We start from the raw sequence: 123772 nt of genomic DNA, 5'->3' as shown, positions 1-123772 counted from the left end.
GGACTAGTAAAAGGGCTATACAAATACAGGCCATTTACCATACTTGACATTCAGACACTTAATTAAAGCGTCTCTGTGAAACATGTTCTGTTCTGTAAAAGCATGTCCAGTTTTCACCCCTGCTCTGTAACTAAATATGAGTTTTAGCTTGCTGTAACCCTGCTGAGTCACCTCTGCTCTGGGTTTGTAAAACATTTCTTAGTCCGCTTTATTGAAAACATTATACTTACAGCTTTATTCTGATCACACAGTGGCCTTAAATAAAATAACAGGAACTACTTCTTCTCATTACAAAACACTGCTGAAAATAAAACAGACACACAATTAGGTGATTTTCACGTTTGGTTTTATTTTACTTTTTGATTGATGATTTTATTTATTTATTTTTAGGTTTGCAGGAACAGAAAACATTTTAAACCGATCAAAAGTCACATAAAGATGCGAGAACACTGTTCATGTAGTCCTTTATAATTTGTTTTAGGTACATCATCATTTTTATTACGTTCATCTACAGAACATTTACTACAATTGATTTAATTTACACTTCTATGCAAAGTAAATGTAGTTTTATTTTTAATCTAAATGCTAATGATTATATAAATATTACATTTATTGTCCTTAAATTACTATTAGACTATTACCACTTTCACATGTGTTTTTGTTTTTGTTTTGTTTTTTAATGTTTGGGGCCTAGATTCATTCATTATCCGTAACCCGTATCTTCAGATGTCGCACATCCTTCTCATTGGGTGTTTTTGGACTTAACCAGCACAAATAATTTTAACTTATTCAGCACTCACTTTTTCCTCAAATATCCCGTAAACAAAAGGTAGCTGCAGTTATCATAATAAGAATACAGACTGCGTGGTTACTCTGCTACCCTCTGTATCCTCCGTGATTATAAAACAGTAAAGGTCGAACACAGACATCCTGATCTCCTCCATTACAAATAAAAAAAGCAAACATACCCACGAATGTACAGAGAATTTAATGCAGAAATACAGAATAAAACAATTATATGTTTAACATAAAGCCAACAGCTGTCATTTACAGACCTTGCGGCATAGTTCTCAGAACCAGAATACTTCAATAACCCCAAAGGAAATGATGTTATTTTATGTATTATTATTATTCTTATTGTTATTGTTTATTTATTTTATGTTATCACATTACATTACTTAATCTTTTTTACACATACAAATCTTTTTTACACACACAAATTTTTTTTACACATACAAATCTTTTTTACAAGTACAAAATATTTATGACCACATTTTGAGCCCATAGTCTCTGAGTTCATTTGAAACGATACTAACCTCTTACTATTTGAAGATAGATTAAAAATATTATTATTATTAGTAGTAGTAGTAGTATTGTTATTATATAAGAAGAAGAAATTTAAAAAAAAATCCCTCATTGACACGTTTAGTTTGCGGCCTCCACCTGGGTCATCCTTCCCTTTCTTGGGCCTTATCCTTCTCTCTGTGCATCTTGGCTAACAGCTAGGAGCTTAATTTGCTTCTGCAGGAAAAAAGAAAAAAAGAAACAGAGACTGTAACAAGATGAAAACAAGAAAAGAAAAAAAGAAAAAAAAGGTTTTTTTGTTTTTCCCTCAAATCTTCGATTTCAGACAACCTGTAAATAAAGTCTAGATGAAAAATACTTTGCGCTTTTAAAAAGTTTTGGTTCATTTTCATTCCTGACCAATCAAATCTTCCAGCTAACGCAGAAAAAAGTGACAGTCACAGCAGGCTGATTGGCCACTGTCAGCATCAGTCAAGCAGTCATGAGAGCACTCTCCAGTTAGTTCCTGTTTGGACGCAGACCGACTGGAAGACTCGTAAGATGAACTAGGCCAAGCTCGACGGTCTTCGTTTTTTCTCAGCAAAATGATCAAAAGTGTCCTCTTTGTATTTGTCTCGGTTTTTGCTGCTGGAGGTGAGCTGGACTTTTATAATAATAACAAATGTATTTTAATCAATTAAAGTTGTTATTTATCTTAATAATATAACATAAGGCTGAGGATACAACGGATTTGCTCTTCTTCTTATTATTATTTGGCAATTTTTCAAAGGCCTGTTTTAATGATGGAATCCAGCTTATATTATCTTCGATGAAGATTTTTCTCCGTTTTTGTTTTAGAAACATCGTCAATTGGAAAACAAATAAATAAAAAAGAAACTTTCGCGGTTTAGAAAATAAAAAAATATTAATTTCCTGTACGTGGACATGAAGCATATAGTATAGCAGTGCATATACGAGAGAGGAAAATACTGTTCAGGGAAGGGAAAATAATAGCATGAAATGAAGTTACAAAACCCTCATAAGATCCATGTTTAGGTCCTGGTGCAAATCCACCTAATATCATTTTAATTACTTTTAAAAGAATCCCGAAAACCATCGTGAGAAACTGAATGAAAAATTAAATTAAAATAAAAACGCATCTTAAGAAAATCGAAAATCGAATAAATGTTTACGTTGTTCTGCGACAGCTTTTAATCATGACGACAATTGTTAAGTTGGACCTAAACGACAACGCAACACTTTATTGTCACTCCTCTAGGGCGTGGTCGGTGTCTGGTGTTCTTCCTTGTATAATCAGCAATAATAACTTAATATTAACAGTCGTGTCTGTGCATTCAAAGGGAGCGTTACTTGTGAGGGACTCAGTTTAAAGCCAATAACTTCAGAATACATAATTCTAATTCTAACTTGATGATGGACTTGCGTGTAATATTTAACTTGTTCCTTGTCTTACAAGACACTCAAAGAATTTTAGCTACACGTTTCACTTTACCCTTAAATCTATACCGGAGTTTATTCTGCACTTAAATACTTTATCTACCTTGCATCCCTGGCCAATTTAGAATCACCAGTTTACATGTCTTTGCACTGTGGGAGGAAGCTCACTCTTCTTATTCTCTAAAGTGGTTCAAGCGCCACACAGAAAGGGCCCCAGCCTAAATTTAACTCAGGAACTTTCTTGCTGTGAAGTGACAGTACTAAACACTGCAGCATCGTTCAGATCTCATATCATAGCAAACCCTCTGACCTCTGTCTGTTTTCTGTTACTTCTGTGTACAAAATGCTGTTTTTTCTGCAGTTTCAAAATTCCCCCATGATGTTTCAAAGATGACCAAGTGTCTGTCTCTGTGGGAACCTGTTCTCATGACAGTTTCAAAGGCCAACTAGAACTCTGTCATTACCCTCACTTAAAGAAACAAAATACACACAGACATGACACGTACCGTTTCAAGATTCCCCAAAACAACAATTGTCACTTATTTGACCCACACACAATGACACACTTGACACCTGGGATAGACTCCAACAACGAACCTTTACGTTCTCTATTCCCTATATACTGGTAAACATGCTCCCTGACTATTTTCTCTGTTCCTGGGTTACTCATAGGTTACCCTGGTTATAAACGTACTCAGACCGTTTTAATAAAAAAAAATGTTAAAACATCATCAAATGTTATATTTAAAGAAAGAAAGAAAAAAGAAAAAAACTGTCACATTTAAAACAGCTGTTCCATCCCGGCTCCATCAACCCCTTCATGCCCTAAATGTGGCGTTTTTATCATTTAAACCAGGAACATTTAATTTCACGTACGTGGTCGTGGACTGATAAGAGGTAATAATCATAAAACAAACAACAAACAACAACAAAAAACAATACGAGGGGCGATGTGGAGAAACACGGAATACAAGTGAAAATCAGCCTGTATCTTAATTTGATGTAACGTTTGACTTAAGTGAGCTACCCCACAAAGTCATAGAGCAGATACCGGGCTTTCCATTCATGTCGTACGTGTTTAGGTGGCCTCTTACAAAGAGGGAGGAATATACAAAAAAGTCCAATGGTAAATTTCACGCTTCTCGTGTTCCCAAACAGTCCAGTATTATATAAATGATATTTAAATCATGACTGAAAACTAGTATGGAAATTGTTAACGTGTGTTATCCATTTGAAACCAAATTAAAATGAAAACCAGCGCAAAACATCGAACTAAAATAATAACGCTGTGAAAAAACAACAATTGTTTAAGGTTACGCTGAAAGAAAATTTCAAAGGCTGTTCAGCAGTTAAAGAGTTTCCATCTTACCGTCAGAGGCTGAAGCCAAACTTAGGCAGAAAAGCTGCTGTCCACTCTGAAACGACAAAACCGAGAAATCTCAACGAAGTCAGCGAAAGTTTTCACGCAGAGGCTGCTGAAATGTTTTCAGCTCGTCGTTTGTGGCTGCGGTAACAGAGGAGACTTCTGTGAACGACAGAACAGATGAGAGGCAACGCCCCCGGTCACTTTTCCTGTTTGTGATCTGCTGGCGAAGGTAACTTCTGCTTTCAGCTTCACATCAGCAGATCACATTCAAACCTCATCTAATACCTGATCAAATGATTCAACATGAGCGTTTTTAAGTGTGGTTTGATTAGAGCGACATGCCGAGTAATGATGCTCATTGATGCTGATGTTAGTGTAGCTGAACGTAAAGGAGATCGTGGTTATTGGCTCCATGTGAGGCAGTCTTTGTGAAACATTGAGTCGTGAGAACATCACTTTCCCCTTGTTTCTAATTCTGTGATTTTTAATTTGATCTCTCCTGTATAAACACCAAAATGAAACAAAAGTTCCAATTTTAAATTATGAAAAAGGTCCGCTACTAAATATCAGAAATCATAGTATAATTTCAGGCAACATTTATTCATTTTTTAAAACACATGTTCATTTCTTTCATCTGTCACCCATATGTACTTTTGGGATTTGCATGGAATTGACAGCTGCATTGGTTGCGAGTAGAATGGATTAGATGTGGAGAAAAGAGCTGCAAATGCAGGAATCAGTTTTTGAACTGATAACACCTTTGTATTGTAATATATCACAAATGAAACCTCAAAGTGTTAAATATTTGTAGCACACCGGATGGCAGCGATGCTTAAAATGTCCAAACCTTCTCAGTGGAAATATGTTAGTACATCATGTTATCCTGCTGATCTGGCTTCTAGGGGAGTCGAGGTACAATCTTTTCTGAAGGCTGATTCCTGGTTTTAAGGACCAAAGTGTCTTTCTGAACCAGAAATTAATTGTTCAGTGAAACCTGACAGTGGAAAGGTCTCTTCAAATGATCCAGAGATTAAAATGGCAATTTTAGTTAATGCTGTTAAGGCAAATGAATACATAGATGAGAATGAGAGGGTGAAGAAGAAGAAGAGCAGCAGTCTCTATGAGCTTTGAGGATTGTGTGTCACAAGTTGGAAGTAGGCTCAGTAGAGCAGCTATACCTGAGGAGGCAAGGCATCCTGCTATTATAGCTAGGGATCTTCAATTTACTGACCCTGTGCTTCAACATGTACATCAGAAAACAAGGCATGGTGGACGTAACCACGTGCTGTCCAAGTTGTGGCAAAGGTATTGGATTCCAGGTGCAAGCACTGCTACAAGAAGGATTTCGAGCAAGTGCATTGTCTGTTTGTCTGGTTGCTATAGAAGCTAACATTTGTACTTTGACGTTTATCCTCTCTGCTCTGTGTTGTTTCCTCTTTCAGGCAAGGAGATCATCACAGCTGAGTCTGGACAGAACGTCAGTCTCCCATGTCGAACTCCAAACAACATCACAATCAGACTTGTAAAGTGGAGCAAAACTGGCCTGGAAAAATATGTCCTTTTGTACCGAGATGAACACTTTGATCCAGCCAACCAGCATCCATCTTTTAAGAACCGGGTGGATCTGCAGAACAGACAGATGAAGGATGGAGACGTGTCTTTGATTCTGAAGGATGTGACGACTGCTGATAGTGGAACATACGAGTGTCGTGTCCTCATGAGTGGAACAAAAAATGCCCTCAGCATCACCCTGAGTGTTGTTGATCCTCCAGGTGAGTGAGTAGAGTTGAGTGTGTGTGTGATCAGAGGTGAAGCTGCTTCCTGCTTGTTGATGTTTGTTTCTAAAGATGTTGTTGATGAGACTTTGTAGAAAGCAGCTGGTCTGAGTGATGTGATCAGAGTGCAGTAGATAATGTCTGACAGCAGTTTGATTCTGTTCTGTTCTTCACTCATCACCTACCTGACAGCTGACACCTCACACCTGTTTCTCACCTGCAGGTCAGCCAGGAGGAGACACAGAGGATGGAGGGAAGGAGGATGAAGGGAAGGAGGATGGAGGGAAGGAGGATGGAGGGAAGGAGGATGAAGGGAAGGAGGATGAAGGGAAGGAGGATGGAGGGAAGGAGGATGGAGGGAAGGAGGATGGAGGGAAGGAGGCTGGATCTGTTGGAATGAAAGTTGGTCTGTCAGTTTGTGCTGTTCTTCTTGTTGCTGCTGTTGTTGTTGTTGTTGTTTTTCTGATCTATAGAAAACGTCAGAAAGGTGTTTTATAACTGAATTGTTAAAAAAAGAAAGGAGGCAGGAGGACGCACAGAGGCTGTATCTGTTGGACTGATTGTCAGTCTGTCAGTTTCTGCTGTTCTGCTGTTCAAATTTGAGAATCCTGCTGTTCTTTTCAATGTTTTCTTTGAAAATCAATAATTATCCTAACAAACACCAACAGAGGATGCTCAATTTTACTCTGTCAGATGACAAACATGTCTAGATTTCATTTTGATTTTGCATTTCTCTGATTATTATCAAACCTCATTAGACTATTATATCACCTTCAATTTACTATATTACAGTCTAACATTAGAAACAGTGGCTCCATTTATTCAGCTTTTCAGGTTAGCTGTTCATCTCAGTGTAAAAGTTCAAAGCAAATCTTTGAAAAGTTCTTTATATTTCTTCCTCACTTATATGATGAACATCCTATTATCAAACTAAACACATCAAACAAAATTTAGAGATGCTTTTTTGTGTTTCTCCACACAAATATTTCAGAGTGAACTAATTTCACACAAAAGATCTCATGTTGTTCATAGTTTGATTTTACACAGTATTTATGAGTTCAGTGTCTCGTATGTTGCAGTATCAGAATAACTTCAGGTTCGGCTGTAAGATCAAACTTTTTCTGTGAGATTTGAAACACAAATTAATCCTCATGTAGAGATCAGCTGTTACAGTATAATTACTGTCACACATACTGAACCGACTGACAACACAAACACTGTGTGTGATGAAGAAAAGACGAATTACTGTCGATTATAGACGATCAATAATCTGCCTGACATTGTTCAGGACTCACTGGTCAGCTACAGCTGAATAAATGTTATGATGGACAGTGTTATGAAACCAAAGTGAAGGTAATTATTTCCATGTAGCTGCAGAGTCAGAGGTTTCCTCTCTGATCTGTGAAGCTTTGAACTTTTCCTTCCATGAAGGAGACGCTTCAGTCTGTTACTGCAGTATAAAGATTTCAAGTCCAGGTCAGATATTATTAATTTATTGTCTCTGTAACTTTGGTTATTGCTAATAAAGTTTTACAAACAGCAGTACTGAAAGTTTTTTTCTTGAATTCAGTCTTTAATCGTTTGTTTTCTGTGGCTGTAAAGGTTTAAAGATTAAACTAAATCAAGGTTTTTGTTTTCACCTTCATCAGTTTCAAGGTTTTACAGCCTGGAGGAACACAGTTTGTTTCTCTCCATGTTGACTTATACACAAATAAGACACCTACAGTCACATATACAAATGAAGGTAATCTGTATTCACAAATAAAATACAGCAATTTCATTAAAAAATGCATTTAATATTATTATTACGACAAATTAATGAAACCTCATTGATGAGCTGCTTATATCCATGTTAGTCTTTAATCCTAAAGTAAATCCTAAAGAAATCCTAAAGTAAAGTTGTCAAAGACAATCAATAGAATTGAGTTGAATTTCATAATTTTGCAAAACGCCCTGTTTTTGCAAAATTAAATTTTAAATCATTTAAAATAAACTTCTTAGTCAAAGGTATGAAATTCCATTTTCATTCAGCTTTCATGCTAAATCATGTTGGAATATAAAAAGAAACATTTGCATAAAAATATTTATTTAAATGTGATTTATTTATTCTGATGTTAAGAAAGACCAGTGAAAAGTGCAAATACAGTAATATCTCTAAATGTTTTTAAGAGATGCAAATCTGAGATGGTTCTAAAAATTAGATAATTTCTGTGTTATGATTCTAATCATAGAGTCAGATTTCAAAATATTGGAGTCAAAATAGTATCGAAATACTAGAAACTTCAGTATTTTGTTCTTTTTGGATGACTCAGAACAACTTTGTCATTGTACAGTTGCTTGAAGTGAAATTAGGTAGCAAGACCACAAAAGTGTAAAAGTAAAGAAAATAATATATAAAAAATAATATAAAAAATAATATAAAAAAATAATATAAAAATAATATATAAAAAAAGAAAAAACACAAGGGCATCATAATAAAATATAATAAATAAATAAGGGGGGGAGGGCTATGGCCAGTAAGGATAGGGATGGTATTTCCACATCTTCCAAAATGTTGCACAGGGAATGGCAGCAATATAGTCAATAGTAGCGACAGAATGACTGTATAGGAGAAGTCTACTCACACTCTTAATTTGTATAAAGAGTTCTGACAGCCCAGGTAGCAGCTGTTCTTGAGTCTGTCGGTTTTGCACCCGATGGATCTGAACTTTTTTCCAGAGGGCAGAATGTTAAAGCGGTGGTGGATAGGGGGTAGTCTTTTATAATTGCTCAGACTCTGGAGAGACATGTGATTAGTCAGTATGAAAGTTTTTGATCAATGCACATGGACCAAGTTTGTCAGCTTGTCTAAAAGAATGTCTAGAATAATGGTATTAAAAGCCGAGCTGAAATCAGTGAAAAGCATCTTTACTGAGAGTCCCAGGACTCTTCAGGTGATGCTGAGCAGAGTGGAGGGTGTTGGATGCCCTCCACTAAGACCAATACTTTCTACTGCTATTTTTTTTTTTTTTTTTTTAGTGTTACTGCTATAGTTGGTAATGAGACAACTGCTATAGTGAAGCATGAGAGATAAATGAAAATGTCCTTTCCTTCATTTTGTGAATAAAACTTTAAATAACAAATATTGATACAAGTATTTCATTTTGCAGTATTGTGAAATTCAACGTTCAGAAAATGTCATTAAGTCTTTTTTACAATGTAAAGTTTTTGTAATTTTTTTTCATTTTTATTATTAAGATGTCCTTAAATATTATACTTTTTTTCAGATTTTAACTTGTCAATTCTCTGCATTTTTTATATATAAGAACCTAACATTTTACAGTGCTCATTATATATATACATTCAAACTTTGAATCATACCATTTTTATGCAAATCAGCAATGGTAGGCAGAAACTGTTCGAGAAATTTGATGATTTCAACATCCTGTTGTAAAGAATAAACATTCTTGCTGTGAAGTTAACACAAGCTCAACGTGTGCCGCTTCTATTCTTTACTACAGCACAACATGTTGCATGCAGAGGACACTAGTGTCCTTCAGACTTGGTGAAACAACATATACATGCAGTTTTATAATTATTGTGATAAAAAAAAAAACACTTTCTGGGTCAAATTTGAACTTTTATGTTGTGTACAGATGATCTGGAGACAGAATTGAATTGAATATATTTTGCGGCTGTGGCAACAGAATAGACAGACTGTTCCCTGTTTGTGAAGGACTGCTAGAAAAGTTTAAAATAACTAACTGTCTGTCCTGAATCAGTCTTATTAGGTGATGTTCAAATAATGGTATCATTCCAGTGTTTTCAGTGTGGGAGAAAGTACTCAGGGCCTTCAAGTTACACACTATGAAAGGCAGCAACAAGTTTAATGTTCAGAAACCTAAAGTATGTATCAGCAGCAGAATGGAGCTAAAAATAAATGTTTGTTTCAATTCTATGAAGCTTTGAGTATTTTGGATCAGTAGCACTGCTGTGTTTGTTGCATCATATTGCTGTAATTGTTTACATGCTTTATATATTCTGAGGTAAGTTGATCTATAGTGTTACATCATATTCTATAAGGATGTTATGTGTTTGTATACTTTCTGCCCAGTTTGACCCATTTAGCAGAAGTCAGCCTGTTTAAGGCTCTGATATCTATTCTGTGTGACTTAAAGCTGAATATTTTGGGCTGCTCTGGCAACAGTAGAGGCCATTTAGATCGTAATATGTCTCAGTGGTGTTCTCACCAGGAGGGCCAGTATTCAACCAGAACTTCTGCCAATACACCTTAGATGAAATGGTGAACTTGGTCATCAGTGTGGCTTTTAGGTCTTCAGTGTATCATGCTCCTTCCCCATCTATTATAGTGTAAACTTCCACTATTTTCCCAAATAGCAAAGGAACCAATCAACAAGTCCACTGTCTCTCTGGCCATCTCCAACATATTCTAATATAAAACTTAAAACATTGTTCTTCTGATGACAGCTGGGATACCTTGTTTTTACTCTTAGCCTATCCTAAACTTAACTTAGCAGCTAAATTTCCAGCCATTTCTCTTATTTGTCCATGTCATGACCACCTCTTGATAATATGGCCCCTCAAAATAGATGTTAGAAATTCTTCCCATTGGATCAGTGAAATTAGAAGAGAGTGCAGAAGCTGAAGAGAAGTGAAGAAAATACAAACCTCTGTGTGTACTGCAAGGAAATGAAGGATTTTCTGACTCATGCACCACCAGTCAAAAGTTTGGAATCAGCTTCTCATTTCACGATTCTACTTTATTTTTATGACTATTTACATTGTAGATTCTCATTGAAGGCATCAAAACTATGAATAAACAAATATGGAATCATGTAGTAAAACAAAAAAGTGTGAAAGAATTCAAAACATATTTCATATTTTAGATTCTTCAAAATAGCCACCCTTTGCTTTGGTCACTGCTTTGCCCACTCTTGGCATTCTCTCGATGAGCTTCATGATATAATCACCTGAAAGAGATGCTTTCCTAGAGATGCTGAGCACTTGTTAGCCCTTAATCTTCACTCTGGGGTCCATCTCATCCCAAACCATTTTGGTTAGATGTAGATCAGGTGACTGTGGAGGCCATCTGGAACAGAACTCCATCATTTGTGGGTCTCATTTAGTCTTATTTAAGAAAAATCACTAAAACCAGAACTTCACTGGCACTCAATAATGTGGAACTGCTAAAACCACTTTAATTTTCTCCCATCTCATTTACTGTAAGTCACTTTCTCATAAAATACTGCTTAAATCTCAGTGGTATAGGTAGCATTTCTCTACCCATTATCTCAACAATTCCTTTTTGTAAATCTAATCCCCTGGTCATAGATAGCTGTTAATAATGTGCTCACTGATTTGATGAAGGATGATTCAAAATATAGTATGGCTGTTTCTCTAACGCTAAATAGTAAGAGCAAGCACATAACTGTGGTTTTGCAATAAAAATATGCAGAATGGTAATGATGGTTTTAACTTTCAGAGAGGAAACAGAAATGAACAGGGTGTGTTTGCAGAAGTTTCCACATTGCGTGACACGGCCACTCCATTAAACCATCACCTGATCCTGCACTCGATAAGGCTAGTTTGAATTTCAAATGTGAAGGCAAATGTCATTTCAAACTTCTCCTTTCCATCGCAGTCTAATTTTACTGTTGCCTCAGCAACCATGCTTTATGTAAAGTATGAAACAAAGACTTTGGTGAATGGTAAATGGTAAATGGCCTGTATTTATATAGCGCTTTACTAGTCCCTAAGGTCCCCAAAGCGCTTTACATATCCAGTCATCCACCCATTCACACACACATTCACACACTGACTTTGGTGAAGGTTTTCTGTGTTTAAAAAAGCATTTACGTAATGCACATTCATGACAGTCTGCACAGTTTTCTACCAAGGAAATTGTTATATGATATTTAAAAGCATTCTTCACCCTCCTTAATCCTCATATATGCCTCTTAGAATATCACGATGTGAACTTTATGTTTTCATTTACATTGTCACAAATCACAAACAAAGACTTATATGAAACTGTGAACCGCCCACCGCTGGTCATTAAAAATAAAGCAGGTGTAAGGCTTCCCTTACCAAAGCTTGAAGCTACAGCCATCTGTTATCCTGTTTGCGCCAGTAGTGACAGTAGTGACAGTCACAGTGTGAGAGCAGCGAGCATTTGCTAGACTCTGATGTTTACAACTGACTAACTGCATGTTTTGTTTTGTTTTTCTGGATAATCCAGTGATTCTGACCTCTGTGGATTTTGTTTTGAAGCTTTTAATGTTGTCAGACAAACATGATACTGATGAAGCAGACATACAGTGGGGCAAAAAAGTATTTAGTCAGCCACCGATTGTGCAAGTTCCCCCACCTAAAATGATGACAGAGGTCAGTAATTTGCACCAGAGGTACACTTCAACTGTGAGAAACAGAATGTGAAAAAAAAATCCATGAATTCACATGGTAGGATTTGTAAAGAATTTATTCGTAAATCAGGGTGGAAAATAAGTATTATATCATATATTATAGTATTATTTATAGTATTATATATATATTATATTATATCCAGTTTATCACCTGCTGCTTTTTCCTAAATATTTCTCAGTAACATCAAAAAGATCAGATTTCAAAACAAACTTTACTTTTTAAATCTTTTTAAACCTAAAAACTGTGCAGAAGCTCCTTTTTAATCAGACCTACTGCAGCTATGTTTCATTTTGACCTCATGGTGGCACTCAGTGGACTATGGATGGGGTCTTCAGTAAATGTCATGAATCCTGAAAATGTTCTTTTTTTACTGTTCATAACAAAGTGTGTTTAAGTCAGTGACTTTAAAAAATCTATTTCATAGTCAGTAGCAGACTGCCTGAACAGACTGAAGTTTCCTCCTCGTTTTCTGATCCTTTCAGAGGCTCTAGGTTTTGGTTTCAGTCACATCTTTTCTCTGAGCTGCTGAGCACTGAAACTACAAGAGATTCACTGTCAACCTCTAAATCTGAGAGAGGTTGACAGCACATGCTGATTGTTGTAAACATCATCAGCATGTGTCCTCGACACAGACTTTTGTAGAGATGATTCACAGCCAGCCTGATTATTCATGGCGCACTGACCCAGCTGTCTGTGACGGAAAACTGACCTCACTCAGCTGTCAGAGATAAAGGTACAGGTCGGGACACAGGATACATGATATTTAGATTTAAGAAGATCTCCTAAGTCTTCAGTCCATCTTCTTCCACTTACCCTTGTCAGGGACATGGGGGGCTGGAGCCTAACTAGTTACCACAGGGTGAGAGGTGGTGTACACCCTGAACAGGTTACCAATCTATCACGGGGTTAACACAGAGACACACAACCTCACATGTGTGGGTAATTTAGAGTGACGAATTAACATAATGCCTCTAACTGCATGTCTTTGGACTGTGGGAGGAAGCCAAAGTGAGAAAACCCACACAAACACAAGTATGTATGAATGTGTGTGAATGTTACTTAGAAAGCACTTACAAAAATGTGCTTGTGCGAATGGGTGTGAATGAGTGAATGCACATAAAGCGCTTTGAGTGCTCAGAAGAGTAGAAAAGGTTCTATATAAGAACCAGTCCATTTACTATTTACAAGGAGAACATGCAAACTCCACACAGAAAGACCCCAGCCAGGTGGTGGAATCAAACTCGGGACTGTCACTGTGCCACCATTCTGCCGCTATTTTACTGTGAGTCAGAATAAAAAGGAAAATAGATTTAAATGCAAGGTTTCATTTTATTGGATTGATACATATATATCAATAAGACAGTGCACATCACTTTCACAACAGCGTTTGTTTTCAAAGACTTTATGGCTTTTCCTATAATACCTGGTGGGCCGGTCTCTAGTCAAAATGGCCACGTCGATTTGTTTTTGTCCCATTCCAGCTCTGCATTGTGGCATGTTCCACTGTGGCAGGCAGGAAGTAGGACCCAAAATGCAGGACGCTCAGACGAGGGAGTAAACTCAAAGAGGCTGCTTTATTGCAGTTGCAAGGAAAAAACTCAATAAACATTACACTTGCAAAACAAACAAACAAAAAACTAGAAACCTAGGACCACTGAGCACAGAGGAAAACACACGTTATGAGCAGACAACACGACAGACAACAGAAGAAAACACAGAGTTTATATACACAGAGGGAGTGATCAGGGAACAGGAAACAGGAGGGAGACATGGCTGGGATTAATTGGGCATAACAAGATAGGGGAAAGCAAAACTGAATGCAGTGACATGAAACACAGACCTTCAAAGTAAAACAGGAAACACATGGACTGAACTCCAGACATGTAAACTTATCAGACTGCGGAGACAGAACATAGAGACCTGAGACGTGGGACAGAAAGGCACAGAAGCCACAACACAGATGTAATTCATTAAGTAGTTCATTTTGTGCATAATTTTATATTGTTGTTGATAATAAATTAATTAAAGCAACAAAACAACCTGAAGGGCCACTTGGGAGCCGGTTCTCTTAAAAGAGCTGGAATTCCCATCACTACTGACCATGCATGGAGGGTTTCACCCCAAGTCCAGCACCCTGAGGCTGCATGCTAAGCAAAAGAAAAGAGGCCTGGGACTAGTGAGTGTCAGTACCACAGTCCAGGATGGGACAAGAACATCAACGAGTACATCAGGAAGAGGGTTGACACAATGTCATTGTTAGACCGCAAGTGTCCTGTGATTGCGTGTAATTTTTGTGTAACATGTTTTGTAAAGGAAACAATAAAATAATAATGATAATATAAAATTCAATTAGGCATACAATGAATTGTGTACATCAATAATACTTGTTTTATTAGTCTTTCTATAATCACTTTAATACAATTTAAAAAAAAAAATCAGTATTACATGTTTGAACAGATTTTCTATTTATGAGAATTTTCGATCAACTCCTCTGTGACTTTAGTTTTACGTTAAGTAATGAGCCATGAAGCAGAATTCCAAAGATGTAGTATCAGAAGTAGCAGCTAAACTTCATAAAATATACTGCAAGCATATTGCTAAAAATAACTGCACCAGTGTTGTGTTTGACTTTTATCCTGTTTGAATCTGGTGTGTGTGAAACCTGCTTCCTCTGCAAGGTTCATGGTTTCTGTCATGATTTACACTCTCCTCTGTGTTTGTATGATGGTCCTGTCAAGGTTTGAGTTTCAGTGTTTTTTAAATTGTGGATTTTTCGTGGAAAATGCTCAAACTTTGGGCAATTAATTAATATTTTCTGCTCTTGTAGGTTCAACGTGTTTATTATTGTAGAAATGACTATGAATAATCTTTATTTTAACCCAAATGTAGATGAACCCACGTGTGTCTCTAAACTACACAAAAACAAGTATTTCCAGTTGCTTTAATTAAAAAGAATCAGTAACTGCTAAATTCAAAACAAATAGTTTAAATAGCTACATTGCTGTAACATCTACAGACAACAAAAATTAACCAACCACTTTCTAAAAATGGTCTTACTCTGCTGTCGAGCGGCACTGAAGCTCTCCAATAACTGAGGTCAGGCGCAGACAATAAAACGAGTGTGCAGCTCTCGGCCGAACTAAGAATCTGACAGGACAGTAAACTGGTGTAAAGGATGGAGGAATCCCATCATGTTGTACAGTTCATACTCCGTATTTAGAGCAGAGTGTCACAAAAAAGCTGCTGTTTATTTCTAACATTCATTTTAACAATGAAGAACAAATAACAGTTCATGCACTGCACAATGTTCTCTGTGAGATTCACATAGCAGACCTAGCAGGTGTGTCTAAAATTGTGGCCAGTGAGTGTATGCACTGTGTAAAAAGTCACAGATGAATAAGAGCCAGTAGGTGGCAGCAGAAGAGCTTCAGTTTGCTCAACAAGTGATGGTTTTCATCACCTTGAGTCTGGCCTCAGTTTGACTGCCTTCAGCAGGCCTCATGTCCCATCAGTGATATATTAATACATAGTAACATATGAATCTCTGTGTTGCTCTTAAAATGGACGAACAGATAAATACAGTGGTGAGAAATAGTTTTTTCAGCTGAGGCAGCTCTAAGTAAAACCTTTTATTTCTTTTTGTGACTTGGAGAGAGTCTCACACGCATTTGTGACCGCTCGCCTTGATTATTGTAATGGACTTTATATTGGTATTGATCAGGCTTCACTATCACGCTTGCAAATGGTCCAGAATACTGCTGCTCGCCTATTCACAGGGTTACGCAAACGTGAGCACATTACCCCTGTTCTTGCCTCTTTACACCTGTTGCCTGTCCGTTTTAGAATTCATTTAAAAATTTTATTGTTTGCTTTTAACGTTTTAAATGGCCTGGCTCCTATTTACCTGTCAGACCTTCTACACCTGTACACTCCACAAAGGTCGCTTAGATCAACTGACCAGTCACCCCTTGCTGTCCCCTTGTTTAGACTGAAACAACTGGGGGACCAAGCTTTTGCTGTTGTGGCCCCCAAATTATGGAATAAACTGCCCCTCCATATTACACTGGCCCCAACACTTGAAATGTTTAAATCACTTTTAAAAACACACTTTTTTTCAAAGGCTTTTTAGGAGTAGTACCAGAGTCAGGTTGTAGTCAGTTTTAGTCAGCTGTTGGTCACTCTTAATCTTTTTATTTTGTTAATTTTATTCATTGTAGATTTTGTCTATTTTACTTATGTTTTAATATTTAATTTTTATCTTCTTTTTCATTTGTGTATTTATTTTATATTTATTTATTTCTCTGCTTAATATATGGCTTTTAACTGTTATCTCTGTTTATTATTGGAAAGCACTTTAGTCAACTTCACTGCTAATATATATATATATATATATATATATATATATATATCTGCTGATATTAACTGACCTAGTAAGAGAGAGGCAGCAGCAGCAGGCCTACATATTACTGCATTTAAAGCCTGAGGCCCACAAGTCCCACAAATGAAGTGAGAAGTGCTGACTGTCGTTTTCTGATCGGGGGGGGGGGGGGGGGGGGGGGGGGGGGGGGTGTTAGAAATGACTGAAAGATTAATTGGCTCTGTTTTGAGTTTTGTTCAAAAAAGAATGACTTCATATAGGGAAAAATGTATATCACATGTGCAGGACACCTTAAACTAGTTTTTTAATTAAGCAGCAAGGCAGAACAAAATCAGGGCTGTATCAAGACACGAGGACTAAACCCCAATTCAACCAGACCCAGAACTGATCTGGAATTAAAACAGGACTACAACAGTTCAAAATCAGGACTACTGAGGACTTAACCAAGACAGAACCAGAATCAGAACTAGATGATAGTAGCACTAAAAATCATCATAGACCACTTATTTTTTTAATTCTACCAAAGTCCACTATTTAGATTGAGAAAAGTTTATATAATTATTTCGCTTTGTTGTGCAAACAAGCCTGCAGAACTTAATAAATATAGAATTTGAAAAGTAACAAACCTAAAAAGAAACACCAGGTACTAGATACATGAGTACCTATGATATGATTACTTTTGGTAAACAACCATTTGACTAACATGTGTGTCTCACCTGCTCTCTCTCCCTCTCTGTTCCTCTCTCTCCCTCTCTGTGCTGACAATCAAGCCAAACACCAACATCATCAAATATACAGTTGAAACCAGATATTTACAAACTCTTCAGATAAAAACACAAACACTTTTTTAATTGTAACATCAAGTCAGACTAAATGTTTATTTTCTTTAGGTTGATAAATATAAAAAACATATTTGTTAACTTTAAGAGTAAAGAGAGAAACTGTCTGTATTTCTTAATTGTAAATGGCACCAAACTGTATTCAAAATTGAGCCACACTTAGCTCTACTTTACTCTTTAAAGAGTTTCAGGCAAAGTTACACTAACCCTAGTTTCCTAGCTGACGCTAACAAATGCTAATGTTAGCCTCTGATTTGGGCTGCTAAAGTAAAGACTTTTAGCTAGCTGATCAGCATAGATTAATTTAATCAGCCTGTTAACCACCGTCTGTAGTGGTAATATTATTGAAAGTATAGTTTCACCTCAGCACATTTACAATTATGTCTATTTTGTAGCACATAGAAATGTTTAGGTAATAATTAAAGACACACAATTAAAATAAATAAAGACAATTGATAAGTGTATTTGGTAATACTGAAGCTTAAAGGAATTTGTTCAATTCTAAACTACCATTCGCTTTAATTTTCCGCCAAAATCTCCGGCGTCAACATGAGTCGCTTACCTTGTCCGTCACTTCCGTCCGAGTAAGAATTAAACCTGCAGTGACCGCTGGCGAACACTAGAGGGCAACCAGTGAGCTCTGTTTGAACCATGCTAAGTTAACTTTGTTGTCTAAATGTTGATGCTGGTTACTGATTCACACTGAAGATTCAATAAGGTTCATTGTCATTACACAAGATATTTACAAAAATACACAGACGGAAAGCAGATATTATTTCTACAGCATCTACAGTGGAATAATAAATAAAAAAAAACAATTAAACAATACAAAACCTAAATAAGGATCATTTTAGGGTGTCATGAATGTGGGCTCGAGGCACTTTCCCGTGTTCACTTTGCGCTTTCTCCTACAAAAACAACAAAAACAGGAGAGAGAAACATTGAATGCAGCTTCAGAGTTAAAAGCACACTGTGACGGCTGATGTAGTTCAGGTGGGTGTGTCCCTGAACGCAGCAGACTGCCCCTTGCCTCAGACTGCTTTTGGCACGACACCAGATTTACACAAATCGAGTTTCCAGCAGCTTCAGGAGGGTCAGTTGTGAGTTATTCAACAGAAATGTCTCACATCCTTCTTCTTCTTCTTCTGACTTTTGAGACTGTGGCATTAGAAGGTGAGTAGCTAAAAATAAAATTAAAAAAAAAAACTGCTGGCAGTCTGACAAATGCTGTGACTCACAATTTTTTAGAGCACGTTTTTTTTAACAGCTGTTCAAATGTAAACATCAATAGCAGCGTGTTTGCAGCAGGACGGGACGTGCGAATAGCTTGGAGGAGATTGTTCCAGAGGACCTCTGGTCTTTAGCCGTAACCTATGATTCCACCAAGAACAACTGATCCCAGTGCTCTCGTGGGAGTATACAGGTGGAGGAAATCTCCGGAGCTGGAGACAGAGATTGTTATTTGCCAGGTCTTTAATCTTGTCTGGAGTTCCCCCACCGCTATCTTACTGGAACTAAAAGAAAAGAAAAGACTGGAAAAATTACATTAACAAAACTGCTGAACTACACAGAGCAGCAGAGTTGAGTATGTGGATTTAATCTCATTTAAAAACTTGCCACATCTTCTCTAAGTCACAAGGGCTGGCTTCATTCTTCTGTTTTTCTTCTGTCGGTAGATGCTTATGATAAGATACTATAATTAGTCAAGTCGCATCTTGCTGATCTTGTCGTGTTTGTTTTTGGGAGTTTTTTGTCTCCCTCTGAGGGATTAAACCTTTCTCAGGACATACTTCTTGCGTTGTACTTGCACACAGTCAGTGTGCATAAACACGACACAGTAGTTTTAAGTTGTCAGATTGTCAACATATTTAGATTACTGATACATCAGCTACACAAGAAATATGCAGTTATCAGAATTTTTTCCTCCCCTTTGTTTTCCCCAGTATGTTGCGTGCACTATGTTATAGGTATGATGTCACTATGAATTTTTTTATAACATATCAAAAGTTTACTGGTGTAATTGCAGACATTTCTTCATGAACCCAGAAAATGACCTCTTGTGTTACAACTCTATCACATCTTATTGCATTTGGCGTCATAGCTCCCAGACATAGGTTTATAGTTTGTTCATACAAATGTAACATCAGCGTACGTGCAAGTAATCTGTCAGGTCCACAATATTGTACTTTTGTTTTCTGCAGTGGTAGAAATGAAACCATTAAGTTGGAAGGAAGCAAAGAAAAGGAAACTCTTAATTTAGGCTCTACCAATCCTCATTTTCCTGTAAAGGAACTGAGTGTGCCACGTGAAATAAAAGAGACTTCACAACCTGTTCGCTAATCCGTGACCCTTCTCTTGCTTTGTACACACTCCTCATGTTTGTTATTTGATCCTGCACTCTCACTATTTACACTTTATACTTGCCCAGTTGGCATGGCACACCCACAATTTCAATGTGCATGTCCAATGAGAATAAAGGTCTATTCTATTCTATTTTATTTTATTCTTATTTACAAATCTGTGTCATTGTGGGTTCTTAGCTACACACGTGGTAACAGTCAACAGAGTTTAGCGATTCAGAACAGCATGAGAAAATTAATGTGTTATTTTAAGGAAATATTCTTTTAAAATAGCCACAAAGTCTGATCCATAACACTTGGTACCGTATGATGAAAGTCTGGTTTTCCTAGAGAAGAGCTTGTTACTCAAGGCATTTCAAGATTTCAAGAAAGTTTTTGATCCCTTGAGGTGATCTTAAATAACCCAGACAGACACAAACAAACATCGAGTGCTGTAATCTAAGTCAGTAGCTTTTGCTGCCTCTTTTCTGTAAATGAACACATGGGTAGGTTAATAACCACTGAGGAGGATGAGTTTGCTTTTATTCTTTTCTCTTCTTGTGCATTCACACGAGCAGGTGACGCATGCACATTTATGGAGGACGCTTTCCCCAACAAGCAACAGAAAAGTAGGCCCATAACAGCCTCTGGCCTACATCTATCAAGGACATTTGTCACTGTGTGTGAAAGTGCATCATCAAGAGGAAATTTAAAAAAAAAAAAGCAGATTTCTCTTTGGTCCCTGGCCTTGTTTTGGAAATATGTCGAGCTGCAGGAATCCATTACTTTGATTAATCCACTGATGTTTTTTTAAGACTTCCTCGATCCAAATAGTTTCTGTCAGATGTCTCTTGATATGCTCGTCTACTGAAAAAAAAAGACCTGTACAGGAGGAGTTACGCCAGCATTTCTACACAATATGTCGTAAAGAAATGGATCGCAACATCTTATCAATGTTTGTTCTTTTTTTCTTTTGTCTTCGGTCACACAGAGATAAAAGTGAGGCCTAGACAAGATGTCACTCTTCACTGTCAGGATCCCAGTGGTGTAAATATCACCCTGTTAGAGTGGAGCATACCTGAGATTAAGTCAGACGGATACGTCTTCTTCTACCGAAACGGGCGCTCATATGAAAGCTACCAGCACGAGCGTTTTAAAGGCCGAGTGGAGCTGGCAGACCCGTCTATGAAAAACGGAGACGTTTCTGTGATTCTGAAGAACGTCAACGTCAACGATACAGGAACATATGAGTGTCGGATTATAACCAGTGATCTCAGCAGCGGTCAGAGAGTTCAGAGTGAGTCCAGGCAGTCCATCGACCTCACAGTCATAGACTCTGGTGAGTTGAGAGGTTCACTTTACTACTTATTCTTCTTCTGACTTGTAGGGACATGCAGAGCCAAAGTGCAGCCCTCGCTGCACTGCTAAGCACAAAAGAGCTTTTTGTGTCTGTGAACTGTGATGCTGGCTTTTTGCACCCCCACAGATGTTCTCTGAGGGAAGCATTGTCTGTCCATGCGTGGTAAAAACAGAAGACCATGCTTGTTATTTTCCACCATTTGATTTCAAAAACAAAAGAAAAGGAAAAAGAGACGCAAAAAGCCCCAACTTTTGCCACTGCAGAGGATTTGCAATTATTTATCTTTTTTGGTCTACTCTCCACGAACTTGACATGGTTTATGAAAGATCACTGCAGTCTGCAGTTAACATGATCTTTCTACTTGTGTTGCATGACATATGCTGATGCTTCCTGCAGTGGCGTGTGAGTGGTGATAAATCTGATCTGACGTAGTTGTTTAGTGGCCCCGTTTTATTTTCATTCAGACATCTGTTATTGCTCATTTTCCTGTGTGTGATTATACCAGCCGAGTGCATTTTACTTCTTTGACTGTCTTAGAGTTTTGAAGGTGGTGGCGCAGTGAACCGAGAAAAAAGGCAAAGAGCTGATAGCCAGAGGCTCTGAGGCTGACACAGATGTCGGACATGAGAACTGTTTAAACTGAGTTTGATGTTGTAGAGTGCCTATGGCAGAGTAAATTATAATGCAGAAAAATATGCATGATATGACTGGATCATAGTTGTTGTAGCATTAATATGTGCATCCTTTTAATGTATAAGATGGAAATTTTATTCAGTTATGCTGCTCGGTGGTTTTATTTATATTAATCCAGCAATATATATCAGTAGACTTACAACTAAAAGTGTAAAATAATGAACTAAAGTTTCAGATTTCATGTGGTGCAGTGTCACCCTGCACTCTGCTCTTTGGGTGCACCCCTGCTTTTTTTCTTTCTGTGAGGAAAATGTATTTCAATTCAATTCAATTTTATTTATATAGCGCCAAATCACAACAAAAGTCGCCTCAAGGCGCTTCATAGATACAGAGAAAAACCCAACAATCATATGACCCCCTATGAGCAGCACTTTGGCGACAGTGGGAAGGAAAAACTCCATTTTAACAGGAAGAAACCTCCGGCAGAACCAGGCTCAGGGAGGGGCGGCCATCTGCTGCGACCGGTTGGGGTGAGAGAAGGAAGACAGGATAAAGACATGCTGTGGAAGAGAGACGGAGGTTAATAACAGATATGATTCAATGCAGAGAGGTCTATTAACACATAGTGAGTGAGAAAGGTGACTGGAAAGGAAAAACTCAATGCATCATGGGAATCCCCCAACAGCCTATGTCTATTGCAGCATAACTAAGGGAGGATTCAGGGTCACCTGGTCCAGCCCTAACTATATGCTTTAGCAAAAAGGAAAGTTTTAAGCCTAATCTTAAAAGTAGAGATAGTGTCTGTCTCCCGAATCCCAACTGGAAGCTGGTTCCACAGAAGAGGGGCCTGAAAACTGAAGAATTTAGAAGTATATATTTATATTTAAGTTTATATTTCGTTCTGTTGCTTGCTGTTGAGGGTTTTTTTTAAAAGGTACCTTTAAGGTACTTTACCTAATACACATGCAAGTGTTTGAGAGAAAAAATAAAAGCGTTGGTTTCTGAAACATGAGCACAGTGATGTGCTCAGTGTTTATGATCCAAGCGCCTGCCGATACTTTTATTACTTTTCTGACAGTTACGTCACTGTTGGACGTTATGACCTCTGCTAACTGCCAGGCATATTTCAGTGTAAAAGAAATGCTGTCAGCATGCCTCAGGCCTCTCACCTGTTTTGTTTTTGTTTTTCTCTTCAGGAGATCCGACTGTAGAACACAAGGACACGCATGATTTAATTATCATTATTGTTGCAGTTGTAAGTTGTCTTATTGTTGGCGTTTGTGTTGCAGTATTTTTCATCCGAAAATGGAAATCATCAACACGCAGCAACTCTTATGAACATCCACCTGAAATGTTAAAGAGTTGATCTGAAATGTTTGAGACGATGTGTGAAGCATTGTTATTTAGCGAGCAGACAGCATAAACAGAGCGTCTGTTGACAGCACTCAACTCACAGCAACAAGGGTTCGATGCACCGCTCCTCTGATCTCGAGTCACATTCGGGAGTCATTTTCTCCCAACAACCATTAAAAGTAACATTACATCAATACTGTGGCTGCAACAAGCTTTTTATAATTTATAGGGCAGGGATAGCTCAGTAGGTAAAGTGGTCGCCCCATGATCGGAAGGTCGGCGGTTCGAATCCACTTAACGGCTACCCTGAGGTACCCCTGAGCAAGGTACCGTCCCTACACACTGCTCCCCAGGCGCCTGCTTAGTGGGCTGCCCACTGCTTCACTGAGTGAATGGGTCAAATGCAGAGAAAAACAAGTAATTTCCCCATGGGGATCAATAAAGTATCCATTATTATTATTATAAACTTTAAATCTGTTTATTTTTCTTCTTTTTTCTTTTAAGTTTAACTTTATTCTGTGCATTTTTCTGCAGAGCTTGATTTTACCGTGAGAACAGCAGGTGAGCGTAGTGGAGCTTTTAGCAGGTAGAGAGGTGGAGGAGACAGACGTAGAGTAGATCAGTTTATGTAAGCTCTGATTAGACGGGGCATTAAGATGGGGCCACAGTAGCACGGTTAGCAAGTTCTCTCAGTGAGTTAAGCACTTTATTAACTTTAAGTTTTTATTTTGCACTTTTAAACACTTGATTTATTTCTGTTTGTGGCAACTGCAGCCAATCAGCCACCTTCCTGCTTTCTGTCCATCGCCCCCATTAGATAGAAATAATGACTCAATGTAATCTAATATGTGATTATAGTATACCCATGATATTTATTTAATAAAATATAAAAACCATTATCATAATGGTTTTATTGTGTTATTATATGAGTTGTGGAAAGTTCTGAGTTGGATCTGTAAATATCAGAAACCTTATCAGTGATTTAAATTCAGCTGATCTCAAGTTCAGATCTCCACCTCGGGCGTGGCTGTTTTTAGACATGACGTCTTGTTCTTGTTCCTCTGTGCAAAATACACAGTTGATCTTTCAGCGTTTTTCATTTTCAGGACTTCACATGAGCATTAATCTGGTGAATAGAGAGGATTTTCAATCTGAAGATGTTTTAACACAATCTGAGTCAGTTGGTGCTTTCAGCCCTGACAGTTTGGCTCGTTTCCTGTTCTGATGCCTCAGGATCTCGTCCTTTCTCCTGATCTGCATCCTCGCCTGTTGTGCTGCCTGAAGGTGTTGAAACTCATCAGTACACTGCTCAGTCGTGAAGTTCCGGTTGGTTTAAAATCTAATTTGTTTGTCATTTGTACGTTTGAGGTGTGTGGTGAGGCTGCAGAGCGCTCTGTGGCAGAGGTCAGAGAGGGACTTCCTCTGAGATCTAAAAGCAGCAGCTGCTCTGAAAACAGTCCAGAGGTTTCTGATTTTTATCGATCCGTTCTCAGGCCTTTTCAGAATTTATGTCTTTATTTATCTGATGTACTCAGTGTGTTAATATTTCACTCTTTGTTTTCTGTTTTGCTAGTCCCCACTGATCTTCTTTAGTTTGTCAGTTCAAATGTTGTGGATTCTTACTGATATCCAGTCTGACTCTGTACTCAATGTTAATGTTTCACTTGTTGTTTTTTGTTTTGTTACCCACCACTGATCACACCACCGTCAGTACAAATGTTGTGGATCCAATCTGACTCTGAGTGATGAGCCGAGTCCATTGTAAATATCCACTGTCATAAAAAGGATATTTGAAGATCAAAAGGGGACAGTGCAATGAGCAAAATAAAAGTGGAAGAAGATGGACGGATGTTCAAAACTAAAACCTGAATAAATGAAAGTGAGCAGGACACGAGGTCGTATCAGGAATTTGAAGGAAGATCGAGGTATGAAAGCCTGTGGAGGGAAATGGAGCCTCACTCTGTTTTTTGTTATGTTTTCTTATGTTATGTGGCTCAAATTAGGAGATGATACATATTTTCTATGTATTCGTATGTATGCATTTGAACATGTTCATTTCTCTGTACCATGTTTTTATATTTCTCCTTTGTTTGTTGTGACATAATTTTTTGATATTTATTGTTGTTGATCTGATCACAGAAATAAAATGAGAGCCTCACGCATCACAAGTAACAGAGTGAAGGGTTTGTTTGTTTGGTCTTATTTCCTTTGGGGCCTTTTTTCTCTGATTGAAGTAAAAATGGGGAAATTATGTCATTAACTTGAGCCTGTTTACATCTGTGTATTTCCTCTTCCTTCATTTAAGTCTGAGTAACTCTGTAATTCTCTGTGTTTTGTCCTAAATACTTTCCTGTAAAAATTACTTTCTTAGTTAATGTAGAAGTCCAGCATTCAAATATGTTTAGATTTCTATTCTATTTCATTCTATTTGACAAACTAAAAAACGAGTTCAATCAGCACAGTCAATAAGTATTTCCTCTAACAGTGACTGGTACTGTTTTTGGGCTGTCGCAGGGATGGCTGCAGCTCATTTCAGATCCTCTTGGGTTATTTCCTCTCATGATTAAAACTCTGTTTTCAGAAACACAACACAGTGTAAATATTAACCCTCCAGACTTAAACTGTCACTCAGTAAGTCTTTTTTTATTTTTTATTTCCAGAGCTAGCAAAGCTTTTTAAAACCTTATTTTGGGCAAAGTCAGCAATTATTTTGAAAACACTTGATGTCAGGTTTGTACATGTGGTTTTTATGTCTTGGGGATAATGTCCTGTATATAATAACTACCAAAACAGCTTTTCATGAAAGCTGCAGACGTGGTGCCCCAGATGAGTCTATCCTCTGGAGATGACGGCTTAGTTTCACTTTGTCCCGTTCAAAAGATCGTGACTTCCAGCACCTTCAACACTCCCTCACATCCAGACTTTAAAGGATCCATTAAGGTCTGTTTTTATCTTTCTTTTTCCAACAGGAACTGGTTTCATGTATTTATTTTCTCTGTCATCATAAAGTCATGCTGGAAGTGGTGAATCTTCAGCGTCTGCTATTCGCGCGGTGCCCTTTGCTTCCATAATAATAAAAAAAAAAGCAGCTGACTGTCAGTCACCTTTTTTGAACAGTCAGAAGCCACGAGTGCAGCTCGTGAACTCTGTCATAACCGCAGGCAGAGCTCAGGAGACGTGTAGTGCAGTGACTTGTAGATAAACATTTATGATAAGGTGGGGACTGGTGGAGTGTGACTTTTCACTTTGGGAAACTGAAATGAGGCAGAAGGAGACTCCTCTGTAGACAGCCTGTAAATAATCGACTCAGCACAGCACAAACACTACTGGTCAGAAATTTGATTTAATTAATTTCATGACATCATCATTCCAGAGTTAAAGCAGGAATAATTTAGAGGGTGAAGCTGCACATTTTCTCCTCCTGTGCTGTTTCACTAATGTTCTTTGTGGATGTTTCCTGTTTGACAAAAACAGCCACATAAACAACTGCACGACCCCCCAGAATCAGATCATCAGATTGTTGCTGTACTTTCTTTGGTTTCAGCTGGTGCTGTGAACAGGATGCGGCCAGAATAAATAATTAAACTAAACCTATGGACACTGTGTGTGTGTGTGTGTGTGTGTGTGTGTGTGTGTGTGTGTGTGTGTGTGTGCATGCAGGAGAGCCCCTGAACATGAACATCTGTTTCTTCCCCCTGAGTTTTAAACTTGGAGCAAAACAGAAACAGGCCTTGTAGTGAGCAGTGATGGTGGTAAAGTGGCTGTGCTCATGAGGGGAAGAGAGATGTGCTGCCACCTGTTGGCTGTAGTTTGTCACTGAAGCTTTAATTAAACATTAGATTTTATTCTCATGAATTAATTAACTTTGAAACATATTCTTTAAAAAATGTTTTTCACATGTCAGAAATAAATATCAAAAACACTCTTGGGGCTTTATTATGTACACTGTTACACCTGTCCAATTACTTTTTTCAAGTAACGAGTAAAGTCAGGGATTACTATTGCAAAAACGGTAATTAGATTACCGTTACTTTCCCGTAAGCACGCTGCGTTACTAAAACCATGATTTATTTTTTTTTGCGAGAATGTCTCATGACAGTGACGTAAGCGAGTGCGACGTTCGTGGCAACAGCTGTGTGCAGATCAACAATGGATAATGTATCAAGTGCGGGAGAGAGTATGAGCATGCAGCGTTTAAAGCGTGGAAGTACTGACCTTACTTTAAGTTTGATTCCATAAAAAGTGACAAAAACATAAGTGTCCGTTGTTCACTGCATGGGAAGAAAACTTCTTTTTACAGCGAAAAAAACCCTAAACTTCCAAGCAAGCACCGAGTGCGCAACGAGGTAATGGGAAATTCACAGAGCTGCCATATCCTTCCACTGACCGCTGCGGCACACCTGCACCAGGGTAAACCTCCGCCTACCCTGCTCCTGCTTTACAGGTGAAAATAGAGCAAAAGGACCGCTAGTCTTTGACTTTATTTATTTTCTGCTGTGTTTCACTTGCATCTATTTGAAAGAGTGAGTGTAAACAAAAAAAATGTATTTTATGTGCTGGAATGTGCAGAAAATAGGTTTAAATGTTAAACTAATTTCTTCCAGTCAGAGAATGTTGCATGAAATTAAATTTTTGCTTGATGCATAAAGTTAAAAGATTAAAACTGATAAAACAAGTTTTAAAAAGAGACGTTTCCATTTGATTACATTTTGTATGATGGATTATGCAGAAAAATTAGAATTGGGCTGAAAGATCTATCACTTTATCACCTCTTCAGGTTGTAAATCGTGTTTTAAAAAGTAACTAAGTAATTAATTACTTTTGAAAATAAGAAATCAGTAAAGTAACGGGATTACTTTTTGGGGAAGTAATCAGTAATTAGTTACTGATTACTTTTTTCAAGTAACTTGACCAACACTGCACATCAATAGCGCCAACACATAATTTTAATTTTAAGCTGCACACGTGAGTCTTAGTTCCTGTGCAGTGTGTGCTGAGGTCGGAAACATCTGTGACGTCATTCAGTGTTAGAGAGTCTGGAGACGTCGCTGGTTCAATAACTTCAGACTTCTTCAGACCAGCAGAGGTGAGAGTCACGACTGAAGTGCTCAGGAGCAAGTTTCTATAAAAATGGACCAGCAGCTCAGTGCTGTGATCAAACCGAGCTCTGATGCTGCCCTCTACTGGCAATAAGGTGAACTCCACCTCTCAGCAGAAACACACTTTTCCTGATGGGAACACAGAACCAGTTCTAGATTAGTCACCAGCACTGGATCCATGGAGAAAGAGGATTAGTCCCAAATCTACAGGATGTTAACTCAGAAGAATTTTGCTTTAAATTATAACTGGATATGAAGTGTATATAAAGGCCTTTGTAGAGCCACGTGAACCATTTGTCCCTTTATATTCTCCTCCTAGTGTCAAAGATCTGTCACTTTAAACACCAAAGTGTTTCTCGCCATGTTGTTGACCTCATACTGATTTACTTTGACTGTAATCCTCTGAATACTCCACCTTTCACCACATCCAGTGGCAGGAGGTGGAGGTCATTTAGAGATGGTGTAACAGCTGACCTGAGAGCCAATTAGAGCACAACATGAACATGATGTGAATCTCTCGTTCCAACACATTTGTTTGAGATGTGGAGACTGTGGAGGCGACCTGAGTACAGTGAACTCATCGTCATGGTCAAGAAACCAGCTGGAGATGCATGAAGGACGTTTTTGTCACATTAGTGGAAAGAAAACATCAAAATCAGTGTGATGTGTGAAACATGTGAATGAGGTTTTCTGTTTCCATGTCTGCACATCAGAGCATGATTTATATCACATCAGTTAAATCCTTTGTTCTTTCTCTCTGTAGTCATAAACGACCAGCCTAACAAATTAAAACATAAATGTGTTTTACAACATTTATAACAGCTGTTGTGTTTATAAACTTTGACAGTTTATGGGATTTATTCTTAATATTTTTTGTAAAATTGTCTGAAATCTGCAAGAAAAAAAAAACATGGATTACTTTGATTCCAGCTTCAGATTTATTTACAACAACAATCATATCAACAGGAACTTTATTTACAGTAGAAACATTTGAAGCACAAACTCTTTGTTTGGGAAAAGTTCCGTTACAGATAAATACAAAGCTCAGCATGATTGTTGGTCAGACGTTGAGGAGTTAAAGACAAAACTTCTAATTTGGATCATTTTTATACAACTTTAAAAAAAATAATCATTAATTATTGGAAATGTAAAAATAAAATGTGAAAATGTTTGCTGGACTGTTTGTCTGTGTACGGTTTTTACTAAGCTAACTACCTTTAAATTAGTAAACTCCCACCGTAAGGGTGTGTTTTAACTGATGAAACTGTGTCGTACTCAGGCATCTGATTGCTGCCTTTTATAAGTTTTATTGCACAAGCATAAACTAACACCAGTACAGTAACCGTGCCTTTACAGAAGCCAGGTAATCAACTGAAAGACACAAAATAAAACAACCACACAACATTAACAAAGCAACACTATTAATGACAGTACAGTTTAGTAATAGTCATATTTATAGCTTTAACATGTGTTGGGGGAAAACTCTGTAAAAGACCCAGGAGAAATAAAGACACAATGAGACAAAGTTACTTTTTATGCTTTAACGTGCGCACGGGTAAGCTGTTAAGAACAACTCACATCGTGAACAGAGGCTTGGCACTTTTTATAGGCACAAATCACAGAGACAGTGAGAACACGATAAGAAAATAATAAACAGATAAAATAAACAACTCCATATGTGGCGCTAGTCTCGTCAGCAGAGAGCTGGGAGAAAGCTGTGAGAGATAAAACAATCTAAAACAATATGTCCCAAAACAGTATGTCTTTGCTGGGAAAGTCTAAAAGGATAATTCTAAACTAATCTAACCATAGACAAAGGGCATCTTTGCACATTTAAAAGAAGGTAAAGAAACATAGAATCATTTTTCCTGTAACAGTCTGTTTTTTGCACCAAAGAAAACAATTTGAAGAAATCTGTGAAAATTGTCTTTTGGCACTTGCTGGTGTTACATTTCAGCTCGTTTGTCTTACATGATTGGAAAAAATAACACAAGAACACTCTCTCAAAAGCCGAGGCCAGAGGCAGGAGGGACAGCCTACACAGTCTGCTCAAATCAAAGAGTCCCCCACGAGCGAAGAATCCTCAGCCTTTTGTATTCCTAGGTAAACGCAGGCAGCCGCGTCATTGGTCCGCTGCATTCGAGGATCCCGCAGCAGCCAATGGCGTGTGTGGACTGGCACACTCCGATCTGCATGCAGTTGGGCGGGCATAGGTCCCTGGCCAGCCAATCACCTGTGAGTCCTGGCACACTTGAATTTCCATACAGGAAGGCGGGCTGTAGATCAGGTGGCCGCTAACCAGAAGGTCGGTGGTTCGATCCCAGGCTGCTCCAGTCTGCATGCCAAATATCCTTGGGCAAGATACTAACCCCATGTTGCTCTCCGATGCATCCATTGGAGTGTGAATGTGTATGAATGTTAGATTGAGCACTTAAGAGACTGGAAGAAGTGCTCGTGTGAATGAATTTGTTGTATAAAGCGCTTTGACTGCTCAGAGTAGAAAAGCGAGGACATGAAAATTAACTTCAGGATATCCTCAACTGTTCTCTGGGAGACTCTGATCAGCTGGAAAAACCGAAACATTTCAAACATGCTGAATTTTAACTGGAGGCTGGTATGAACCCTGTTTGTTTGGTTTAACTTTTCTGTAAATCAGAAAACCACCGCCAACAACAACAACAGCAGCAACAATAACGCCAACAGGAAGACCAAGTTTCATTCCAACAGATCCAGCCTCCTTCCCTCCATCCTCCTTCCCTCCATCCTCTGTGTCTCCTCCTGGTTGACCTGCAGGTGAGAAACAGGTGTGAGGTGTCAGCTGTCAGGTAGGTGATGAGTGAAGAACAGAACAGAATCCATTTCCTCTTCAAACTGCTGTCAGACATTATCTACTGCACTCTGTAGAAAGCAGCTGGTCTGAGTGATGTGATCAAAGTCTCATCAACAACATCTTTAGAAACAAACATCAACAAGCAGGAAGCAGCTTCACCTCTGATCACACACACACTCAACTCTACTCACTCACCTGGAGGATCAACAACTCTCAGTGTGAAGTTGCAGAAAGATTCCCACAAGCGTGTTTCTTTCATGGAGACATGACACTCGTATGTTCCAGTGTCATTGATTGTCATATTCGTCATCCTCAGAGACACGTCTCCATCCTTCATCTCTCTGTCCTGCAGATCCACCCGGTTCTTAAAAGATGGATGCTGGTTGGTGGTATCAATGCGCTTTTGCCGATACAAAAACACATATTTATTTCCCAGGTCAGGTCTGCTACACTCTACAGCTGTGATTGTGTTGTTGTTTGGAGCTCGACACGTCACAGTGATGTTCTGTCCAGACACAGCTGGGATTTCTTTCTGGACTGAAAGAAGAAACAGCACAGATCAGAGAGGTTAAAGGTTAAAATGCAACTAGTCTCTTGTACAGCAGCCAAGCAGAGTGAAGATCAGTGAGAGATCCCTGGTTTCCATTTTATCATGTTTGAATCAATCAAACACGATCATCAGACCTGTTAGGCCAGGTTGTGTCATTAAATAAAATAAAAATGTGTTTTTCACAGATTAGAGGAAAAGAAGCAGACATTCATTTTTTTGCAAACATAACTTTGAACAGTATTCATTCTCTTCTAATTATGTTTGAAATTTAAAAAAAAAATGCATTTTAAAAAAGTGATTTTTATTATATTAATTTTTTTTAAATAGTTCAATTTGAAATGTTAAAATTGTGGACTCTAATGCAGAGGTTTGACGAGCTAATGTTCTCTGTGTCCAGGTCATTGTAGAGCCGGGCTCTGTACAAACACTGTGCCTGATCATAAATGCATCCTGACTGCAGTAAGACTGTCCACAAACATCCTTCCTGATTTCACCATCAGTGTCAGATAGATGCAGGTGACAGGGCTGACTACACTTCACACAGCAGGCCCACTGAACCTCATACAGGCTGCCTGTGGACCTGAGGCAGCGGTCCGAGAAGTCATTCTGATACTTCTTTGACATTTTGAATCCATGGCCTGGGAAGCATGTGTAGTTGATGCACTGTAATGTAACAGTTCTCCAGTGACTCTCTCTGTCACTCCTATCAAAGAGTCTCAGGGCAACATTAATACAAGAAAGATTTTTTGAGAACAACATCAAAATTTCCACATTAAAGTCCAAATTATATTTCAAGGTCCAAGGCTATCCATGACTCCACGCTGATGTTTTTTCCTCAAACTTGTTAATGGATAATACAAAGCAAAGCAGCACGTTCGGTACATGTTAGAGTCTCTGCGTGTTGTGGTAAACACGGACACACAGCGTGGGGAGGTCGTGTTTCAGCCCTGGTTATAGAGCTGGTGAAGAGAGTAAAGACGGCGGGGCCACAGCCTGGTTTGTGTGCTGTGGAGTCGGCCCTGTAGGGCGGACTGTACACAGTGCTGCACGTTTGTGTAACGCTGGATTGTGCTGCAGAAGAGGCTGCAAGAGGTTAACTTTACTTTATGTTCAACGTGATAGTACGTGTTTAAAAAAAACTAATAACAAACATCGACAGGAAAAACATACTAAGAAGCTGCGACACCTCAATGTACAAAAATAGGAAAATACTTCCTAAACAATTCCCAAATCTGCCACAAGATGGCGATCCAGGACAAGGAATAAAAGCATTGCTGTTCAGCCATGCCTCCACCGTGACTATGGTTCATTAACCACATCACACAGTAATGTTCAAAGTACTAATCAAATAATCAGCCGTGTCTGAAAGTAATTACTAATTATAATTAGAAGCCTTTTATAAAACTATGGAACGACACTGTAGAGCATCTACACCTTCAGATGCAAAGACAAAAATGAAGTCTATAAGCAGCAACCAGCAAACTCAGTGATGTCGTATTCTGCATTCACAACACAAGCAACGTGGCGAGCACAAAAAAGGTGTGAGGGCTGTGTGTGCTCCACTCCTGGCCCTGCAGTTTGGTCTGTTCGTCTGTGGGCAACTCTGGCTCTGCTGTTGTCGGCCCGCGAGCCAGCTGTGAAGGAGGGTGAAGTTATAACTTATAAAGAGCTGAAGGGAACCTGAATCTGTTTGATCCTTGATGTTTTGACTGCATTGTTTTTGTTCCTACTAAATAACCTCCAAAAATGACTGAAGCTTTTATACAGAAGACATCACACCCAGCACGTTTACAACCTGTGGCCATCACACCACAAACATTGCTAAGTTTCTTACTGCTACATGACCGGGAATCCTAAAATTCATCATCATTTTCTGCAGAGAGGAAAAAAAAATCTCCACCTTACATTCTCCTTCATTTACATGTTACATGGATTCATTTTGGATGGAGGAGAAACAAACCAAGCAAAAATGGAAACTCCCAGGAAAAGAAGCTATAGTTTTGGGAAGTTTTATATCCTTGTTGTTAGTTCAGAGGTTCTTTCAGAAAATTGCTGTGGAAATGTTAAAGTTTGATTACTTCATATAAGAAGAGACAAAACGAAGCCCAAATCTCAGCAGGCCCTGTTTTCGTTTATCCCTGCCCTTGGCTGTAATCCAGGGTTTCTGGATGGGGACGACTCAGATAAACTTCACTACAGTGATGTTCTCAGCAGGTACTTGATGCAGTGCAAAAATGACAGCAGTTAACGAGGCTCTGACGTTTAAATCAACCACACACAATATGAGCAAACAGTGCTCCAGTTGTGAGTGTGCCTCCTCGAGTTTTAATACACTTCTTTAGTGGCTTGGTTGTTCTCCTGAGTGATTTGTGCGCCGCGGTGAAGCCAGCCGACCTTTTATCCGCCGCGAACATTAAGCGTCACGGTAGGACTTTTTCTCCTTGCCGATCGCTAGCATAGGTGTGCTACGAAAATGCGACACCGTGTCGAAACGCCTGTTTTGAGCTTCTTATCCGAACATGTTCTCCCGTACCAGAGCACTGCACATGTTAATGGCATTATATTGATTCCAACTTCAGGTTTCCTGGATTAAAATCTGTCATGATGTCAAAGTAATCCGTATAACCGACATGCTAACGTTAGCGTGACGTGTCGCTTTGCCGTCGTTAGCGCGGCAAGTAGCCGTGCTTTGAGCGAAGCGAATGTCTTCCGTTTTCTGAAGTTTCAGTCGAAAAACGATGTCCAGTAAGTCACGGTGACTCTAACAGTAATTACTTCAACTACACACAAATACTAAGACTAAGCAAAACACACAGAAAACTCACACCACATATAGCCGCCTCTACTTCGCAACTGGCGAGCTAACTTGTGCTCGGCGTTGTTTGTTTCGGCGAGCTTCGCTAATTAGTCTTACGTCCCGCCTGCGTGTATTTAATAAAACAATAACGGCAATTCAATCCAGCAGCAATGTAAGAGATAGATCTCACCTGTGGACGCCAGACATCATGATATAGACTAGTAATTTACACTGACGTGATTTCTAAATTCTATCACACACATATTACGTAACAGTTTATTGGAAGAGCTGATTGTAGATTTTGCTGTGAACGCGGACACGCGCGTGTGAATACTCAGATCTGTAAATGTGTAATGATGCGTAAGATATCAAAAGTCAAATGTTGCTCACAGCTCTGAAAACAGGCAAGTCACGCAGGTTTCCCCCCTCTCTTGACACGTTACTTTCTCCACCCACTTGACTGAGCGTCGCGGGCGCCTACGGGCTCTGGAAACAGAAGTAAGGTTGGGTTTTCCACCCTCTTTACACGTCACTTTTCCCCACCCACTACAAAATATTCTGTGAGCCGCAGGCGCCTACGGTAGAGACCGACGGATTACATCCTGTTCGCGCCCGACACAACGCAGGCTCAGATGGACAGACTACCGTGTGCCTGCTGTAAGTGTAAGCTTTATTCTTTTATAAACATATGACATACGTGTATTAGAAGCTCTGTGTTATTATAACGATGTTTTGTTGCAGTAGCATTCGCGGACCGATCTGTGCTGAAAACACGATTTAGAGAACAAATGATACAGTACTAAGCAGCTAAACCCGAGACAGACACAGGGATTCATCTTTCATGTAGTCCTTTTTCGTTCAAATAGTAAGAACAAACGCACATACAGTCTGCGCTTACTCAGCTTACAAATATTTGATGACCTCCGAGTCACACAGAAAATGCTCACGATTTTAAAGCCAAAACACGTTTTTATAGATTCAAAGACAAATAATATATATTTATATAGTTATTGTACAGATACACACAGTAAAAAGGAGCTTGTGTTTCAGGCCTGGTTTTGGATTTGAATCCTCGCTGAGAGAACAAGATGGCGAGTGCTCGCGGCAGCAGCTGCGTGTCGTTTACGATCAGCTACCTTTGTCCTGATCCTCAGTAACATTTAATCGACTTGTAGAGTTTTAATACCTAAAGTATTTGAAATAAGGTGTGACCTTAGATTAAAAGTGTTCCTTCTTTAGTGCTCTAGTTACATATTTTTGTAATCTGTGTGGAGATTCTAAAAGAATATTAGTCTTTTGCCAACTGTATTTTCCGTGTTTCAGAACAGTTTACTGGCGTGTTAAAGCTTATTCACAGTACAAACAGGGTTTTTTGTGGGTGTAATTTTGATCACGGAGCTGAAACACGTTAAAAGTCATGTTTTAGTCTTCCTGTGCCAGCCTGTTGTGTGTTACTTTAGTTATAATGGCTGTTTTAAGCATAAACCCTCATGTTACTGAGCTAACCCTACCCCACAGCTAGCAGGCCGTGTTAGCGACACGGGAAGGGCGCGTCCCCTTTCTTAACGGCTGTTTCTTCTGATGTTGTTTCGTTTTTTAAATAAAAACGTAATTTGTGTAGTCAAGGTAGCGTTTGGGAGGACTGCTAAGGAATGCGTTGCTTTGAGACTCTAAACGACCACCGTGTTTAAACTGCGACAGCAAACAACGAGAATAACGTGTGAAAAATAAGATTTGAATTTTTAAAAAACGTTGGGTTGAGTAACATCTACACCAGCGTTCAGCTTTTTTTCAAGCTAACAAGATCAAGTGTCTAACCTGTAATTTACTTATGACTCAGAGCTGCCGCTGCAGAGTCCTCACACTGAGTCGACACAAACCACAGTTCATCTCCCTCAGTAACTTTGGCGATGTAAAGCACAACTGAAAGCTCTGCTGAATTCATTTATGTAAGCTTTGCACAAACAGTGACTTCTTCCTGCCTAATCTATAACGAATAAAATCAAATATCTGAGTAAAAGCAGTTTTTAGTGTGTTAGACTATTTCCTGACATCCAAAGCATATTGGTTTTGCTTTATTCACTGATCTGAACTGCCGTGTTGTTTTCAGAGAGAAACACATGCATGAAACCTGAGCTTACACTGGATCAGTTAATAGATTTTTTTTTTTATTCCAGCAGTGTGATGTTCAGTTGTGAGTTTAACAAACTTAAAAAAAAAAACCTCAAACTGTATCAGCAGCTTATGGCACAAAATGGAAAATGCAGTTACAATTAACATTTACATGATCTACCACCACTTTGTTGATGATGTTGTCATTTTCATATTCTGTGGTAATACTGATCTCGCCTGATAGGAGGCAACATGTATGACAGATTTGAGTGATTCTGTTTGTGCTTGGGAGTCTCATTTTGAGGGGAAATGAACTTTGACTCTATGATCATATATTGATACTAGTCAATAAGTGTGCCACTCCCAACCATCAGTGAAAACACTGTTAAAGGGGTTTATCAAATGGCAACAACAGCTTCATTATATTTATCTAGATCCTTTACATTTGTCACTTCTACTGTTTTAATTTTTGTTCCTTTTTGATGCAAATCCTGCAATTTCAAGCTTAAGTGAAAGAAAAAAAGATTATTTCATTATTTATTTTACGTGATCTCGTTTTAAAGCCCTCACAAATATGCCAGTTTGCCATAAATTACATTAAACGACTTGTTAATTTCCTCGGGTTTCTTTCTTGTTTAACTTTCTGGAAGACTCCATTGTGGCCAATGTCTAAATGGATACTAACAGTAGCTGTAGGGATCATCTCCGATCCTACTGTGAGTCAAGGTAGTGAGACGGTTAAGTGCTAGTTACTTGTAGCTACCTGGATCTAGCTGCTGTCGGGTTCATCATTGCGTTTTAATGTGTTTAAAGTGTCGGTCTAAGATTACGGCGAATTTAGCCAGCGGTTTAGCACCGGCTACAGCAAATTGGCGCCTTAGCTAACCAATTGCTTCTGTGGGGGCCGTTTTTACTTGGTTTAAATACCAGCGTACGTCTCCGATTACAGAGGGTGGTATTAATACTCGAATCGATCTTGGACTACGACAAATGTAGCAGCGGATGACTAGTAAGACCAAACAGTGATGGCCCTGACAGCAGCTACATCCATGTAGCGCCAGTTAGCTCTAGCCCGTGCTAACTCGCTGGCTTCAGTTAGCCGGAGCAAGACTGTCGGTATTAATACTAGTCTTGATCCCCGATTACGGCTCGTGAATGTATTGAGCCCAGTCTCTAGACGGTTAACCGCTAATTAGCTGTAGCTACCATCTATACGGATCGCGATTGCTTCGTGTTTATGTCCGTGTTGGTCTCCGCTTTGTTCAGTGCGAGTTAGCTGTAGCCTGAGCTAGCTGCTGCCGGGTTACCGGTTACCGGCTCGGCCATGTTGCCAGAAACTTGATGCTAATGCTAACACACCAGTATGAGCTGCCAGCGAAGAGTACACTGGATTGTGCCCCCCATCGTTGCTGGGTTACAGTAAAGACGGTTTAATCAAAAGTCAGACCATGAAAACTGTAACAGACACAATCTCAGATGCAGTTGACGGATAAGCTCGCAAAAGCTGCTTTAACGGATCTCACCTGTAAACAAGGGAAGTAAGACACCGACAATCAGGCCGAATAAGAGAGAGATATCCCCCATTGTGTGGTGGGATTCAGAGGATCTAAAGATCAGTGTAATAAATATCCAAGGATGGTGCGATTAGACCAACAAACAATCTGAGAGTGCAACAACTCAACTCGATCATTAGCCGGGCGTTTCGTTGGGGCACACCTTCTTATGCGCTGTGGGCGGTTGTGGGCGGTTTTGTTTTTTACTGATCACATGTTTGTTTCAGATGTCCTACATGGGGTTTGGGAGACAAAAGACAAGACCAAGTTCTATTAATTTATTTATTTAGATTTTAACTTTAGACATAAAGTTAAAATCTAAATAAATAAATAGAACTTGGTCTTGTCTTTTAACTTTATGTCTAAAGTTAAAATCTAAATTTATGTATGTGACTTGCAGTGTTATCTTTCCATTACAATAAGAAAATTGATTTAACTATAGTTTGAATCTCGATGTTTAAGTAAACAGGTCTTGATAACCCAGAGGAAAAACAGCAATGAAAGATCAGGTGTTGTTTTCTTGATATATCGGCAGGTGCTTGTACCTGCTTGTAATAAATAGAAACGATAGTATTAAAAACATCATGGTCTATAATTAGAAGACCCTGCCCAAATTACAGCTTTCCAAAGCCAGAATCCAGGTTTGTAACCTATTAATTCACACTGAAGAAAGTATTTTGTTTTATTAGAATGGATAATATGAGAGTATTAAACAAAAATTGACCAGAAACTTTCCTCTCGTTTCAAATTCTAATAAAAGCGACCAGGTAATGTTTAAGAGGTACGACAAACTGACGCTGGCGAAGACTAACATGTCCGTGTCACTGCTTCTTTCCACTTTTTTCAGCTACTAGTAGATGTTAACAAAAAATGTCACCTGATTGTTAAATAACGACAATGTTTACTGGGGAAGATTACTAGATGTATCAGATGATTTTGTTTTTAATAAGCCATAGTCACTGTTGTCAAACCAATAACATTCTTTTTAAAAATAAGAACCTTTTTTGTCATTAAGTGTTTAATTCAGTGTTTTAAGGAAATTAAAAAGTATTGCTGTGTGATATATATTTGATATAGTTTACCTTACCAACACTGTTTTTGTACCAACAGAACGGCTTGTGCTCAGAGGAAGAGGGCGGGCTTTACATGGTGTGAGATTGGGGGGGGAAAAAAGCTGAAATGAGTGAGAAGGACGATGAAGGAAACATCTGTGCTGTGTCTGCTCTGTAAGTAGAATCTCTGAGTTTGTTTGAATTCTTGTACTTTGACTGTCTGCTCTCCCGATAACTGATGATGGAGGAGAAGACATGATTTTCTTAGGACAGAAAGTGTAGATTAGGCCTGCACAATAAATTTATTGTCATATGGGCGATGGGCCCATTGCAAAAGATGGCGAAAACTGCGATAATTGGGTACTTTAAAATGTTTACACACGTGCTTTAAAGAATTTACCAATCAAAGAAACTCCTTTACAGATTTGACCAGTCGAATGGAGCCCTTCACAGCGTTAATCAATCAAATGGATTAGAGGCCCGCCTCCTACGTAGGTGGGGAGCGAACAACGCAGCAGCAAAGAGTCAGAGTTGTAATGGCTGAGAGCGAGATACATGACGAGAACGCTACTGACTATGAACTCGTGGGTAAAAAAAAAAAAAATTGTACCTCGCTTATTTGGAGGTACATTGGATTTGATAAAGATGACGTTCTCCAAACACAGGTACTCTGCAAAACATGCCGAACACTCGTGGCAACCACCAGAGGAAACACGACTAATCTCCACCATCATCTTCAAATAAAACCACAGAGAACAGTTTGAAAAGTTACAGAAAGACAGGGCTAGCCAAACAAAGGTTGCTAATGTTAAGACAAAGAGCACAGCAGTCCAACAGCCGTCTCTGTATCAGAGTTTTTCAAGTGGAACTCTATGAGAAAACGTCAAAGTGGTACAAAGCAATAACAGAGGCCATTACACATTTTCTGGCTTAAGACATGATGCCTATAAATACAGTTAGTAGAGAGGGCTTCACCAGTCTGATACATAAAGTGGACCGGAGATACCGCATCCCCTCACCAAACTACTTTTCCCATGTCGCCATTCCACAAATGTACGAAACATGCCGCAAGACTGTCATGTTTGAACTGAGCCAAGCTGAAAACTACGCAGGCACTACAGACCTATGGTCAAGTCGTACAACGGAACCATATATGAGCTTCACACTTTGAACTGAACACATGGTGTCTAGAGACTGTGTATTTTCCAGACTCTCACAATATAATTTAAGTTATGTTTATCTAAAACTAATTATAGAGACCGGGAAGGATGTCTTTCAGAATTCAAGCCTCAGGAAAAAAATTTATGGGGACAGTGTTTCAATGTTAAAGTGCACTTTGTTATTACACTGCTAATACAGCAGCTTTCTTTAAATAAAACTGTTGCAGTAAAACTGAAATTATGTATTCTGGGAGTTTTTTTTGTTTTGTTTTTTTTATTTATTTTATCGCAAGTCATATCGTTATCACAATATTGATCACAGTTATCGCAGGTTTTCCTAATATCTTGCAGCCCTAGTTTAGATGCTGGTCACCCATCTTTAACTATGACAGTGGTTCTCTCCTTAAATCGCCATGGTAACTTGTGTGGTAGGACAGGTTAAACCTTTGGGGTCAACGGGTCAAAATCACATGACCAATTTAAGACTACACGGCTACAAGATGCAGCAGCTCAGAGTCTCCATTTCAACTTGGGTCGAAAGTGCGGACTTCAAACTATATACCAGTTTTTTAACTGTGTTGATGGGCCACGTAAAACCGGAGTTATGATAAAAAATACACACAATGTTTTTTTCTGAAGAAAACAGTGGTGTTTACTTCGGGAAGAACGGTAAAAATGGCATTTTCTATGGACAGCGCTAGCAAACACTCTCGGCTTGCGAGTGAAAAATAAAGAAAAAAAGAAAAAAAAACACCCCTTCCCTATTGGTGTTAGTTTACCATGTCAGTCAATCAAAAAATGATATGGCAACACATGGTACTTGGTTGTTTAGAGAGGAGGGGAAGTTTTTAGGAGTGACACCCGTGACGGAAAGCGGGCGAGCAAAAGAAAGAGAGAGAGAGAGCGAGTTTTCATATGTGAGACATTAGTGACGTTTAGCGTGTTTGGAGGCTGTAGTTAGTGTGTTGTGTAGTTATTGTTTTGTATTGTGTGGCAGTTATACTGCTGAATGTGGCTTCTTAGCTTACCATAAAATTGATTCGACATCAGTAAGCACAACGAGAATTCATACATAAGACGCACCGGATTATAAGGTGCACTGTCGATTTTTGAGAACATGAAAGGTTTTCAAATGCTTTAACCTTAAAGTCTGAAAAATACAGTATATGAGTTTTGTAAGGTAGATTGTTTCGGGGCAGGAGGACGTTTGTTTGCAGCCATCAGAAAGAGAATTAAAAAAAATAAAAAGGTAAAATTGAACTATGAAGAAAACGCGGAGATGTCAGAGGTTCATACACAGTGGTCTACAAAGTGGTCCAAGGGATCTTCCAGGAATAGTGGCGCTAACTTTTGGAGAACTGATTGGTCAGGAGGCGATGATTTCAATCCCTGTTGATCTATAATCTAGAACGTAACTGATTCTAGAACAGTTCACAGCACAAGTTACCGTGTTGATGATACTATTTTAGGGTCTTACTTTACAAAGCCTTCAAGAATGCCTTTAGGAAACTGCTGTTGTAGCTGTTTGAAGTTATCAAACGACAAATGATTTGAATATATGCTGGTAAGCAGTGAATGACCTTGTGTAGTTAACTCTGAGGTTAGAGCAAATCCTGCTTCAGGCCTGCAGGACTACTGAGTTCAGAGGAAAAAATCGACTCAACTCTGGGTTATTTGTCAGCTTGACAGGATGAAGGCCGACTGACATTGAAGTTTTTTTAATGTATAAAAAAGAAAATATAATAATCCTAGTCTTAATCTTAACATACAGCAAACATTTTTACTGACTAATAGATAACCAGTAAGTATAAGATGGTGTGTGATGCTACTACTGAGGTAACAAACATTTTCTAATATTAAACTAAAGAAAGGAAAATTCCCTTTCACTCAAACATCAGCCGGTGTGCTCCAATAAGAGGACTCACACCTGAACAGCGTGCTGAACTCTGATTAGGCCAGATTGAATAATGTGACTGATTTTTGTGTTATAATTAAAACAGCAGCAGTATCAGTAGGACTGTGCCTGCTGCACTGACGTCATCTGTATGTGCTTTGTTGTGTAGACGGTGGTGGATCTGCAGGAAGAACTGAGGACGTCCGTCATGGACGAATCATCATCATCAGAGAGAAGAGAGAGAGTCCGAGCTGAGAGGTAGAGATGCTCTTGTTTGTCTCATGGTTCAGATTTCAGAGTTACAGACGATGGACAGAACTCGTGTTTCCTTTTCCTGTGATGGCCAAAAGCTGTGGCGTCAGATTGTAGTGTGATGTCAGGCATTTGATTTTCACTTGAATTCTTAAAGGAAGATTTGGGGCCAGATTCACTAACATCTACAGCAGCACACAGCCTTGTCTGAGATTAAAAAGCTGCTGGATGTACTCAGCGTCAGTTTGACTGTTGTATTGTTTCAGCTGGTTTTATGGCGTTTGTAAGAGTTTCAGGAGGAGAATATTTAAACTAGTCACATAAATATGAATTTGAAAGCCCGTGGCACACAACTTATTGCAAATTGTATAAACTTAGCCCCCCCTCCAAAAATTGTCTTGCTCCTTATCCCTAAAAGGAGGGAGGAACATTACCAGATAGAGTAATGGTTCTTTGCACAAGCATTTTAAAGCTGCTATTGCTTTGGCTCAACTCAGTCCTCTCACTGAGTGTTTAGAGGCATAATACGGATTTATGCCTCTAAACACTCGGATTTTACTGAAACGGAGCAGAAATGAGCCGAGTTGTCTTTATATCAGCGGTGTGCAAAGAGCGAGCGACTTCTCTCTGATGAATCTGTAACTTTGTGGTTCACAGACTCAAATGCTCAACTGCGGTTACAATTTTTATTTTACAACACAAGTAATCCTTAATATTGGATGGACTGTGAAGACTCTTACAAATGAAATCTACAAAAGAAACATAAACCCTCAAATTTCCAAAACATTTATCACTGCTGTAACACGTTTCATTGTCCTCAGCTTTACTAAACATGTTAGTATCTGGGTAAAAGTGATACAGTGACACCAAATACTAAAATTATACCAAATAAATTGATCAAGAGGGCTCATCTCGCCTGATAGGAGGCAACAATCTGCAAACAGTCAAAGACTGGACTTGAACTAACTGCAGTCACTCTCGGGAGGGGCCCAGGATTTCAGACCATAAGTGCTCTATTATTACTGTCCGTTTTCCTTTTTGCACAGAATAATTTGCTTTGCGTTTGTCAAGCCACTGCTAATACTGTAAAACAAGAAAAGCTGCCCCACTCTGGTTTCTTGTTACGGCTGTAGGTCCGGGTCCTTATGGGACATCTGGTGGTTCCGGACCCGGATCGCAGACGCCCGTTTTATAAAATAAAGAACCAACGTCAAGAGCCAATTGAATTTCTGATTCATAGATGCAAGAGCGTAGTGTCGGCTAAGCTAGGCTAAGCTAGCCTTCAAGGTTGAAATCTCACCTGCAGACGAGGCATAGACATGGAGAACACCGAGGAAAAAGTACAGCTTTCCGGAACCCTTCATCTCGTACTGGTATCTTCTGTGAAGCTGAAGATAAGTGTTATAAATGTGTAGAGGAAGGAGGCTCGATACCGCTGTTGACCGGCACTTCTGAAGCACAGGCACTTCCTTGTTTTGCCGCCTCCTGCTTTCTTTCTTTCTTTCTTACAGTTATATTGGCGGTTGGCAAACAAGTGAAAGGTGCATTACCGCCACCAACTGGAGTATGGTGGAACGACGCCCAAAAAAAAAAAAAAAATTCTCAAATCCTGCCAAACAGGTTCCCCTCTCTTAAAAACTGAAATAAGGCCTGATAACTTTTACTTCCCGAGTCCTGCCGCAACAACTCAACCAGATCCAGTTTGATTTTTAGGTTACTAAGATTTTGAATCAAATGTCTCCTCTCAACCTGATACCTCTGACACTGCAACATGACATGTTCTACAGTTTCCTCCACCCCACAGTAATCACACTTGCCAGTACTATGTTTCCCTATCACGAACAACGTACTATTCCATTCAATATGTGGGATGACATTTCCAGATGTTCCAGGACTAGATGTTTTCCCTGATTTTTCTCAAGGATGCCACTCACAGGCTCACCTGTGTAAATCTGTAGATATGAGGAATAGCTGTTTTTTGCATCACAAGCTGCCATGATTTATATATCAGATTGGCCTGGATTGCTGGCCATGTATTACCAGAAGGAGCATTTTCCATGGAAATGGACTACGCTGTCACCTCTGAAGATCAGAGCTAAGAGCTTGGAACGGGCGGACTCTTTTTACATCTTTAATATATTCTGCAGGCTTATTGGGCAGTGACGTAAACAGACAGTAATTGGAGGACTGTTGAAACCTTTATTTACAGGTTTATAGGAAAACCTTTATTCACAGGTTTTCAGCTGAGTGTGTACGTGGTGGTCGGTGTGTGTAAGTTCTAGTCGTACTTGTCTTCTTTGGTATCTGCGCCTCATCACTACGGTGTTGGTCTACAATAAAAAAGCACAGAGAGATCTATATCAAAATTCTACAAACTCATCTAAGTTGTATAATTTTCATGTTAGCAATTATAAATGATACTGTTGCTCACCTGCTGCTTCCTGGTTCCGATATTGTGAAATATCGGGGAAAATGATGCCCCGGGGCCCACAAACAGTTTATTGGTTTCTTAGAGGAGGAGGAGGAGGTAAGGTATGAGTAGAAAGTGTGGGAATTTCATTTATCTTTATAGGATTATTTTTGGTTATTGTTTTCAATGTGGGGATGTTGGAAATGTTTGAGAATATTCCAGGTATTTTATAGATATTTGTTATGTAGTATTTTGTTTAATCCTGAGTGTAAACTGCAGAATGCTTTAATCCAATTAACGAATCCCAGAGACTATCAGTGGTCTTGTATTCGGATCTGTACACTACAGATACATCAGTGTCATTCCAAATGTCGCCATCAACTTCTTTTCTTTCAAGATTTGTCACAGCAATGATGTCGTTCTTGTCAATGGCATAAAAAGACACTTATTCTTGTCACAGCAAACCTGGTGAGCCCAGGTTAATGCCATGTGAGCCAGGAGGTGCTGCACTTTTGGATTTGTATATTTCAGCAGAAGCAGCTTCAGCACCTGTGACCTCCTCATCAGATGTGTCTGTGTTGATGCTCTCTATCATCCTCCTCGTCAGAAACTGGCTCATTCACATTGCAATGCTGTTTTCTGTATTTTCCTTCAGCAAAGATATCATCCACAGCTTGGCTTATTGTAAATCTTCACATATTTGCGTTCTGCAGACATGCAACTCACCAAGTAAACTGAGTTGTTCTGCACATGCCGTACATGACTGACTATGTTGATCTGTACTCTACTTGTAAGTTTGAGTCACTGTCCCAGAAAGTAAGAACTTTCTGTTGGAAAATATCAACTTTTTCACTTCTCCTAGGTTTTAATTCAAATGAAAACCTGTTAAATATATATATACTGTTTTTGTACCAACAGAAAGGTGCTCAGAGGAAGAGGGCGGGCTTTACTTGGTGTCAGCGACAGAAATGAAAAAAAGCTCAAATGAGTGAGAAGGACGATGAAGGAAACATCTGTGCTGTGTCTGCTCTGTAAGTAGAATCTCTGTGTTTGTTTGAATTCTTGTACTTTGACTGTCTGCTCTCCTGATAACTGATGATGGAGGAGAAGACATGATTTGCTCTGTAGGACTAAGGGTGTACATGCAGGTCTGGGTTTTCTGTACAACGAAGGTGGTTCCCTTCTTACTGGGGTGAGTCGCCATGGTAACTTGTGCTGTAGGGCAGGTTGTCATCCAGATGAAAGATCAAGAAACAGCTTTTTAATCGATCGATTTAATTTCCTTTTGGGACAAACTGCAGAGATTTCCACGTCTCCTTTGTCAGGCTGTGGGACAAAGTGTTTAAAGTTTCAGAGCTCTAATGTGCAGCTGTCACCCTAATAATACTCACTTCTTTTGCCTTACATCTTTCTGTGTGAGCAAATGTCTCCATCCAAGGTTGGGTCGGGTCACTTAAGTGAGACGTGTCCCCATGCAGTCCTCCACAATCCTGACTGCGTGGTGCTAGAAGTGGATGTTGACTGGTTGATAAGTGGGCGAGGATAGCACATGGTGGTGATTTCATACCTGCCGATTTCTAATCGGCTCCAGAATAGGTTATGTTCACAGCACAAGTTACCATGGTGATATTATGGTAGTCTTTACCTTATTATAGCCTTATAAAGCCCACTGATGCAATTGTTGTTATGATTTGGTACTATACACACTGGAAGTGTGTTTGGGGTCACTCTCCTATCAAACAGGATAGGAGCGTTTGAGGACTTGACTTTAACTCTGCTTTGTTTGTCAGCTTGACAGAATGAAGGGAGACTGACACTGATGTTTATTTTTAGTATCTGAAAAGAAAATATAATCTTAATCTTAATATAAATAAAGCTTAAATGACTAATAAAATGTGTGTATGTCTGTCTTTTTCTCCGTGTTTATTTTGCCATTTCGGTTGCTTCCTTGTACTTTTACTTTAAGATGAATCATTTCAATTAACCTCAATAATTATAATCAATTCTTACAGGTGGTCCAATGTTTCTGGATTACCCACAGCCCCCTCTGTCTGCATAAAAGCAGTGCTGGAACACTGGTGTACCATGGCCTCGTGAGCATCAGGGGAACAGCATTGTCCTTGTTGCTACAGAAAATGGTGAGAAAAAGTAATTAACAATGGAGGAGAGACAGACCGTCATAACACTTAGATGTAGGTCTTGTAGTCTGATGAATTATAATCTGAAATCTTTGCATTCTGCAGCGCCATGCAGTACCCTCTGGTAAGCTTGAAAATATGGAGTGGCCAGCACGGTCTCCAGACTTAAACCCCATCAAGCTGGTTTGGGATGAACTGGACCGAAGAGTGAAAGCAAAGCAACCTACAAGTGTCAAACATTGTAGAAAGAACGCCATGACTGTGTTCAGCTGTTATATCTGCCAAAGGTGGCTACTTTGAGAAGTTGAGAATACATTTGTCTTTAAATTGATTCTGATTTCTTTTTTAACTCCAATTGCTTATTTGTACTCAGAGGTGTGGACTCGAGTTATTAATTTTATGACTTTAGACTTGACTTGAAAAAATGTTCTAAGACTTGAGACTCGACTCTGACTTGCCTGACATTACTTGAGACTTACTTGAGACTTGCAAAACAATGACTTGGTCCCACCTCTGTTTGTACTTTAAATTGATTCTGATTTCTTTTTTAACTCCAATTGCTTATTTGTACTGTGCTTTCATTTCAGAGTACAATGAGACATTAAACTGGATAATTTCCAATAAGCTCTGATGAAGCTGGATTGACTAAAGTTATTGATTGTGTCGTGTTTCCATGTGTTCAGTAACTTTACTGTTATTTGTATTTTGTTTCTAAGTGCTGTCGTCTCCACAGCAGTGATCTGGTTTCTCTGCAGTTTCAATAAACTTTGGTCTCACTTGATCTTCTGTTTGTTTCACAAAGATGTCTGATGGACAACCTGAGTTGTTGTGATGAACCCAAAACACTTCAGTTTTCTTCAAAGCAGATAAAGTTCCTGTGAGCCACAGACAGCAGGAACGATTTCACACATGAATCTTAGTTTCTGTGAAGTTTGTCTGTTGACAGCAGAGCTGATTTGATTGCAACTCATTTAATGGACAAAATAAATTTCAGGTACAGCTGCACTCAGCTTTTTCTGTATCTACACGATGGATCATTGTTCATTATAAAATATGATGTGAAAATTTAACCCTTTTTATAAAATGTTTAACAAGTTTGCTTGAAGGGGGAAAAAACCACAGGATACAACTTTGCAAAGAGACTTTGACTTTGTTATAATCTATTCTAACTCTTATTTTAACAGATGAATATCAAGATTTGGTGATATGAGGGGAAACTCCATTAATAAACAGTCTTCATGTACAGTGTGTTACATACTGGCCACACTGTGGATTTGGTTATGGAGTTATACACTCAGTGGCCATTTTATTAGGAACACCTGTCTATTATCAAGTTGAACTCTTCTTTTGCCTTTTGAAATGCTTCAGCACTTCATGTCATAGACTTAAAAAAAATATACTGGAAACATTTCTCAGAGGTTCAGGCACTAAATACCAGAGGTGAACAGGACTAAGAGGACAGGGAGGGCACAAATGAGAACACACTGACATAAGATACAGACTTTCAAAATAAAACAGGAAATGCACAGGCAGAGAACAGGGAGCACAGAACCGCAATCCTAAGAACACAAAAGTCTGAACCCGAATACATAATCAGAGAACACAAGATCATAAGAAACACTTAAAGCTGAGTCAGAATCTATCTATCCACACACACACATATATAAATGTGTGTGTGTGTGTGTGTGTGTGTTTTACACCAGTGGTGTAACAAAAAAACAAACTACAAATCAAAACAAAAACTTTGTTTTTCAGCTTGACAGAATGAAGGCAGACTGACACTGAAGTTTATTATATTTTATTTTTATATATTAAAAATAATTTTGGTATACATAAATCTTAAATGACTATTATATTGATTGTGTCTGTTTTCACAGTTACTGTGAGACTTTTTCTCCATGTTTGTGTCATTTCGGTTGCTTCATTATACTTTTACTTTACGATAAATTTTTTTCAATTAAGCTCATTCATTATAATAAATTCTTACAGGTGGTCCAATGTTTCTGGATTACCCACAGCCCCCTCTGTCTGCATAAAAGCAGTGCTGGAACACTGGTGTACCATGGCCACGTGAGCATCAGGGGAACAGCATTGTCCTTGTTGCTACAGAAAATGGTGAGAAAAAGTAATTAACATCAGAGGAGAGACAGACCATCATAACACCTAAATGTAGGTCTTTGACTGATGAATTGTAATCTGAAATCTTCGGTTCATCACGCAGGATCTATGTACGCCATTGAGTAGGCGAAAGGATTGTTCCATGACATTCTACAGCGCCATGCAGTACCATATGCTATGCACGTTGTTGGTCAGTCATTTATCCTGCAGCTAGAGAATGACCCAAAACAAAAGTCCAAACTCTGCCTGAACTACCTCAGGAAAAAAAGAACAAGATGGTGAGCTTGAAAATATGGAGTGGTCAGCACAGTCTCCAGACTTAAACCCCATCGAGCTGGTTTGGGATGAACTGGACCGAAGAGTGAAAGCAAAGCAACCTACAAGGTTCAAACATTTTAGAAAGAACACCACGGCTGTGTTCAGCTGTTATATCTGCCGAAGGTGGCTACTTTGATGAGTAGTTGAGAATACATTTTGGTCTAGAAATTTCCAATGAGCTCTGATGAAGCTGGATTGAATAAAGTTGATTGTGTCATGTTTCCATGTGTTCAGTAACGTACACTCAACAAAAATATAAACGCAACACCTTTGTTAAATTCAAATTCAAATTCAAATTTTATTTGTCACACACACACAACCATACACAGTATGACATGGGGGTGAAATGCTTGTAGCTGTACAATGCCCGACCATTAAATGACAGAAGAAAAGTTCTACAATATTTACAATTTACTACAAAAATTTACAAATTAACTTAGGAATTTACAGTAAAGAATGTGCAAATAGCAGAAGAGATTATAAAGATAAGGATTATAAATTATAGGAATTATAGGATTATAGGAAATGTGTGGTGGTGCGTGTGGTGACGTGTGTGAGAGTCCAGTCTTATAGTGACGTGTTTGGGAGAGTCCAGTCCTACACCTGGTTCAGGCCCCGAATAGCCTGGGGGAAGAAGCTCCTCCTCATTCTCTCTGTTTTGGCCTTAAGGGAGCGGAAGCGCTTCCCAGACCTCAACAGTGAGAAGAGTCCATTGTTGGGATGCTCCCATTCCCCATGGGATGGACGTAGAGACCTAAAATTCATTCCAGATACACAATATAACCATCCCTCCCAAACAGTGGTCACAAATCAGTCCAAATGTGTGGTAGTGGGCACATCTGCTATATTGAGATAATCCATCCCACCTCACAGGTGTGCCACATCAGGATGCTGATCTGACATCATGAGTAGTGCACAGGTGTACCTCAGACTGCCCACAACAAAAGGCCTGTCTAATCCTGTCTGTATTTCAAATACATCAGTCAAAATAATGCACAATGCCTGATTTTTAAAAATCTGTTAGACTTTTTTTTATTAAACATATAGAACCACACACACTCAGTTAACACAAATTTCCTGCATTCAGATTCCTGTCTTTCTAACATAATTCATATAAGGTTCCCACAGTTTCATACTTACCCTTAACAAATTCAGCTAGGGTCCCTAGCCCATAGGCTGATGCTACCATGAAGTATTCTTAGCTGTCTTTTACACCTAAATACAGTAGTATAATAGTGCATACAATTAGAAGTATTTAATAGAAATTTGTGATTATTAGATTAGTGTGTAAGAGAAGGAGGATGGATCTGTTGGACTGAAACTGACACTTTCTTCTGTGCTTGTTGTCGTTGCTGCTTTTTTTGTTGTTGTTTTTTTTTTTTTTACAGAAGATATGAACAACAGAGTGGAGATTCACATCATCCTCCTGCTGAACTGCAGATTCAAATGTCTGAGATCTTTCTAAGGCTGAAGTCTGAATCTTCTGCTGCTGAACACAGAGACAGAAAAATCTAAAAACAGACAGCTGTCACTAATGGTAAATGGTCTGTATTTATATAGCGCTTTTAATAGTCCCTAAGGACCCCAAAGCGCTTTACATATGCAGTCATCCACCCATTCACACACTAACGCTCAACAAGGATCCCTGATTTCATTGACACTTCAATCTGAAAAAAAAAAGCTTCTTTATTTTTCCTCGTGGCTACAAACGAGCCAATAGCATTATCCGGTGATCAAGATTAAAGCAGCAGCAGCAGCAGCAGCAGCATTACTGCCATGTCTCAGTGTTCCAGTAAATCGAATATGTTTCCTGCTTCTGTTTGATTGGCTCTTGCTGCACAGGGGTGGGAAAACTGAGGACTCTTTCTAATTTGTGCCTCCTTATCTCCTCCATCCTCCTCCCTGTTACCTGAACATCAATCGTTCTCGAGGTCAGAGTTGTTTTTTTTAACCTCTAGATTAAAAAAGAGTAACTCGAAACTGTGAGGTTTCATTTTCAATCCATGGTTTGTTTTTTTTTCCATTCTTATAGTTGATCAGACTTCACCATTTCTGCGTGTGAAGATTCGAGTTTCTCTGCTGTCTACCACATTGACTCATGTTATTTATCTAATTAAAGTGGCCCAGAACATGAAACACAAGCTGGGCTGAAACTATTTATATTGTAGTTGTAATTTAATGTTATTTAATTACAACAGTTTAAATGAAGCTCTGAGACGCTGATGTCTCATTCTGTTGAGACTGTTTCCTTGACTCCTCTCTCCTTGTGTCCTTTCTGAGCTCTTCAGTGGGCCTTAGACACACTGGAGGAGGGGTTTGTGCAGTCTGATTCTCTGATAACAAACATCACAGTGTGATAAGTTTCAGCATCCAGCGTGTGCTATATGCCCTCTGGTTTAGAAAAGGGACGTAAGTGAGAAAAAGCCTTTTACTGAGTTCAAATACAATTTATAAATAAATATTGGTCTGATAATGAATAACATGATAACCTGAAGCAAAGCTCAGAGGGTTTGCTGTGTGTTCTTTGGCGATGGTTCAGCAGGATTGCTGTAAGATGATGCAAAAATAAATCTCCGTTAAACAGTCAACAGTCCAGTTTTTTTTTTTTATTCCTTTGGTTCTTCAAAGCAGTGGGTTAGTGCATTATATTCACAGGGAGATTAAAATCAAACAAATAACAGAATTAAACCAGGGAACAAATGAGGTGACACTTCTGCACCAGGCTGAACCCCATAACAGTCGGGTAGTGGTTGATGTAACATTCACAGAAAACGAAAACAGGTTAAGACAGACAGTGCATGAGATCAGCATATACCCCCCCCCCCCCCCCTCTTCCTTGCACACTTTTCTCCAGAAAACTGGGCAAAAAAAAAAAAAAGACACCTGGGAGGAGAGGTGGCAGACAAAATAAATTAAATATAAGTCAAAACCAGCATTTTTACTCTGATACCTGACAGGGTTTCATGTCTGACTTGACAAAAAGACAAACACAAACAAACGCACAAACAGCAAGAGTATTTTTATAAAGATCACAGGATTTATGGCTTCACAGTCTTGTAAAACACTCAAGCCAAAGAAAAAAAAACATAAATTACTTTGACAAATTGTTGGTTTACAAACACACAAAAACAAAGTTTCACAAATATAAAATCTACAACACAGGTTTTTTGTAACACTTCTGATCCCACTGAAGGAAGTTCAAGTACCTGCTGAATGAAATAAATGAAATAAATAAACCAATTTGAAAAATACTATGACATAAGTGGTACTGAGTGGTAGAATTTTCCAGTCACTGCTGCATTAACTTCAGTTTACATAAAACAAAATTAGTCTTTTTTTTAGCAAAGTTTTACACAGTAAAGACACATATAACTCTTAATAATGATTTTTACTGTGTAAAGTTTAAAAAGTTATAAATATTATTTTAAAAAGTTGTTCATGACAGTCAACATACTTACAACCGTAAGGTCATGTGTGTCACTTGGAGGTATTTTTCACATCTGTAGCATTGTCAAAGATGCATCACCATGCCAAACAAGAAACAGAGCTTTAAGACTGTCAACCACTGCATTGCATCCTAAACCATCACTTTTATCTAAAATATAGATCCATTATATGATGCACAATAGAAGTGATGTATTTTAATTAGCCATTTTATACATTTATAAAATGTAGAATGTAGAATTAGCCATTCTACATTTTAATTAGTATTTTATTTTAATTAGCCATTAATTAACCCTCCCCATGTATTTAGACTTTGAGGGGATCTCTGAAAATCAGAAATCACACATTCCGCACCAGAGCTCAGTTGGAAAACTCTGAGATGTTTCAAACGTGGTACATTTCAACAGGAGGTTGGTATGAATCCTGATTCTGTTTGTTAAGTTTTCTGTAGATCAAAAAAACAGCAACAGCAGCAACAAGAAGCACAGCGGGAACTACCAGACCAACTTTCAGTCCAACAAATTTGCTGGTCTCTCCTCCATCCTCTGTGTGTCCTCCTGGCTGACCTGCAGGTGAGAAACAGGTGTGAGGTGTCAGCTGTCAGGTAGGTGATGAGTGAAGAACAGAACAGAATCCATTTCCTCTTCAAACTGCTGTCAGACATTATCTACTGCACTCTGATCACATCACTCAGACCAGCTGCTTTCTACAAAGTCTCATCAACAACATCTTTACAAACAAACATCAACAAGCAGGAAGCAGCTTCACCTCTGATCACACACACACTCAACTCTACTCACTCACCTGGAGGATCAACAACACTCAGGTAGATGCTGCTGACTTTCCATAAGCGTGTTTCTTCCATGAAGACACGACATTTGTATGTTCCATTATCATGAATCGTCACATTCTTCAGAATCAAAGACGCGTCTCCATCCTTCATCTGTCTGTCCTGCAGATCCACCCGGTCCTTAAAAGATTGATGCTGGTTGTCTGGATCAACCAAGTTGTTCCGATAAACAAAGATGTCTTCTGCCTTCAGGCCATCTCTGCTCCACTGTAGAACCCTGATGTTGTTGTTTGGAGCTCGGCATGGCAGAGTGACATTCTGTGCAGCCTCAGCTGTGACAATTGTCGTGTCTGAAAGAGGACATAACACTGAGCAAAGACGTTAAAGGGATCTGATAACTGTTCACACTGGTCAAACCACCACACAAGTATTAAATGTTCCTTAATATCATAGTTTTACATCTAGTTCCTATTCTTAATACGTCCCCTAATAAACTGAACAACATATGTTATTCTTGACAGTGTTTTCCAATCATGGCAGATGGTAAATTAGTGCTGTTTATCTAAAACAGTTCAATTAAAAAATTATTGTGGAGAATAACAAATTATTTTTTCAATATAACTTTATTCGACTTCTTAAATGCACAGAAACAAATGAATGTAATACACTTCATTTCCACAACAATGCTGACATCAGCAAGTTTTAGTATAGCTCATGAAGTTCTCAGACGACACCGCCATTGTGGGTCGCGTGTCGGAGGTAAATGAACTGGAGTACAGGGGGGGTCATCAATGACTTTGTCAGCTGTGTGTGAACAGAACCATCTTTGCATCAATGCCAGCAAGACGAAGGAGCTGGTGTTTGACTTCAGTAAGAAGCCACCCCCTATTACACCAGTGAACAACCAGGGTTTGGACACTGAAACGATGGAGGAGTACAAATACCTGGATTTTCACCTCAATAGCAAACTGGACTGTTCCACAAACACAAATGCACTCTATAAAAAGGGTCTAAGTCGAGACTGACTGTATGAGACTGTACAAGCAGCTCGTTCAGCAGTAGACTTTTTACACCCACAGTGTAGGAAGGAGCGCTACTACAGGTCACTCTTACTCTGTAACACAGTTTAACATGGTTATCTTACTCATCACCTGTTTAACTGACATATAATATATTTTTGATTGCTGCTACTCATTCGCAGCTTGTTTTACAATGTATATTTCACCAGGAGCATCCATAAACCCCCCACGCTTGTGTACATGTCTCTGAACAGTTTTATCTGTGCATATGAATTTCAGTTGCTTGTGTATATAAGATCACTTTGTGTCTTCCTTCTATATTTTATATTCCTCTTCCTATAAGAGCTGTGTGACACCCAAATTTCTCATTCGTGGGATAATAAAGGTTTATTCTATTCTATGTCCAGCAGGGGTCGTTTTAATGGCTCTAATGACTCGCTTTCACCCTGTGCTATACTGTGCAAAAAAGGAATCATTGAAGCTCTTTTCCTTAAGCTTAGGAGAACAGAACAGCCACGAAGATAGTTTCTGTTCTCTTCACAGGAATTACTATTTGAATGTACCACTAATAAGTGATCACTTTTATTCTCTGATCAGCAAATGAATGAATGAATCAGTAACCTCCTGGCTGGTTATGTAGGTAAAATATGTCAAGTGCTCACTTATAAAAGCAGCAGAAAGCAGCAACAAAAGAGCAGAAAGCAAACGAAGAAGTTAAGTAAGAACTCGATCAACATAATCTAAAGGATTATTAGCACATCTCACCTGCAGAAGTACACTTCAGGAGGAAGACAGAAAACAAAATCCACAAGTGTGACGCAGTTATCAAAACAGCCATTCCTGAGCATAGATCCGCCGATCACAGCGATGGTTTTTTTCGTTTTCTATAAATGAAGTTCCAAATTTGTTTTTAATCGGCTAATTCTAATGCTAAATTCAGATTTTTACTTAAACGTCTAGCATCTAGAGCTAATGCTGGAATGAATGAAGGGAAGAAAGTCCGTGTTACTTCTTCCGTCAGCCAAGACAGGGGGTGGGACTATAACCTGAATCAAACTGGGTGCTGTTTGATTTTCTACAAGGAGTATACAGTCCTACAGTAAATCACAGGTAAACTCTACAGATTTTAATCAGAACCTTGTATAAATGCCATCTTCAGCTTGTCCCAGCAGAACAAACATGACATCCATTTTCTTTAACACTTATGATGAGAGGAGGCAGGGGGGGGCAGGACCCCCCCCCCCCCCCCCCCCCCCCCCCCCGGCGGTCATAGGGGGAGAGGTACAAACAGGACAGAGTCGTTTGGACTGTGGAAAGTAAGCCAGGCAGACAGGAGAGGACAGGAGACTTCTCAGTCAGCCATAGTCTTTATAAGTTTACACATTGTATCTGCTAAAAGGGAAGCTGTCTGTTCTTTGTTCAACCCAGGGTTGGTGGAGTGTAGCAGACTTTAGAGTCACTGCAGACTATAACTACTTCCCTTTGTACTGAACCGTCCATGTTGTTGTCTTAGAGCAGAGCTTCCCAAAGTGTAGGGCATTTTTCTTGTAAAACAAAGGTGGGGGGGCAGCAAAAAAAGTTTGGGAACCGCTGAACAGACTGAGCTTTAAGAGCTGAACAGCTTTTATCTTTGTTGTAAATTCTGGTTAAAAAAGGTTTTATGTCTGAGTTTATTAGAAGTCAGCACATAGCTGTGAGGAAGCCTTCTTAAGCTTAAGTAAGCACAAATCAGATTGTTATCACTAATTGCTCTGGTAATGAATAACCTGATGACCTGAAGCAAAGCAAAGAGGGTTTGCGGTGTGTTATCTGGCGCTGATTCAGCAGGATTGTTGTGAAAAGAGGCAAAAATAAATTGCTGTTAAACAGTCAACAGTCTATTTTTTTTTAATTCTTTTTGTTCTTTACAGCAGAGGGTTAGTGCATCATATTCACAGTAAGATACTTTTAAGAAGTAAAATCAAACCAAGAAGAAGAATTAAACCAGGGAACAAATCAGGCAAAAGTTCTGCATCGGGCTAAACACCATAACAGTCGGGCAGTGTTTGATGTATTATTCACAGAAAATGGTCAGTTAAGTGGAGTGAAGAACACAAAAGACTCCCAAACTTCCTCTTTAAACTTTCCCTCTGCCCTCTTCATTCTGATTTTTCCGAAAATCTGGACGTTTCACAATAATCATAACTACTGTCATCATTTTCAGTTTGTCCCGAGTGAAAACACTGGAGTAACTGGAGCAGCAGTAGGAGACTCAGAGCTCAGGTGGAAAAGCATTTAAACAGGAGGTTGGTATGAATCCTGATTTTACGCTTTATGGTTTCTATGGATCAAAAAACAACAACAGCAGCAACAAGAATCACAGCAGGAACTACCAGACCAGCTATTACTCCAACAGATTGGCTCTTCTCTCGTCCATTTTCAGCTGTGATCGTTTTCTGGTCTGTCTACAGCAGCCAATCAGATTTTACTGGAATTATTAAACCACCACACACTGAGCACAGCTAAATATAAAGTACTGTTTGCTTTGATGAGCATGAAATGTATGCTTAAAGATGATCATACACAGAAATATTGATTTGGACTTCTGGTTTTACTGTTAGACAGTTAATTAAATATAAGTTATGACTTGGATGTTGATTATATTCAACACCTTTTGTATTTGTTTCAGACCAAATTCACATGCCCACAAGTTTTTGAACTGCACACACTTGTAAGCTTGTGTTTGCATTGCTTTGCTGTTGTGTTGAAGAATGACAGTACAGAAGACAGATGTTTATTTAAGAGTCCCATGTGTGCTGACCGAACATCATTGCTATCCAAGACCTATACGGGCCTGAGTGAATTACAAAGCCAACATCGATGACACTGACTTTCACTCCTCAGTGGAAAAAAAGAATGAAAAGTTTCACAATCTGTCTTTATGTTTCTGCTGTCTCACGTGAACAGACTGAGCTTCAAGAGACAAACAACTTTGTCTTTGTTAAAGAAGTTTTACTAACACGTTCTTAGTTATTTGTAAGTCAGCACATAACTAATAAGAAGCCTGATTTATAAGCCTGTGTTTAAACACAGCTGAAGGTAACACACATCAGATTGTGGTCATTGAATGTTCTGATAATAAATAATGGTGCCACCACCTACAGCAAAGCTCGACGGTTGGCTGTTTGGGAGCCGATTGGCAGGTATACCATTAGTAGAGACAGACAGACAGCAGCTGAGAGGTGGAGGTTTAATTGCTGTTAAACCTCCACCTGAACAAAAGTTGAAAGGCTAGTCTGACATTCATGTCTGTCTTCACAGCAGTGGATTACTGCAACATATTTACAAGACAGACTGAAGACTTATTAGAAGAATATATAAAGATAACAAAAGAAAAGAAAAACAACTGGGTATCTCCAACTTGAAAATGATAACTGAATTTAAAAGTTTTCAGATCATTATTAGAGTCTGTACCATTCACTGCTTCACTCCCATCATTGGTCCATGGCAGCTGTAAGACTGTAAACATGCACAGGATATGATTAAATATATAATATAGAGAGGAGAGCAGGGATGCGTTTGGCAGCCAGCTGGATGTCACTGGTCAGGCTGGTCACACTGTGGTGTAGGTGTATGGCTCAGCTTCAGTGAGGAGTAGATGACCGCTGGCTCTGGTGGAAGATCTGAACAAAAACACACAGATTAGAGAAAGTTTAGATGTGTCAGTCTGCCCCAGGGCAGCTGTGGCTACAACTGTAGCTTGCCTCCACCAGTGTGTGAATGTGTGCATGAATGGGTGGATGACTGGGTGTGTAAAGCGCTTTGGGGTCCCTAGAGGGGACTAGTAAAAGCGCTATACAAATACAGACCATTTACCATGTCAGGAGTCAAACTACCTCTCCTCTCTGTCCTGTAATAATATTATTCTAGTCTTAATAATCACTCACACCTGATTACACCACTTTCACAGTGATACACAATGGTTAAAAAAAACCTATATTTACACAAAACACTTTTTCTCTCAGACCCTGATCTCTCTCCAGCAGCTGTAGATATCGTGTGTTTAACCTCTTCATATATTTCTAATATTATAATTCATCTTCTGTTATGGTTAGTGATGGGTTTGTCTGGCACAGACCCATCACTGGAACGAGACAATTCTACTAATATGGCAAAAGCAAGACGCAAGTCACCAGAGCTCTTTGTGTTGCTCGTGTACGAGGGAGAGACGAGTGACGAGTGCCATTCCTTCCGCTCGAACCCCAGTCACTCACTCACGTCTGCTCCCTTGTAGCACTGCTCTTTATTGTGGTTACATGAATATTCATAGGTTCATTAACATATGACATCTTACACAGGCATACATGTGAACAAAGAATACCTTGTCTGTGTGTCGTGTAGGTATGTGTGTGTGTGTGTGTGTCTCTCTCATGACCTTAAGATGCGTGTGCATGCCAGAGTGCTCTGGGAGGCACACAGAGACTGCTAAGGATCAGTCATCCTATCAATATGCAATCGATTATATAATTCTAAGAATATATGGTTATATATTTCTAAGCACAAATGACAATCCACAATATAAACCTTACAGTAAGACTGATCTGACTTGTGGAGCTGATAACCACCTTCATGTGACCTCACTTCTTTCAGTCAGTATCAAAGTAGAGCAGCTGTACCTCTGTGCCTGCCGTTTGTTCTGATGGCGATTTCTCCATAACTGACGTCAGCTGTTGATGAATAAACTGCAGGTGGATCGCTCTCTGCAAAACAAGAGAAGCTCATATGACTCACATGAAACTCATCATTTAGGATCACATAAAATTTGAGTTTTCATGACTTAGGGCTGCAAACACGAGGAGACGGCATGGCCTCCCTTCAACCTGAAGCAACTTTAGCACCTCTGCTGAGTTTACCTCTCAAAACAGGAAGCTTAATGACCACAGAGCTGCTCGCGTGTCAAGACGATGTAACACTCACATTTTGCAGCTTGTAAAGAAAACCCGTTGCTAAGCTGTGAAACCAAAAAATCCAAGTAATATGAAGTAAGAGGCTTTGATCATCTGATCATCACAGAGCTGAACTGTTCTGTGTTCAAATGCTGCACAGAAAACCGAATGTCTCCACTCGCCATGAGTCCAGTGGACAAACTTAAGGTGTTGGTATTATGTTAACAGGACTGTCTTTTACAGAAAGTTTTACATTTCAGATTTTAATGTACACATTGGTCTGTAAGAAGCTGATGTATTATTTATGGCTAGTTATGACATTATTTCCTAGTTTTCGTTGGCGTTCTTATATTTTTATTTTGGATAATCAGGAAAATAATCAGCTAAATTCAAGGTGCTACCCCCAATAAGCTAGCACTCTGACTGTTCTACTTTATCATTAACATAAATTGGTTGCATCATGAAGAGTCTATTATCATGTATATATAGTAATATAAGTTTAGATTTTAGTGGATTTTTCCAGTTGTACACTAGCGATAGTTCTTAATTAAACTTTTCAAAGAAAAACTTGTGGATTTGTAGAAATATCAAAGCGCTAACTAGCTTTTTAAGCTCTGTACCATAGACCTGTAAATCATGCAAAGGCGATCGTGGCCCAAAGAGTTGGCAGTTCGTCTTGTAACCGGAAGGTTGCCGGTTCGAGCCCCGGCTCGACAGTCTCGGTCGTTGTGTCCTTGGGCAAGACATTTCACCTACCGCCTACTGATGATGGCCAGAGGGGCCGATGGCGCAATATGGCCGCCTCGCTTCTGTCAGTCTGCCCCAGGGCAGCTGTGGCTACAACTGTAGCTTGCCTCCACCAGTGTGTGAATGAATAGTGGAATTGTACAACGCTTTGAGGGCCCCGAAAAGCGCTGTATAAATGCAATCCATTATTATTATTATTATTACTAAAGCTGACCTGACTGTACATGCAGAAAAAAAGATTTGAAGCTTCCAAACCTCAAAGACAGACCAGTGTTGTAGGATGGTCAGCTCCAGTTATGACATCCACAAACCTCCAAATCATTCACATGTTATTAATTCAAATTTCAATACAAACACAATAAACTCTTCATTCTGAGAATCAATGTTCACACATGAAAGTGTTACAGCATTTTTTCTGTTCACCAGTAAAATGTTGAAATGTGTTTCCGTGTTATTACTTATAATCACTTCTGATTTAGACAGATATGGCAGCTTTAAAACGACAGTTATTTCAACATCAGTGATATTTGGAGCTTTAGTGTTCAATGTTCTGATTTCCGGTGAGCCTCTCTGCCTTAAAATGAATCTAGCAGGAAACTTTCTGTACCTTTAGTCCTCTTTGACCCATATTGGTCGTCTGCTGCTGTTCTTCTCACTGATGAGTAGGTGGCTGCTGCTGGAGGATCTCTATCTGCAAAACCAAATAATTCAGTCATAACAGAACTGATGCTGCTGCAATTCCAACATTTGGAACATTAAGATTTATAAATCAGCTAATAATATATTATATCAATACAAATAGTAACAACATGTAAAAGGATTTTTCTTTTCTTTTTTAAGTCAGAAAACAGGAAACTGGACGGCAGCACGTTTTTCACATTGAAACTCTTCAACCACAAAGTCTCATGTGTAGCATCACAGTTCACACACAGGAAAACAACAAAAACGTATGTTTTTGTATATTTATTAAATGTATACATTTTAAATATATAATGATTCATGTGAAATGGTGAAGTCTAGAATTGTATACAGTTGCTAACTTAATTTAACTTTCAATTAAAATGCAAAGGTTCTCACAAACACAACAAAATTTCCTGTGCATTCTGTGGCAATTTAACAGAAGTAATGTGTGTCTCACCTTCAGGTTTCCTCTGAACACATCGTCTCACCAGTACAACCAGTACAACAAGCAGCAGCCCAAATATGGAGAGAACATACGCCATCACAGAGAAAGGAGTAGAGGATCTCTGAGGTGATGGAGGAGGGGGAGAGGAAAACGAGGAAGAGAGGGAGTGAGTGGAGGCTGATGGAGGAGGAGGAGAGGTGGAGGAACCTGCAATTACAGAGAGAAACCAGGCTTTCTAATCAGTTTGAGTCACTCTGGGTTTAAAATCTGCAAAATAATCAAAAGACTCACCTGTGACAGTGATCCAGCTGGATGGAGACTCTCCATGACCGCTGATGTCACACTTGTAGAGGCCTTCATCAGACCTGGAAACATGCTGGATGGTCATGTGACCTGTAGGCTGCTTCCTGATGAGGGAGCCATCTTTATAGAAAGCAGCTGGGAGGTTGGAGGGAGTGGTCTTGTTTTTACAGAGCAGAGTGACGTCATCTCCCTCCATCACAGGGAGGACAGGACTCTGCAGGATCACTGATCCACCTCAACACAGAGACAAACTACAGCATTTCATCCATTTACACACAGCTTCATCAACACTAACTCCACACACTCAGCTTACCAGTGACTGTCAGGTTAACCATGTTACTGATGGGACCCTCTCTGGACTCACACCAGTAAACTCCACTGTCCAACAGGACGATACTGCTCATGGTACAGGAAGAACCAGTTAATTGTCCCCACTCCTCACACTGAGCCCTTTTTTTTGTGCTTGTGTTTCTCCTCAGAGTCCATCCAGCAGAGCTGTCGTCCTCCTCACAGCTCAGAGACACAGAATCTTTTTTAAAAAATTGAGAGCTGCTGGGACTCACAGTCAGACGAGCTGTGGGAGAATTTATATTTTTGAACAATAACGTAAAAAATTTATTCTTCCTTAACAAATATTCTATTTGTTAAAAAAAAAACCTATAGGTATGTAGATTCTGTTGTCTTGATGTAGCTCTTCAGTTCACGCCGTATGACATATAGCATTTTGACGTGGGGCTTCTTTCAGTTTGAAACTTTGGGTTCTCTGTGTTCACACTTATATGACAAACTGAGGAACTTCTTCTACTGTAGTGTTATCTTGACTGGTTGAAACCATTAATATTATTAATAAGGAACAGGAGCTGTATTTTCACTTTCCGAACCACACATTTTTCTAAGGATCTTCTGAATTTTAGAGCAATTTTGCTCACTTCTCTGGACCATTTATTAAAGCTTGACCTCCATAGCAGACACATCTGAGTCTAATCCATCTCTCTATTCTAGCTCTAGATTTGCTCAGCTTGTGTTAGTTAAAGGTTTTTGGTCTTGCTTTATTGTTCCTTATGTTAGTTGGTCACAGAATAAGTTCACTAACCTTGATTTGTTGTGTCACAGAGCAGAAACATCTGAACTGAGGAGAAAACAAAATGATTCATCATGTTTTAGTGATTTTTTTTTTTTTGCTTTGAACAACAAATGTCAGTTTGTATGAGCTGTGTGCTTTGGAGGAAGAACTGAAAATGCCCTTTGACACAGTTCATTGCTGTTTGTCTGCAGCACTGAACAGAAAATTTGAAACCCGAACCTCTAAAATCAGCAGAAAACAGCTTAGTTAAAAGACCTTAGTTGGCCATGTGTACTTCTCTGTGCATTATTAAACCACCTTGGTCAGTAAGTAAAAGTAAATATATCTTGCTTTATCTCAGTGCCACTCATTATTAGATTTACTTCAATAAACACATTAAGATTTCAAGACAGCACGTGTTACTTACGGAGGAGCCACAGAAGAGCTGTTTGTCCCATTGTGCCTCACGAAGGTGTGAGATTGTTGTTGTTCCACTGCAGCACTTAAACCTTACTTCCTCTGACAGCACAGTTTAGAGGGTCTGTGGTTTGTCTGCGGCAGTTCTAGAGGGGAAAACGTTTTGTAACCTTTTAGTTTTAAGCTGAGATATGACTCATGAGGTCAAGTAAAGCAATGAACAACAAAGAATGAAAAATACCAGCAGGGAGGGTCACTTTAGACTCACTTATTTTTTTTTAATTAATAAATAATTTAAAGAAAAGCATCTCATAAATGCTCTATCCAATTAAAACCACATTTTAAACACTAATATGTTTCTTATGGAGCAGGGCCGTGCAGAGATGTTTAAAGGGGCGGGTGCTCAAAGTCAAAAAGGGGCACATTGAACCAGGCTGAATAACAACAACACACATTCATCAAGAATCTAATAAGGGATCACACCATATAACTGTCATCAGCTAGGGACAGTTTGGACAGTGTTTGCATGGTCAGATGCAGGAATTGTACTTCCCAAAAAATTTTTTTTACGTCCTCAGAAATGAGGCACAAAAATAACGCCATAGAGCAGCAACACCTGAACATCATTATTGTACCCATCAGGTAAAACATAGGCTACGTTTGTTTTGCTTTGTCCCCACCTGATGACAGCGATATAGTATCATGTGATCCCATAGTAGATTCTTGTTGAATGTGTGTTGTTGTTATTCAGCCTGGTTCAATGTGCCCCTTTTTGACTTTGAGCACCCGCCCTCTTCAAACATGTCTGCGCCGCCCTGCCAAAGACACACCTCCATTTGCATTTCAAAACAAACAGCTTCTTTCACTTGGTGCATATCAACAGTTGCGCAGCTTTCTTGCAGACATGTTGTCCATTGAAGTTTTCCTGTCCCTTCCGATCTTGGTGGGATGTAGATTAGAAGGTGAGTTTGTTTGGGAGACGGTAAGACGAAAAAAGACGAACTCGTGACTGTGTTTTTAAATCAGAATGTAAACATTGATAATGTCATCGTGCATATTGCAATGTTTGCAAGTTAGGACGGAAACAGATGGTGCGTGTATGTCTGTGAAGGTTTCAAGCAACCTTTCTTTGCATGCTCCTTAAGCTGGGCATACAGTGTGCGATTTTTTTCAGTCCAGCATTAGACAGTTGGTGCATGTGTTATTATGCGTGGAATAAAATGTCAGCGAGTTCAAGACTTATTTGACATGCAATGCAGAGCAACATGCAAACTCTCTTAAACACAAGTGAAACATTTGGGCGTGTTTTGTAGTGTAGATTCAAGCAGATGCAGTTTTTACAGTGTTATGTGGGGAGATTGTCAGGCAGCTGTTTCTGCAGACAGTCAGAGAAAGTCATGCTCACAGTTTAAGGAGCAATATTTTTTCAGTTTCATTTTAAGGTGGCATCGCTCTAACCCCGCAAGAGTTTGATCTGATGGGTTCCGCAAAAGCTCTGGCAACAACGCATAAGTCTGTAACTAGTAGGTACTTCCATATTTTTAAACACTACTCACGCGGCACGTACACGTGCTCCTCCCCTTGTTCACTGCTGTGTTTTTGTTATGTTGTCACGTTGCTCTGGCTGTGCAGACACGTGCAGGTTGCATGGGGGGCTGTATGATAGCAGCAAATGTAAACAATGTGCACTGTGGTGACTGCGGGAAAGAAACTGCCTACTATGACAACTTCAATAATTTACACAAACACAGAAACTAGATATCTGGAGGCTGGCCGAGGGGTTATGGATTAGTATTATCATTATTATTATTATTACTTTACCAGAGTGGTTACCTGAAAATATTTTCCGACGTTAAAATGATTTGTTTGAATTGTGTTGAATGCATTATTCTTTGGAACAGAAAAAAATACCTTGAACCTGAAATTTGAAAACAAAGTGAAGAATATAATAACTATGGAGAACTGGTGAACTGTATCCAGTGTCCATTGGACTAGAGCATGGATAGGACCAGTTTGAGGCAAGCAGGAACCAAGTGTGTTGTTTCAGCCAGCATATAGTTCGAGCTGGATCAGGTGATCGTGAATTCTCCTTCAGTTACGTTGTAATATGTCTAAGCTGCTGGAGGATTCCCACGATACATTAAATGTTTCTTCTTCACTTGCCTTTTTCACTCATTGGGTTTTTTTTTCACCTCTCTGCATTTAATTGTTATTAATCTCTGGCTCTCTTCCACAGTATGTTTTTTGTCCCATCTCCCTCCCCACAACCCCAGCCAGTTGTGGCAGATGGTCACTCTTTGCTGAGCCTGGTTCTGTCGGAGGTTTCTTCCTTTTAAAAGGGAGTTTTTCCTTCCCGCAGTCACTAAAGTGCTTGCTCACAGGGGTCATCTGATTGTTGGATTTTTCTCTATATAAATATAAAGTCCCTTGAAGTAATTGTTGTTGTGATTTCACGCTATGTAATTAAAACTGAATTGACACTATTATTTTGCCTGGATTAATCTTTTTTTTTTCGAGTTAAAGGCCAAAAATGTGTCCGAGCTGCGCAGCTCATTAGGACAGATTTTGCTTTCCGTGGTAAGAGTTTATCAAAGCCTGACGTTGATTAGGCGAACGAGAATTTGAAAGGTACCAGGTATTTTTCTGCCCCAAGACATCCTCCAGTCCTTGAAAATTGTAATCATGTCTAGTATTGCATACTTTTTGTAAATGCTTGCTGGTAAAGATAATTAAAACAGTGAATAAAATGTGATTTATTTGAAACAGTCCTGAGTTACTGAAAACATTTCCTCTGGAGCTGCAGTCTTGGCACTCTGTATTTAATAAATATCATTTTATGTTTAGGTATTAAAGTGTTGTTTTTTTAGCTTGATGCCTCAGTTGCAGCTTGGAATCTACAAGGTACTCAATTACATTTGCACAGCAAGCGTTACAGTGGTATAGGCAAGCTGTAATTAAAGAAAAAGAGGCCAGACATGCAAGAGTGCGCCTGTGTGCCAAAATAGGGATGTTTGCTAATAACTAAATGGCATGTGCCTCTTACTCTATAATGAATTGTAACAGTTACAAGTGATTGCTGAAATAAAGTTAAATAATAAACAGACTATGTTTTTTCTTTTTCTTTTTTTACACTCTTACAGCATTTATGTCAGCAGTAGTTCCAAATGGTTTGCTGTTTTTTGATTTTCTTGTTTTTTTTTTAAATTGAGATCATAATAAAATGTTTATTAGACCTGTCAGTTTTCCTAAAACATTTTGCTTGTACAATGCAACAGTCTGTCATGCACCGTTTTCTGCACAGTTCTGCATGGAGGTTTTATAAGATCAATATAATTCCCCAAAGACTCAAAGTCAGAACAGAGAGATGCCTTTAGAACAGCACAGGTTATCAATAACATCACATGACACACTGTAAAAGTGTTCCCTCTTCTTCAGGGGGCTTATTGATCTTGTGTGTAAATTTGAACAGCTTTTGTTTAGAAGCCAAATAACACATCAGGAGCACGGTGGCATGGTGGTTAGCACTGTTGCCGCACAGCAAGAAAGTCCTGAGTTCAATTCCACCATCAATTCCACATGCAAACTGTGTGGAGTTTGCATGTTCTCCCCGTGTCTGCGTGGGTTCCCTCCGAGTACTCCGGCTTCCTCCCACCGTCCAAAGACATGCAGCTTGTGGGGATAGGTTAATTGGAAAATCCAAATTGCCATTAGGTGTAAATGTGCGAGCGAATGTGAGTGCGAATGGTTGTCTGTCCTTGCGTGTTAGCCCTGCGACAGACTTTCGACCTGTCCAGGGTGTACCCTGCCTATGATGGCTGGGATAGGCTCCAGCGCCCCCCGCGACCCTGAAAAGGAGAAGCGGTAGCGAATGGATGGATGGATGGATAACACATCAGGCATAAAGAATGAAAGCATCTGACGAAATAGCAGCAGGTGAGACTAGATCTGGGCGATATGAGATTTTTTCATATCACGATATGTTTTTTTCATTTCAGGCGATAACGATATCTATCACGATATAAGCCAAATAACTATATTTGTAAGATTTAAATGTGCCGTTGCTCACAAGTAAAATGTGAAATAATCAGCAGCTTGTTTTGATTGAAATATTTATTTCCCATAATAAGTTCAACAGGGTAGATGTACTTAAGGAACATGAGACTTTTTCAGATAAATAAAGGCAAATATTGCAAACTACACAAAAGGCAGCCGCTAAAGCGTTTAAGTTTCAAAATAGAACAAACGAAACAGACTAAATTGTCAATTCCACTTAGAAACAAAATATTAATTCTAAAAATAAATCTTAGTTTGTTTTACAGAAGATCAGACAAAACTGACTAACTTTTGTCAATATCAAATAAACTGAGAACTAAAAGGAAATTCTCAATCTCTCCTTGTTGTATAGCTGAGCTTTTCAAACAGTTTTAACAGTTACTTTAGTCTGACAAAAGCCGAATGACGAACTAGCGCTTCCAGTCAGAGACTGAGCATGCACCAGTTTATTGTATTTCCAGACTTGCTTTCGGCACAATTTACAGTGCACGCTACTCTGTTTTTTGTCAGACTTGAAATAGCCGAAATACCTTCACACTACGGAACTTCTATGGCTCTTCCGTTCGACAATCTCTCCGGCATTGGAACCATCATCTGTTTTCTCTTCGGTAACCTTCGGTCACGCTCGGTTGATTTTTCTCTAGTCGGCACACTCATTTCCTCCATTACCCGGGTGGTACGGTGGCTGGACTCCTTAAATAGATATCACTGTCCGTCCTACAGAAACGGTCTCATTAAGCGAAAGTCTTTGTCTAGTATATCATTTTTATGTCATAAATAAGAAAAACTAAAGTTTATGTCGGTTATTCTGTTATTTATTTTCACATGTTTGCTTTAAAAGTCATGCAAACCATAAATGTGTGAATGCTGACGTCACCACCAGCAATAATAGTCATAATATAAACCTCTAATTTGTATCCTCACCTCTCAGGAAAAAAATCTCCTTAAAAAGTGACAATTTTCTTAAAACCTATAGCTTCATGTTTAGAGTCTCAAACTGTGGCCCACTTCACCCCTGCTTCGGTCCGTTTATTGGCGTGAAGAGATGTAAGGCATTTTGGCCTTTGAAGTTACTTTTTTTGTTAGGGAGGATTTGTATGATAAGTTCTGTAAAAACCAAAAACACATTTAATATGAAGGCAATATGAGCAGAGAGTACAAACATGTTGAGGGGTTAGTTGTGTTAGTTCAGTGAGAGAGTTTGTAAAGAAAGCTAATGTGTACACTTATGTCTGCATTTTCATTTTGTTAAATGCGAACAAAACGATAGAAGTGCTGGCACGTGTCTGGCCTTAAAGAGAGGGCCAACTTGTTTATTTGGTAGTGAAAAGCTTCAGTTAGTTAGGAGTGAGAAAGAAGAGATTTGCACTCTTGCAGTCTTGTCTTGTTAAACAATATTTGAAATAAAAAAAACCCCTAAAACATTACATTTTTGAACATATTTGTGGGTGTTTTCTTGTTTCTTTGTTTGTTCTACTTGAACACTAAAAGAGCTTTCCAATAAGATGACAGTGCCAGCAGTTGCCCACAGCTCATTTAGGTTTGAGACACCTGGTTTAGAGCAACATGTACATTCTTGCTGGCTTTCTTCAAACATTAATCATTAAAGTCTTTGACAGAGTTGCTTCTTTTTACTCTGCCATACATGGTCGCAGGTTTGAGTGGCTCTTGTGAGAAAGTTGTTTTGACAGAATAAGTGGAGGAAAGATGTCATGCTCAAAAAGCTCATGCAGTATAGCAAACAATAGCAGAGGATTTCACACATCAGAGCTAATCAGAAATATTTCAGTCAGGAGTTTTCTAAATTATTAACACTTTAATCCGCAGTACATCTCAAAGATGTGCAGTAACACATTATTGATGTTTGTTTTTTCTGTTCTCTTTGTGTTTATATCCCACAGAGCTCAAAGTGAGGCCTGGAGAAGATTCCATTCTTCAGTGTCAGAGTCCCAGAGGTGACGTCATCATCCTGCTGGAGTGGAGAAGATCTGATCTCAAGTCAGACACCTATGTGTTCTTCTTCCGAAACCAGCGTCCATATGAAGACTACCAGCATGAGTTCTTCAAAGGCCGAGTGGAGCTGAGAGATCCAACCATGAAGGACGGAGACGTTTCAGTGATTCTGAAGAACGTCAGCACCAGCGACACGGGAACATACGAGTGTGAGATTACAACCAGGAACAAAGAAAGTGTCACAACTGAGACTAAGCACTCTGTCAACCTCACAGTCTCAACCTCAGGTGAGTTTGTAGATTGATGTTTAACTTACAGTGTATGATCTGTGTGTGATTCTGTGTTTGTAAGGGTGTTGGCGGTGAACTACTCCCTAGCTTAGTGTCATGGTCCTGGGCCATGTGGGCCCAGTATTCTCAGTTTTTGTGTGTTTTGTATTTTATTCCCTAGTTATGCCTTGGTTCCTAGGATTATTTAGTTAAAATGTTCCTTATTTGATTACCTCCTGTGTGCCCCTGACTTACATTTAACTACTGATTTTATCTACTGTTCTGATTTTATCTACTGTTTTTTTTTAAATAAATTTTAAGTCATGCTTTTTATTTTTTTAAATGTCTCTGTAAGGCACTTTGAATCACCTTCTTGTTGAATTGTGCTATATAAATACATTTTCCTTGCCTTTCCTTGCCTACTATCCTTGGAAAGGTAAAATGATTGGCTAGAATCCAAAGTGTATGACGTCTTAGGGACAAAAAAGTATAATGTGCACTGCTTTTCGGTCTGGTTACCCTTTATATCAGAACCATGATGCCATAATGGCACCGGATACCGGTTCACATCCCTAGTGCTGATGCAGCAGATCAGGAGGGTGACCACGTGGAAAGTGTCATGGTCCTGGGCCATGTTGGCCCAGTATTCTTAGTTTTCTTGTATTTTTGTATTTTGTTCCTTAGGCCATGTTTCCTGAGTTGCCCTGTTGTGTTGTTCCCTAAGTGTTTCCCCTTCATGGCTTTTACCCCCTGTGTGCCCCTCTGTGTATCTGTGAGCCCTCGTCTCTCCTTGTGTTTTATTCTATGTTTTCCCCAGCCCGTTATGTCTGTGTTTTCCCCGTGCTCTCTCTCCTCCTGTCTGAACCTCTGTACTTCCTGCTTTACTTTGCCCGTCTCCCGTCAGTGTTGCGTTCACTCCTGCCGTGTCTTGTTATGATTATCAGTGTCACCTGTGTTCCCCGTGTGCTCCCTATTCCCTCATTAACCCTCTGTGTATTTATGTCTGCGTCTCCCTCAGTTCTGTGTCGCGTTGTCCCTCATGCTGTGTGTGTTTCTCCCTGTGTTTCTTGGCGAGCTTTGTATTTAGTTTTCCCAGTTTAGTTTTGTATTTCCTGCTATCTGCCTCTCCAGCATTAAAGCTGTGATTTTTGAGTTCATCCCCTGAGTCTGTGAGTTTTGCATTTTGGGTCCTCCTCCTGCCTGCCACACAGCCGAACCATGACACTTAGCCTCTTGGTGGTGAGAAATGGGTCATTTAAACTTGTACCAGCTCTGTCTGATAACTTGTTTCACATTGTTATTGTAGTAGTAGTAACAACAACAACATGGGGAGGACGCAGTCCAGTGTACTCCTACTGCCAGTGCCAAGCTCAGAATATTTGAGAGGGTTGTGTCAGGAATTAGACATAACATATTTGACAAATCAAACATGTAAATCATCAACAATGAGTTTATCATACTGGATCGATTTGGGTTACCCCTGACTGCCCCTGGTGCTTTTGGCCAAAAAGGTGAAACTGTGCAACTGTTGGCCAAAGACAAAGGAAGAGATGAGGGGGATGGTGTGTTAGGAGGCAGTGAGAGAGAAGGAAAGGCAAGAGTGGAGATGAGTGTAGGGACTATGACTGGTAACGAAACAGAGTAGGGTGACATGATGGAGATAAGGACGGTAGATATACTCTGTAGGTAGGAGACCAGGTGAAAGGAAAGCAAGGCCAGGCGCAGGTGTATTCAAACTTTTCTACTGTGGTGTAGTCAGAAAGAGAAAGTTGGAGTAGGGGCAATTGTTAATAAAGAAGTTCAAAGGTCATCCAAGGACATGATTGACAGTCATTACCTTAAAATAGATATGTTTAAGAAACTCAGGAGAAGAACAAAATAAATTCACCTTAGCTGCCGTCGCATATGAGAGGTGAAAGAGTGTTTGAGTGATGAGCTTGAATGACCACAGCAGGTCCACACAATAGTTATTAGCCAAATATCAGCAGATAAAATCAATATGTATTATTCTGGTTGTTCTGTATTACCCCCATGAGATATATAACTGTCTGAAAATGTGAAAGATGAAATATTTTCAGCATACTCGGTGGTTAGACTCCTCACACCTGTTTCTACTCTGCAGGTTTCACAGATGAAGACACCAAGGATGGAGGAGACAAGGATGGAAGAGACAGGGATAAATTTCTTCCTGTCATAATACTTTTTTCAGTTTTTACTTTCCTAATAATAATAATTACTGCTATTTCCATAATTATCTGCAGAAATCAGGATCACAGAAATTATGTGTAGCTAACAGCAAATGTTAAACAGCTGATGTAAAATGCCTGAGGTCTGCATACTGTGTGCTGAATGATTTGAGGTCCTGCTGTTCCATAAAAATGTGAATGTGTTTTAAACGGTGTGATTTTATTAGAACTGCGTGCAGCATCTCTCTTTTCTCACCTTTTAATCACAGATGAGACTTAAATCTCTGTGTTAGTGATCAGAAAATATCAACAAGGCTGCTGTGGATACCATTGTGCATCTTGCACATTATTTTATTTTTTTTTGTTCAAGGCTTTCTATCCATCATCCATCCCTGGTGTTAGATTACGAAATTAAAATTGTAAATAAATGAACAAACGAATGGAAAAACCTCTATAAATATAATTAAGAAATCATTTTCTTTACTAAAAAAAATATATATATATATTTGAATTAATAATTAACACGAATAAGATCATATAATCTAATTTGATTATAGTATAACTTAATATTTATTTAAAAATACAAGTCTTAATATTAGAGAATTATTATTAATTATTATATAGAATTATTATTATTATTAGAGAATTATACAGTATAAATTATGAAATCGTCTATGATCTATGAAAAATATCAAAAACCTGAAATCTCATATAAATTTGGATGATTTTGACATCAAAGATCATCTACTTTGGCACCTCTGGGCTGTTTTTAGTGCAGCAGTTGTTTTTTGCTTTATTTTGTCCTTTGTACTGGATGCTCTGTGAAAACCTGTTAATGCTCTCTGAGCAGGGACAAGCTGGCACCCCCTACAGTTTAGACTGATCAGATCAAAGATCAGCAGCTATGGAAATCACCTACTACCCAATCAGTTTTTGCTGTCCCCTACCTGTGACAGGTAGGGGACAGCAAGAGGGTCTAAAGAGTTTTAATATGGGTCTGATGTCTTTGTGTTTTCATGATCAGTTTCAGCAATGAATGTAAATTCTTAGATGCAATTTTGTAGCTTTATTTTTTTTTCTGTTGGCAGCAACAGATGTTTGAAGTCTGTTTTTATATTTAATCGTGACTCTCAAACACTTAAACAGCTGGAAGAATAAAATCTAAAACTGTCAGGATCAGGTTAAGCCTGAACTTACTAAATCCACGCAATGGAGCACAAACTGTGTGTGGCAATGTCACAGGAGTGTGTGTGTAGTCATTTGGTGATTTATAAATGTAATTGTTCTAATTCTAATTTGTAGAATCAGAGGAGTGTCGTCATGGCTAATGTGTGGCTTAACAAGCTGCTCATATAAAACGTGTTCCCCGAGCAGAGAATCTATATCAGCAGAAATGTTTTTATTCTCTCCCCTGGATTTTAAATGTGCAGGTGTCCTGCTTTTGGATAAGATGTTAATGCTTATAGAACAATAACAAGATGTAAAATTTTAAAGTTGTTTGCTGCAAAAAGGAAAAAAAAAAGATCAACGAGTAAAGTTGAGTGTAAGAATTTAAATTTATTGCTGATGCTCATCGTTACCATGGCGATTTACTCCAGTAAGAAGCGAGCCACCCATGTAGTACAGAAAACCCAGGTTGACCCTGAAGTTACCTGAATATAAGGCAAAATCCTGCCTTGTATGTTTGCTCCTCACTTTCAGAGTTTGAAACAACCTGCAAGCATTTTATTTTTATTTTATTTTTTTGTCTTTGTAATTAAAATGTTGATGTTTCACTACATTGTTGTTTCCGTGTTAAACTTCTCTGTTGGTCAGTGGTGGGGTGGTGGCCATTTATCATCCTTTTGATTGTCAGGACATTTATGGACCACGTTTTTTTTAATGGCCAACAAACCTCCCTGACAAATATCAAGCACAGAGTGACATGTAAGATTGGACTTGTGTGTCACAATGTAATGTATCATAGATTAATGCTGTGATGATCGTAGCATCTGTATATTTGTATGTTTGAGGGGTTGATAATGTGATTAATAAAGATGTTTTTATCCTTTTATCTTTTGTCTTAAGTAACTTTTAAAAAGTTAAAAATTATAGGGGACAAAAGCCTGATTTAAACCTGATTTTGTCATAAGGTCAATCTGTTTTCTTACCATGTTAATTACACCGTGCATGGTCTGTTCCTCACTCCTAGTGTGCAGTGGCCTGCAAGCCAACCTGTAACTGTCCCTGAGACAGTTTGATAAATGTGTTTTTATAATAAATAAAAAATGTAGCTTTAATTAAAATCTTTTTTTAAGATATGTGATTAAAAATTAAGGTTTTGTTAAAAGTGGTATAAAATGCAAAGTTTGTTTGAGGTAAAATTTGTGATGGTCACATGACCACAGTTAGTTGAAAGTACAACCCTGTCAATGTGGGCGAGAACTAGCATGGATACAGAGCTACATGCGGCTACAGCCACAACAGTAATGCTATTCTGCATGTGGTCTAAGAGGCACACACAGTAATGATTTTCATGTATGTTGTATATAAAGTTTCTAATTTACATTAGAAATATGAGGATACTTTTAGTAATATCTTTTATTTTTGTATTTTTCTGTTATGCTAGCTCAAGACTGCTTACAGACTGTGAAAAGGTCTGAGATATTTTCTTTGTGAACTTTGTGTTTTCTTTAGTTTTCATGCTGTCGAAAATAGTAGTAGTTGATGAGTCCAAGTGTGAGAAGAAAGGAGATGTGCTGCCACCTCCTGGCTGTAGTTGAAAAGTGGACATTTTATTCTCTTATTCTCTTGAATTGATCAACATTAATCATATTCTACAAAAAATATGTTTAGACAAAAAAAATGAAATTTTGTCTATTAATGTAGATTTTCCTTTCTGCACTTTTATCGTGAAGGTTACTTTTCTTATGTGTCTCCTCTTGAATTTTGACAGAGACAGAAATGATCACCATCTGTTTTTAGCCTCTGATGTACCCACAGTCCTAACCCTGTGACATCAGAACATGTAATTATTTGTTTTTGAATGCTCTTCCCTTAAAAACTGTGCAACACTTAACATTTTTTTTATCCAAGACATATAAAAAAATGCATTATCTTTTAGTACATACATGCTGGCAAGCACAAGTGAATTGAGGCACTTTTCCTCTTGGCCAGTAAACAATCAGCGTTGGTATTACAGAACCACACATATTAACTTCTTCCATTTTATTGTCTTTCCTGCCTTATCTGTGTTTTCCACATTCCAATGAAATTGGCTAACCTCTGACTGAAAGTGCAGGATGAGTCATGCTGACAGAGAAAGGTAGGAACAATCGGGGAACACTGTCCTCCGGATAAAAAGCCAGGCACGGATAAAAAAAAAAAATTGGCAGTCGGCACTTTCAGTGGAAATCTGCTTCGACCACAAGATGATACATGGAGACAGCAACAGGATCAAAGTGGTTCAGCCTAAACTAAAGAGCAAAAGTAAACACTTCACGGTTTAATATGCGTGAACACTTATACCTATTAAGTATTTGAACATCATTACCTCCCATCTTTGGCATTTAATAAAGCGAGAAATAAATTAAGTGTTGAAGCTCTCATTCCCAGTACTTTATTATGTTTAATAAATTCAAAACGTCTACTTCTTTCTCACTTCAAGAGAAAATATCTTAAAACAAGAGCAACTGTCACAGTTTGACAGGCAGACTGTGGGGGTGTAGGGAAGGAGGACCCAGGCGCGGTGCTCTACAAGCAGTGCGTTTATTTATGTATGAAACTAAACAATAAATCCCCGTGCTTTCCCCAGACTCCCGTGTCGTGTCTTCTCCTAGCGTTTGTGCTCTCCGCTCCCGTGTCTCAGCACTCCCCGTGCTGGCTGCTGTCCACCCCTCTCCTGGGGACACAATAGAAGCAGCCGTCAGGACACATAAAACCGCAGGCATATACACACACTAACCAAGCACAACTGGGTGACTAACATGGAGTCTCAAGCAATGATCCCACGTTGGTAGGAGCTCCAAGACTCTCCTAAGTAGCTCCCCCGACGAGGCCTGATCAGCAGCAGGTGTGTGGCTTCGGGTGTGGCCAGTCCGCCAGCAGGTCACTCCGACCCAGGACCCTGACAGCAACTGAACAACAAGTTTTATTAAAGGATTTTTCCATATTAAACCAATTACACTAAATAAATTAAAGCACAGAGTACAATATACAGCTACCTTTATTTGAGCATTGATCACATGAAACTACAAAAGAAGAAAGAAATACTAATTTAAATGTGTACTAATGTCCCTCCATCCTCTGCTTTTCCAGTTCAGGGTTTATCACAGCCGCCTCTCTGCGAGAGGCAGAGTACACAGAGGGACCAACAAGCATTCACACGTGCATCATCTCAGTGCCTTGGTGATATCAATTAACCTAATATGCAATTAAATAACTAATTTGAGGATTTAGAAACTAAAAGATAAAATACATATTGGAAAAGATTAATTACATCCTGCTTTTTCTGAGCGTATCACTCTCCGAAAGATCAAAAATACTTCTTTGCTCCATGTAAGATTGTAAGTTAGTTATAGCCAGTCTTTGCAGTGATCCTGATTAATCAGAGGATGATCCCTGCAGCTCCAGGCGCAGCTCGCACAGAGCAGACAAGTACTCTTCATTGTCCTTGTCATAGTTCAGAGCTTTCTCATAAAACAAAGCAGCTCTCTTCCTGTCGCCCTCAGCTCTGGCCACCTGACCCAGCAGAGCGAGAGCTTCACCATCACCTGGATTCTTTGACTGACGTCTGTCAGCGATCTGCTTCAGTTTCTGCAGGAAAAAAAAATAGAGGAACAATGAAATATTAATTTATGTTCCAAAAAGTAGATTCTGTTCATCTGGACGTAAAGTTTTCAGTGGGAGAAAACATTACAGCTGTTATGCTTTAATTTAAAAAAAGCTATGTTTTAAAATTTTAAAAGATTTTTAGAAATGAGAGGTGCTCTATCCAAAGTGGGATGGATACCATCTCTCCTAACAAGACCTAGTGAAAGACAGTACCACTGGCAGTCACCAGTATTTTTCAAAAATGAAGTTGTAAACAGTCCTAAGGTGCAAAAGTAGATGATATTGAACCAAACATTTAAATCAAGTGAGGTTTGATATTCGTGGGCTCGGTCTCAGAAAATTTTGCTCACACCGCATGAGTTAGTAACAACACTGAGTTTATATAACACGTAACCTTTGTTATGTCTCTAGTGCTCACCTTAGCACACTGTCTCCAATTATATTTTTGCATCTTTGCACATTGTCTCCACTCATATTTTTATCAGCAGCCCATGCAGAGAGAAAACAGCAGAAAACCATCATGTAGACAAATCCATCCATACCAAGATCATATGATAGACGTGAGATGTTTCACATTTAACACTCCCACCCTTCAGACAAGGCCTTTTAGGTTTTCTTCTTTTGTTGTTATTCTTGGGTTGAAACTAGAGATGGCACGATACCGATATCATACATTTGGATATCTGCCGATACCAATATGAATCTGATTATAGTCTATTTTATAGTCAATAAAACAGTTTGTTTAAAGGTTTGCTGCATTTTGTATAAGTTCATACTAAAATTTAAAAATACAAAACACTAAACCTATCCTGTTATATGTGTATGCAAAAAATACACAGCACCTGTGAGGAGAAAATTGTTTAGAAGATAAAGATACTCACAACTCAGATATCGATTTTTTACATGTACATATACATGGGCGATCCCCTGTCACTGTCCGATCTGTTCTGCAGCAACGTGTGCAGCATTCAGATGTGACACAGAGGAAAACCGCCCAGGGCTTTCAGAGCATTCTTTATTTATACTTCAAGCAAGTTTCCAGAGCAGTAGGAGTGGCATGTATGGAACTGATAATATTTCCTTAAAAGGAGAGACCTTTAGCTTGTCAGCTGAAACAGGAGATAGCTTGGTATGTATAGAAATTCAGACATTCCCATAAAAGGAGAGAGAGAGAGAGAGAGAGAGAGAGAGAGACCGTTAATTTGTCTGTTAACACAGGAGGTAGTGTCGTATGTCACCGCATTCTTCTACACATATGGCTTTAATCTCTTTTCCTGTGGTGGTTCCAATTCACAAGCTCTTCTTCCTTTAAATGAAGCTACAACTAAACATAACCTTAAGAAAAGGTCTAATCAAGGACACAAAGCATTCCATATTTACTGATTTATTTAGAACACATGAGACCACATTTTCTTAATTTTTTAAATGAGGAATGAAAAACATTGAAAGATTAGAGATTTTAACTGATTTTAATCATTTGGATCACCCAATATGTTTTCCTTTCAAAGTAGAAACAGAGAAGGATGGAGACAATTTACTATGTCGATGACACCCTTCTGTTTATGTGTTGATTAAAGACGACATCCGAACAAATAGGGCCTGAGATCCTGGCCCTGACAGCGAGTGCGCCAGGCAACCCTAAAACCAGATTCAAAGGTCAGTCCAATGAACACAGAACTATCAGTGCATCCCAATCACATAATGATCTGTTCTTACCAGGCTGTGATGCCTTGTTCCCTAACGATACGTTTGGCACAATTGATCGCAGGGGTGACATCATCTGTCAAAAGCACTGTGGCCGAAGGGGGAAAGAAAAAAGTTAACACTGTGGAATAATAAGGACAACATCTGGGGAAAGTGAGTCAAAGCGTTTTTTATCAAAAACATTTATCCATACACAAAATCAATATTGCAGGTTGAGAAAAGAAAGTAAATAAATCAGTTTTGGAATAAATAAAGAAATTTATTCAGCCACTGAAGATGTAAATTGTTATTTGCAGCATTTTACTGCTGAACATAACCTCAGATCATCACTGACCATCGCAGTCAATGTTGCAATGGGCCTGGAGCCTGGGGCTCGCTCGGGCCACTTCGGGGGTGAGGTGCCCCCGGCCTCTCGGCCTGGGGCTCGGTCACTCAGGCACAGCTGGCTGCCGGCGGAGCTCACGGGCACGTCACTGCAACCCCCCCTGGCTTCTTCTCCACGGCTGTTGAGTGAGCCCTCATCTGGGACTCTCCTCAGCTCTTTCTGGGACAGTGGCGCGGCTGCCCCTCTGTTAGTCTTCCTTGGTCTCTTGTGTTCTGGGGGCCTCTGGATGTCTGGAGTTTTGATCTCCTCCATACCTGCTTCATGCCCTGGAGGACGGGGCTGTGGCTCCCCACACCCTCTAGCAGATTATTACATGAAGGAACCTTTTAAAAAAACAAGCGCGTTCATGCTCACAGGTGTACACACGGGTCATCACACACACAAACTACACCCTTTTTGGCTCCTACCTCAAAGCACACTGTGTTCTGTTGATCTTATGTGCTGCACAATAATGTTTAATATTTAGTATTTACTGTTATATTCACATAGACCATCGCAGTGATGTTGTTTTTTATATTGCTCTCTTTTTCTTTGCTTGTTTTCTCTTTTTTATTTCTCAACAGGTGATATATGTATTTTTTGTCTGTTTGTTTTATCGGTTTTTGCCCTTTATCACCATCCCTCTTCCCCGCTGTTTTTCTTTCTTTCTTTCTTTCTTTCTTTCTTTCTTTCTTTCTTTCTTTCTTTCTTTCTTTCTTTTCTTTCTTTCTTTCTTTCCTTCCCCCAGTCAAGTCTGTCTGTTCAGCAAATGAAAATAAAATAAACAATAACCCCCCCCCCCCAGTAAATACTAAATATTAAATGTTATTGAGCAGCAGGTGAGGCTGACAGTGCCAGATATGCAGCGAAGGAAGATACAGTTTGTTTCTATAAACACACGTGTGTACACCTGTGTTAGAGTTCAAAAACACTCAGTTGTCTGTTCAAAAAGTTTATCCATGTAACAATCTACTAGAGGATGTGGGGAGCCATAGCCCTGCCCCCGAGAGCATGAAGCAGGCATGAAGGAGACCCAGGTCCCTGACATCTAGAGGACCCCAGAATGCTAAAGCCCAAGCAGGACCACCGAAAGAGACAACCGTGTAACCCTCCTGGAAAGTGCTGAGGAGAGCCCCAGACGTGGGCCCCCCCACAGTCACAGTGCAGAAGCCACACAGGGCTGCAGTGGCAAGCCTGCAGGCCTTGCCGGGAGCCAACTGTGCCAGAGTGGACCGAGCCCCGAGGGCACCCCACCTCCCCAAGGGGTCCCACCCGTGCCCCGGTCACCAGGTCCCACCAAGCAGTCACTGGGAGTGAGACAGGTGCACACTTGAGCACCCAGCACCGAACACCACCAACACACTGACGGATGAGGGCAGCAGCCACTGGCAGGGAGTGTGGTGGGGGGACAGAGGCCTCCATACCTGGGGGGTCCTGAGATGTTCCCAGAGAGAGACTCGACCGGACACATAGAAAAACAGAAAAACCAAACACAAGCACACAATCGTGGACACATACAGTGGCTTGCAAAAGTATTCGCCCCCCTTAAACTTTTCCACATTTTGTCACATTACAGCCACAAACATGAATCAATTTTATTGGAATTCTACGTGAAAGACCAACACAAAGTGGAGTACACGTGAGAAGTGAAACGAAAATCATACATGATACCAAACATTTTTTACAAATAAATAACTGCAAACACACACTGGGGCCATTGTGAGTTCATGGGAGATGCACAGATAGTTAGACTCCTTCTGCTTTAGGTGAGGGCTAAGCATAAAACAAGTGACATGGGCAATGTGGAATGTTTTTGTTTGTGCGTGTATGAAAGATGTGAGGGTGGTGCCCATCGTCAGAGATCACCATCATCCTGCTGTTTTGGCTGGGATGTTTCTCTCTACTTTGGACTCACTGGGCGTGTTGCAGGTTATTCAAAAAATTTCCACAGCAGTACAGACAAAAGTTCACTTGTTGACACATGGATCTAAGTTTTGATATGTTCATCAAATTAAAAAAGCAGGTTCTTACAATATGATTTCTCAATATAAAATTTATACTATTTTTATTTATTATTTTCTGTTGCTGGTCTGCACCTGGTCAGAAAGTCTTTTTGTCATTTGTTTGATTCACATATGATGGTTTCTGAAGGCAGAAGAACATCTGCAATCACAGCTGCACAAAAGAAAAGAAAAAATGTACTGAGCAACATTTAGTTCTGACCCTCACTGCTGATCCAAGTTAACCAGGATACTGACAGATACACAAACACGCCTCCAGCAACTACACTGTGATGAATAGTCTAGCACAGGTTTAAGATTTGTCTTGTAAATCAGGTTAACAAGGATAAACTGGTGCATCCACTTGTTGATAGCTGTTGGTACTGAGGTCTTATTACTTTTAGATTTTTATCTTGTTATATTTTAGCTTTTGGTTTTTAGTTTTGTAACATTTTATTTAACTTTCTACTTGTGTGGAATCAATTTTAAGGATGTTCCTTTAGGTCAGTGGAAAAACAACAGGGTACATGGACCTTACAAAGTGTTTTATGTTTCATTAAACATTTTAGTTGTTCCATCCTGTCAGAAGAGTGAACTAAAACAATTAAAACGTTTTAGAATAATGTAACTTGCACTTATTTTCCTTCAGTTGTTTGAACTATTTGTAGCGACAGAGAACATCAGTCTGATCACAGGAACCTGCTCTTTGTCCGCGACCCTGATGGACTCGCAGACACAGAAACTGCAACATTTAAGATGTTTTTGCTGCACTGAGATTGGAATCAAATCACTTAATCAGACAGTTCATGAACAAAGACAACAGACACAAAAAGAAACTAAAATGTACTGAGCAACACGTACTGGCACTCTGAGCCAGTTTCTCCAGAAAACTGACAGAGACACAAACATGCCTCTTTACCATCCACAAAGCTGCAAGTTCTGCTGAACACCTCCACACAACTTTAAAGAGAGAACTGATGATTATTATTATGCAGCATTATTGCAAACTCAGTGTGATTTCCATCGAAATCCACTCTATGATGAAACTACAATATCCTGTTTCTTTCTTCTTCCTATTTTTTAATTTTCCATCCAGCAGAGAGACTTTGAGGCTGTTATGTTTTAGAACTTAATGACTGCAAGTCAGTGGCAGGTTGAGTGAGATCATTAATATATTAAACCTTTACTGCTGAGTGTCTGTGAGCACTAACAATAATAATAATCATCATTAATAATGTGGCTGACAGCAGCTGCTGTCTTGTATGGTTGTTGTTTCCAGTTCTTTTGCTTGGATCAAACTGAGATCAGTGAAAGAGATTTCTCTGTGATATTTGTTTTTCAAATACACACGCTTACAGCCAATAAGAAGAAGAAGACGGTGGTTTCTATGGTGACACTGCTGTCACAGTTTTGTCTTGTAAAACAAGTTAACAAGGAAATACAGATGCATTTCCTCATTGGTGGCTGCTTGATTCAGAGGTCTCTTTTAGATTTTTAACTTGTTAAGTTTTATAATTAAGTTCTTTTTTATTTTTCCAACCGTTTAGTTTTCTTCAACCTTTTGCTTCTGGAGAATCAATTTTAAAGAAGTTCCTTTTGACCTAATAATGAACAACAGGGCACATGGACCAAACACTTTTAAAAAAATCTTTCAGTGGAGCATTTTTCCATCCTGTTGATCAGAAGCGTGTTTGAGGGTTTCAGAGATTTATAACAACAGTAAGTGTTTGAAATGATGTCTTTCAGTCTTTAAACAATGCTGCCTCCTCCATAGTACAATATACATTTTATACAGTGACGTCATGTTGAAGTCCTTTGACTGATGATGGTCTTTAGTATGTAGCTCAGGGGTGGGCAATTCCAGGCCCCGAGGGCCTGCAGGTTTTAGATCTTACCTTCGGTCAACACACCTGAATCACATGATTAGTTCGTTACCAGGCCTCTGGAGAACTGCAGGAGCTAATTTAGCCATTTAAATCAGCTGTGTTGGTTCAAGGACACGTCTAAAACCTGCAGGGACACCTCGAGGTCTGGAGTTGCCCACCCCTAATGTAGCTGATGCTTGATGATGAGATGTTTGTGTTGTTCTGTGGAGATCATTCAAGAACTGAACCTGTTAAACACTCAGACCTGCTTCAGATTTCACCGCTTTAGTTATGACGCACTTATTTATGGTCACCCTACAGCAGCGTAAACACACGTGACTCTGACGTGACTTCCTGCAGAGACGATGACTTGGACGTATTGAGTTTGAGCGAGTGTCTAAAAAGTCTGATCTGTTCTCTCAGTCAGAGACTTTCAGGATCATTTAAACCTTAAATTTAATCTCATGTAGTCAGGATTTAAACTCAGGTTCAGTTATTTCAATAAAACCATCCTGAGACGTTTAGAACAATCGAAGCGTCGGAGTTGAAGAACACGGAAATGTCTGCTGTGACTGCGTCGCTCTGCTCGACTTTGCTGTTTGTCGGCCTCTTCGTGTTTGTCTCTGCAGGTGAGATTCACTCTGTGGGACAGAGAGGAAAAGCATCAGTCTGTTTACATGTTAACAACATTTCCTGAAGAATTATTTTCATATTGATTCAGTTTTTCCGTGTTTGTGAAGGAGACACGAGGCTGGGTGGGGTCTGTGTGGACCTAACATGTCGGTGTGATCAGATCTCACAGAGACAAAGAAGTGTAATGTGTGTGTCAGTGTGATGTGTTGTAGTTTCAGGAGTCAGTATGCAGCTACAAAGCTTTTTGTTCAGTGTATACAAACAGCTGTAGCTCCATAAAGGCAGCATGCAGAGACTCACAGTGTCTCATAATGAGAGGCTGCTTTCTCTCACACATTATATTCACTTATTATCAGGACGTGTTTTTCTTGGTGTAAGAGTCTTTTTTGGGTTAGTACCTTATGTCTGCTGCCAGAGGTCACCTTTTGAGGTTTTTTTTTTTTTTTTTTTTGGTATGGTGTGTTTATATGAAGGTTTTTAAGGTAGATAAGGTAGGTAATTTGCCAGCACATCACTGGCATGAGCCTTCCTGCCATTCAGGACATCTTAAACGATGCCTCTGTAAAGCACACAGCATCATCAAGGACCACAGCCACCCAGCACATCAGCTGTTCTCCTTGTTACCATCTGGCAGACGTTACAAGAGTCTGTCTGCTCGGACTACAAGACTTAAAAACAGTTTCTATTATCAAGCCATACGACCCCTCAACCACAACACTTAAACACACACACACACACACACACACACACACACAAAAAAAATTTCTGAACTGAAACGGAAACTGAAAACTAATTTGGAGATCAGGAGATCAACAACACACATTGTGCGATCGTGGCTCAAGAGTTGGCAGTTCGTCTTGTAATCGGAAGGTTGCCGGTTCGAGCCCCGGCTCCAACAGTCTCGGTCGTTGGGTCCTTGGGCAAGACACTTCACCCGTTGCCTACTGGTGGTGGTCAGAGGGCCCGGTGGCGCCAGTGTCCGGCAGCCTCGCCTCTGTCAGTGCGCCCCAGGGTGGCTGTGGCTACATTAGCTTGCCATCACCAGTGTGTGAATGTGTGTGTGAATGGGTGGATGACTGGATATGTCAAGCACTTTGGGGTCCTTAGGGACTGAGTAAAGCGCTATATAAATACAGGCCATTTACCATTAATGGTCAAAGATTTAAAAAAGTTAATAAAACAGCAAAAAACAAACAAACGAAAGAAACATTTTGTTTCTTAACTTTAGCTTTTTTTTTTTTTCTCGATCTTTTAGTGACTAATTCCAATGCCAGTCAGATATATCTCACTCTGCTGCAGAAGTAAACAGTTGTACTTTAGCCTTTAACCTCTCTGCTCTGTGTTGTTTCCTCTTTCAGCACAGAAAAACATCACAGTTGAATCTGGACAGAGCTCCAAACAACAACATCACAGCTGTAGAGTGGAGCAAAACTGACCTGGAGTCTGGACAAGTCCTTTTGTACCGGGACGGGCACTTTGATCCAGATCACCAGCATCCATCTTTTAAGAACCGGGTGGATCTGCAGGACAGACAGATGAAGGATGGAGACGTGTCTTTGATTCTGAAGAACGTGACGGTTAATGACGCTGGAACATACGAGTGTGGTGTCATCCAGAAACGTACAGATGGTTTGAAGCTCCTCTGCAGCATCACCCTGAGTGTTGTTGATCCTCCAGGTGAGTGAGTAGAGTTGAGTGTGTGTGTGATCAGAGGTGAAGCTGCTTCCTGGTTGTTGATGTTTGTTTCTAAAGATGTTGCTGATGAGACTTTGTAGAAAGCAGCTGGTCTGAGTGATGTGATCAGAGTGCAGTAGATAATGTCTGACAGCAGTTTGAAGAGGAAATGGATTCTGTTCTGTTCTTCACTCATCACCTACCTGACAGCTGACACCTCACACCTGTTTCTCACCTGCAGGTCAGACAGGAGGGTCTGTTGGACTCATCATCGGTCTTTCAGTTGCTGCTGTTCTTCTGTTTGTTGCTGTTGTTTCTTTTTTGATCTACCGAAAAAAGAAGGTTAAGAATGTGAACTATGAATCTACTTGCTCATCACAGTCCTAAATTCTGTTTCACTGAAATCAAGAAGGATGATTTTAAGACAAAGAAACTAATAATGCTGAACCTCAATCAGAGGGACATCAAACGCATCCATATTTATTTTTGATTTCACATTTCTCTGATTTTCATCAGACTTGTTTAGACTGTTACATGAAATTTCACATGATGAACCTACAGCATTGAAATCTGTGACTTATTTTATCAGGTTAGCTGCTCATCCCAGTGTAAGTTTCAAGTCTTAAAGTTATTTTCATTTCTGCCTCACTTCATATGTGGAGCACACAGGAGGTCACATTATCAAACAAATACACATCAAACAAGATCAACGTTTTTCAAAATAAAATATTCAGCTTCTGAGTGAACTCATTTTAAACAAATCTGTGATTGTCAGCAGACTTTGTTCATCATTGGTTTGCCCTCCTTATTTGTCACTTCAGTGTCCTGTATGTTACAATAACAGAGTCACTGAGTGTGTTTCATCTTCAGGTTCAGCTGTTTGTGAGATCAAACTGGTTCTGTGAGGTTTGAACAACACAAATTAATCCTCATGCAGAGATCAGCTGTTACAGTATAATTATTGATACTGACTGAACCAACCTGCACCATAAACACTGCATGTGGTGAAGAAACGATGGATTACTGTGGATTATAAACAATCAGTGATCTGCCTGATAGTGTTTAGGATTTATTGATCATCTTCAACTGAATGAATGTTATAATGTACAGTGTTATGTGTTTCGTCAGTGCAACTGCAGATTTAGATGTTTTCTCTGATTTTTTTTATCTTTTCTCTCCATGAATGCATTTCTGTTACTGCAGTCTACATTTCAAAATAAGGTCAAATGTTATTGATTGATTAATGAATTTATTACTTTTTTGTGACTCTGTTTATTGACAATAAAGTTTTGAAAACATTTTTATGGCATGTTGTCTTTTAATTCTTTTCATTTAGTTCAGCAGAGTTTGAACTCAAAACTCGGACTAACCAGTGGTTCCAGTTTTGATGATGATGTCATCGTTAGGTTTGTGGTGTGTTGGAGCAAAACAATGAATTGCTATAGGAGAGCTCCTGATTAGATCATAAACATATTCTAAAATCATTTCTCCACATCAGCCTCATCTACATGTCTGCTATCTGATCATCGTGCAACCTGCAACACTTTCACAATAAAAGCCCCCTTAAAGCTCTCTAATGTAGCCGCATTACCTAATTAAAAAGTAATGCAATATTATATGTAAAAATGAAGGAACTGACTGCTAATGAGAACTAGGCAAAACAAACTAGAAGCATCACTGACAATTTGCTTGTATTTGCTTTAGGGTCAAACGCCGCCCTCTAGTGGCCATAATTATAAATGATTTGGGAGAATAAATAAATAATAAATGTTCCATCAAAGTTATGAAATATAATCAGATGATCTTAAAACACTCATGATCTTCTGGTCGTGTGTGTTAGTGTGGCAGCTTTAAGCCACAGCATTTTATTTCAAAGTATTTCCAGAAAAAAATCTACACTTGAGCTTTTTCACTGATGTGCTGTATATTTAAATAATTCTATTCACTTCTATCTTTAGACAAGGCAAAACATGAGTTACCACCTCTGTGTTTGAACCAATAGAAAGCTGGTGCTCAGAGGAAGAGGGTGGGCTTTACTTGGTGTCAGTGACAGAAATGAAAAAAAGCTCAAATGAGTGAGAAGGACGATGAAGGAAACATCTGTGCTGTGTCTGCTCTGTAAGTAGAATCTCTGTGTTTGTTTGAATTCTTGTACTTTGACTGTCTGCTCTCCTGATAACTGATGATGGAGGAGAAGACATGAAAAACAAATCAGGCTGAATAGAAACTATTAACTCTAGGACTGAAGGTGTCCCATATAATCACACTGATTACTCTTCTAGCAGCTGAATGGTTGATGTTTACAAAGAGTAAAAATGTAAAATGTAAAAAATGTAAAAATTGTCATTGAATGGATTCTATCCCATTCTACTTTTAAATACTCTAGGAACAACAAGTAGGCCTGCAGAGCGAGAGCGAAGTTATGGTACTACAAGGTCATTAAGATAAGATGGGGCCTGATTATTTAAGACCTTGTATGTGAGGAGCAGGATTTTGAATTCAATTCTGGATTTAACAGGAAGCCAATGAAGGGAAGCCAAAACAGGAGAAATCTGCTGTCTTTCTTGTCCCTGTCAGGACTCTTGCTGCAGCATTTTGGATTAACTGAAGGCTTTTCAGGGAGTTTTTAGAACATCCTGATAATAATGAATTACAGTCGTCCAGCCTGGAAGTAATAAATGCGTGAAGTAGTTTTTTAGCATCATACACATACATACGTCATACTACATATTTGTTTAAAATGTGCATTGACGAACATATCCTGGTCAAAAATGACTCCAAGGTTCCTCACAGTGTTACTGGAAGCCAATGCCATCTAGAGTAAGAATCTGGTTAGATACCATATTTCCATAACTCCACACAAACAGTTTGTCAGCTGTTTGTGTGGAGTTGTTCTTTATGTTCACCTCAAATCAACCTGAGTGTCATTTCTCTTTAGTTCTGATCTCACTGCTGAGCTGCACAACAAACCAAGGTCAGTAACCTTCTTCTGTCACAGTTTAAACCTGATAAATGCTCACAGATATGACCTGATTGGGTTTCAGACATAAAATTGACAAACCAAAGTGCATTTTTAATGACTGTCTAAGACAGAAGTTATAAAATATAAAATATCAACAGTCTTTCATTGTAACCCTCACAGCTCGTCTGACTGTGAGTCCCAGCAGCTCTCAGTTCTTTGAAGGAGACTTTGTGTCTCTGAGCTGTGAGGAGGATGACAGCTCTGCTGGATGGACTCTGAGGACCAATAATAAGATCACTCAGTGTGGAGATGGGTGGGGAAGATGGTCTGGTTCTTCCTGTGACATCACTGTTTTCCCTCAGGACAGTGGAGTTTACTGGTGTGAGTCCAGAGAGGGTCCCATCAGTAACATGGTTAACCTGACAGTCACTGGTAAGCTGAGTGTGTGGAGTTAGTGTTGATGAAGCTGTGTGTAAATGGATGAAATGCTGTAGTTTGTCTCTGTGTTGAGGTGGATCAGTGATCCTGCAGAGTCCTGTCCTCCCTGTGATGGAGGGAGATGACGTCACTCTGCTCTGTAAAACAGAGACCACTCCCTCCAACCTCCCAGCTGCTTTCTATAAAGATGGCTCCCTCATCAGGAAGCAGCCTACAGGTCACATGACCATCCAGCATGTTTCCAGGTCTGATGAAGGCCTCTACAAGTGTGACATCAGCGGTCATGGAGAGTCTCCATCCAGCTGGATCACTGTCACAGGTGACACACTCACCTGTCTGTGTTTCTGCAGCTTTCAACATTCACAATGTGACGACAACTTAATGACTGTGTTTGCTTTATTTTAGAGAAACACACCACCACACCTCCACCTACACCCACACCTCCACCTACATCCACACCTCCACCTACATCCACACCTCATTCTTCATCTACTTCTCCTCCATCACTGTCCTCCACTGCTCTCTCTGTGTTGTCATTTCTTAAATCGATCTGTGGGTTCTTACTGGTGTTACTGGTTCTGTTAGGGGGACGATGTGTTCACAGGAAAACTGAAGGTGAGACTCAGACTTTGTTTTTCAAAGTAAATGATTTTAATGTGGTACTCACTAATATTTTTCTCACAGCATGAAACAGTAAATCAATTTGCTGTTCATTCTGGCTCATTTCAGCTGATGGAGAAGTTAGAGATGACATCACGTACAGTCACAGAAAATCTCAAGTCATCAACAACAGCCAATCAGAGGAAGCAGAGGTAGTTTTTAATGCGCTGTGTGTTTAGGCTTCATGTTAATATTTAGAGGAATTATAAAACTTGGCTAAAGGAACTCTGTGAACTCACTGAGCTTAAACTAATGTGTCACACGTCTTCATGCATGCTCAATCATCCAGGTAAGTAAATCTCCAAAAGTTGATTCTGTTCATCTGGACGTAGCGTTTTGTGGGAGAAATGTTTTGTAACTCATCCAAGTGGCTTCTTCAGTCTCAGCTGACTGCAGGTTTCCCCAAATCTTATAAACAGTACATTTGCATAATGACTGAAACCAGCTCAGTGAAGGAACAATGGGCTGGGAGGTCAGTTCCTTAATCATAATTATGCAAATTCTCATGACCACTGATCAACAACCACTGATCAATGGCCATGAGTACCATTCACAGAGAGTTGGGGAATGGCTGTCACAGCATTGTCAGATGGCGAAAGATGTACCCTTAGTCCCCCTCCTCGATTCAGTGATGGTCTTTCCCTTTTCACGTAAATGGCCTCCTTGACTCCGCGCTCACACCAGCGTTCCTCCCTGTCCAGGATGTGAACATCCTCATCATTGAAAGAGTGTCCACAGGCCTGTAGGTGTAAACAGACTGCAGAGTCCTGGCCTGACGAGGTAGCTCTTCTGTGCTGTGCCATCTGCTTCACCAGAGGTTGTTTGGTTTCCCCGATGTATAAATCCTGGCAATCCTCCTGCACTTAACAGCGTACACTATGTTACTCTGTTTGTGTTGGAGGACCCGATCCTTTGGGTGGGTCAATTTTTGGCACAGTGTGTTTTGGGGTTTAAAAGCCACAGAGACCTGGCGTTTAGAAAAAAATGCATCTCAACTGTTCCGGTACTCCTGACACATATGGGATCACTACAGCTTTTCGCTTGAGCAGCGGTTGTCCTTCTCTCCTGGATTAGCTGGAGCTTTCTTTAGGTGCCTTTCCAGCTTTGACAAAAGTCCAGCTGGGATAACCACATTTACTCAGGGACTTCTTGATGTGCTGTTCTTCTGCCTCCCTGGCCGCTGTGTCAGTGGGGATGGTGTTCGCTCTTTTCCACTTCTTCCATGTACAAATTGGCCACCCTTGTATGTGACAGAGGTGGAATGGAGACACAGTTCCAAAAGCAAACACACTTGGTCGATGCTGAGAGTGGTCCTGTTTCTGAGGTTGGTGTCATCCTGTAATCTCTTACGGACTACCTCCAACGCTTCCGTGACTGGGATGCAAGTGAAGAGAGATGCAACGTCGTACGAGACCATGGTTTCATCTGCCTCCATAATGACATCTCTCACCTTCTCAGTCCAACGTGTTCTGGATGTGGTGCTCAGAGCTGCCCACCAGCGGGTTGAGGATCGAAACCAGAAACTTGGAGATGTTATAGGTGACCGAGTTGATCATACAGACAGTTGATCAATGGTCTTTGATTCATTATGAGTCATTATGCAAATGTACTGTTTATAAGGTTGGGGAAACCTGCAGTCAGCTGAGACTCAAGGAGTCACTTGGATGAGTGACGAAACGTTTCTCCCACAAAACGCTACGTCCAGATGAACAGAATCAACTTTTGGAGACAATGTGTCACACAACTTTATGAATACAACAACTCACTACGTACAAAAAATCTCATACAAGTTCAAACATTGGTGACCTTGACCTTAGATTCAGATGTAATGCTGTCTGAAAATGTTTTTATCTCAGGAAGAATATCATGTAGGCTTCTCATACTGATAGATTAGCTGCATCTACTGATAATCTCTGACAGTTTTGAATTTGGCAACTTTAACAAAATCTGTGCACATTTTATTTTAAAGGTTTCTGAGTGGTGCAGTATAATATGTAGCTATAGTAGCAGCACTGTTTCAGTCTTTGACAAAATAACATTTAAAACTTTTTCCCAGTTGACATTCAGTGATTGTTCATAATAATCACGCTCCTGCTGCAAATGGACGGATCTTTTTTTAAAAATTGATTTTCATTTCAGCATTAAAGTCTTAAATATCTTTAAACCTTGTAGTTCTGTCTTCTAGAACTTGTGCTCTCTGGAGTTTTTGTGCCAACTAAATCCAGGAGAGATGAAGAGACCAACAGAGAGCAGAGAGCCTGAGAAAGCTGAAAGTTGTGAGACAGGAGAGAGAAAAGCTGTTTTATGCTCGGCTGACAGAACAGAGTTGTATGTTGTGAGTTTGTAGGTGATAATCAATGCTGTTCTTTGCATGTTGGGCTGTGTGTTTTTCAGCCTGTGGTTAGTCTGTTAACAGAAACTAACAGCTCTGTGGTCGTCATGTTTCCTCTGTCAGATAAAAATACTTCATCTGCTCAGGTTGTACTGCAGGACTGTTAGTGTGCAAACAGAATCAAGATCAGTTCTGCTCACATATATGTCACAGTTTTGTATTTTACTGATATGGTTTGAATCATTTTATAGTTTGCATAACATCCTGGTCCAGTCAGTCTCAGGATCCCTGGTTATTGGGCTGTTCTTTGTTCCACACGTACAGACATTATATTTGTATTTATGAGTAAATCTGTTTTATGCTTGTGATAGAACAGCTGAAGAAGATCATCAGAGCTTATGATAGGCCACAGCATCTCACTTTGAGTTGTTGTTATGCCTGTGATCAGGATGTATTTATGCACGGCAGATGTCATGAACCAACCTCAATGCAGTAAATTTGTCATCACTGGATGATGAACATTTGTATAAAACATAAAAACAGAACTCTTTATTCTACTTTTGATGAATTAAAAGACAAGATAACATTAGAACTCTGCATGAAAACAATGTTTGAAGTAAAATTTAAATGAACCACACCTCAGCACCTCAAACTGTCCTTTAACAACACTGCATGTAAAACCACAGCAGCCCCCACTGCTGTTTCCACTGAGCTGATAAATGAAGACAAACAGGAATCTGTCAACACAATATATACAGTGTGACAAAGTGTGGGTCTGTTTTGTACCTTCTGATAAAATGTTTTTTCTTCTCATATTGTTTACAATAAATGAACAAATATAACAAGTGTGGTCTTATCCACACAAAAAAGAACTGGTGAAATTTTTAGGAAATATTTTCATTGTATAAGAAGCAGTGATAAGTTGTTGTCTTTTTTAAAAACACTTTTATAACTTGTAGCATTTGCAGTGATGTCCTCTGTGTGTGTTTCATTGTACAGAGAGTGATCCTGTTCCCGTCCACTCAGCCCTGAGAACTGAAGACATCATTTATGGACAAACAGGTACAGCTGCTCTTTAGTCACTTTCAGAATATCACTGGTATCATGTTATGAATTGTAACTGTTACATTCTACAGTAATGCTTTACTGTCATCGAGAGTTTTGCGATCTGACTAAATGTTTACTGTGCAGGACAGAAGAAAAGAAAAGAAGAAAGGAGATGTATTTTGTACATTTGTGTCATCATAATATTTATTGAAATGATCTCATGGGAAATGTGTCCAAACCCTTTCACTGGTATGTCAGGTCTGATTTTAAAATGTTACATAAGTCAAAGTACAAAAGTATCAGGATCAGCAGAATTTGCCCCAAGAATGAAAGTACAACTAAAGCTTATGACTTATATCTGATTTTATCCGACTAGATTACATTACTGTTCCTTGTATTCATGAGGGGAACATGTCCACAACAGTCTGTCCACACTTTAGGAGACAACACAACTATTCATAGAACTGGAGGTACATCCAGTAACTACTATTTTCATGGAAGTTACTGGATGTTTCTCTAAGTTTTTTTTCCCACACAGACATATTTTAAACTCCTGATGTGACATCATAACAGCTCTGCCTGGTGGTTCATGTATCCTCTGCATTAATGAGGCTCTAATCTTTTTAATGTGATGTAGGGTTTGTCTCTTTTGTTTAATAGAAGCGAGCATAAAGATTATTAAGTTTTTTTCCTTGTCTTCTGTTCCTTTTTATTAATAGTTGAATATCATTTATGCAACAAACAAACTCAGCAGGTCAATTGTAAAAATCACTTTTATAAAGATGAAATCACATCAGCAGCATCCTCCACCTGTAAGCTGTGAACATCTTGTAAACTGTATGAACATAGGGAGATTTGTCCTCTCTCAGTAATTTACGCATTTTGTAGTTAACACTTTTTGTGCGGCTATATTGGCTGTTAATGGGTTAAACTTGACCTCATAGTTTGGTGTGTGATAGGGGGAAATTTGAAATCACTTTAATGTCAAAAATATTATCGGGTGCAGATGCTGTGTAATATCATACTTTACATTATTTATTTATTATTTAATCCTTCACATTTACATCATACTTCAGGCTTAATATTGAAACTTCTTTAAATTCCTCCCAAATTTGGAGCTGATCAGTTTAACTTCAAACTGAACTCACACATATGAAGCTTTATCTACAGTTTGTTTCTCCTGTAACCAGTTTGATCTTCAGAGAGACGACGTCACTATCTCACCGAACCCTCAACAGCAAATTTAAATTTATCACCAAAGTGCTTTAAATCCTCTCCCCATTCTGTCAGTTTACTTTACATAAACATATCAGATGAGTTTTAGAAAAGCCTTTTATTCTCTATTCTCACACCATTTCAACTGTGTGTGTGTCTGTGTTCAGACGTTGTCTACTCTTCACTGTAAGGCAAGGCAAGTTTATTTATATAGCTGTAGTCCACCAGTCCAACCAATGACCAGCTGCTGGTCTCTAACTGGTCCACACAGCCCCTCAGACCTGAGGAATTTGACTTATAATATTTACTTGTCTATATTGTGTAGTGTCCTCTCGCTATAATTTACACTCTCAGTGGCTATACAGGTCTGTCTGTATGTAGTGTAACTAAAAGTAACTAAAATATAAATGTAATGCATTGTTTTGAATGCCTTCTGTAACTTTGCTCTTTGTGTGGCACCGTGCAGTTGATTCTACAGCGTTGTCCTGCTTCCTCTGCAGCATCAATAAACTTTGCTGTCACATGTTGTTCCTGTCGTGTGGTTCTGTGGGTTTCAGAAAGAGCAGCGATGGAAACTTTGAACAATGTTTCTAACTGATACACACCTCTGTTCAGAGCAGATAACAAAGAACAGACAAACAGCTAAACCTCAACCACAGAGTAAAAAGAGCAGGAACACAGATTCAGAACACAGTGTGTTCACAGACAGAAGGAAAATCATTCAGTGGTTGAAAGAAAGTGTGTGTGTGTGTGTGTGTGTGTGTGTACAAAGAGATTTATTTCAAGGAAATCCAGTATGTAAGAATTTAGTCCTTGGCTAGTTTCGTGTTAGCGTGCTCTTCATGCAGATGTTTGCACAGAGTTAAAGTCTCGATGGCGATTTCTTTTTTTCTGTGCTGATTCTGTGCTCAATTTGAAGCAGAACAACTTTCCCATCACACTCTCAGCCTCTCGTGGTACAAAAACAAAAGTAACATCTCCACTCATCAACAGTTGTCGACCTCACCACCATTTTCCTCCTCCCTGCACACAAATTGACAGCTGATTGTAGCAGGAAGAAAAACACACATCTGATATATTTTAATTCATTCATTGTGCAGATAATTGAAGTGCCTTTGTAATGAAATGAGCGGCAATAAAATTATTATTGATGACTTTAGTACAGTAGTGTGTCATATTATTAAATTACTCTAATGTAAAACCATTATTTTGGGAGCCATTACACCCAACAGGAGATCAGGAGGTGTCCTGGTAAGTCGGTGCTGTAGGCGATATCAATTGTTGTAATACCAAAACTGACCACTAGTACGTAAAATGACACTGTTTGGACTTATGATGACAGAAGTGACCTGAGCACAGATTTTTGCAATGCTTTCAAGCACTTTTCAACTATTTTGTTCTCTAATGTATGCCTTTCTCCTATTCGTGTACATATTTATGTATATATTCCTCCTGATTTTACAATTTGATTTATTCTTTATGTTTAATATGTTATTTTATTCCACACTTGCTGTGGAACACCTAGAATTTTGTTGTACATGTACAATGATAATAAAGGTCTTTTCTATTTGGGTTATTCAGTCATTCAGTTATTATTGCTGGAGAGCAGACCTGCCCGGTCTCTCTCATTTGTAAATGTGCAGTACTGCGCCAGCTGTAGTGGATTTTTTTTTTGTCTTTCAGGAGCCCGTTTATGTTTTCATCAGTACTGAGGCTTTGCTGATAGTTTTGATTTAGCTTAGCAACTTTGATGAAGTTGAACTAGGTTGTGTCTATGTGTCTTTTAGCAATTCTCTGGTTCAGTGCGTCATTTTCAAACATTTTTCTCCTTTAGTTCTGATCTCTCTTCCCAGATGAAAAGGTGCTGAGCTAGGTGCAACCCAGTACCAGTAAGGTGTTCCTAATATAGTGGCTGATTGATATTTGCATGGTGTATAAAGGCATCAGTCACAGAAAGATAAAGGCCAGTAGATGACAGCAGAAAGATGTCTGCATGACTGAGAAGAGGCTTTACTGTCAGGAAAAAAGAGAAAAAACAGACATGTTTCTATCCTGCGCACATGCGTCAGACTTGATGGTTCCACATTCGGAGGTTTCTCCTGCTAAATCAGCTCTCTGGTTTTGTTAAAGCATTTAGAAAAAAAATGTTGAGAATGCATGTGTGAATGTCCATCTTGTTTATCAGAGCAGCCTCGCAGGGTGTAAATCTGACTACTAGACTCTCTCAGAGCTCGAGTAGTTTCATTTTACAGAGCCTTTGTTCCAACAGACTCTTTTCGGTGTGTTTAACAAAGGAAACCTGCAGCAAAATCTTGTGTTAATCCATCTGAGAGGGATATTTGTTATTAAAACATTTAAAACTCTGCACATGGACCTGTGCATGTGAATGGAACAGTACAGTTTAAACAAAGAGTTACACCACAGCAATATTGTCCCTCACCATGTCATCGCCCCAGATGTTTTGCTTGTGTGCAGGCAGATGAGTAATATTGTCAGCATTGCTTTATGTGTGGGAGCAATGAGCATTTCCGTGCAGGTTGCAAAGTAACTAGACAGACAAAATCCGATAAAGGGAACCCGTTAAACTAAGGGGGGTTGCTCCCACGGGACATGGGGCAAGCAACAGCATAGAAAAGTCCCAGTACTGTGCCAACTGTACTGGGACTTTTGTTGGCCTCTTGTGGCCTTTTGTTGTGGGCAGTCTGAGGTACACCTGTGCACTACTCATGATGTCAGATCAGCATCCTGATGTGGCACACCTGTGAGGTGGGCTGGATTATCTCAATATGGCAGATGTGCCCACTACCACACATTTGGACTGATTTGTGACCACTGTTTGGGAGGGATGGTTATATTGTGTATCTGGAATGAATTTTAGGTCTCTACGTCCATCCCATGGGGAATGGGAGCAGTAACAAAGGTGTTGCGTTTATATTTTTGTTGAGTGTATTTAAACAGGAAAATTTCTGAATTTAATTTAAGGTTCTCTTTTTCAGTTGCTTTAGTTTGAAATGATATGACAGAGCACGTTGTGCACAGCTTAGGTTTAGTATGTTTCCTCTTTGGACATTTATCATTTGCCTAAATATCTGTGATATCAGTGTTTCCTTTTTTACCTTCAAATTAGAGATCGTAATCAAGCAGCAGCTCCACAGGAGATGAAGTAAGGATTCACTCTGTTTAATATAATTTGTTGTTTCTGATCAGAAATTTTAAAAATGGCTTAATTTACCAGGTTTTCACAGCTAAACACACGATAGACTGCACACAGAACAGAATTATACTCTATTTTGCTATATGATGATCTCATCATAGGATTATAATTTTTTTAAAAAGCTCAATAAACATTGCTCTGAATTTAATACATCTACATTTTAATTTCAAATTCATATTTTGGGGTATGGATATTTTGGAATAAAATTCCCTAAAACATCAATATTAACCCAAACAGCAGAAGTGCATAACAGCTAGCACTAACATGCAATCACATACTTAATATGGTTTTGTCACGGTCTATGACCCAGTGTGTTGAATTGTTTATTATTTATTTGCTGTAATTTTGCTGCCTGTGTTTTGGTTTTGTATTTCTAGATCCTAGGTTTTGGTCCCTTTGCCCCTCATGTTACTCTGTGTTCCTTCTGTTCTGTGTCTAGTCGTCCCCGCCTGTGTGTTGTTTCCTCTGTTCCAGTTTAGTCAGGTCTCTGTGTAAAAGCTGTGTCTCTGAGTCTGTCTTTGCATGTGTGTTGAATTTCCTGTTTTATTGTGAAGTCCGTGTCTTATGTCGGTGTATTCACTTTGAATCCTCCCTGTCTCATCATGTCAATTAGGTTCAGCCGTGTCTCCTGTGTGCAAATTCCTCAGTGCGTTTCTCCCCTCTTGTCGTTCCCTGTGTTCCCCTCGCTCTTTAGGTTTGTTAGTTCAGGTTCCTTGTTTCTAAGGCTACGTTCACACTGCAGGTCTTAATGCTCAATTCTGATGTTTTGATCAAATCCGGGGATTTTTTTGTCTGGTTGGTCACACTACAAATAAAATGTGACAGCCAACACACTGTAGTGTGAATGGTTCACGGCCCTCAAAGCGGCCTGCATGCACAGAAGAAGACGTCACACACAACGTGCTCTGCTTAGACCCAGTACAATACAAACAGTATTGTTTGATTGATGGCCCTTAATGTAAAGACTTGTTTCAGACTTCACGTTTCCCAATTTTGCTTTAAGTTGTAAAGTTATTTTGTTATTTACATATGGCTTAATAATGATCCTTATTGCTGTTTTAGAGGAGCGGTGCTTCAAAGGATAGTTGCAGATTTCGGTCAGAATCTGCAGATTATACAGTACAAATAAAATGTTCACATTTCTCCAAAGTTGTCTTCCCAACAGTTTCATATCATTGTTATGCAGATGATATTCAGCTATACAGGGAGTGCAGAATTATTAGGCAAATGAGTATTTTGTCCACATCATCCTCTTCATACATGTTGTCTTACTCTAAGCTGTATAGGCTCGAAAGCCTACTACCAATTAAGCATATTAGGTGATGTGCATCTCTGTAATGAGAAGGGGTGTGGTCTAATGACATCAACACCCTATATCAGGTGTGCATAATTATTAGGCAACTTCCTTTCCATTGGCAAAATGGGTCAAAAGAAGGACTTGACAGGCTCAGAAAAGTCAAAAATAGTGAGATATCTTGCAGAGGGATGCAGCAGTCTCACAATTGCAAAGCTTCTGAAGTGTGATCATCGAACAATCAAGCGTTTCATTCAAAATAGTCAACAGGGTCGCAAGAAGCGTGTGGAAAAACCAAGGTGCAAAATAACTGCCCATGAACTGAGAAAAGTCAAGCGTGCAGCTGCCAAGATGCCACTTGCCACCAGTTTGGCCATATTTCAGAGCTGCAACATCACTGGAGTGCCCAAAAGCACAAGGTGTGCAATACTCAGAGACATGGCCAAGGTAAGAAAGGCTGAAAGACGACCACCACTGAACAAGACACACAAGCTGAGACGTCAAGACTGGGCCAAGAAATATCTCAAGACTGGTTTTTCTAAGGTTTTATGGACTGATGAAATGAGAGTGAGTCTTGATGGGCCAGATGGATGGGCCCGTGGCTGGATTGGTAAAGGGCAGAGAGCTCCAGTCCGACTCAGACGCCAGCAAGGTGGAGGTGGAGTACTGGTTTGGGCTGGTATCATCAAAGATGAGCTTGTGGGGCCTTTTCGGGTTGAGGATGGAGTCAAGCTCAACTCCCAGTCCTACTGCCAGTTTCTGGAAGACACCTTCTTCAAGCAGTGGTACAGGAAGAAGTCTGCATCCTTCAAGAAAAACATGATTTTCATGCAGGACAATGCTCCATCACACACGTCCAAGTACTCCACAGCGTGGCTGGCAAGAAAGGGTATAAAAGAAGAAAAACTAATGACATGGCCTCCTTGTTCACCTGATCTGAACCCCATTGAGAACCTGTGGTCCATCATCAAATGTGAGATTTACAAGGAGGGAAAACAGTACACCTCTCTGAACAGTGTCTGGGAGGCTGTGGTTGCTGCTGCACGCAATGTTGATGGTGAACAGATCAAAACACTGACAGAATCCATGGATGGCAGGCTTTTGAGTGTCCTTGCAAAGAAAGGTGGCTATATTGGTCGCTGATTTGTTTTTGTTTTGTTTTTGAATGTCAGAAATGTATATTTGTGAATGTGGAGATGTTATATTGGTTTCACTGGTAAAAATAAATAATTGAAATGGGTATATATTTGTTTTTTGTCAAGTTGCCTAATAATTATGCACAGTAATAGTCACCTGCACACACAGATATCCCCCTAAAATAGCTAAAACTAAAAACAAACTAAAAACTACTTCCAAAAACATTCAGCTTTGATATTAATGAGTTTTTTGGGTTCATTGAGAACATGGTTGTTGTTCAATAATAAAATTATTCCTCAAAAATACAACTTGCCTAATAATTCTGCATATATATATGTATATTAATAGTGCATATTTATTTTAATAGTGAATTTTGCACAATTTGAAGAAAAAAGTTTAGAGGTTTTCTGAGAACAAGTTTAAGATATTTAAAAATGAACTGTTTTTTGTCAATTGGTCTAAAAGTACAATAAATACATAAACACGACACACTTGTGTCGATGAGAGATTAGAGAAAGGAAGATTTATCCAACATGAGAAAAGTTATACTGACTTGTACTGTGCATTATTTAGTCAAAACATTTTGAGGTTGAATGATGTTTGAACATCTAACAAAGGACTTTCTTAATGTTTGAAAATTAACATGAATTAAATTTATTCACACGGGTTACAAAACAGCCAGTCGTGTTGCTGTTTCTTGTTCAAGGAACATACTCAAATCAGGTTTTATTTGAGTGTAGTTTTTTTTATACCTGCTCAGTGGTTTGTTTGGACCCATTCCAGCTCAGATAAAATCTGCATCAAGTTTTACAACCACAGAAAACAAATGAGTAAAGAATTATTTAAGAAAACACCTTTAATACTAATGTATTCAAAACTTTATTAGTGAAAAAAGTCACATCAAGAAAACAAATGTGTGACATGGTCTATAAATGTTTAAATCAGAAATAGGAAACATCTGAGTCTACAGCTACATGGAAATAATTTCTCTCTGTGGGTTTGTAACACTGTTCATCATAACATTCATCCAGTTGTTGATCCTGATCTCTATGTCAGGATTAATTTGTTTTTTTAAACCTCACAGAACAAGTTCTCACAAACAGCTGAACCTGAAGATGAAACAAACACAGCGATTCTGATACTGTAACCTATGAGACACTGAACTTATGAATAATGAGCAGAAACAAATTATTTACAAAGGTATTTATGACTAACCTGAAAGTTTCAAATAAATGCAGACACTTCTTCTAATGCTGTAGTGTAAGATAGCACAGTAAAATCTTGAGTTAATGCATCAGAGTAAGCAGGTCTGATGATAATCAGAGGAATGTGAAATCAAAAACAAAATCTGGACATGTTTGACATTATATGATGGAAGCATCATCAGTGTCTGTGTCCTAAGATCATCCTTCTTGATTTTACACACACAGAGAATATGGAAAAAATAATTGAATATTGAATAAAAAATATGGAAAACAGAAAAAGACTCCTAGTTCAGCTATAAAACCCTCGGAGACATTTTAACCTTCCGTATTCGTTTATAGAGGCAAAAACCAGCAAAAGCAAAAGCAGTAACAAGAACAAGCACAGCATGGAGACCAACTTGTGCCATTGTGTGTACAATCAGTCCAACAGATCCATCCTCCTTCCCTCCTGCCTCCTTCTGTCCATCCTCCTTCCCTCCATCCTCTGTGTGTCCTCCTGTCTGACCTGCAGGTGAGAAACAGGTGTGAGGTGTCAGCTGTCAGGTAGGTGATGAGTGAAGAACAGAACAGAATCCATTTCCTCTTCAAACTGCTGTCAGACACTATCTACTGCACTCTGATCACATCACTCAGACCAGCTGCTTTCTACAAAGTCTCACCAACAACATCTTTAGAAACAAACATCAACAAGCAGGAAGCAGCTTCACCTCTGATCACACACACACACTCAACTCTACTCACTCACCTGGAGGATCAACATGAAGGTTGATGCTGGTGATTTTCCATGATCGTGTTTCTCCCATGAAGACTTGACACTCGTACATTCCAGCGTCATTAATCGTCACATCCTTCAGAATCAAAGACACGTCTCCATCCTTCATCTGTCTGTCCTGCAGATCCACCCGGTTCTTAAAAGATGGATGCTGGTTGTATGGTTCAAAGTGACCATCCCGAAATAAAAGCACATATTCTGGTTCCAGATCAGCTCTGCTCCACTCTACAGCTATGATGTTGTTGTTTGGAGCTCGACATGTCAGAGTGATGTCATGTCCAGTGATAGCTGTGATGGATTTTTGGTCTGAAATAGGAGCTACACAAAAAGACACACAAGCAAAACTCAATCCAATGGATTTTTACCATTCGTCTGCACTTGATCAGTTAGTTTACAGTCAAGAATTTTTAAATGATAAACAGAAGGTTATAAAACAGTCTACAATTATCTAAGGCAGCTTGGTCAGTTGATGGCTTTTTAAGTAGTGCCTTAATTGCAGCGATCTTGAAAGCCTGTGTTATGTAGCCTGTTAACAATGATAAAACTGATCAATTTTAAAATGGTTTAGAGCAGTGATTCCTAAAGCAGAGAGCCAAAGAGTGATCCACAGGTGTGCCACAAAGGTGTTGCTGGTGACACAAAGTAATAACAAAAATTAGAAAATATATAAAATTATGTGAAGTTCCATCCATCTTCATCCGCTTTATCCGAGGCCGGGTCGCGGGGGCAGCAGCCTAAGCAAAGAGGCCCAGACCTCCCTCTCCCCAGCCACCTCCTCCAGCTTATCCGGGGGAATACCAAGGCGTTCCCAGGCCAGCCGAGAGATATAATCTCTCCAGCGTGTCCTGGGTCTGCCCTGGGGCCTCCTCCCGGTGGGACATGCCTGGAACACCTCGCCCAGGAGGCGCCCAGGGGGCATCCATGTCAGATGCCCGAACCACCTCAGCTGGCTCCTTTCGATGTGGAGCAGCAGCGGCTCTACTCTGAGCCCCTCCCGGATGGCCGAACTTCTCACCCTATCTCTAAGGGAGAGGCCAGCCACCCTTCGGAGGAAGCTCATTTCTGCCGCTTGTATCCGCGATCTCGTTCTTTCGGTCACTACCCACAGCTCGTGGCCATAGGTGAGGGTAGGGACGTAGATCGACCGGTAAATTGAGAGCTTCGCTTTTACACTCAGCTCCCTCTTCACCACGACGGACCGGTGCAGCGTCCGCATTACTGCAGCTGCAGCCCCAATCCGTCTGTCGATCTCCGGCTCCCTTCTCCCATCACTCGCGAACAAGACCCCGAGATACTTGAACTCCTCCACTTGGGGCAGGAACTCATCCCCGACCCGGAGTGGGCACTCCACCCTTTTCCGGCTGAGAACCATGGCCTCAGATTTGGAGGTGCTGATCCTCATTCCCGCTGCTTCACACTCGGCTGCGAACCGTTCCAGTGCGAGCTGGAGGCCCTCACCCGATGAAGCCAACAGAACCACATCATCCGCAAAATCAGAGATGAGATTCTGAGGCCACCAAAGCGAAAGCCCTCCGCCACTTGGCTGCGCCTAGAAATCCTGTCCATAAAAATTATGAACAGAACCGGAGACAAAGGGCAGCCTTTGTCTCCGGTTCTGTCATTATTAGTTAAAGTTAATCTTAATTTGAATTTGGCTGCAGTGCCTACAATAAACCTGGGCCTGTGCCTGTTTTCCACTCAATGACAAGTAACAAAATGTATATATAAAGTGACAAATGATTTTTCAAGGCCAAAGAAAGATTTTCTAACTTGTGCAATACCAGTTTCTCTGCAGCTTTTGAGAGATATGCTCGAAGTGGAAGGGAGTAAAACCCCTTTCCAATCTGTCCCATTTTTCAGAGGTGACACAGCATGTAGGTTTTACACAGTGAGGATGTTACACTTTTAACAAGAAGAAGATAATAGTGAGCAAATTATATCTTTAAACATTGAATTGGTGGACCTGTCTCTGTTATTCCCTTCCTGGATTCCTCAGTTTGGCAGTATGGCAAGGTGCGAGAAGGAGTGTGAGCATATGTGGCAGAAGAGGAGTGTGGAATGTGGGATTGTGACTGTGTGTAAGGACCTTTCCCCTCCTTCCCTGGAAACCCTGACGCCGCACCCTCAGTGAGTGAAAGCAGCCCTCTCATTATGAGACACTGAGAGTCTCTGCATGCTGCCTTTTCTGTAGCTACAGCTGTTTGTATACACTGAACACAAAGCTTTGTAGCTGCATACTGACTCCTGAAACTACAACACATCACACTGACACACACATCACACTTCTTTGTCTCTGTGAGATCTGATCACACCGACATGTTAGGTCCACACAGACTCCACCCAGCCTCGTGTCTCCTTCACAAACACGGAAAAACTGAATCAATATGAAAATAAATCTTCAGGAAATGTTGTTAACATGTAAAGCAGACTGATGCTTTTCCTCTCTGTCCCACAGAGTGAATCTCACCTGCAGAGACAAACGCGAAGAGGCCGACAAACAGCAAAGTCGAGCAGAGCGACGCAGTCTCAGCAGACATTTCCGTGTTCTTCAACTCCGACGCTGAAACCCTCAAACACTCTTCTGATCATCAGGATGGAAAAAATAAAATTATTCACTGACAGATAAAAAAACAACAACATAAAACTATAAAATTTAACAAACTAAAAATCTAAAAGTAAAGAGACCTCTGTACCAAACAGCCACCAACAAGGAAATGCACCTTTATTTCCTTGTTAACCTGTTTTACAAGACAAATCTGTGTGCAGCATCACCATATAAACCACAGTCTCCTTCTTCTTATTGGCTGTTAGCTCATGTGTTTGACAAACGAATATCACAGAGAAATATCTTTCAGTGATCGTTGCTCAATCCAAACAGAAGAACTGGAAAAACCCGCCTCACAGAGTCTAGGAGCCGCTGCCAGCACACATAATTAATGATGTTGATGATTATTATTTTTATTACTGTTAGCGCTCACAGACACACATCACTGAAGGTTTAATATCAGGGGCGGATCTAGAGAAATTTTCTTAGGGTGGCATGAGGGTGGCAAAGAAATCAAATGAGGTGGCAAAATCAAAGCCTTTTTTTCAAACACATACGCAGGTGGTTACATGTGGTTATAATGATTCAAATGCAGTAATTATACACGTTTTTTATATAAATATAGTCTATAACTTAATTATTGTCTGTAGCCCACATAATTAAACACTTTAGTTACATAAAACATGTGAGTTTTGATGTTATGTACTGTTTAGCCTGTATAATAAATATGTAGCCCAATAAGTATAAAATCCAGAATATTACATATTGCTTTACAAACACAAGTCTAACTTAAGTTTCACTGTTTTTTGTTAGAAAACAATCACATTGTTACAGCTTAAATTAAACAAAATGTCAGAAATCTGCACTGTCATGAACAAAAATTGAAACCAAATTTTTCATGATTTGTTGGATTAACCCTCTGAGGTCTGAAATACAACCGGCCATTTTTGACTCCTTTACGTTTGTATTTCACCCTCAGATTGTTTCATTGTATCTTTTTTTCCCCCTTGCCTTGTTTGGTGTTTTTTCAGGTAAACTGAATTTAGTTGTTTTTTCACTGACATGCTGCATTAGTGTTACGGATCTGAAATCACACAAAGAACTTAAAATCCTAGTAGTATTTTTTACTGTAAAAAAAACACAGACATGTTGAGTAAATTTTTATAACTTGAAATGCAAATATAAATTGTACATTTTGTAAACATATACAACTATTTATCTAAAAATGCAGCCAATACACCTGCCGTTTTTTTTTTCATTTTGTACAACCATTTAAAAATATTACTAAAACTAAAATCAGAGAACAATCAGGTGTTGCAATAAAATGCCCCACAAATGATGTGTGCCAGTAAAAAAAAAATGGTTTTCCACCAAAAGACAGAGGAGAGCAGCACAGGGAGTGCAGAGAAACTGGTAGAGGTGCAGTTATACAGTCTACCTGGGCCCCACAAACTATCAGCTAAAGAGAATAAATACATTAAATTGCTGCACATTTTGTAGACTAACATTTTAAGATTATTTTAAAAATAAAATATATCTTTTCATAACATTAAATGTTATGAGTCAAATGGAAGTCTTTCTAAAGATATTTAATGATATTTATATTATGAAAAGCAGATTTTTGACATTTTAAGTTTTTCCCGTTGTCAGATAAAATAAACACGCACAAAACAAAAGCAAACAGCCAGAACACAAAGCTGGAAAACCCACCCGATTGACCAAAATCAACTAAAAATACTCCCACACAACAGAACCTCCTCTATTCCTCGCTGGCTCCAAATCTCTCAGTAGAAATATCAGTGGTTCGTTATCTGTCACCATCAAAACACTCCACAAACCCCGCGAATGATTCGCCTGCTTATAAACCATTGAATCAGATACCGAAGCAGTTAAGTTCTAAATGAAGCTTCGGACGTCACTGATCACGTGACTCTGGCCAAACGAATCAAGCTTCGACACACGCACCGGAGCGTCAGCTTCAAGCGAGCCATCACTAGTTTGTAGACTTTCTGCCCAGTTTCACCCATTTAGCAGAAGTCAGCCTGTTTAAGGCTCTGATATCTATTCTGTGTGACTTAAAGCAGTCATGACATGGTCTCACCCAATAAAGGAATATTTAATATATCAGTGTACTCTCATTCTATCAGAAACAGTTATCACAGCTCGTACATTTAATTTTTATAAGTATATGTAAGCATTGAGCCAAATGTAATAATGCCAACATACTGAAGGAACAACATTTGTCTCTTATATATGATACACCTATATATACACTGTCACAGATACTTGTCTTTGAGTGAAGATTTAAGGTGATAGAAAATATAAATAACTGCAACTTGAATCTTTGACCCAGAATTCAAGCTCACTGCTATATATATATATATATATATATATATATATATATAAATGTATACAAAAATGACATAGTGCAAGACGGGTAGTTATTCCTCCGTTACACCACACACTAACGATTAGCAGCTAGATCTGATTCATTAGTTTGTGCGGAAACCTCGAGGCGCTTTTGGTGGATTTATACCTGTACCGGGTTGTAATCACAGCAGATATTGACTGGTGGATCACACTATCTTTTGTTTATGTTTATTTCATTGTTACACTGTAAGAAATATTAGTGATTTGAGTTTAAAGACTACCCATAAGACAGTGCGCCTATAAGAGTTGTGTGAGACTGCAAAAGTGTGTAACGTTGTGCTACGGCCATGTATATATTTGCAGATGCAGTAAAGGCGAACTCACAAAGCCACACTGGTTTCAATTCATTTTAATCCAAGTGTGCAACATAAAGAACAACTCCACACAAACAGCTGACAAACACACAAACTTGTCTCTCTCTGATATATCTGCTCAGATCTCAGAACTACAAATCAATTGTCATAGTTGCTTATCCACCTTCAAAGAGTCCAAGGAGGGTAAAACATCTGTTATGAGAAGAGTACAGCTCTTTTGTCCATCACAGACTAACATTCACAGGTACAGCCAGTTTAGAATCACCAATTAACCCAACGTGTTGTTAGACTCTGGGAGAAAACCTACACAGAAAACACCTCTGTGACACCTGCACTGTTAAAATTACAAATCTTTGTATTCTGTGTTTTTTTAATATTTCTGACCACATCCATGGAACTTATTTTGTGTGTGTGTGGGGATTTACCAACAACCCAAGTATTCACAAAGTTTTGACTCTTTAGGCTCCTCTTTATTCTAAAGGCAGCACTTCCTGGGACCATTTTGTGGCTTTTGCGTTTTTCAAATCCAAGCCATTTGCACTGTGTTGAATGGAATATAGATCTGAAAACTGCTGTTCACAAACGCTGTCCATCTAATCTGACTGAGCTGGAGCTGTTTTGCAAAGAAGAATGGGCAAGGATTTCAGTCTCTAGATGTCCAAAGCTGGTGGAGACATACGCTAAAAGACTGGCAGCTGTCATTGCAGCAAAAGGTGGTTCTACAAAGTATTGACTCAGGGGGCTGAATAATTACGCACACCCCACTTTTCAGTTATTTATTTGTAAAAAATGTTTGGTATCATGTATGATTTTCGTTCTACTTCTCACATGTACACCACTTTGTGTTGGTCTTTCACGTGGAATTCCAATAACATTGATTCATGTTTGTGGCTGTAATGTGACAAAATGTGGAAAAGTTCAAGGGGGCCGAATACTTTTGCAAGCCATTGTATATACAATTACTTGTCACTCGCACAACGTGGAGACAAACATAAATGGACACTGTACACACTCCCCAAACATTCTCTATACCGCAGGTGAGGAAACCCCCAACCCCAGAGGGGTGATGGACTTCACTTCTAAAAATTCCCGATGTGTATGTTTTTAGGGTTTTCATCAAAACCCAATGTCAGCTACTCTTCACTGAAGTACTCCACCAGTCCAACCACATTAAACAGTATCACACATATCAGCTGTAAAACACAAATAAACTCTAATGTCTTGTTTAATCCTTTGTTTCAAAGTGACTCTTCATATGTTTGTATTATTTTTCAACTTAACGTTAACCCAAAATTCAGAAAGCTGCCAACAATTTTATTATATTGAAAAGTAGATTCAGAAAAACAAGCATTAACATTAACATCTAGAATCAGCCTTTCGGATTGTTTGTGTAGCTGAGTATTTTTACTCTTTTTTTATTTGCAGCTTGAACTCAGAGGATCAGTGTTTAAATGCTGCAGCCCACAAATGTTGCATGTAGTTGGAACTCCGTTCTAAACCTTTTCTAATCTCAGCTACAATCCCTAAGGTGGCTGCTAGAGACAAAGCACGTAAAACTCCAAAACACGTATGTTAAGTCTAATTGTTGAATGTTGCCATTGTGTTTCTTAAATTTGTACAGTCTTAGTTTAAGCAGTAGGATCAAAGCCATTCCTTTGATTCTGACCACCTCTCCAGCCACTCTGTGCTGGGGGAGGTTTTATTGTAGATACATCCTATCTGAAAGATCTGTTTCTTTTGATGTAAGCTTCCTGGGTTTATGACCCTTTGGTCAGCAGGAGGTCTGACACACACACACACACACACACACACACACACACACACACACACACACACACACACACACACACACACACTCTTACAGAAGTTCACACATATACATTTACATACAGTGCCTTGTCTTTGTAACCAAAGGGGGGTTGCAAGGGGAGGTGCTTTGTAAACTATTGTTTGAAGTTTGTCAATAAAAAGGCAGCGAGAGGAGGCCACCATTTGAGGTTCTTTGTCGTGCTGGACACAGACGAGGCCTTCCTTGTGCAAGTAATGGATCGATCGACTGTCTTGTTTTCTTCATGATGAATAAGTCTCTAGAATTAGCGGGGTTTGTGGAAACACAGACCCAACATTTATTTGGTCCTTCGAGCCGGATCCTAACACATTGCATCCACCGAGGAGAGGGAGAGGACGCCACTTGCAACGTCTGGGATTATTGACGTAAAGCCCTGGTGTTTTTGGCTTGCCACCAGGCCGGGAAGTTTGCGCCTGACCTCCCCTCGGGATGGATGACGATTGACGGGATCCAGAGACTCTTCCCATGAACGTAAACAAACAGTGAGTACAGAAGGCCTTAGAGAGCGGCTACGGGCTGTGCGTTAAACGTGAGTCCGGGAGCGCGCTAGCCGGACTCACAGGCTTCTCCGCCGTTTGGGGCGTAGAGAGTTCTCCGCCATTTGGGGCGTGGAGAGAACCTAGGTTCGGAGTCCGGAATCTCCGCCATTTGGGGCGTTGGAGAGTGTCCGAAGGTTGAATTCTCCGCCATATGGGGCGTTTGAGAGTTTTCAACAGAGAGCGCTAGCTGTGCGTGCAGACGCAAGCGATAGGCCTATGTTGTGTGTGTGTGCGGGCCAGACGTGGTCTGCGTGAGTGTGGCTGATTGTTGTCTTGTAATGGAGAATAAAATGTGTAAGTCTGCCTTAGAAGGGGATGTAAAATTTATGCAGAAAGTTTTACCAGGCAGCATGCAGTATGTAGGTTGTTGGTGTAAGAAATATGGATTTGAAGGGACATTAGTGGAAGTTAAGTGTAAAATGCTTGTAGAAAGAATAGCTGTAAGTGTAGCAGGTAAAACAGGTAAAGCGAAGCAGAGGAAGGAATTGCAGTTAGCAGTTGCTAAGTTGTGGCTGGAGCAGGCTCAGAAGAGGAGAGAAGCAAGAATGTTAAAAGAGCAATATTGCAAGAAGTAGTTGTGAAACCTGAGGATGAAACTACAGCTCAATCCACTGCAACTACTCTAGAACAACACCGTAGAAAAGCATTAGGAAGAGCAAGAATGTTAGCAGAAAGTAGAGTCAGAGAAGAGCGTGAGAGAGCAGAGGCAGAAGTGGAGGAGAGATTAAAGGCATATTAGGAGCAGCACTGAGTCCAAGACAGACTAGGCAGGGTAGGAAACAGAAAGTAAAGTTAGTGAACACAAACGTTACAACTACATATCCATCCCTGACACAACACAAAAAAAAAAAACAAAACAACATATGGTGTTTCTGTAACAGAGTGTGAAGATGAAGAAAGTTTTTCTCCTGATCAATTCCGCGAGTGTGAGCATGTCTGACGTCATGGTGTGTGTGAAAGGTATCCAGCTGGGGCAGACGTGATTCTGCAGGTCACCTGCCCAGTGGACAAAAAGAAATAAAATAGTTGTGTGGATGAATGATAGCATGATGAGTGTTTGGTGTTTCTCAGTCTGAAACAGCTGTAATGCTATTTTCTGTTTTGGAGAAAAGTACAGTTAAAAAAACAAACAAACAAACAAACAAACAAACAAACAAACAAACAAACAAACAAAAAAACAGAGAGAGATGTGTGTTGTTTTAAGCAGTGATGAGAATAATGAAAGTGTGATGAGAGAGGAACACAAAAACATACTGAAAATGCATTAACTATACTAACCCTACATGCATACACAAAAAATGATACTCATGACACCAGACAGCATCTTAAGCATGAGATTCTGTTTGTCATCTTGTCCAAGTCACTAGTAAGATGAAAGTGATACATAGACTAGTGGACTGAATATTATAGGAGGGCAGATGGTTGCATCATAGAGGAGAAAACAGAATGCTGATGAGAGGTCTTAAATGAGTGAGTTGAGTGAGCTGATTGTGAGTTTCTGGTGTGTGAAGAAGTTTTACCATGGCACACATTTAGTTACATGAGAACTAAAACTTATTATGTGCTAAGACAACAGGGTTATACTGTATGTTGTGTGTATGGCTGATTTGGATGAATGTTTGAGATTAAACTGGCTGTTGATTTGTCTTTTATTACTAAAGTTGAACCTGCCAATTGGGTTGTTACGATTTATCCCCCTGGCATGAAGAACACGTGTCATGACTTTAACAAGGCCTTTCTTTCCTTTATTTTCTTTCTTTCCTTTATTTTCTTTCTTTTATTTTGTTACTTTCATGGTGCACTGAAAGTTTTGTTAGATGATCTCTGAGCAGATCTGCACGATTAGAATCGAAGCGTCGTCGAGAAAACTGTTGCAAAGTGAGCTTCTCCAAAATTAAAATGGGCTCTTATTTGGGACAATCAGGAAACAAGTTCCTGTCCAAAAGGATTCAACGAGGAAATCCAGTCTAAATTATTTTTCTTTTTGAAATGACGTTGTTTTGCTGAGCGTGGAAACGGATGCGACGATAATTTCCACAATTAGCAAAAGAAGGAATCACTGAGTGAATGAGTAAGAATTTTAAAATAAATGGGGAACTGACTGACTGACTTAACACCATTGTGTGAAGTCAACCCCCACCTGACAAAGGTGTGGCTGTATCTCTGTGTGTGTCTCTGTTGCAGGAGCAGAAGGAGACCACAGGAGGAAACTTGGGTCACATGACTATGTGAACTCTGAAAATTTAACCTTTTTAGTTTAAATTCTCTGTCTGTGAATTTACCATGTGTGTGTCCTTCACTACCTTGTGTTGCTCACAGAGTTTACTGTGAGAAAAAGTGTATACACCTGCGCAGCGCTAACATTTACATTTCTTTTTACAACAGATGGTTAATCATGTGATTTGATCATGTGATTTACAGCAGGACACAACTTAATATGTTTTTCTACCACAGGATTACTGAGATTTTGTGTGAAGAAAACTGTAGTTACAGGCTATATGTTGATGATGAAATTACACTGTGTTGTTGAGAGAATGTTGGAGAGAATGTGAATGTTACAGGGGAGAAATGAATACAGTTTGAGACATACTGTGATGAGACCATTGTTACTTTTTCCACAGCGAGTGTTAACTTTACGACTTTTCACAGCTCCTCTGGAATCTGGATGGCCGACACCTGACAAACAGGATGAACCGTGTGTTTGGCTAATGTTTGTTTTTCTTTTAAAGTGCTTTTAAAGGATTCAGAGCAGACAGACAAGTGACGATTGAACGGATGTGCAGTGGTTACAGAATAGTTACGTGGAGCTCATTATCTGACCACACTGTTGGGCTCATGGGTTACAGCTTGGAGTGAAGCTGCTCCAAGGGACAAACCCTGGAGATTGGTTTAGGGAGACTGTGCAACACTCTTGTACATGTCTCATTGGGGAGTTGACACATGGCGAAAGCCGTGTGGCGAGAGGAGTGTCATTTTTTCAATTTGTAGATGTCGTGAGGTGCCATGACGAGAAGGAGTGACTGAGAGGATCGTCCACAAGATGGAAGCTGAGGCCTGGAGAGAGTCTTCAGGAGGATCGGAGATCACCTTCAGCACAGAGAGCTGTGCTACTGGGCTTCCAAAGGATTGTCACAAGGAGACTTTCAGCGTTGGAAAATGGAACCTGAGGGAGCGTGCCAAGCTCCAAAAAGTGACAGCGCAGAGGAGGTCCAGCGATGGACTTGTGGTTCTGTGAACAGCACAAATGCCAGGTGACTGTAAAATAACTAACAGCACTTTTTCCACAAGTGAAGCCAGTAACTTACTTTCCTAAAATATTAGCTCTAGTTGCTCGTGCTTTACCTCCATGCGTGAGATCAGTATGTGCAGCAGCTTAAGCTGTACAATGTTTCAGGAAATAGTTTATTTCACCTTTTGACATTGTTAGTTCCAGAAGAGGTAGATGTTTACTATTGCAGACTAAACTTACATTTCTATCACCTACAAGACTTGTCTTTAATGTTACTGTTACTCTCACAACCACACATATTACCATAAAGTGGTGCACAATTCTGAATCTGTCCAACCCTTTTTGCCAACGGAGGAGGGCACTTCTCATGAGTGTAGAGAGCGCGAGGAGAAGAAGTGTAAGCTGAGGGATGACTTAATAGATGTGCCACTCGTTGAGGGAAAGGTTTGGTTTGCTGATGGTTTGAGTTTTATAACAGCAGAGGGACAGACTAGAACACGTTTTACTGTAGCAGACAGTGAGAGAGAGTTATCTATGTAGGACAACTAGCATGTTTCATATTTGTTTGAGCAGCAGACATGCTAGCTTTAACGGAAGCGTGTAAAGCTGTAGAGAGACAATATACACTGATAGGCAGTATACATTTGCTACTGTACATTTCTTTGTAGTGCAGTGAGTAAGACGAGGTGTGACAACCTCTACAGGGAAACCTGCAGAACACACCAAACTCTTGCAAAATCTGCTGGAGGCAGTGTTATTAACCAGTAGAATTGCCGTTTGTAAATGTGCAGCACACATGTGAGGGAAAGATCCAGTTGCATTAGGGAAAGTTTTTGCAGATAAGATTGCAAAAGAGGCAGCTGTAGTTAAACATGGTGTTAACATTTTAGCAGTACAACATCAGCAGACATGCAGGCCCACTCACCTACAGCAGGAAAACAGTTGTGACTTACAGAGGGAGCAAGCTTGCAGGATGATTTTTTATCTGTGTGATAAACCAGTACTGCCTAATAATTTGTATAAGACTGCTGCTATTTTGAGCCATTGACTATGCCATGTCTCAAACAGGAGGGAGATGAGCAGTAGTTTATACTCACTCTAGGATTATTAAATACTTAAAAAAAAAAAAAACAAACAAACTTTTTGCAGGCAGTAAAGTTAAGATTTAGGAAGACAGGCAGGACATGGTTAGACTGTATAGAATAAGTACATGAGGATTACTCCAACAGAGAACGGTCTGACTCTTTGAGATTACACATGTTAGAGCATTTAGAGTTCCAGTCTTCTGTAGTGATGATAGAAAAGCAGAAGAGAGAGCATATTAGCAGATTAGATGCTTGAAAATGTTTAAAAGTAAAGTAGTTATGAGAACAAATCATCTGCCAGATGATTCTGTTTCTCCGCAGGAGCAGAGCCTTAAGTCTGGAGATTGGATGTTGATAAGGCCATGGAGAGGAAGTGCTGGTCCAGTCCATGGTGGGAAGGTCCCTATTGGATGCTGCTGACGACGACCACAGCAGTGAAGATTGCTGGAAGGAACACTTGGATATATCAAGTGCACTGCAAGAAGGTGACACACATCCAGGCCAGCTCGGAGTAAGTGGCAGGAAGACCGGGAACAAAGGGGGGGGAAAGCCTCCAGGGCCCCTCGTCTCAATCCGGTGAAGAAACCAACTGAGCCACAGGTACTCATCAGAATGGCTGGGAATGTGCTGTGCATCTTCTTGAGCCTGTGGACCCTGAGTGGGATGACAGGGAGTGCACTGGGATAGAGCAAACCACACCAAGTGCCGCATGGGTTTTCAACAACTACTGGCGGCAGTTTAAGAACACAACCGCTCACATAAACAACGAGACCAATGGTTATGCTTGTGATGCCACTGGCTACACATTCTTCTGGACTGTGGCCCTATAGCATCACTGAGAGCGAGACAGTTTGTTTGGTTGCTTTAGCAACACATCCAGGAACACTGCCAACTTTTCAACTGCTCTGAACCTGAATGGAAGGTTGATTCACCAGTAGCTGGGAAGGTGAACTGCTCTGGTAGGACAGACCTGCTCGTCTGAATCAAAGAATATGACTTGTTGCAGGACATTATACAGTTAAACGAACTGGAAACAGGCCAATTGCCTATGTGTATGAAGGTCAATGGATTAGCCCAAGTTGGAGATTAACCATGGAACATGGCAACATCACCTATTCTTTTGTCTTTTGCAAGAAGGATGTAAACAGAGAAGCCTTTTGTCTACATTTACATCATGAACACTTGAGGTTTTGAGCCAAGAAGATCAAAACACCTTGATCCAATTTCCTTTACAAAGCTTTTTCTGTGGTGACAACAGGACAGGAGAAGAGTTGTAAATGCAGATAATTCACCAGTTGACTCTAACCCCCACAGGATGCCTACAGTGAGAAGATTTGGGGGGTTGATAGGAGTCAATAAAGAAGGGTGTTGACCAGGCTGCAGCTTTGAAGTTAGCTGAGAGCCATATGGACAAACAATAAAGTCAACTGATGCGTTTAAATACCTATGTCTGTATACAGTTGGATTGTAGTGACATATGATTTTTGAGAATGATGATTCTTCTTGTTTGACCTTTGACATTCAGTTGTGTACCTTTGCACGACAGGAGTAGATCCGCCACAAGGCTGGATAGCTTGGTTACCGTCTGGTCCTTGGTGGCATCTTCTTTTGAAAATATTAATTCCTGTTTTTGGACTGTTGATACTGATTTGCTTATGTATAGGATGTAGTTTACTGTGCATGAATGAAATCTACACTGACACTATCCAAACAAAGGGTGCATAAGTTGAAATTTAAGAACAATGACAAAAAGGAGGGAAATGTTAAGTCTAATTGTTGAATGTTGCCATTGTGTTTCTTAAATTTGTACAGTCTTAGTTTAAGCAGTAGGATCAAAGCCATTCCTTTGATTCTGACCACCTCTCCAGCCACTCTGTGCTGGGGGAGGTTTTATTGTAGATACATCCTATCTGAAAGATCTGTTTCTTTTGATGTAAGCTTCCTGGGTCTATGACCCTTTGGTCAGCAGGAGGTCTAACACACACACACACACACACACACACACACACACACACACACACACACACACACACACACACACACACTCTTACAGAAGTTCACTCATATACATTTACATACAGTGCCTTGTCTTTGTAACCAAAGGGGGGTTGCAGGGGGAGGTGCTTTGTAAACTATTGTTTGAAGTTTGTCAATAAAAAGGCAGCGAGAGGAGGCCACCATTTGAGGTTCTTTGTCGTGCTGGACACAGACGAGGCCTTCCTTGTGCAAGTAATGGATCGATCGACTGTCTTGTTTTCTTCATGATGAATAAGTCTCTAGAATTAGCGGGGTTTGTGGAAACACAGACCCAACAACGTACAAATTCCAAAAAGCACGTACAAACTCGTATGGGCATTTAATAATACAACAACTTCTTGCCATTCCTCGTGTCTCTGTTTATCGCTGTGTGACTGTTGTCTTGTAAAAACCTGCGTGCGCTAGTACCACTTGCTACTCGTACCTACAATCCTTTGCGGTTTTACCCCGGAAATGACGTCACATTTTCTATCTCTATGGCATTCCACTGGGGAGCAGCAACTGGAGGGGGATTGATGGAACCTGGGGGGTGGGAGAGGTGATAGGTGGGCCATTGTCAAATATGTTGCAAAACAGATTCAAGTCTTTGGCCCTTCCCCGGTCAGCAGACAATGTGGAACCTCCATTGTCCTCATTATGTCCATGGATTTTTTTTTTTTCAAGGTTACTCCCCTTTTTCTTATTTGCTCACTGACTTCATGAATACCTTCGCTCATAAGTACTATGATGCTGGGTCCAGAATATAAAGTAAACAGCTCACTGAGTTCCCACATAGTTTGACTCAATAATTTTACTTTTCCACACAGGTTATGTGTAACATAATACATGGACTCCAAAATATGTTGACTGAAATCACATCTTGTATATTAAATGAATATATATGAGGTAAAATGTAATATGTTGACTATTTGGCACCTAGCGTAAAATGTTACGCTTTGGAAGTGAGAACGTGTTGGACCTGTCCATGATGTATCCTGCTTTTCACCAGTGTTGGGAAGGTTACTTTTAAAATGTATTCCATTACAGAATACAGAATACATGCCCCAAAATGTATTCTGTAACGTATTCCGTTACGTTACTCAATGACAGTAACGTATTCTGAATACTTTGGATTACTTACTATATTATCATGCTTTTTACAACAACGTGAATGTACTATTGCTGGGTGATTTATTACTATTAATGAAGGTCCGCAACTCCGAACTGTAGTAAAGGGACCTCTGACTAATACGGCGGGGTCCCTGTCGGCTCGTAGCCGAAAAATAGCTTTACTTTGTTGTGTGGGTCAACTTTTCTTGCGAGAGCCAGAGAGAGGCGTTGAAAGGCTGCTCCAACAGGACTTATTGTTTTCGGAGGAAAACACGAACACGGTGTACAGTCGAGTCTTAATAGCTTACTTACAACTGGGCTCGTCAGGCACTCTTCTTGGCTGAAGTGGTTATTATTATATTTACATGCTTCCAGCTCTCGTTTTTCCTCGACGACAACTCGTACCTTTCCACTCCCCTTTTTCTCCCTCCTCGCGCTCACAGACCCATAACGTGTATGGCAGTCCATTCTCCCTGCAACACGGACTACACTGCCCATGATGCTACATTCTTTAGAGCTATGCTTGTAGCATTCTGCCTGTTAGCTTAACACAACAACAACAACAACAATAACAAAAAGGCGCTCTCTCACCCAGGAAACACACAGTCGCAGAGAGAGAGAGAGTGTGTCGCCCTGTAACCATGGCAACCGTAACGCTGCCGCCTGGAACAACAGCACCCTAACTACAGAACGTAGCTGTCAAACAAACCCAAACAGTCCTGACCCGCGACAAAATGAAACAGGAAAGTACCGCAGTGTAATCCATTTGTTTCAACAAAGTAACTGTATTCTGAATACCACCTTTTTAAACGGTAACTGTAACGGAATACAGTTACTCATATTTTGTATTTTGAATACGTAACGGCGGTACATGTATTCCGTTACTTCCCAACACTGCTTTTCACATTGTCACAGCTGGGATAGGTTGATAGGTAGTGTTGGCTGATAAAATCCAAATCATGTGATGTCACCTTCAGCTGCTTCTGGGAAACAAACTCATTCAGAAGCTGTTGAACTGCATGATGGTCAATGAGATATTTCTACTTTGTTTGTGTGTGTCAAAGATGATGAATGTCTCTGTGTTCCTCTTTATATTTTCCATCAGTACACACCTATCCTGACATTCCTCCTATCAGTCAGCTCTCTGTTTTTATTAACCACGTTTAAAGAGAATAACAAAACACATTAAAAAAACATGAATGTCCTTTTTATAACAGCAGAAAGCTACTTAAACTCTTAATGTTTGCCTGTTTGTTTTATGCACAGGTTTATCTTGAAAAATCTTGATCTCGATCACATAAACTATTTAAATAAATAAATCATGTAATAAAAATAACAGGCTTGCTTAACAGTAATTGAGTCCTCCTGAATCCAGAATCCATCTTAAAAGATGGATGCTGGTTATATAAATCAAAGTGCCCGTCTCGGTACAAAAGGACAGAATTTTCTCCCTGGTCAACTCTGGTCCAATTCATAAGTATGACGTTGTTATTTGGAGCTCGACATGATTCCCTCCAGACTCTGCTATGTGTTTCTGGTCTGAAAAAGGAGAGCAGCATGTGTGCAGCTAATATTTAGACCAACATGCCACTTTGAGGCTAAATGAATTAGCTGCTATCCAAATTGTTGCTTCACCAGTTTTACTGTAAAGTCACAGCAAAGAAACCAGAAAAAACAGTGTCTCCAGTGTCTTGTTGTAATAAACTTTTTTTTTTCTCCAGCATTAACAAAGCTTCTGTTAATCCATCTGTGAGACACAGAGTGAAATTTGTCATCAGAAGATTTAAAATCAACGAATAAAGGCTAGAAACTTTCCACCTGACAGACAGACTGCCAGAATTATCTCGCTCTCTGAATCTTTCCTGAGATACTTAGCCTGGTTCAAGTCTGGGCCAGTGTGTATGTGTTAGTCCCCGTAGGAAAATTACTCCTCTGCATTTAACCCATTCACCCAGTGAAGCAGTGGGCAGCCACCAACGCAGCACCCGGGGAGCAGTGTGTACAGACTGTACCTTGCTCAGGGGTATGTCAGAGTAGCCATTCAGTGGATTCGAACGCCCGACCTTCCAATCATGGGGCCATAACTCTACCTACTGAGCTAGCCATGCCAGGACATTTAAAAGACATTTAAAGGACATTTAAGGACATCTATAGAGTGGTTCTGAGGCCCTTAAAGCCACTCCTTAGTTATTTTAACTGTGTGCTTAGGGTCGTTGTCCAGTTGGAAGATAAGCCAACTGGACATAAGATAAGTCCAGAACACGAACCATGGACTGTGCTGCAGAGAGTTCAATTCAACTTTATTAAATAGAAAGTGATAGACTAGAGTGTTAATATCATATTACATATTCTCCAGATAGGGTTTTTGTATTATGTGGGATTTTATTCATATTTTCTAAAATCAAATATTAAATCAAGTATGTCAACATTTAAATGTAACTTCTAATTAAAGTTTAGTAATTTTCTTAATACTTTACTGGCATGTCAGAAACCTTTACTTGTCCAAAACCTGAAGACTGGAAATGACTTGAGTTTTACACTTTATGGACTTTGACACTTAATGATTCAGAGGTTCTTCTTGCATAATCACAAATTCTAAGTTAGAAGGCTTTTGTTTGTTTTCCATCAATAAATGAAATAGAAGACTTCAGTAGAAGGAAGCCAAATTTTAATGGATTGATATATCAAGCCCCAACTCCCAGTATCCTATATACATTAAAAGGCTTTCTATTCTATTCCCTTCTATGATATTCGATTCTGCTGCCAAGGTGACACGTGACTCATTTGCTCACCCCTATCAGGTTTAGGGGAAATACTGTTCCACACAGGGTAGGTAGGTTTTCCCTTAATAAATGAAATAGTCACCGAACAACTGCATTTTGTATTTACTATAGCTATCTCTGTTGTTTTTGCCCTTGCTTTACTTGATAAAACAACTTGTTTAGGTAAGTTTTACATCTGGCTTTACTACATTGTACTACATTAAATGTAAATTAAAATCTAGTCTACTTTTATGCATGTACTTTATTTGATTTTACTTTAAAACAGAAATGAGAATCACATTAAACATTTGCATTTTTTTTCAAGTTGAAAAAAAAGAAAGTATTACTTTGATTTGTATCAGAAACTCAGCATACAAACATTCCCAGCAACACAACTTATACATGAATCGGTAAAAATGAAATACAAATATTCCAAAGTGTTGTTGTAAAGGCGTTTGTGATTTTAAATTTAAGCATCTCTAGCATTTTCTGCAGAAAATAGATGTTCTTTTTCTTTTCTATTACTGCTGAATTTGTTGTCTCTACTTGGCAGAAACAGCACAGATGTCTTGAGGGAAAAAGTTCCAAGCATCTTGCCCAGGATCATGATTTATCCAGTCAGGCCGAAGAGGAGGTGTTGTGATATTTTGATACCATGGTAGCATTTACAAGATATTGTTTTGTAGTGATATTATACAGGAGAACTGTTACTCAATAAGGCCCATTTACTAGTTGTCTTTCTCTTTTTCTGTGACCCAAGAATTAATGTGTAAGAATCACAGGCTGGTACCTCAAGGCCGAAAATACCACAGAGATCACCTCCTTATTCCCATCCTCCCTTCTTTATCTCTTAGAAAAAGAGCTTGTTAAAGGCCAGGTGGTTTGTTTCAGAATTCACTAATGAAAGAACTCTGTATTCTATGTCTAGGAGTGTATTTTGCTGGGATGATCATAAATTGTAGCTGAACTGATAAACTACACAAAGGATACTTCTTTGCTCAGAGGGCAGGAAGACGTTTCCTTATTTGGTCTGTACCGGTTTGAACTGAGAACCTGCTGACACACGAACCTTCTTTTAAACTGTTGTATGATGATATTAGACTGAAGATTCTGTGACTTAACAAGGCTCTTTATGTTAACCGTTATTTTCTCTTGCCTTGTCAACTCAAGATTTGGTGTGAAAGTAGATGCTAAGGTTGGAGGGAAAACACCAACAAATCACTCTTTTACCTATCACTCCCTTGCAGAAGATGTTTATGTGAAGACCATCTGGTTTTTGTGTCAGAACTCAGGATGTAGGAGACCTCTGTATAAGATTTATTGGTCTGAACTGAGTGTATCTTTATTGCCCTTGCTGAACAAAGGATTCCAACTGTCAGAAGGACACCACCCCACCCAGTGGGCAGGGTCTGAACTGAAACTTGTTGTCTGCCTATAAAATTGCTGCACAAAAGAATAAACTTTGAGTTGATTTTGGGAAAGCAGCCTGAAGCAGTCTCTGTATCATTTTGTTCTCCCAAGCTACTCCCGGCGCTGTAACTAACCTGCTGAACGGCATACCTGAGTGTTACTTTGAATAATTTTGAATCTTATGCAAAACTCTGCTTATCGGTGCCCACGTCTCAAAGGAAACTCGATCCACGGATGACCCGGGACGGAGATTTCTTTCAGGAGGGTTGTTCAAAACCAATAAGCTGCTCAGCCAGCGGCACTTCCGGAGGAGATTTTGAAAGTCATTATCAAGAGTTTGACCTTCCTGTCTGTGGAACCCCTGCCATTGAGAAATTATTTAAGTTTACATGACTACAAAAAAACATTAAATCCCCCCCAAAAAAAACAACTGTTGTGTTAAAACACACAGTTTAATATCTTGTGATTGGTTGCCTGTCCCACAAATGCACAGTGTAGTGTATTTATAATGTGTGTAATGTTGTGTCTGTAATACTGTAATACTAACAAACCAGTGTCTTTAAAACTGTAGTAAACAGCAAGCTGAAGGTTCTGAATGGCTAACTTTGTGTATTCATGAACCTGAAACAAATAATGAAACCTGTCGTTGATCTTTATCACAGAAGCTTCAGTGATCATGTTTAACACATCCAAAACACATCAGTACCTCCGGAGATGCTTGAGTGTTTTCAGCAATTAATTCAAATGCTAACACTATCGCATCCTTGTGCTTTATTCCCTCTGTCGCAAATCTCTCCTATAATCATTAGAGGGAATAAAAAAATATATTTTTTTAAGAATAAAGTTCATATTACACTCTAATCTCATTCTTCAGACTGCATTACTGTACCTGGATAACAGCTTTGACTTCCTCTGGCCTGCAGTCAGCTCCCTGCTTGTTTTTAGGCTTGATTCTAGCCCAGTCCTTCCTCAGCTCTTCATACATCTCTTTCAGTCTGGTTTCATTCACTGGGTTGTTCATGTTTTCAGAGTTCCCCGTCTTTGGTGCAAGATCAACCTCTCCTGCCACTCTGGTAATAGTAATAGATAATGTTGAAATGTAAAAAAAACCCAAAACAACAACAACAACAACAAACAGATGGTGGTGTCTACGCATCATACACAGCACTGTTAAATCAATGTTTCTGTACAGTACCTGTCTTTGAAGGATTTCAATTCTTCTTCAGTTTCTTTATGTGCAATTCTATGGAATACTATTTGGTACAAATATATAAGATAAGATAAGATAACCTTTATTAGTCCCACACATTACACATTAATGTGTAAGAATCACAGGCTGGTACCTCAAGGCCGAAAATACCACAGAGATCACCTCCTTATTCCCATCCTCCCTTCTTTATCTCTTAGAAAAAGAGCTTGTTAAAGGCCAGGTGGTTTGTTTCAGAATTCACTAATTCACTAAGATAAGATAACCTTTATTAGTCCCACACATGGGAAATTTGTTTTGTCACAGCAGGAAGTGGACAGTGCAAAAGTTATGAGGCAAAAATTAGGATACAATAAGAATAAATACAGTACACAGCTGTACAGAATAGAATAAAATAAAATACTATATACAGTAGTAGAGATGGACCGATCCGATATTACGTATCGGTATCGGTCCGATACTGACCTAAATTACTGGATCGGATATCGGAGAAAAATAAAAAATGTAATCCGATCCATTAAATATCACGAAAGCACCTCACAAAACTTGCAACACGCCGTAACTCACCTCAGAACGTTAGCAGTCGGAGCAGTATGCGTCACGTGATAGAGCGGCTGTGGCATGCGGGACCTGTCGGTGGTCTGGATAGCATTTGGAGCTTCGCTAGCAACCTGGCATTTCATCTCCGACAAAGTTATCCCCGAGAGAAGTAAAGCAAGTGTGTAAGTCCATCTCTGAATGTTTGTAAAGCATTCCCACGTTAAGCTTAATGAGCGACTGCCTCTCGCTCTCCTGCTGCTACTTCAATCATGAAACTGCTTAAATGATCAGCTGATCGGCTTTTCTGTCGCGAGTCTGTCTCTCTTGTTTGTTTTTGGTCCACTTTGCACCAGAAAGAGGAAACCAGCGGCTGAACAACAGCAGCACGTTTAAGCTTGATCAGCTGTTGTTAGAATGTATTTAATATTACTTTCTACTCCAGGATCTTTTTCTACGTAGCTGACGGCTGGTAACTGTGCAGGGGCGGATCTAGCAAAGTTTAGCCAGGGGGGCCGATAGGGCATTAACTGGGAAAAGGGGCACAAAGACATACTTTTCTTTATTCTCATTTAAAATGTCGAGCTTTTAATAAATAATTATCTGACACCCAAAGTTTTAATTTGATGTAAAATGAATAGAAGTCAATTACTGTATATAGTAACTATTAAGTCTAATATATATACCCTAGTAAGCTAGAGTACTTTTTACTTTGGGAAGGTACCATCTGTGCAGTCTGCAATTTTGTTGAAGAAAGATGTTGAATCTATTTAATATTTCTTGAAAAAGAATTGATTTCTGTGCATTTTTTTTTCACACTGCATCAAATTAAGGTTGATTACGTCGATTAAGCATCATGAGGTGGCGCGTGAGGGGTGGTTCCCTATTTTTTATTTATTTATTTTTGTTGTTGCTGGGAGTTGGAACCCTATTAGTTAGGTTGCTTAATATTTACGCTAAGTACTCTTTAAAATACCAGAATAGGGAGGATGGTGTAGGTCTAAGTTTATTAGATTGATTAGTATTGCTGAACTATGAAATATTTTTTTTGTATACAGGTATAACAGAATAGCTTTAGTGTAGTTGTTGTTTTAAACTTGAGTATGAACTTGCAGACTTGCAAAATGCAGCAAGATATTTTAAAAAACAGTTTTGTTGATTAAAAAACACTATATCGGATTCATATCGGTATCGGCAGATATCCAAATTTATGATATCGGTATCGGTATCGGACATAAAAAAGTGGTATCGTGCCATCTCTATACAGTAGAATAAAATAAAATAAATATACAATAAGATAAAAATAGAATACAAATGCTATATACAACTGAGTAAAAATACAACGATGACAGAAAGGATTATTGCACTTAGTATTATTGCATATGTATGGATGTGTGTGCTTGATCAGTTAAAGTCTTTGTTGTGGAGTCTGACAGCAGTGGGGAGGAAAGACCTGCGAAATCTCTCCGTCCCACACCGTGGGTGCCGCAGTCTCCCACTGAAGGAGCTGCTCAGTGCTGTCACAGTCTGCTGCATGGGGTGGGAGATGTTGTCCAACAGTGATGACAGCTTAGCCGCCATTCTCCTGTCACTCACCACCTCCACTGGGTCCAGAGGGCATCCTA

General features: G+C 39.5%; 8 protein-coding genes and 1 long non-coding RNA gene across 14 annotated transcripts; 5 read left to right on the top strand and 4 right to left on the bottom strand.

The window, feature by feature from the left end:
* The first annotated feature begins 5352 nt into the window (after positions 1–5352).
* Positions 5353–51435, top strand: LOC147334259 (cell surface A33 antigen-like). The gene is made up of 4 exons (XM_086285904.1): positions 5353–5413; positions 5551–5880; positions 6152–6370; positions 50903–51435. Exons 1-4 carry the CDS (start codon positions 5353–5355, stop codon positions 51004–51006), a joined length of 714 nt encoding a protein of 237 aa, XP_086142030.1. The 3' UTR covers positions 51007–51435.
* Positions 18531–25368, top strand: LOC147334262 (myelin-oligodendrocyte glycoprotein-like). 2 transcript variants are annotated; one of them, XM_086286773.1, is made up of 3 exons: positions 18531–18696; positions 20854–21201; positions 23743–25368. In XM_086286773.1, the coding sequence occupies exons 1-3, from the start codon at positions 18642–18644 to the stop codon at positions 23796–23798; spliced, it is 459 nt and encodes a 152-aa protein (XP_086142899.1). In that variant the 5' UTR covers positions 18531–18641; the 3' UTR covers positions 23799–25368. The 2 variants fall into 2 exon arrangements, with proteins under 2 accessions (XP_086142899.1, XP_086142898.1); XM_086286772.1 differs by having other exon boundaries at positions 23052–25368.
* LOC147334261 (ICOS ligand-like) lies at positions 29240–44396 on the bottom strand. 2 transcript variants are annotated; one of them, XM_086286751.1, is made up of 3 exons: positions 43808–44396; positions 31333–31674; positions 29240–31094 (listed from the first exon to the last, which is right to left on the bottom strand). In XM_086286751.1, exons 1-3 carry the CDS (start codon positions 43869–43871, stop codon positions 30892–30894), a joined length of 609 nt encoding a protein of 202 aa, XP_086142877.1. In that variant the 5' UTR covers positions 43872–44396; the 3' UTR covers positions 29240–30891. The 2 variants fall into 2 exon arrangements, with proteins under 2 accessions (XP_086142877.1, XP_086142876.1); XM_086286750.1 differs by lacking the exon at positions 43808–44396 and adding an exon at positions 38120–38299.
* On the top strand, positions 34988–47836 carry LOC147334260 (uncharacterized). 3 transcript variants are annotated; one of them, XR_015128430.1, is made up of 6 exons: positions 34988–35141; positions 39260–39375; positions 42425–42513; positions 45836–45948; positions 46930–47055; positions 47161–47836. It is a non-coding gene; the product is annotated as an uncharacterized LOC147334260 (long non-coding RNA). The 3 variants fall into 3 exon arrangements; XR_015128431.1 differs by having other exon boundaries at positions 35006–35147; XR_015128432.1 differs by lacking the exon at positions 39260–39375 and having other exon boundaries at positions 35088–35141.
* A 1060-nt stretch (positions 51436–52495) lies between the features above and the next one.
* On the bottom strand, positions 52496–55759 carry LOC147334258 (butyrophilin subfamily 2 member A1-like). Of its 2 annotated transcripts, none has more exons than XM_086286741.1 (3): positions 55510–55759; positions 53740–54093; positions 52496–53501 (listed from the first exon to the last, which is right to left on the bottom strand). In XM_086286741.1, exons 1-3 carry the CDS (start codon positions 55580–55582, stop codon positions 53320–53322), a joined length of 609 nt encoding a protein of 202 aa, XP_086142867.1. In that variant the 5' UTR covers positions 55583–55759; the 3' UTR covers positions 52496–53319. The 2 variants fall into 2 exon arrangements, with proteins under 2 accessions (XP_086142867.1, XP_086142868.1); XM_086286742.1 differs by having other exon boundaries at positions 53740–54075.
* Positions 55760–56649: 890 nt separating this feature from the next.
* LOC147334257 (uncharacterized) lies at positions 56650–63459 on the bottom strand. Its single transcript, XM_086286584.1, has 8 exons — positions 63336–63459; positions 62939–62974; positions 62159–62419; positions 61834–62079; positions 61555–61749; positions 61024–61107; positions 59400–59483; positions 56650–58406 (listed from the first exon to the last, which is right to left on the bottom strand). Exons 1-8 carry the CDS (start codon positions 63364–63366, stop codon positions 58321–58323), a joined length of 1023 nt encoding a protein of 340 aa, XP_086142710.1. The 5' UTR covers positions 63367–63459; the 3' UTR covers positions 56650–58320.
* A 727-nt stretch (positions 63460–64186) lies between these two features.
* LOC147334256 (uncharacterized) lies at positions 64187–73969 on the top strand. Its single transcript, XM_086286775.1, has 3 exons — positions 64187–64287; positions 69280–69618; positions 71723–73969. Exons 1-3 carry the CDS (start codon positions 64230–64232, stop codon positions 71887–71889), a joined length of 564 nt encoding a protein of 187 aa, XP_086142901.1. The 5' UTR covers positions 64187–64229; the 3' UTR covers positions 71890–73969.
* Positions 73970–82894: 8925 nt separating this feature from the next.
* On the top strand, positions 82895–94015 carry LOC147334255 (protein turtle-like). The gene is made up of 8 exons (XM_086285903.1): positions 82895–83210; positions 84523–84841; positions 87981–88232; positions 88312–88557; positions 88824–88853; positions 88968–89050; positions 92230–92292; positions 92422–94015. Exons 1-7 carry the CDS (start codon positions 83091–83093, stop codon positions 92260–92262), a joined length of 1083 nt encoding a protein of 360 aa, XP_086142029.1. The 5' UTR covers positions 82895–83090; the 3' UTR covers positions 92263–92292; positions 92422–94015.
* A 5571-nt stretch (positions 94016–99586) lies between these two features.
* On the bottom strand, positions 99587–103742 carry LOC147334254 (butyrophilin-like protein 8). Its single transcript, XM_086285901.1, has 4 exons — positions 103582–103742; positions 101088–101420; positions 100759–100847; positions 99587–99595 (listed from the first exon to the last, which is right to left on the bottom strand). The coding sequence occupies exons 1-4, from the start codon at positions 103649–103651 to the stop codon at positions 99587–99589; spliced, it is 501 nt and encodes a 166-aa protein (XP_086142027.1). The 5' UTR covers positions 103652–103742.
* Positions 103743–123772: the final 20030 nt, after the last annotated feature.

Source organism: Aulonocara sp. 'chitande type north' Nkhata Bay, linkage group LG3, assembly GCF_057382095.1.
Source record: "Aulonocara sp. 'chitande type north' Nkhata Bay isolate Kocher_YH1m ecotype deep benthic linkage group LG3, A_spYH_male_GT1.1, whole genome shotgun sequence".
Classification (NCBI taxonomy): domain Eukaryota; kingdom Metazoa; phylum Chordata; class Actinopteri; order Cichliformes; family Cichlidae; genus Aulonocara; species Aulonocara sp. 'chitande type north' Nkhata Bay.
This window is presented reverse-complemented; position numbering and strand designations above follow the sequence as displayed.

Coding starts and splice junctions, on each gene's coding strand:
- LOC147334257 (XM_086286584.1), bottom strand. CDS start 63,366: ATGGGACAAACAGCTCTTCTGTGGCTCCTCC. Junction 62,975..63,335: donor AGCTCTTCTGTGGCTCCTCC/GTAAGTAACACG, acceptor TTTTCTCCTCAG/TTCAGATGTTTCTGCTCTGT. Junction 58,407..59,399: donor AACAAACGGCAGGCACAGAG/GTACAGCTGCTC, acceptor GTTTTTGTTCAG/ATCTTCCACCAGAGCCAGCG.
- LOC147334256 (XM_086286775.1), top strand. CDS start 64,230: ATGTTGTCCATTGAAGTTTTCCTGTCCCTTCCGATCTTGGTGGGATGT. Junction 64,288..69,279: donor GGTGGGATGTAGATTAGAAG/GTGAGTTTGTTT, acceptor TATATCCCACAG/AGCTCAAAGTGAGGCCTGGA. Junction 69,619..71,722: donor CCTCACAGTCTCAACCTCAG/GTGAGTTTGTAG, acceptor TCTACTCTGCAG/GTTTCACAGATGAAGACACC.
- LOC147334258 (XM_086286741.1), bottom strand. CDS start 55,582: ATGGCTGTTTTGATAACTGCGTCACACTTGTGGATTTTGTTTTCTGTC. Junction 54,094..55,509: donor CCTGAAGTGTACTTCTGCAG/GTGAGATGTGCT, acceptor GTCTTTGCTCAG/TGTTATGTCCTCTTTCAGAC. Junction 53,502..53,739: donor GAGTGTTGTTGATCCTCCAG/GTGAGTGAGTAG, acceptor TCTCACCTGCAG/GTCAGCCAGGAGGACACACA.
- LOC147334259 (XM_086285904.1), top strand. CDS start 5,353: ATGTACATCAGAAAACAAGGCATGGTGGACGTAACCACGTGCTGTCCA. Junction 5,881..6,151: donor GAGTGTTGTTGATCCTCCAG/GTGAGTGAGTAG, acceptor AGGAGGATGAAG/GGAAGGAGGATGGAGGGAAG. Junction 6,371..50,902: donor CTATAGAAAACGTCAGAAAG/GTGTTTTATAAC, acceptor AACAGAGTGGAG/ATTCACATCATCCTCCTGCT.
- LOC147334261 (XM_086286751.1), bottom strand. CDS start 43,871: ATGAAGGGTTCCGGAAAGCTGTACTTTTTCCTCGGTGTTCTCCATGTC. Junction 31,675..43,807: donor TGTCTATGCCTCGTCTGCAG/GTGAGATTTCAA, acceptor TTCTTCTTTCAG/TCCAGAAAGAAATCCCAGCT. Junction 31,095..31,332: donor GAGAGTTGTTGATCCTCCAG/GTGAGTGAGTAG, acceptor TCTCACCTGCAG/GTCAACCAGGAGGAGACACA.
- LOC147334262 (XM_086286772.1), top strand. CDS start 18,642: ATGTCTCACATCCTTCTTCTTCTTCTTCTGACTTTTGAGACTGTGGCA. Junction 18,697..20,853: donor TGAGACTGTGGCATTAGAAG/GTGAGTAGCTAA, acceptor TCGGTCACACAG/AGATAAAAGTGAGGCCTAGA. Junction 21,202..23,051: donor CCTCACAGTCATAGACTCTG/GTGAGTTGAGAG, acceptor TTTTCTCTTCAG/GAGATCCGACTGTAGAACAC.
- LOC147334254 (XM_086285901.1), bottom strand. CDS start 103,651: ATGTCTGCTGAGACTGCGTCGCTCTGCTCGACTTTGCTGTTTGTCGGC. Junction 101,421..103,581: donor CTTCGCGTTTGTCTCTGCAG/GTGAGATTCACT, acceptor CTCCTATTTCAG/ACCAAAAATCCATCACAGCT. Junction 100,848..101,087: donor CCTTCATGTTGATCCTCCAG/GTGAGTGAGTAG, acceptor TCTCACCTGCAG/GTCAGACAGGAGGACACACA.
- LOC147334255 (XM_086285903.1), top strand. CDS start 83,091: ATGTCTGCTGTGACTGCGTCGCTCTGCTCGACTTTGCTGTTTGTCGGC. Junction 83,211..84,522: donor AAGCATCAGTCTGTTTACAT/GTTAACAACATT, acceptor TTCCTCTTTCAG/CACAGAAAAACATCACAGTT. Junction 84,842..87,980: donor GAGTGTTGTTGATCCTCCAG/GTGAGTGAGTAG, acceptor TAACCCTCACAG/CTCGTCTGACTGTGAGTCCC.